This window comes from Rhinolophus ferrumequinum, chromosome 12, assembly GCF_004115265.2.
Source record: "Rhinolophus ferrumequinum isolate MPI-CBG mRhiFer1 chromosome 12, mRhiFer1_v1.p, whole genome shotgun sequence".
In the NCBI taxonomy this organism is placed as follows: Eukaryota; Metazoa; Chordata; class Mammalia; order Chiroptera; family Rhinolophidae; genus Rhinolophus; species Rhinolophus ferrumequinum.
In genome coordinates, this window is record NC_046295.1 from 72,943,728 (window position 1) to 73,066,214 (window position 122,487).

Consider the following 122,487-nt stretch of genomic DNA (forward strand, 5'->3'; position numbering starts at 1 on the left):
GCCCCCCCCCCCCCACACACACACACACACGGAAGAAGTGCCCTAAGACTCAGGAGAACTGGACACAGGGCTGGTGGTGCTACTCTCAGTGCACATATGTGCAGGCAAGAGCAGAAACTGCATTGATTTCGTAGAAACTACCATCCAGACCCCTCAGCCCCACGCATCTAAATCTGCAGTTCCAACGTCACTCTGGGCACCAGGTGACTGGCTCTGCCTGCACAATACGCAGAGGACTCTTTGATACAGCAGAGGACAACCTGGAGATTACTTGGTGGGCTTAAGCCAAGACTGGCACATTTTTTTGTTTGTTTGTTTTGTTTTGTCTTTATATCTCTGATATCTTTGCCTGTGTTGAGTGGGGGTTGTCTGTTGTTTTTACAAGTGAAGGTATTTGATTTTTTCTTTGTTGTTGTTGTGCTTGGTGATTTGCTTTGTTCTGAAATTGCCCTACCAGGGCCCAGCTTAAGAGGCACAAGATTCAACAACTCAGAGGACAACTCCAGATCAAACCAGAGTACTACCAGGTTTGACCTACAAGTGACACACCCAGAGGGAATTCTCTATAGGCACAAGAGCCCATAGAGGCCAAACCACATTTAAACGGTCAACCCTCACGCAGCAGAACACCCTGCAGTGGGCAGATCCAAGTCTCACAACTAGCCAGCCTGGGAGTTAACCCCACCTACTCACAAGGGAAAAGCAATTAAAGATCTTCTTTAACAGGACAATATACACAAAACAAGAGTCACCTTTGGAGCACACGCAGAGAAGAACGAAGTAGTGCAAGTCAAATATAAAAGACACATATTACATAAGATAACCCAGCAAGAACTAAGAACTCTAGGGGATCTACCTAATACATCGAAGCAAATACAGAGAGTCAGCCAGAATGGAGAAACAAAGAACCATGTACCAAATAAAAGAACAGAAGAAACCTCCAGAAATGGAACCAAATGATACAGAGGTAACCAACCTATCAGAGACAGAGTTCAGAACACTGATGATAAGAATGTTTAAGTTGCTTAGAGACGACATAAAGAAGGATGTAGAAATCATAATGAACAACCAGTTAGAACTAAAGAACACAATTACTGAAATAAAGAACTCATTTGAAGGAATTAACAGCAAGTTAGATTAAGCAGAGGATCGAATCAGCGACTTAGAAGACAAGTTAGCAGAGATCACCCAAACAGAACAACAGAAAGAAAAAAGAATAAAAAACAATGAAGATGGTTTAAGAGACCTCTGGGATAACATCAAGCACAACAACCTGCGCATCATAGGAATACCAGAAGGTGAACAGAGGAAGCAAGGGATTGAGAACATATTCGAAGTAATAATGTCCGAAAACTTCCCTAACCTGATGAAGGAAACCAACATACAAGCCCAGGAAGTGCAGAGAGTTCCAACCAGGATTAACCCAAACAGGCCCACACCAAGACACATTATAGTTAAAATGGCAAAGGTTAAAGACAAAGAGAGAATCCTAAAAGCAGCAAAAGAAAGACAGAGGGTTACATACAAGGGAACTCCCATGAGACTATCAAATGACTTTTCTACAGAAACATTGAAGGCCAGGAGGGAGTGGCAGGAGATACTCAAAGTGATGGAAAACAGAGGCCTACAACCTAGATTGCTTTATCCAGCAAGGCTATCATTTAAAGTTGATGGAGAGATAAAGAGCTTCCCAGAAAAGAATAAGCTAAAGGAATTTATTACCACCAAGCCAGCATTGCAAGAAATATTAAAAGGACTTCTGTAAATAGAAGAAAGATCAAAACAACCTAACTACAAATTTAAAAATGGCAATAACTATGTACCTATCAATAATCACTTTAAATGTAAACGGATTAAATGCTCCAATCAAGAGACATAGGGTGGCTGAGTGGATAAGAAAGCAAGACCCTTGTATATGCTGTATACAAGAGACTCACCTCAGATCAAAAGACACATACAGGCTGAAAGTGAAGGGTTGGAGTAAGATATTTCATGCAAATGGAAATGAGAAAAAAGCTGGATTTGCAATCTGACAAAATAGACTTTAAAATTAAGAACATATTAAAAGACAAAGATGGGCACTATATAATAATAAAGGAATCAATCTGACAAGAGGACATAACCCTAGTAAATATCTATGTACCCAACATAGGAGCACCTAAATATATAAAACAGATATTGACTGACATAAAGACACTATCATAGAAGGGGACTTCAGCACACCACTGACAACAAGGGACAGGTCTTCCAGACAGAAAATCAATATGGAAACAACAGCCTTAAATGAGACATTGGACCACTTGGATTTAATTGATATTTTCAGAGTATTTCATTCACCCCAAAGCTGCAGAATACACGTTCTTCTCAAGCGCACATGGAACATTTTCCAAGATAGACCATATGTTAGGCCACAAACAAGTCTTGATAAATTTAAGAAAATTGAAATCATACCAATTGTCTTCTCTGACCACAGTGCTATGAAATTAGAAATGAACTACAGGAAAAAAACTGGAAGACACACCAATTTATGGAGGCTGAATAACATGTTACTAAATAATGAATGGGTCAACCAGGAGATCAAGGAAGAAATCAAAAGATATCTCGAGACAAACAAAAATGAAAACACGACGACCCAAAATCTATGGGATGCCGCGAAAGCAGTCCTAAGAGGGAAATTCATAGCTTTGCAGGCCTACCTAAAGAAATAAGAAAAATCACTAATCAACAGTTTATCTTCACACTTAAGGGATCTGGAAAAAGAACAGCAAAATAAGCCCAAAGGGAGTACAAGGAAGGAGATAATAAAGATCAGAGCAGAAATAAATGAAATAGAAACCAGAAGAAAAACAATACAAAATATCAATGAATCCAAGAGTTGGTTCTTAGAAAAGATAAACAAAATCGACAAACCTTTAGCCAGACTCATTTAAAAAAGAGAGAGAGGACCCAAATTAATAAAATCAGAAATGAAAGAGGAGAAGTGACCACAGACACCGCAGAAAGACAAAAAATTTTAAGAAATTACTATGAGCAACTATACGCCAACAAATGTGACAATCTGGAAGAAATGGACAATTTTCTAGAGGCGTACAACCTTCCAAGACTAACTCAAGAAGAAACAGAAAACCTGAATAGACTGATTACCACCAGCGAAACTGAATCAGTAATCAACAATCTCCCAACAAACAAAAGCCCTGGACCAGATGGCTTTAGAGGTGAATTTTACAAAACGTTCAAAAAAGAATTATCACCTATTCTCCTCAAGCTCTTCCAAAAAATCCAGAAGGAGGGAAGACTCCCAAACACTTTTTACGAAGCCACTATCACCCTGATCCCAAAATCAGACAAAGACACCACAAAAAAAGAAAACTACAGGCCGATATCTCTAATGAACATAGATGCAAAAATCCTCAACAAAATATTAGCGAACGGAATTCAGCAATACATTAAAAAGATCATACACCATGATCAAGTGGGATTCACCCCTGGTATGCAAGGGTGGTTCAACATCCGCAAATCAATTGATGTGATACACCACATTAACAAAATGAAAAATAAAAATCACATGATCATATCAATAGATGCAGAAAAAGCATTTGATAAAATCCAGCAGCGATTTATGATAAAAACCCTTAAGAAAATGGGAATAGAGGGATCATATCTCAACATAATAAAGGCCATATATGATAAACCCACAGCTAACATCATGCTCAATGGGGAAAAACTAAAACCATTCTCCTTAAGATCAGGAACAAGGCAAGGTTGCCCACTTTCTCCACTTCTATTCAACATAGTGCTGGAAGTTCTAGCCACAGTAATCAGACAAGAAAAAAAGTAAAAGGCATCCAAATCGGTAAGAAGGAAGTAAAATTGTCATTATATGCAGATGACAAGATACTATATATAGAGAAAGCTAAAGACTCCACCAAGAAACTATTAGAGCTGATAGATGAATTTAGTAAAATAGCAGGATACAAAATTAACATTCAGAAATCAGTTGCATTTGTATATACCAATAATAAAACATCAGAAGGAGAAATTGAAAAAACAATCCCATTCACAATTGCTCCAAAGACTATAAAATACCCGGGAATAAATTTAACCAAAGAAGTAAAAGATCTGTACTCAGAAAATTATAAGACACTGAAGAAAGACATGAAAGAAGATACAAATAGATGGAAACACATACCATGTTCATGGATAGGAAGAATTAATATAGTTAAAATGTCCATACTGCCTAAGGCAATATACATATTAAACGCAATTCCTATCAAACTACCCACGACATTTTTCACAGAAATAGAACATATAATCCTAAAATTTATATGGGACCATAAAAGATCCAGGATAGCCACAGCAATCTTGAGAAATAAGAACAAAGCGGGAGGTATAACAATACCTGACATCAAATTATACTACAAGGCTACAGTAATCAAAACAGCATGGTACTGGCATAAAAACAGACACATAGATCAATGGAACAGAAAAGAGAGTCCAGAAATAAATCCACGCCTATATGGCCATTTAATCTACGACAATGGAAGCAAGAATGTACGGTGGGGTAAAGACAGTCTATTCAACAAGTAGTGCTGGGAAACCTGGACAGACACATGAAAAAAAATGAAGCTGGACCACCTCCTTATACCATATAAAAAATAAATTCAAAATGGCTTAAAGACTTAAATGTAAGATCTGAAACCATAAAATTCATAGAAGAAAATATAGGAAGAAACTTCACAGACATTACCCGGAGTAAGATTTTTACTGATATATACCCTCGCACGAGGGAAGTAAGAGAAAAAATAAACATGTGGGATTACAACAAACTAAAAAGTTTTTTCACAGCAAAGGAAACCCTCAATAAAACAAAAAGGAATCCTACTGAATGGGAAAAGATATTTGCCAATGATATATCTGATAGGGGTTAATATCACAAATTTATAAAAAACTCAACTCAACTCAACTCCAAAAAAACAAACAAACCAATTAAAAAATGGGCAGAAGACATGAAGAGACATTTTTCTAAAAAGGACATACAGATGGCAAACAGACATATGAAGAAATGCTCAACCTCACTAACCATCAGAGAAATGCAAATAAAAACCACAATGAGATACAACCTCACCCCAGTCAAAATGGCTATCATCAATAAATCAACAACAAGTGCTGGCGTGGATGTGGAGAAAAGGGAACCCTTGTGCACTGTTGGTGGGATTGCAGATTGGTGCAGCCACTATGGAAAACAGTATGGAGGTATCTCAAAAATCTGAAAATGGAACTACCCTATGATCCAGTAATTCCACTCCTAGGTATCCGGAGAAATCCAAAACTCCAATTCAAAAATCTTTATGCACTCCTATGTTTATTGCAGCACTATACACAATAACCAAGACATGGAAACAACCAAAATGCCCATCGGTAGATGACTGGATTAAGAAAACGTGGTACATTTATACAATGGAGTAATACGCAGCCATAAAGAAGAAAGAAATCTTACCATTTGCAACAACATGGATGGAGCTAGAGAACATTACGTTAAGTGAAATAAGTCAGACAGACAAAGACAAATACCATATGATCTCACTTATATGCGGAATCTAAAGAAAAGAATAAGTGAATGAACTAATCAGAAACAGTTTTGGAGACATAGAAGAAAAACCGAGGGTTGCTAGATGTGCGGGAGTGGTGGGGATAAGGGAGAAGGTGAGGGGATTAGAAAACAGTCAGTAACCACAAGATGGCCACAGCGTTTTGAAAATTAATTTGGGGAATGTAATCAATAATCTTGTAAAGATTTTGTAGAGTATTCGATGGACACATGTCCCATTTGGGAGACCACCTCAGGGATGATGTAGATGCCTGATCACCGCACTGTACACCTGAAGCTGATCAATAATGAATGCCAACTATAATTTTAAATATATATATATGTATATATATGTATGTATATACTTACAAGAAGCGGAGTACAGCATTAGGAATAGAGACAGTGGAAATGTAATGGCTGTGTGCGATGTCACAGGGATAGTGGATGGGAGGAGGGGGGTTCACAGAGTGTGAGGGATATAAATGACAAACGTCTAAGTAAAAAAAAAAAAAAAGAAAGAATACTACCAATCTGATACACTCTTTCAGAAATAAAAGGAATTACTTCCCACCTCATTTTATGAAGCCAGCATAACCCTGATACCAAAACCAGAAAAAAAAGAGCCAAAATCTATAGATGAATAGCCCTCATGAACACATAGCTGCAGATGTTATAAACAAAATATTAGCAAATCACATCTAGCAAGTATATTAAAAGGATTATATGTCTTAACCAACTAGAATGTATCCTTGGAATGTAAAGCTGGTTTAACATTTGAAAAAAATCAATGTAATTCACCTTATTGACTGAAAAAAGATGCTATACAATCTTAATAAATTAAAAAAAGAGAAAAAAAACAGGGATAGAAGAAACTTTTATTTTGGTTTTTTTTTTTTAGTTAGAATCTACTTTTTATTCTTCTGGTAATTTTTGTTTAATTTTTATCAAATTTGTGGGGGTAACATTGGTTAATTACATTATATAAATTTCAGGTGTACATTATAGTACAACATCTCTACACCACCCATAGTCGAAAAGAAACCTAATCTGAAAAAAAAGTTACTTTTTTCAAGAGTACAGCATCTATGATAAGTAATGGTTATACACTTAAGTCTTTCCTGTCCAAAGGAGGAACAAGACAAAATACCAGCTCTCACCACAACTATCCCACGTGTACTTGAGGTCATATCCAGTGGATTAGGATGAGAAAAATAAATAAAAGATATAAATTCGCTAAAGGAAGAAACAAAGCTGCATTTCATTCACAGATAACATTTTCATACAAACGCAATTCAATAGACTATATAGATAACCATTCAAATCGATAATTAGGTATCTTGATGTAAAAACAAATGAAAAATAGACACCGCTTTACTTCACAACATATACAAACATCAATTCCAAGTAGACTAAAGGACTATTTATGAAAAGCCAAATTATAAGGTTTTTAGAAGAAGAGAATGCCAAAAAATATCTTCCTGAACTCAGGGGGAAAAAGGACTTCTTAAATCAGACACAAACAAAGCAACAAGAAAAAAGAAATACTGATGAATTTAATTAACTAAAATTAAAAAATTATAATAATCTGTTGGGTGGTATATGTGTTTTGTTCAGTTTTCTGTGTTATTTACTTAACAAACAGCACTGTATAAGAGTGAAAAGTAAGACCACAAAGATAGAGAAAATATTTGTAATGCATATAATCAACAAAGGATTAGTGTTAGAATATTTAAATAGTTTTAGAAATAAGTTAGAATGTAACAGATAACTAAAGGGGACAATGAACAAACATTTAAATCAGCAGTTTTAAAATTAGGAAATAAAAATTTTAAGTATTTAAAAGGGACTCAATCTCATTATTGATCACTGAACTATAACACCAAACCATCAGGAGATGCCCACCTCAATACAGACACCAAAACAACTACAATGAAAAAAGTTGACACCACCAAGTGCTATCAAGGTTGTGGTGCAACCAGATATTGCTGGTAGAAGTGCAATTTGGTACAATCTCTGAGGAGTCAGTTTGACATTTTGTACTAAAATGGAAGATATGAACATCTTAGAAGCCAACAATTCCACTCTGCGGTATGTACACAACAGAAAGGAACACATGTGTGTACCAATAAATACATACAAGAAGGATCATTGCAACAACAGCCAGCTGTTCCTTCAACAACAGATTACATGAGAAATATGTGGTATTGTCGTACAATGAACAAACTACCATTAGTTTGGAAATGAACAAACTACCATTACATACAGCTCTCTAGATGAATCTCACAAAAGGAAAATACTGAACAAAAGAAGCCAAAAAAATACATAATGTATGAGTTTATTTACATAAAAGTTCAAAAACAAGCAAAACTAACATACATTTGTTAGAGGACAGGGATTATTTACTTTGAGGAGAGAAAAGTAATGATTGGCAGGATACACAAAAGGAGCTTCAGACGTGCGGGCAGTGTTCTATTTCTAAAGCTCGGAGGTGATACATAGGTGATTGGTTCCTAATAATTTCTTGGGTGGCACATTTGTGTCTTGTGCAGTTTTCTGTATGTGTTAAATTACTATTTAATTTTTTACAATACATACAATGACTAGTACTACGTACCCACCAGAATATCATTATTTTCATCATACAAAGAACTCTGATAAGAGAAATATTTTCTTTAGTGAACTCATTTAAGAGGAAAACATAATCTGGATTTACACGAGGTTATTAATAGTCTGTGTTAGTGGGACTTAGTGTGAATATCACTCATCCTGCGGTGGAAACACTATGTGTTTGATTAGGGAGTGCTCCCCTAGAAACTGCTGAGGAGGTGGAGACAACATACGTATAATCCCAAATCCAAAAGTTCTGAAATCTGGAATTCAACAAGCGACAAGAGTTTATAATGAGGAGCTGTGACCTCTATGAGACAACAGTGAACACGAATGGCCTTCAGCTATGTGCATCCACGTGAACAAATCTAAAAGAATAGTGTTGAGCAAAAGAAACAATTTACGGAAAGAATACCAAAACCATAGAATTCTATCCAGAGAAATGACAAAAAGGGCCAAATCCAGAGAATCCTGTATAAGGTTCAGAAATATGGATGTCGGCTGGTAAACTGGCCCCGCAACCCGGAGGGAGTGCCAGATGGAAGAGAGTCAGGCCTCTCCAGATTGGTAGGTGGCAGGTTTAACAAGCAAGGGAACCTATGCAGCTTGTCTTAGGCGCCACGAGACAAGTGGGCTCTCCGCACCCGCCCGCCAGAATCTTCAGGTTTACATGGAGGCTTTAATGGGGTTCAGTTGTGTGTAGGGTCCAGATGGTCTCAAGGCCATGTTGCTCTCTTAAGGCTGTCCCTTGACAATGGCTCCCACTGTGGGAACCCTGGGCAGAACTTCCCGTCCAAGGCCAGGGGAGGGGTGAGGAGCCTGATTGTCTGGATCTAGCTCCCAGGTCAATCTGCCTTCATTTCCTCCTGATGACCTCCCCCAACAATGCATATGTGGCAAAACTACAAAGAAAACTAAGAAAATCGCACACAATATTCATGGTGGTGTTTTCTTTTAAAATAGAGGAAAGGAATATGATTGAAAAGAGATGCACACAGGCTTCTAAAGGATTGAACCACATACTGTAATATTTAAGCTGAGTGGTAGGAGAATGGCCATTGATTTTATTATTATTCCTTTAAAAGCACATACATGCTTTATACATTCTTTAGTACATAAGGTACGTTTACAGCAAAATTAATAAATGTGGAGATCATACCCTGGGCCTTATATAGATTCTACATATTATTCATTTCTCTATTTTCTGGTGTCATAGAAAATAAGAATATTGCCGCTTCTGCATGATATTTGAAGGCACTGATTATGACCTCCGATCTATCATATCTTTATTTACTTATTTTCTGGGATATACTGTATTTCATTCTTGAGAACTGGGCTCTAATTAGGCAGTGTAGACTCCATGAGAGAGCTGGGCCTAATTCAGGGTTAAGACTGGGAGGATAGAGCCAAGATGCATGTCACCCAAGGGAAAAACTAGGAGTGTTCCCATGGATCCCAGGCCTAGTCATTCGGAATGGAAGTTTCTGGAACTCAAGGGGCCACAGTCTAGAGGGGACAGCTGGAAGTTTGACAATTGTCCCATCTTGTCTCTAACTAGCAGGTCTGGCAATGGGTCCTAGGAGACACTGCCTGTGAAAAATCAGCAGCTCCTTCTGGCTCCTGTTGCCTGAGATATCTTCAGTCTCTGCTGTTCTGATAGTCAGGGAAAGGCTCTATGACTCCAGCCATGACTTTTTGGGGAGACTGTCGGAGAGCAAACCCAATTTCCTTCTTGGAAGTGTCAGAGACTGAGCCTGGCTGGCATCTCCAGGTAAGAACTGAGACATGGGATGGGGAGAGAGAGTCTACCTAAGGTCCACATGTGCAGACACGCGGGCACACACACATAGCCCACAGAAAACACCCACATACTCGTACACACACAACCCATAGAATGTCTCCCTTTTTCCTTTTCCCTTTTGTTTCCTACATCCCTATCTGCCAATCATTTTCTGGCTCTTCTCATCACCACAAGGGGTGTCTAGTTCCGGTGTTCATCACATCCCCGAATGTCCAGACCGAATGCATTGTGAAGAGTGTGCTTCGGTCCACCCCTCCCCAAACCCTGCATAATATTTGTTCAGTAACAGAGCATAATTTACTCTCAGTCCACTCAGCCAGGCATGGTCCCAGAATCACTCCCAAACTCCACACCAGGTCAATACCAGTAATTAACGCCTCTATACGCGTTTAAAATTTACTAAACTCATTCACATCCTTGCTTTTTCTTAAAATTTGAGCCAGCAAATAACTAGGAAAATAGACTAATTTATTCCTATTATGCAATTAATAATTTGGGGGCTCTAATGAATAAGTTATTTGACCAAGTCTATGCCTGGTTTCCAGATGCCAAAACAAATGCTTTGCCTTTGACACTTCTGAGTAGAGTCATAATCCTTCAAAGTCGGTGCTGATGGTGCAGCTGCTGCTGCTGACGACGACGACTTTTAATATTAACATCTCACAATTTACAAACCCAACCTGCAGGCAGTGACCAGGACACAATGACAAAGAACCCTCATTGTATTAAAAACAGCAATAACAATAACATCACATTTTGAGTCCTTACCAGGTGGCAGCTTTGGTCTAAATAGTATGTAATCATTTTTAAATCTAATTTAATCCTCATAACCACTTTATACAGTAAACTCTATTATTACCCCATTTAGGCAGATGTAGAAACTGAAGCCAAAAACGGTTAAGTGACTTTCTCAAGGTCACATCCAAGAGTAAAAAGAGGTACAAACTTATAATTATAACATAAATAAGTCACGGGGATGTAATGTACAACATAGGGAATACAGTCAATATCGCAATAACTTTGTATGGTGACAAATGGTTACTAAACGTCTCATGGTGACCATTTCATAAGGTATATAAATGTACACCTGAAACTAATAAAATATTGTATATCAACTACACTTTAATTTAAAAGGCTTTATATTCCAGAATAGAAAGAGAAAAAAAGATTAAAGAGAGAAAATTTTGTCAGACTCCAGAGGGTGTATTGTATGTTTTAATCGTGACACTAAATAAACACGACATTAGCACATGCTGTTACGGATGGTTCATTGTATTTATTCCTCCACACCATCAAACAGGAATATTGGAATTTCTTATCTTGATTGCACATCATGGTTTATGAAAAAACTTCCACTGATTCCAGCATTTGGTCTCTTCAACAAGCCTATCAGGTAGGTTTATTATCTCTCTCATAGATAAGAAAAGCAAGGGTCAGAGGAAGTAAATATTTCCCAACTTTAAAAGACATGCAAGAAACAGATCTGTAAAGCAAGTCATCCAGTGCTTTTCCACTACTTCATACGTCCCAGGTTCATATGTCATCTACTACTGCTGACAATGACAATCACCTTACTCCCCTAACTGGGGACGTAACGTGCCCTCCATGTGTACTATCTCAATAATAACTTCAATGGCTTTATGAAGTAGTTACAAAGTAGGAAACAGAGATTCAGAGTTAAGTAGCTGACCACGGTCAGACTGAGAATAAGGAACAGAGAAAGGGTTCCCATCCCAACACTAGAATGCCAAAGCCCCGATATCAAAAGATGTTGATGGCGAGATTGTTGATTAAAAATGTGCCCTTATGATAAAGTGGTTTTCCGTTTGCAACGCTCTCATAACCACACTAACTCATGGGAATGGCCTCGAATGGCAAAGGGAGCCAGAGCACTCCCAGCACACTTACAGACCTAAGTCTAAGCTGGCTCCTCTCTGAAGAAACTAGTCCTGCTTCCATCTCCCTCAATACACACAAGCGCGCACGTGCACACATACACACACACACACACACACACACACACAGCACCTTCTTTGGCCAGTAAATCCTAGTATGTGCATGACCCCGAAATGACTCCACAATAAAATAATGAAATTAAGACTAAACTTGTTCTAAAGGTTGTTGTTGTTTTTATAAGGGACTTATATTTGAAGAGGTTCTTTTAGGTGAAACCCAATTCAATCTCATTCAGACAATCCATGGGGAAAACTTGCTACATCACAGGACTCTAGACCCCAAACCACATCTATCCCTGATGCCTCAATATCAGAGTCCACAGCCCTCATATGTGCACATATGTGCAAACCTGAAGTTACAGCTACTAGTGAGTCTCAGTGACCTCTTCAAGGAATAGAGAAAAACAGACCAAAGTCCTTGGACTCTGTAACATTGAAAGACTATCTTTATTTAAGCAAGATCATTCTCTAATGTCTCTGCCTCCAAAGGAAATTAGAAACCGAACCAGCGTGTCTGCCTTCCTGCTCCTGGGCTTCTCTGAACACCCAGAGCAGCAGCCTCTCCTGTTCGGGCTCTTCCTGGCCATGTACCTGCTCACCGTGCTGGGGAACCTGCTCATCATCCTGGCCATAGGTTCTGACAGGCACCTCCACACCCCCATGTACTTCTTCCTGGCCAACCTGTCCTTCATCGATACCTGCTGCTCCTGCACCATTGTGCCCAAGGTGCTGGTGAACATGCAGACACAGCACCACACCATCTCCCACACTGGGTGCCTCGTGCAGATGTATTTCTTCATGACACTGTCCCTGATGGACAACTTCCTGCTGGCTGTGATGGCGTATGACCGCTACGTGGCCATCTGTCTTCCTCTGCACTATACCACAGTCATGTGTCCCCAACGCTGCCTGTTACTGGTCACCGCATCCTGGCTCTGCTCCCACCTCCTGGCCTTCTCACTCTCTTTTCTGATGTCTCAGTTCTCTTTCTGTGCCTCCCATTCCATCCCACACTTCTTCTGTGATGTACCCCCACTCCTCAAACTTGCCTGTTCAGACACCCATATCTTTCAGATCATGATGTTTGCTGAAGCAGCCCTCTCGGGTGTGGTCCCTCTCACCTGTATCCTGGTGTCTTATGCACACATCCTGTCCACCGTCCTCAGGGCCCCCTCTGCTGGGGGGAAGCACAAAGTCTTCTCTACCTGTGGCTCTCATCTGACAGTGGTCACTCTCTTCTATGGAACTATCTTTCTGGTGTATTTCCAGCCCTCCTCCTCCTACTCAGCAGACACTGGAATGGTGGCATCTGTGGTATACACAATGGTGACCCCCATGCTGAACCCCTTTATCTATAGCCTGAGGAACAGAGACATGAAGGGGGCTTTGTGGAGACTCTTCAGCTGGGGAAGATGTTGCACCCCATAAAAAGTCCTTCCCCAGAGTAGAAAACCAGACTTGCCAACATGCCTTCTTTTTGGACGTGCACATTATAAATTTGAAAGACACACATTCAAGATAGCATAGATGCTTAGCCTTACAAGCAGATGCAAGAAAATGGAGGCTCTTCATTGCAAATGATAAGATTTCATTCACCATATTACCGAGTAATACTCCATTGTATAAACGTACCACAGTTTCTTAATCCAGTCATCTACCGATGGGTATTTTGGTTGTTTCCATGTCTTGGCTATTGTGAATATTGCTGCAATAAACATAGGGGTGCATAAATATTTTCAAATTAGTGTTTTGGATTTCTCTGGATAGACACCTAGGAGTGGAATTGCTGGGTCATAAAGTAGTTCCATTTCCAGTTTTTTGAGATACCTCCATACTGATTTCCATAGAGGCTACACCAATCTGTGCACGAGGGTTCCCATTTCTCCACATCCTCGCCAGCACTTGTTGGTTGTTAATTTATTGATGACAGCCATTTTGACTGGGTGAAGTGATATCTCATTGTGGTTTTCATTTGCATTTCTCTAATGATTACTGAGGTTGAGCATTTTTTCATATGTCTGTTTGCCATCTGTATGTCCTCTTTAGAAAAATGTCTCTTCATGTCCTCTGCCCATTTTTTTAATTGGGTTGTTAGATTTTTGGTGTTGAGCTGAATGAGTTTTTCATAAATTTTGGATTTTAACCCCTTATCAGATGTATCATTGACAAATATGTTCTCCTCTTCAGTAGGATGCATTTATGTTTTATTGATGGTTTCCTTTGCTGTGAAAAAACTTTTTAGTTTGATGTAATCCCATGTTTATTTTTTCTCTTACTTCCCTTGCCAGAGGGGATATATCAGTAAAAATATTACTAGGGGTAATGTCTGCAAACTTTGTTCGTATATTTTCTTTTTGGAGTTTTATGGTATAAAATCTTACATTTAAGTTGTTAATCCATTTTGAATTTATTCTTATATATGGTGTAAGGAGGTGGTCCAGCCTCATTTTTTTGCATGTGTCTGTCCAGGTTTCCCTGCACCATTTATTGAATAGACTGTTTTACACCAATGTAAATTCTTGCTTCCATTGTCGTAGATTAAATGACCATATAGGCATGGATTTATTTCTTGGCTCTCTATTCTGTTCCATTTGCAACGATATGGATGGACCTAGAGAACATTACGCTAAGTGAAATAAGTCAGACAAAGACAAATACCATATGATCTCACGTATATGTGGAATCTGAAGAACAGAATAAATGAACAAACTAATCAGAAACAGTCTCAGAGAAACAGAGGAAAAACTGAGGGTTGCTGGATGGGAGAGGGCTGGGGATGAGGGAGAAGATGAGGGGATTAGAAAGCACAATCGGTAACCATGAGATTGCCACAGGGATACGAAAGACAGTTTGGGGAATATAATCAATAATGTTGTAAAGATTTTGTAGGGTATCCGACGGACACTTGTCTTATTAGGGAGACCACTTCATGGATGGTGTAGGTGCCTGACCACTGGAGTGTACACCTGAAGCTGAAGCTGAATAATAATGAATGTCAACTACAATTTTATATTTTATATATATATATATGTATATATATATATATATATTCACAGGAACTGGAGTACAGCATAAGGAACAGAGCCAGTGGAAATGTAACGGCTGTGTGCAATGTCAGAGGGGTAGTAGATTGGGGGAGAGGGGTTATCACTTTGTGAGAGATATAAATGTCTAACTATTACATTGTTTTGTACACCTGAAACTAATTTGAAAAAAAAGAATGAAAAAAAGAAGAAGAAAAAGGGGAAAAAGAGAGAGAGCGCGAAAGAAGAAAGAAAGAAAAGAAAGAAGAAAGAAAGAAAGAAAGAAAGAAAGAAAGAAAGAAAGAAAGAAAGAAAGAAAGAAGGAAAGAAAAGAGAGAGAGAGAGAAAGAAAATGGAGAAAGAGAAAGAAATGGAGAAAGAAAATGGACTTTGCAGGATTGGAATAGGACCAGCAGGCTGAGCACAGAGCTGCAGCCCAGAGAGTGCGGATGACCAGCAGTCCCTCCAGGGTGACTCAATGAGTGGTTAAATGAATCCAAGCAGGTTCAATCCAGAGTTGGGAACACCAAAAATGCCAGCAAATCCCTCCTTCTAGGAGGAAGCCCAATATAAGCACATTGTAGGACTACAAATTCTTTCCCAGCAACAAGAAATGATGGCAAGACTAGGAAGGTCAGGACGTCAGTCAAGGCACTGGGCTTCCGGGACCAATTCTGATCCTGCCTTGGAAGAAACACAACTCTTTGGTCTCAAAATGGAGAATATGACACCAAGTAGGCAGAATCTGTGTTATTCTTGCCGAAGGGCAAGAATATTCTAGAAAAGGAACCTAGGCATAGAAAGGTTAAGATATTCGTCCACTGTCACATATCTGGGATTGGATCTTTGTCTCCGGCGGGTGAATTTGTTTCTAGTCAGTTGTGACCAGTCTGTATTCTTTACTTTTTAAACTTTGTTTTATTTTTTCTCCAACTGAGAAATCATTTATGTCATTACAGTAAATGTCTAAAATATAAAGAAAAAAACTAAATCCCTTCTTTTTTTTTATTTAAATTTATTGGGGTGACAATTGTTATTAAAATTACATAGATTTCAGGTGTGCAATTCTATATCACATCATCTATAAATTACATTGTGTGTTCACCACCCAGAGTCAGTTCTCCTTCCATCACCGTATATTTGATCCCCCTTACCCTCATCTCCCACCCCCAACCCCTTTACCCTCTGGTAACCGCTAAATTACGTTCCCCAGATTAATTTTCAAACCCCGTGGCCATCCTGTGGTCACCGACTGCCCTTCAATCCCTTCACCCGCCCCCCCCCCAAATCCCTTCTTAAAAGAAACCACTGTGAATACTTTACACAAATTTTTTTTTCTTTTTTTTTTTGAAAAATCTTTATTTATTTTTTTTATTTTTTTTTTAATTTTATTTTTTAAATTTATTGGGGTGACAATTGTTAGTAAAATTACATAGATTTCAGGTGTGCAATTCTGTATCACATCATCCATAAATTACACTGTGTGTTCACCACCCAGAGTCAGTTCCCCTTCCATCACCATATATTTGATCCCCCTTACCCTCATCTCCCACCCCCCAAACCCCTTACCCTTTGGTAACCACTAAATTACGTTCCCCAGATTAATTTTCAAACCCATGGCCATCCTGTGGTCACCGACTGCCCTCCAATCCCCTCACCCTCCCCCCCACCCCCCAACCCTCCCGCCCATCTAGCAACCCTCAGTTTTTCCTCTTTGTCTCCAAAACTGTTTCTGATTAGTTCATTCACTTATTCCAAGTGCTGGCGTGGATGTGGAGAAAAGGGAACCCTTGTGCACTGTTGGTGGGATTGCAGATTGGTGCAGCCACTATGGAAAACAGTATGGAGGTATCTCAAAAACTTTACACAAATTTTTATGGCCCTTTTTTCTATATGTTTATCTTATATCGTTAAGATGTTGATTTTTCACACGATCTTACAATATGAATGTTTTTCACACTACTAATTATTAAATCTTCATAAACATTTTCATAATTAATATAGCAGAAGCAGGTGCCATGTTTATATATAATCTTCCATTTTAGATTAGATTTTTCTAATTATTGTTGCTACTATAAATAATAACACAAGGAAAATCATCGTGAATAAACCATCTATATAAATCTCCCCATGTCCTTACAATAAATTTTAAGGACTGGAGTTGCTGGGTGGAACATTTTTCTGGTTCATGATACATATTGCTAAAAGAGTTCACAAAACTGTTAATGATTTACATTCCAGCTGACATTCTGGGAGAAACCTGCTTTCTCTGCATCCTACCAATACTTTCTGTTCTAATTTTTGACTTAATTGCTGCAAATATAATAAGCAAAAAACGGTATCTCTTTATTTAATTTTTTTGCTTGCTAATTGATTGTTGTCTTGTCTGTAAATAAATTTTATTTATTCTTCTGCTAATTATTTCTTCACATCATTTAACTATTTTAAAGACTAGTATAATGCCTTTCTATATTAAAATTTTAAACTTTACACTTTTCTTACTTATGGTGCAAACTTTGCCCAATCATTCTTCATCCTTCAGTTTTCTTTCTGATTTTTTGACATATATAAGTTTTCAATTTACATATGTAAAACCAATAAAAAATATCTCCTTGTGATTTTTCTGCCAGTGTTATCATTAGAAAACCCTTCTCTATGCAGAGTTCCTATGAATAGGTTTTCCCTTTCAGTATGATGTATTACTTTTAATAAGTTTTATTGAGATAGAATTCACATACCATAAAATTCAGCCTTTTAAAGTATATAATTCAGTGGTTTTTAGTATACAAAGTGTTGGTTTTTTACTGAAACAATATATGACTTTTAGAATAATATCAAATATTAAAGTGATTCTCTCCCTCATATCACTCATTTTGTGTAAGAGTTTCCCGTCTCCTAATTTCTTGTCTCCTAATTATTAACAAATAGGATGCTGACTACATTTGAATTATCATTTACTCATATGCCACACACATTTCTCCTCGGGGTCTTTTATTTGAATGTCATTTTCCCCTCTGTGGCACTTCCTCTACTCCAGGCCCACCCAGTTTAAGTGCTACACCATCTGCATAAAGTACCATGCCACACCGGTCCACTCTAATCATGTGGACATGATAGTTCCACTGTCCTTTCGTCTATCCTTTCTATTCCTGCCCTTCTAAGATCAAGCATAACATAAAGATGTCCACTCTTGCCTTAAATTCAAAATTGTACTAGAGGTTCCAGCCAAAGCAAATAAGAAAAGGAAGTCAAAGACATCCAGATTGTAAAGAAAGAAGTAAAATTATCTCTATTTGCAGATAACAGATGTTATGTATTTAAAGATTCCTAAGAAATCCACCAAAAAAAGAACTATTAGAACTAATAAGTCAGATTCAATGCAATCTCCATCAAAATCTCAGTTATCATTTTTGCAGAAAATGACAAGATGATTCTAACATTCACATAGAAATGCAAGGCACCAAGAATAGCCAATACATTCTTGAAAAAGAGAGCAAAGTTGGAAGACTCACACTTCCTGATTTCAAAACTTACTATAAAACTGTAGTAACTAAGAAAATGCAGTACTGGTACAAGGCTAGATATATAGATCAAAGGGATAGGATTGAGAGTCCACAAATAAACCTTTACATTTATGGTCAATTTATTTTCAACAAGGTTGCCAGGACAATTCAATGGAGAAAAAGTAGTATTTTCAATAAATGGTATTGGGACAGTGAAGTTGGATCTTTACTTCATAACACATACAGAAATTAACTCAAAATTGATCATAGTCCTCAATGTAAGAACTAAAACTCTTAGAAGAAAGCATAGGAGTGAATCTTTGTGACCTGGATAAGGCAATGGCTTCTTAGATATGACACCAAAAGTACAAGCAGTAACAGAAAAAAATGGATAAATGAGCTTTCATCAAAATCAAAAAGTTCTGTGCTTCAAAAGGTACCATAAAGAGAGTGAATAAACAACCCACTGACAGGGAGGAAATATATGCAAACCATATATCTGATAAGATATTTGTATTAAGAATACATAAAAAACCCTTACAATTCAATAGAAAGAAGACAAATAATTTAATTTAAAAATGGACAAAGGATTTGAATAGATACTTCTCCAAATAAAAAATACAAATGGCCAATTAGCACATGAAAAATGTTCAACATCATTAGTCATTAGGGAAGTATAAACCAAAACCACAATGAGATACTATTTCACTTTTACTTTTATAATAAAAAAATGGACAATATCAAAATGTTGGCAAGAAATGAGAGAAAGGTGAACCCTCCTACATTGGTGGTGTGTTTGTAAAATAATGCAGCCACTTTGGAAAACAGTTTGGCAGTTTCTCAAAAAGTTCAACATAGAATGTACCATATGACCCAGCAATTCCATTCCTAGGTATATAACTAAGAAGACTTAGGTCCATACAAAAGCCTATACATGAATGTTCATAGAAGCTTTATTCATAATAACCAAAGACCACCAAATAACTGAATAACCATAGAAACAACCTGAAAAGCACACAATTGTTGAAACTTTTCAATTAACTATAGTATTAGTTCAGTACCTACAGTAAGCAAAAGCCAAAATATAATTAGATATGGAAAAGGTATGTTAGAGAAAATGCTTGCGAAAGATAGAAGGGAATAGGAAGGTCACCCACACACAAGACCCGCCACTTATTTAAAGCATAATTTAGCTGCCACAGAGGAGAGGGACAGGAAACCCACTTGTTTGTTCACAAAGTGGGCCCGGAACACGAAGGGCAGAGAGAGACCGAAGACGCCGACTGCTCCAGATCAACAGGCGGCAGGTGTAACAAGCAAGGGAACTTACCTACCAGTCTGTCAGCTGTGGCTGCAAGACAAGTAGGTCTCCACACCTGCCTGCTACAATCTTCAAGTTTATATAGAGGCTTTAACGGGGTTCGGTCACATACATCATCCGGGTGGTCTCAATATGTAGCTCTCTCAAGGCTGCATCCTTGCAATGGATCCCACTTTGGGAACGGTGGGGAGACCTTCCAGTCCAAGGCCAGGGGAGCAGTGAGAAGCCTCCGATTGCCCGGATGCAGCTCTCAGGTCAACTGGCGGTCGCGTCCTCCTCACGACCTCCCTCACTTCATCCCTCTTGACAGACTCTCACAATCTTACATGCCCACCTCTTCCACAAGGGGCCCTGAGCGGTCAGCAAGGGGTTTCACAAGCATGAAAGTGGTTCATTTGGTGGCTGCCTGGCTGTATTGGAGGCAGATAGAACAGTAACAGTAGGCACAGGCAAGAGAAGACACAGGTTCAGATGATTCCCAAATTAATTCAGTTTTTTCCACCAAGAAATCCATGGTCTGAACCACAGATTAAGTCCTCTAGGCTGGCGGTCGGATCACTCAGTGCATTCACTTGTGTCCCCACGTGATTTACTAAAGATAATGCATTAGCAGACTCATTAGGTCTGAACACACAACACTCTGTTTGGATCCTGGCACAGGTGCCTCCTATTTGTGGGGAGGGCTTTTCTTATTAGAGATACTTCACTGTTCAGGCTTTGCTGGCTGTCATTTAAGGCTTGGCAGGTGACTTTAACAAGGGTTTCTATGGGTGGTATGATGTCCTCCAGGCCCACAAAGGCAGCAAAGATGGCAGCCAAACAATCATACGTGGAAAACAGAATGTGTCCGTCTGGCCTTGAGGAAGAGAAAGGTTGGCGATTTTTCTTACCTTAGGGTGGATTCTCCCCTGTGCCCAGGGAAAACCCAGGGTGCAGTGGCCCACTCAGGTGGAAGCCATGGCCAAAGATTTATGCCATACAACGATCGAATCCCCTTTGCAGCTACGCAATATATACCTGGGCAACACGACCAGTCAATGCCAAACCAGTCACTGTCCTCTAATGTGACAGAATGACTACACCGTTCTGGTGCTATCCATACCACATCCCTGGTGCAATTGGGTTGGTCCTATTTAGAGTGATTTTTCTCTGTTCCCAGCATAGAGGTGCCCAGGTGCTCAAATGTCCATAACCCAGGGTGAGCCACAGGAACCCATCCCAAACCTGAGCATAGCCACACAGGGCTCTGACGGTGGTATCATTAGAACCCTCTGGTCAGCTGTTTGATGTGACTGAAAAAGAATACCCGTGCCCAGTGTTACTGATAGTGGGTGCCGAAGACCAGGTTTTAGATCAGAATGAGTAATATCAGATGAACTAAGAGTATTAGTCACTAACTAGATCACGAGTGAGTGACCACCAGCCAAACCTCTGAGTTCAGCCCCCTGGCTGTTACACTTCATTCCTGTTTCCGTCCAGATGGTGTCAGCATTGGCTAAATAGTGACTGCAGTCTGTGTGGGAGGGTGGCCCCAGCTAGACCCATCTACATGCGAGCCTCGTTCATGAGAACTTCTCCCATTCCCTCTCTACAGGCTGCCGAAATAGAGGTGGAGGCATTTGGAGGAGCTACAGGGCCTAGTGGCACCCACATTGCTAGAGACAGTGGACAGGGTCTCCTGTGCTGCAAGTAGGGGAGCCTGAGCCATGGGAGAGGTGGGTCAATGAAACATATTCCCGCACACCCTTAATAGGAAGGGAAGTTCTTACCAGGATGTGCAGTTCCTGATAGAAGGTTCTCCCTGGAGTGGAAGGCTCTCCTGTGTACACTGCTAGGAGCAGATGCTCTTTTGGGGGTTTACTAGGTTCTGCCCCCATCCAGAGCTGGGACCAAAATCCTAGGGGTATTCCCTTTGTGGGGACAGAATCCCAGAGAGCAGTTTCCAGGCTCTCGGCCTCACATAGAAAGGTGCTGGCTCAGGTAGTAAATGGCCATCAACTGTGATTGGATGGCCATCAGCTATGGCTAGTTGGCGGTCAGCTATAACTGGTTGGCCATCAGCTGTAACCAGTACACCATTGGCCACTAATATAACTGCTGTGGCTACGCTAGCAGAAAATGGGGGCTAGCAAGAAGATGGTGGCTGGCAAGCGCAGATTGCAGTTAGGATGGCGGGTTGCGGACAGTGTGGCTCCTGCTTTCTGTGTCTCCAACCCCGCCACCAGCGAGACTACAGTGGTGTGACTCCCCTACCTATGGCTCCGTGGGTGTTCCTTTTGGGCCTCACCGTATCCTGCGTTCTTATGTGGGGAGCGGGAGCAGAGACCCCGCAGGACACCCTGCATCTGTTGTCTCTGCCACAATGCCCAGCCCATGCCTTCTAGAATTCCAGACACAGCTCACTTAAAGGCAGCCCTGCCTGGGAGATGCCAGTGAAGCTTTCATCTGCCTCACTAGTATTTTGCCTTCTCAAAGGCGGCTTGCTGGTTTGACCCCCACTCCCACACGTGCCCTTTCTTCATCATCAGATCACCATCATCTCGAGTCTGGACTATGACCAGGCTCCTGACTGGTCTCCCCTCCAATCCCTTCTGCTCACAGCCATCAGAGTGATCCTTCGGAAATGTAAATCTCATAATGTCACAGCACTTCCTTAAAGCTTCAGTAGCAACTCACTGCTTTTAGGATAAAAACAAATACTTAAGATGGCCTGTAAGGCTCCACTATCTGGCATCTACCCACCTCACGAGGCTCAGTCACACCTCTCACTCCATCATTCTCCGAGCTCCAGCCCCACTGGCCTTCGTTAAGTCTTCAAATGTGTCATTTGCACGCTCACCTCCAGGCCTTTGCACATGCCATTACTCCCACCTAACACGATCTCCCCTATGTTTTTATTAATTCTGACTCTTTCTCCCTATAAGATCCATGAGAAAAGGGACTATGGCTGTTTGGTTCATCATTAGGATCTTAAACATAAACCCAGAACACAGTGGATTGCGATATGAACACTCTAATGAACAAACTAATGAACTCTCTGCTAACATAAATGACAGGTTGGCTTAAGACACACCATAGAAATGAGGGGATTCTAGGGTCAGCTTCCCAGCCCATAGCCATGTACTCCCCACAGGCTGAGACACTCAGTCCTGACTTCACGCTCAGCCCCAGTACCATCTCTTGGGGAGCGGTTCTTAATCCTAGATGGACAGTCCAAGGGGTTTTCAATCCTGGGAGCTTTTAAAAATCACTTGTGCCTGGGCCCATGCCAAGAGTTCTGATTTAGTTTGCTGAGTGCTGACTCCATATATTTCCTTGTTTGTGTTGGCTTCATGTTCTGGTGTACAGTGCGTCTCCAAGATGCGCAGAGGGAAAGAGTGTCTCTGCTGCAGAGGCAGGAAGGCGTCCTGCAGAATGGTGGTACTTGACTCGTTTCTGAAATAAAAGGAAGAGTTTTCCAAACAAGGAAGCGGCTGGACATTTCAGGCGAGAGGAACAATGTGAAGGGTTAGAAGAACCACAAGGAGAATCTGTGTTTGTGTAGAAGATCATAAAACATAAGGAAAATATTGAGTCCTGAAGAATGGATGGGGAACGTGAGCCAAAAGGACACTTCTCATCAAGTAGCATGGCTGTCTCCCCCACGCAGAGCCTGGGGACCCACTCAGCCAAACTTTTCCAACCTCCCCAACCACCAAAGAGTGAGTCATCCCTGGCATTCCCCTGCCACTAGCTGTCACAGAGTCCCCAACAAATGTGGAGAGAGAGTCTCCATGGAGTCCAGGACAGTGGAGAAGGAAGGAGGAGTCAGGAGGAAAACAGAGGCCATTCCCTCAGGGTCTGAGAAAGAGTACAAGTCCCTCTGCTTCTTCCTCTGGGGTGGGGCACGTCCCTGCTACCTCCGCCTGCCATTCTTACCCCAAAGGCTGGACTGAAGCTGCTCTGCCAGAAGACCTCTCCACCCACCTCCATCTTCTAGGTATGTCCTACCAATCCAGTGACCACACACCACCACAGAGACAGCTGCTGGCGTCTGGACCAAGACATGTCAAATGTCTGTGTGCTGGGGAAGAATGAGCTAAGAACTCAAACTCGATAGGAAATTGGCAAGCCACATATTGAGAAATGCCAGGAGGCCAGCCTCACCAGATTTAAATGTGTTCATGAGTATAGTGGGGCCTGGAGAGAGGAGGAGTCAAAACAAAGATTTCAGCAGAGAAAAAAGGATCTAGCAGGAAGAAGCTAAGAGAACCAATCAGAAAGCTAGAATCCAAAGGTGTCAGAGCTGGAAACGCTGCCCAGTATGACCTAGCGTCCTGCTGCTCAAACCATGGTGCCCAAACCAGCATCATCACCTGGGGTTTTGTTAGAAAGGCAGACTCTCTGGCTCTTCCCCAGTCCTTCTGAGATAGAATCTGCATTTAATCAGATCCTTAGGGGATTTCTATGCACATTAACGACTGCTGCTTGGGCTCTCAAATCAAGCTGCATATCAGAATCGCCAGGAACATTTTTTTAAGTACAGTTTTCTGAGCCGTGCCCTGAATTGGAATTTCTGGGCACTGTGTATGGTGAATATATTATATATATAAAATCATATGCATATGATTTAATTTTTTTTACAAAGCTCCACCAGTAATTCTAATGACACCAGTTCACACAGTCCACTGGGAACCACTGATCAGGTCCAATCAGCTCAATCTCACAATGAGAGAACTAGGTCATGACAGTAGCAACAACAAACGTGGTAATCTATTAAGAGACCTACCAGTAATTAGGGTCTCTGCTTAGAGACAAAGAGAATTGGATTTGGAGCCAAGTCTGAGTTCAAGCCCCAACTCTCTCCCTTCATAGCTCTGTGTCTTGGAACAAGTCTCCTTCCTTCTCTGGAACTTGGTTTTCTTACCTTCATGGTAAGAAATACTGACGCTCTAGAATGTCAGTATTACTCCTCATGGGTAGTAAGGCAACAAAGAGAAATTATTGGAGAATTAACTCTTTATGTTTTGTGCATATGCACACGCACGTGCACACACACACACACACACACACACACACATACTCACTCCATGAGAGCTACTTCACTGAAGTTTGGGAATCTTTGCACCCCAAATTTTAAAGCACCTTAAAAGGACTGAAGTCTCATTTTCCCATTTTACAGATGGAGAAAAGGAGAGGCGCTCGCAGCAGCTCTGCTCCCCACTTTATGAAGGTAAGTGCTGTTTGCTTTTCATGTGGACAGACAGAAACACGCAGGAGGTTGCCACCAACTGGGTTCTGGGTGCAGAATTTCAGGCAGTCAGCTGACTTCATTCAAGGAAAACATGTAGTTGGGTGGAGTAGGAACCTAACACTTTTCCCCTAGAGGCTGTCTAACCTCCACCAGTGACCCCACCAAGGAAGAGGGGAAGATCCCTAAAATTCTGTGTCCCCAAAGACAGTGGGAAGAATTAGGCATCGTCCCAAATGCTCATTTAGGTGAGGGAGACACTTACTTAGCTATAAAGCAATGGGGTAGGGCTACAATACAGAGCCCAGTGAGTGGGGTTCCAGCCTAAAAAGCTGGGTGGTTGGGTATTCAGATAAAGCTTCCTGGAAAAAATGGCCCCTGAGCTTAAAAGATAAGAAGGATCAACTCTGGATGTGGGGATGGGCAAAGGGGATGAAACCCTCTGGGTTGCCCTAGGGCCCTTTAGCTGGGACCCCATCTCTGGTTGGAACAACCAGCAGTATTTAAATATATATGCATAATAATATATACCGTGATTCCCCAAAATAAGACCTAACCGGAAAATAAGCCCTAGCATGATTTTTCAGAATGACATCCCCTGAACATAAGCCCTAATGCGTCTTTTGGAACAAAACAATATAAGACCCGGTCTTATTTCGGGGGAAACATGGTACTATTGTTTTCTGTTTTTTCATCAATCTGTGTATTTCTCTGCAAATTGTTTTTATTTCGATATGTTTTTGAGATTTCTCCACATTGATACAGTTAAGTTGAATCCATTCTTGTTTAACTCCCATCCATGAGCTTGCTAATAACCATTTCGGTTTGGCTAACGTTTGGCGTATGTTGCCTTGTGAATGTCTCCTTGCACGTGTGAGAGCTTTCAAAAGTAAACACCCAGAAATGGAATTTCTAGGTGTTATGAACTAAATGTTTGTGTGCCCCCCAAATTCCTCTGTTGAAACCCTACCCCCCAATGTGATAGTATTTGGAAGTGGGGCCTTTGGGGTGATTAGGTTTATGTGAGGTCATGAGGGTAAGATCCTTGTGATGGGATTTGTGCCCTTATAAGAAGAGAGCAGACAGCGTGCTCTGTCTCTGTGCCGTGTGAGGATATGGTAAGAAGGCCGCCATCAGCAAGTCGGAAAGAGAGCCCAACTGTGACGCAACCCTGAACTCAGACTTCCCAGCCTCCAGAAACGCAAGAAATAACTGCCTATTTTCTCGGCCACCCAGCCTATGGTGCTTTGTAATAACAGTCCAGGCCCACTGAGACAGTTGGGGGTAGCAATGGCCAAATTGTCCCCCAAATGTCTTGTTTACTTTCCCACCAGCACACCCTCACCAACATGTAATACCATCAAATTTTTTCATCCCGGCTGTGCTTTGTAGGAAGGCCTTCATCACTCTCACCAGGCACAGTAGGTCCCAAACATCTAAACTTCTCTTAGAGGAAGGGGAAAGAGCATGTACTCAGCTCCAGGCCTTGTGCTGCTCACCTATTTCCTCGTAGGACCCTTCAACAGACACACAAGTATGTTTCCTCCCTTCCAATGAGAAGATCGGCTGGGAGAGGCGAAGTGACTGGCCTGAAGCGAACACACCAGAAAGTATGTTCTTGATTTGACCCCAGGCTCAAAATCAAGTCTGCAGCTGCCACTGTTCATACTCTTCACTGTTTCATACATTCAACTCATATTTATTGAGCACTGGTTATATACCAGATCCTAGAAGTGTAAAAATGAATTGCAGGGCCCTTCTTAGCATATAGTAGCATTCAGTAAATGTTTGTTGAATGAATATTGAATCAAGGAGCTCAAAGGCCACGGGAGAAACGGACACATAAAAAATATGTGCAGTAGAATGATGAAGGGCTGTGACAGATGTAAGCAGGGCACAAACAAGGGAGAAGTTGCATTTCCTTTGAGCACATCAGGGAACGCTTTCCATCAGAGATAGTTTTGTCAAACACAAAAGGAGGAAATGGGTCTTAGGCAGAGAGATCGAGTGTAAAAGCACAAGAGTGTGAAGCAACATTACATTTTTTGGAAATTACACTACTTTTGATTGCCTCAAAGTTGCTTCCTTCCTGCACTGAAGCAAGGCATCTAGAACTCAGCTCAATTCAATTCACCAGACCTTCGTTAAATGCCTGCTGTGTGGTAGGGCCTCTGTGAGATGTTTTTCATGCATTATCTCATTGAATCCTTGCAGCTCTTTTTTCTCATTACACAGATGAGAAAATTGACACTCAGAGAGGTGAAGAGTCTGGCCCAGGAATGCATTCAAATCTTCTGTTCTTTTCACTCCTTCCTGCTCCCTGCCCCCCTCAACAATACCAGCCAACCACTGCTGAACTCTTCTTTCCCAGGTCTTACCCCAGTGGAAAGATGTCCTCCCAGCAAACCTTGAGACCCATAGGAGTTACCCTTTATCAGGAGACTCTTTCCACCCACTCCATTGTCTCTTTTCCTCCTTGGGAAACGAGAAGGGAGCATGCATATAGAGTCGTGGAGTTTTCAATCCTTGGCCCTATTATCCCATTCATCATTCATTCACTTAACAAATGTTTATTGAGCAGCTACTGCGTGCAAGTAGAATTGTAGATGCAAAAGTGACTCAGCCAGAACTCCTGCGTTTTTTGAAGGTTAAGCTGTAGTGATGTCTCAGAGTTAGAAACAAAGGTTTTGAGAGGTTTTATGGCCTGTCCAAGGTCACACAGCAATTCTGTTACACAGTTGAAACTGAAACCCAGATCTACCTGACTCGCAGGAGGAGCTCCCAGCTTTCTCCTCCGTGCCCGTCATGATCTTTCTCTCTCTCCCCTTTGCTTTGCCTCACCTCAGTCTCCGTCCAGAAGGATGACTCCAGAGAACTTCACCGGGGCCAGGGTGGTCCCTGCTGAATTCATCCTCCTGGGCATCACAGATCGTCGGGACCTGCGTCTGACCCTCTTCCTTATCTTCCTGCCCGTCTACCTGGTGGGCCTGCTGGGAAATATGGGCATGGTGGTGCTGATCCGCGCGGAGGCCCGGCTCCACACGCCCATGTACTTCTTCCTGGCCAACCTCTCCCTGCTGGACGCCTGCTATTCCTCCGCCATCGGCCCCAAGATGCTGGTGGACCTGCTGCTGCCCCGGGCCACCATCCCTTACGCAGCCTGTGCCCTCCAGATGTTTGTGTTTGCCGGGCTGGCCGATGCCGAGTGCTGCCTGTTGGCAGCCATGGCCTATGACCGCTACGTGGCCATTGGAAACCCTCTTCTCTACACGACGGCCATGTCACGGCGCCTCTGCCTGGCCTTGCTGGGAGCATCAGGCTTGGGCGGGGCGCTGAGTGCCTTTGTCCACACGACCTTCACCTTCCGCCTGAGCTTCTGCCGCTCCCGGGAAATCAACAGCTTTTTCTGCGACATCCCTCCGCTGCTGGCCATCTCGTGCAACGACACCAGCCTCAACGAACTCCTCCTCTTCGCCGTGTGCGGCTTCATCCAGACGGCCACGATGCTGGCTATTGCCGTGTCTTACGGTTTCATCGCTGCGGCTGTGATCCGCATGCACTCGGTTGAGGGCCGCCGGCGAGCAGCTTCTACCTGTGGCTCCCACCTCATGGCTGTGGCCATGCTGTATGGGACACTCATTTTCATGTACCTGCGTCCCAGCTCCACCTATGCCCTGAACACCGACAAAATGGCATCTGTGTTCTACACCCTGGTCATCCCGGCCCTCAACCCGCTCATTTACAGCCTCCGCAACAAGGAGGTCAAGGAGGCCCTCAGAAGGACCTGGAGCCGGTCCTGCTGTCCGGGCGCGGGGTGCCAGGGCGAGGCCTGAGGGGGCAGGGCAGGGCAGGGCTGGCGGCGAAGACGTGAGGACACTTTCTCGCCCTTGCTGCTGGTAAAGGGAGATGGTCCTCTGGCTTAGGTGTCTCTTGTCATTATTTGAGGGACTGAAAAGGGGGAGAAAAGGAAGCTTACAGAAGGGAGTCGGGAACCTGGAGGTCATCTAGCGCGAGGCCTGGAACCAGAACCAAGATCAGGTTCCTGCTGCGACAGAGCTGCCTTAGGTTCCTCCGGGTTTAAAAGCGCCTACGTGTCACCAGGAAGTAACTAACCTAGGTTTTCTTTGCCATCGTACTTGTAAGGGGGGATTTCAAGAAATCCCAGGTGAGAGCTGGGTTGGCTGCAAGTGTTTCTAGATTCTTGTCCTTGTAAGGGTCTTCATGACCAGTGAGTCTGCACCTGCTCTCCTCGACCTCAAGAGAGCACCTTCAGAACCCACTCACCAAAGAACAGGACTGACTGTGCTGAGGCAAAGGCCTGTTAGCCTTGTATTATTGCTTCTCTCAGGGAAACAGCTGACCAGCACTGGACATACAGGAGCTCATTCCTAAAAATCCCAAGAGTTTGGTCAGGATTTAGCCAAGGCTACATTAGTTCAGGCCTCTGATAGGTGGTCGGGAAAGCGTCGGAATTAAAGTTATGGTTAGACTAGAGGGAGGGTTAGGGTTCAGGTTACGGCTACGACCAGGGTTAGGGTAGAGCCAGGGTTAGGTTTAGAATTTAAAAGCCATCTGGGAAATTCAGGATTGCATTAAAATTATGTAAATTTTAGGATTTGGGTTGATTTGAATTAACAGTAGCTTTGGGATACATTTAGGAGTCAGAGTTTGGGTAAATTTGAGTTCTCATTAGGAATATTAGAAATATGTTAGCTTTAGTGTTAGAGTGCAGGACTACTTGAGATTGGAGTTCAGGTGTCATTTTTTATTGCTAGATTAAATTTAAGTTAGAGTGCATTTCATATTAGAGCTCTGTTAAATTTAAACTAAATTAAGTTGGCGTGTGGATCATGTTTGTGATAAGTTTAAGTCACAGGCTAGTTATTACAGTTAGCTAAGTTCAGAACTAGATGAAAGCTAGGCATAAGAAGAGTAGTTTAAGTATCAAATTGACATGTTTGGGGTCAGGTTAATTTAAGATTTATTTAGGGTTATGGATAATGGTTAATGTTTCTTAAAGTTTAAGGGTAAGAGTTGATTATGGTGTATTTAAGTTTCATTCAAAGTTATGAGCATGCCCAGATTAGCATGTGGTCAGGTAGACTGCGATGTGTTGAGATTACAACATCCAGAGGTACAATTGGGGTTAGAAGAGAGAATACCACAACCCTAATCTATTGGGCAAAGGTAACCACAGTGCTCCAAGCCTCGGATCATGCTTGGCCTTTCAGACCTACTGTCTTGAGACTTTCATCCCCGCAGAGTTCAAAATATTGACTTATTTTCTTGGTCTCCTTGATTCAGTTATACATGGGCAAGGCCCAAGGCACTGCATTCTGCCTGGGGAGCCCCTTCATGCAGGAGCAAGACAGGAGTGGACCCCGGGAGTTATGTCAGGAGCTTCTGAGGAGAGCTGGAGCTTGGCTAGAGTCAAATGTCAGCTCCTCCCAGATCCCCTTCCTAGTTCCCCCGATTGTGACAGAGATGAGGCCAAGGGTAATGAGGTACAGGAGTCAAGTGATTCTTCATTCACCATCTAATTGGCTCCCATGGAGTCTTCCTTGGGCCCCACCACTCTACTTCCTTTCAAGGAGAAGTCAGCCACCAGGTACTGACTGCAGGAAGACTGAAGATTCATCCTGGCTCCCTGGGGAGGTGACGCCCCTTGATACTGGGGCCAGGATCCTCCCTCTTAGTAAGTATGGTCTTCTTAGAGGTCCCAGACTACTGGTGAGAGGGATGCTGGTAAAACCATCTCCTCAGATCTTAAAGAATTTTATAGATTTCCTGACAGGGAGACCAACTCGTCCTGGTTTGCCCACAACTGTCCCAGTTTTAAACTCCAAGTCCTGTGTCTTAAGAACCAACCACCTCCCACAGTCCTGGGCAAACCAGGGTGGTTGATCACTATTTCCTACAGAACTGGTATTTTTAGAGCATAAAATCCTAAAAATATCCTAAACTTAGCACATGTGACAAAGGCTTATGTAAATTAAAACCCCTTCTCCCATCACAAGGTTTTATAATCCTTTCCTAGTCTTACCTCCTATAAGCATAACAAGTCATGTGCCATGACAATCGTTGGAGGTATTATCAGAAGAGTTGGAAGCCATGGGACTGAGAATGAGTTTTGCCCCCAATTCAGTGATATTTATACTCAAAGACCTCCTCTGTGGTCTTTTCTTGTTGGTTTCCAGAGGCATGTGGCTGCTTCTGTCATCATGGCCATACAGGATGTCCATGGTCCTTCCACATGTTTAGCATCAGGGGAGTAGCCAGATACGATAATTACGTTAAATCCTACACATCAACTAGAGGGAATGTAAAGTTTCAGGCTACTTTACTGGGCCTTCTTGATAGATAAGAAAACAAGTGGAAAGACACAGTGTTAGAAGACAATAACAGAGCCTAATCTGGAGAATAAAGGAAGAGAAACAGATCCTCGCTCCTAAGGTGAGATGCCCAGTAAAACTCCCCAATTCCAAAAAAGTATTTCCTTTTTAAGCCTCTTTGAACACCACTTACTGAGACAGGCAATAAAGACAAAAGCAGTTTGGGGTGAGGAAGACTAGGCTCTGATATAGGTCACTTATTGCACAAAATGAGTCGGGCCCTGCAGCATGGGTACGGCTTCAGGGAAAGGGCATTCCGCGGAGGGAGAACAAGTGCACACACACAAGGGCGTAGAGATTAAATGAGCGCAGTGTGTGCTGGAGACTCTAAGGAAACCAATTTAATTAGCTTCAGAGGGATGTGCTGGGAAAGAAGTGGAGGGAAGTTTGAAGATGGGGGATCTGGGAATGGGAAGAATACCCCATGGGTTGGGTATCAAGTAGTGAAATTTGGACTTTATTCAATAGGCAATAGGAAATCAGTGAAAGTTTATATGTTTAAAATCACCCTTCACGGGTGTTCCAACACTGTGTCATGCAAAGCCATTCCCACTTGGAATGCTACACACAGGCACAGTTCTCTCAGGCTGCAGTACACACACAGCAACACATATCCCCTCCAACACAGACACAATCCCCTATCGGAAACATTCACACACAAAGACACACTCTCATAGGTGTGGCCACCCACACAGACAGATACAGCAGCCCACTCAGGCGCACACTCAAGCTCATGGACACATTTGATTGCACAGAGACACGATCACTCTCTCCACACCCAGGCATACAATCCTACACACACACATTCACACCTATACACACACAGTCACACACACACACACACACACACACACACACACATGTACATATTACCACCGTCAACAGAGGCACAATCCCTCCCACATTCCTACTCTTCCTACAAGAAGCCAGCAACAGCTGCGTGGACAGGAAGGTGTTGGCCCCAGAAGCTGCTGCTGTAGACCCTGAGTTCCCCTGCACCCAGTCATTCTGCTTGGGGTTCAGGAGTCAGCCTGATGCTTCTCTCTGGCCTTCACAAGGACTGAGGAGCAGCAACGTCACTGCATGGGGCTCCTGAATGTCCCCTGAGTCGGAAGCAGCACTCACCCATTAAACTGGGCTCTAGAGAGGAAGGATAACAAGCCCCAGAGCCAAGGTGCCTTCTGCTGTAGGGACAAGGGCCCGGAGAACGGGGTGCCGCTTGTGGAGAGAAGCTAAGGTGCTCCCAAAGCCCCAGACCTCATTAGTGTAGCTCAGACCCTCCAATGGTAGGCTACTCCAGGTCCCTGCTACTATTTCCTTCTGCGACGTGGAGAGGCCAGAGTGTACACTTGGGTCCAGGCTGGAGAGTGTGCAGATCTGTCTTCTTGTGTGTGACTGGGAGCGTGAGTCATATGTGTGGTGTGAGAGTGTGCTGGTTGTGTGAGGCTGTGGTTGTGCATCACCATCACTGTACAAAGACGTTGTTAGGGTATGGGGCAGTGTATATAAGACTGTGCCCCTCTAGGGTGGCACATCTGTGCTGTGACCCATCTCGAGCCTATGAGTGTAGCCATGTGTGTGAAGGTACGAGGCTGTGGGCCTGAGGCTGTGCATGAGGATACGATTTTGTGATCAACGAGGGGATCGGCTGTGATAGGCATGGGGAGAGTAGTTACACAGACAGGTGGTCAACGAAAGTGTGATGTGCATGACAAGTGCCAGTAGCTGTCACAGTGCTATGAGCCTCCGTGAACAGGGGTACGTGAATGATCGTCACCCTCTGACCTCAGAGCTATTTTGTGATTGCATTTCACCATCTGATTATGTGTATGATGGGCTGATGCTTGTCTGCTTACTTAGGTGTGCATGCGTGTGCTGGCTCCACATTTCTGTACATGATTGACCATGCCTGTGTACGTATTTGCAGAGACTAGCCGGAGGCTACCCAGGCTTGCATACCCTCACAGTGTGTTTGTGACTGCATAAGGATGTGTCTGCAAATAGCTCGGTGTATTTGAATGTTTATTGGGACCAATTCAGACACAGGTCAGGGAAGGTCCAGTTTCCTGCCATTTATAAGCAGGCTGCCCCCTCCATCGTACTCACTCACCTTGACCGAATTTCCCTCCTGGAAGGTGGGACATAATTGGGAGTTTGAGAAACGATGCCCTACTGGGAGCCAAAGCCAGAAGATTCTTTTTACCCAATGGGGGAAGAAAAGGAAGACACTAGGGCATTTATTTGATTTTGTATTTAAAAAAAATTTTTTAATAGAGAAGGACATGGAAATAAATTAGGAGATTACTCCACTACACGGATGGCCTCAGCATAGCCTTTAGCAAACCTGTGCTTTAAAACCCCTCACCTTTCAAGACCCCTTTTTGGAGAATCGTCTAAGACTTCTGCAATGAGATTCAGACAGGAAAAAAAGGAGGCATTGAAACAAGGTACCTCGATCCTTAGGAGTTAAGCCTCTGTGCCTGGTAGGTGTGTCTGTCTGTCTGCACCAGTTTCTCAGCAAATGTTTGATTTCATGGGAAAAGTTTTCCAGGATATGGGGAGTCATCCAGATTCTTTTGTACTTTTTTGCTTTATTTTTTTCCCCAAGTCTGAAAGTATCTTTATTATTCTCTCACATCTGATTGATATTTTGGATTTCTATAGAATTCTAGGTTCCAAATCATTTTTCCTTCAGAATTTGAAGATATTGTTCGACTGTGTTCTATCATCTACTGTTGATGATGAAACATTTGAGGGCGGTCTAGTTATCGGAATATCATTAGATCCTTACCGCACGTGCCCTTGGGAGGTATTGGGTTCTTGCTCCTCAATGGTCTAAACAGTCATGATTTGGGTCTAGGTGTTCCGGCAGATTCATATTCATTTCAATATACACGTGTACCCTACAGATTTGGAATTTTTATTTCTTTGATATGTTCCCCCTTTCCATCTTGTTTGTTTTTTTCCACTTGTACTTTCCTGAAATAAATGTCCGTTAGATCCCTTACCTGCTGTTTTGATCCTCTCTCTGTTTTATCTTTTCTTTCAAATTTTCTTCTTTCTCTGGTCCACATTCTGGGCGATATTCTTTGTTCTGTTTTTGCTTAAAATCACAAAAGTTGATCAAAGTTGGAAGTGGCCCTGAAGATCGCCTAGTTCGGCTCCCGTATATTACAGACGGGGAACATAAGACCCAAACAGGAAGGTTGGAGGAGGTAAAATGACTTGCCCACTGTAACACGTGTGTATAGGGTGTTCTGACTCCAAACCCATGATTTTCCTCATGGCCAGGAAGCCTTGAGCAATTTAGTTGCTCTTCACCCTTTTCCTTAGATACTGGGGAGATGACCCATCGGTAAAAGGGAACACCTGGGGTTCTAGGTGAAGCACCAGGCTGGCCATGGATGTTGCCAATGAGTCTTTAGAGGGAGCCCCATTCATCCTACTGGGACTGACAACGAGTCCTGGACAGTGGTGGTCCCTCTCTGTGCTATTCTCAGTCTTGTATATGGTGGGCATCCTGGGTAATGGACTCTGTGGCCACCGTCTGAACCAGGCCAGCCCTTTATGCACCCATGTACTTCCTCCTAGCCCATCTGTCCTTTGCTGACTTCTGCTTTACCTCTGTCACTGTACCCCAGATGTTGGCTAACTTGGTGGCTGACGACCGCTCCATCTCCCTGGCTGGCTGCCGACCCAGATGTACTTCTTCTTTGTCCCAGGTATAACTGATAGATGTCTCCTGGCTGCCGTGACCTATGACCGCTATACTCTGCTCTGTGCCACGAGGACGTCCCGGGCCATGTACATAGCCCTGGTGGGGACTGCACGGCTGCTCCCGCATTCACTCCCTCCTGCATATCCTGTGTAGGGCCCACCTGTCTTCTGTGCTTCCCATCAAACGCCCCACTTCTTCTGTGACCACCAGCCTCTCTCACAGCTCTCATGTTCTGCCACCTGCCACCTCTAGATGCTCATCTTCACCGAGGGTGCCACAGTAGTGGCCACTCCCAGACCAGGGCAGGTGCCCTGGCTGAGGTGACGACATGTTTTGGGGTCTGAAAGACCCTCATGGTGTGACCAAATTTTTACCAAACAGGTTTATGAGGCAGAAGCTTTCAGGTTCCTATCTCTCCAAGAATTTCGCACCTACTTCCTCATCCCACCTCTCCCCATCTACCTTCTGGAGAGGAGGAGGGCTGCAGCCAGCCTGTCCAGCCCCCACTGCCGGAGCCTGCCACCACCTGGGACTAGAACTGCCATACTAGGCCATTTGGAGATAAAAGGAAACTTAAAAGTCTTTAGACCAGTAGCTTTAGCAAAAAACAAATAATAACAAACAAACAAACAAAAACCTCTTTTCTTCTAATGAAATCTTACACAGAAACATAATATATAAAACAAAAGCTGAGATCCCCATGGCCCTGAGGGGCCCTGATCTAATCCAACCCCTTCATTTGATAAATTTGGAAAATGAGGCCCAGCATGGTTAAGGGAACTGCCCACGGTCACACAGAGTCAAACAGCCTGAGTCACCGGGCCTGTGGGTCCCTGGGCCCCCTTCCCACCCCACCCCCATCCACATCTGGCCTCTTCAGGTGGCCCTAGGAGATGACACTGACCTGGAGAGAAGAGGAGAAATCCTTCCACCAACCCCAGAATGACCACTAAGGAGTTCATAAATCCACTGAAGAATTTTCCCCTGGATCTTTTTCACATGAAATATAAAGAGACTGATTTTTAACACCTTACGCAACACAAACATGTGCAAATGACTGATTCACTTCCAAGTGTTTCCCTTGGAAGAGCTCACACTTATCCCGGTGAGGCTGCAGCAGCTCAGGGGACTTACAGCCCCTCTTCAGAAGGCCTCTGAGCTCTTCAAGGACACTGCTTCCTCTCACCCACCATATTCCCTGAGTTTGTCCAGAAACGACTTCTGACCATTTCAGAATCAATCTAGCCCACCCTCCTGGCATCGATATTGTCAATCCTTCTGTTTACTCAAAATAATATGCAGCACTAGGAACCACCTCATCCAGAAAAAAAATAAGTAATTGCGTTTCAAGAAAAGAGTTTGAGTCTGCCACTGCGCTAATGTAATCTTATGCATTATAGAGTCAGGCCGCCTTCGTTTCAAAAGTACAGCAATTGGAGAGATCTTAGCAGTGAAAGAAGCTCCGATCATAAATGGCAAATTGATTACTCCTTCTAAGGGCACAAAGAAAATTTCTACCGCCTAGGCCTCCTATCACGCAGGGGCTGCCAAAGGGAAAATGCAACCATTAGACATGAAAAATAAAGACAGAAAGACTCTTTCTCATGTAAAATGACTGCTTAAAATACTAGGAATGGATCAATATTCCAAGAAGCTGATAACACAAACAGTTGAGCTCACTGGCATTGTGGGTACTTCCCTAACTCACCCTATTCACACCTCATCATTTGTCCTGTTTCCTCTACTCCCCTTGCCCTGAGATGCCAGTCCTGTTGTCGCCACGCCCCCTCCGTCCCACCCCACCCCCGTTCCTATTCCTTTCTCTCTCTCTCTCTCTCTCTCTCTCTCTCTCCATCGCTATTACTTACTGGACACAAGGACTAGAGACACAGCCCTGCCCGGCACACAGAACAGCAATGCAGATTATGATCTAAACCAGGAAAGGGGAACCAAGGGCTTTAGAGTCATCAAAGAAGGAGCAATGATGACAGCGGGAGTGAAGGGAGAGCTGAGGACACCCATGGAGGAGTCTGGTAGATTACATTCTTGGCCCAGGTTCACCCATCCCTGAATCCTTGCTCTTGGCCGCGTAACGTGGCCCTCCATTCTTGACTCTGGGTTCAGTCATGCAACTTGCTTTGGTCAATAGGGTATTTGGGGGCATGACAAAAAGTTGTGCTATTAGGCTTGTTCTCTCGTGATTCTTTCATTGCCATAAGAAGGACGTGCCCAGCTAGCCCACTGGTCCTAAGAGGAGGATGAGACACACGTGGAATACAGCTGCTCCAGGTGAGGTGACCCAGGTAAGTAAGCCCAGTGCAGGGCAGAGCCCCCAGCTGTCCTACTGACACACGAGTGAAAACAAATGATTCATGTTTTAAGCCACGGAGTTTTGGGGTAATGTATGACCCAGTAATAGCACACTGATGGAGCTCCCATTTATTTCTGATACTCACCTTTCTCCGACTTAGCTTGTCCTGGCCCCTTCAATGCCCTGAGGATTGCTCTCCCACGGCACACTTGCTTTCATGGCTCTCCCTGTCAAATCTCATAACCAGATCCATATTCTCTTTATAGACAGTCATGTTCATCTTCTGGTTGCCTTCTTTGGAGACTCTGTAATTCCTCCCACACTCAGATTCAACCTACAGGGGAACATTTTCAGCTCCTCTCTTGTGGGAAGGGAAAGTGAAATTGGCGAAGGCTGGATGAATGAGATGAGCAAAACTAATCACATGACCCTCCGTTTGGCAAGTAGCCAGACCTCACACATACACAGACACCACCACTCCACCCCTTCTTGTCTCCCAGGACCACGGAACAACTGACAGTTGGTAAAATCCTGACCGAGATCATCACCACACACATCATGCAATCAAGTAACCACAGACCTCAGAAACCACAATGACAAGGTGGGAAGTTAAATAGAGGCCAGATTTGGTGCTGGTGACTTTGCATTAATTCTCATAAAAATCCTGTGCAGCACACACTATTATCCCCATTTTACAGATGAGGCCATTGCAGCTCAGGAAGGTAACTTGCCCAAAGCTCCAAATTAGGAAGTGCTGAAATCAGCATCGGAACGGAGGTCTGGTTCTGGGCTGAGAAGAGGAATAGTAAAAGGGCCTCCCTTCACCCCTTCTTATTCCAAATCTACTTAGCACCCATCAGAATCACTTCAGGTGTTGATGTAAAATGCATATTCTGCCTTCCACCTCATCTAAACCTAACTACCTCCCCAAAGCCTGACCATCTAACCCCATCACCTGGAGAGTTAGGGCTCCAACCTATGAGTTTTGAGGAGACAAATATTCAGCCCACAAGAACCAGCTCCTTTTCTCCATTAGCCCAGCATGCTCAGGAGGCTACAGCATTCAAGGGAAAGGGGAGGGGTCCACACAACTTTGGAGCCCCTGCTCTGTGCTGCCCCAGCCCCACGTGCCCGTCTGATGGGGAATTCATCACACTCTTTCGGGACTGCTGGTTTCTGTCTCTCTTCCTCTCTCCTCTCCTCCCTCCAACCACCCCCAACACACTAGACTAAGAACTTGTTCAGGGTAGAGTGTGTGTCTGATTTCTCTTCTGCCTCCAAATGCCCAGCACAAGGCATGGGCCAGAGTGGACAAGTTAGGAAATGTGTGTTGAAATTAGGAAATGGGCTGGGGAGGAAGAGCTGGTTGGGTTGGAAAGGCTTCCAGGGCAACAGACACACATGTGGAAGAACAAGACAATGGCAGGCCTTTGGAGCAGAGGGAGCACTACAGGGGAAGCAAGTCCACAAACTGGAATAGCTATCCTTTCCTAGTCACCAGCTGTATTAGGCATCTTGCGCGGCCATAGCAAAATTCCACAGACTGGGTGGCTTACACGACAGGAAATAATTTTTCTCACAGTTCTGAAAGCCAGAAGTCCGAGATCAAGGTGCCATCAGGATTGGTTTCTGGTGAGAGCTCTTGTAGACGGCCATCTTTTCTATGTCTTCAGGCGGCCACTTCTCTGTGCACAAGCAGAGACAGCAAGCAAGCTGCAGTGTCCTTCTTAGAAGGACACCAATCCCACCTTTACGGATATTACCTTTAATATTAATCACCTCCTGAAAGGCACTCTCCAACTAGTCACATTGGGGCTGTTAAAGAGAAAAATTCAACTGAGTAAATGTAATGATCTAATTGGCTTTCTTAAGCAATTCATGAATTAGGCCGTCCCATCCAGCAAGGAGAACTGTGCTCAGAGGGGTGGCCTGAAATGTAAGGTCTTTATGGGAAGAAGAGTGTGGTGGGGAGCTATCAGCAAAACAAAAGAAGGCATTGTTTTTAGACCAGGACTTCTTTTTAGGGGGAAGGGAATGGAAGGGTTTTATCATGCAGATTGACTCTTCTTCCTTTGGGGAGGGGGACCGGAATGGAGAGGGCCCACACCTTACTTACTGCTGCTCGACCAGAAAATTCCAGACTGGTTGATTAAGATTGTATTTCTGGCAGAAGCTGAAACTACAAGTAAATCAGGTGTTAAATGTAGCTTTGGTATCAGGGACATTAGCACTAGTGACACCGTTTGGGGCCTGTGGTTTACCCTTTCACAGGGGTTACAGTTTCAGCACATGCCTTTTGGGTGGACACAATTCAGTCCACAACACGAACTGCAGGGCAAGCACCCTGCATCTCTTCCCAGCAGCCTTTCTGGGTGAACATTATTGCAGCCTGTTCACAGATGACGCTGCCAAGCAGTGCTAAGTTCCTGACCTCTGGTGTCCGAGTTTCTGGGTTCAAGGCCTGACTTTACTATTCTAGGTTGGGCAGATTGCTTAACTGTAAAATGAGGATAATTATATCTCTCCGGGTTCTTATGAGAATCATCTAAGAAAATACCTATCAAGTGCTTAACGCAATGACCCGTCCCTTAGTCAGTCTCAATACATGTTGGTCACCCTCACTATTTCAGGTAGGGGAACAGAAACAACAGGTCATTGGGGATAAATAAGGGGATTGGAATTTGAGCTCCAACACTGTGCTCTTCACCAAGAAGCTCGGGACACTTAGCTTGGGATTGCCTTCCTCTTCTCCTCCTGGGCTATTTTTTCTCTCAGCCTTAACTGACCACAACATGAAAGTTAAGTGTAGGTGCGTTGTATTTATCAGATAATATTGGTTTGTTAGTCATTATTTAAAGTGTGTGAATGTAATACTTTCTGCTTCTCTTTTCTAAAAATACAAATTCTCTAAGATGACTCCAATGCAGTGCTAGACATAATCATCCTCAGGTCCCAAATCGAGACTCGTAAAGACAAAACTATTCATTTCCTCTCCTCTGCTGCCACCATGTGGCCATCTTAAGTTATAAGCAGCATTTCCACAGGCTTTGGCAGGGCCAAAGACTTCAAGTTGAACTTGTGATTTGGTTCTCAGTGAGCATAGGTACGGAGTAGACCTCTGATCAAAGATATATAACATTCTGGAAAAGCAATATAACGGAGAGAGCCTTTGGCCCTATTTGGCGAACTCCGGCCTTGGGGATTTTCCCCACTTTAGCAGTAAGCATTCACTTATGTCAACTTAGATTGGAATGACAGGACACTGTCCCTGTTCCCAAGGACTTCATAGTCTGATGTGTAAGCAAACAATTACGATTCTACTTTGGCAACCACACATGCTGAAGATGAGGTTACCCTACCGGAAAGGGAAACAGCGTCATTCAAATCAGCAGGACTTTCACGTCTCACACTTAGGGAAAACATTCAAGTTTTCATTACATACAAAATGAGGACAACAGTCCTCAACTTGTTGAGACGTTCCTATATGTTATGCAAAGTGCAAAGTGCTTTGCCAGTGTTAACTTGTGGACCTGTCACCTGAAATCCTGCCATTTCCACTGTACAGGTGGAGAAACAAAGGCACAGCTAGTACTTGCTAGAGCCAGGCTTGAGCTCCCAAAACATTTCTTAACCAATGTCACCAGAACCTGCAGTAGCTCGCACATTGGTATGACTGCTTCTTTCTGAAGAGACAAGAAAGATTTATGGATCCAGGGAGGATGTGAGATTTGAACTGAGTTTTGAAGGATAACTAGGGCTTTCCCAAGCAGTCAAGAGGGCCCCACGATCTTAGATAAGGCTCATTTTTTGAAAAGTAGACTCAAGGCTTTGTGGAGAATGAATAGTCAATAAACAGATGACATTTATGGAATGGTTACTATGTGCCACACCGTGTGGAGAACTGTAACTCACTGGATGAATCCTTCTAGCAACCCTGTGAGACAGTTACTTTGAGTATCCTCATTGGGGAGACCACGGTCATTCACACAATCAAAAATAAATTCTTCGGCTGGAGGGAATAAAAATAGGAGTGAAACTGCTCTGAGGCTACCTTTCTATATAGTGTTGGCTTTCAAACTAGGTAAATGTTTTACATGTTCAAAAAGTTAGATTAAAACCGATGAATAAAAGCAAACCTGAAAATTGAATCATACAGAAATAAATGAATCTAATTCTATGTCAAACTGGTAACGTAACCACACAAGAAAAGTTAATTCAAATGTTTTAACTTAATACTTTATATATCCTCAACAAGATACATTCTAAAAACAAACAAGAAAAAAAAAGAACTGTAATGAAATCTTGCAATTTTTAGAGTTGTTATTGTTAGTGGCATAGGCAAAATTATGAAGCTACTAAGTATTATATGAAAATAAAAATTAGTAAACATATGGATGTTGGGAATTGTTTTCATTGGAAATATCAATATGAATTCATACTTTTTAAAAATACTTTTTTCCCCAATTCTGTCCAATAAAAGGGCCTACAAGCAATGGCATCCTAGTAGCAATGAGCAGACAGAGTGCCTAGATTTTAGTTCTAAACGCCATTCTCCACGAAAGGAACCAGAGCTTCTGGGAAAAGTTAATTCCAAGCCCCAAACAAAGAAGAACCACATGATTCTGCAACATGTTAAGGCCAGAAACAAAGGAAGGGTCCAAAGACTAATCGTTCATCTCAAAAGGATACAGGAATTGGCTTTAAAAGACTACCATTGGCCAAAAGCACCAAAAAAAAAAAGCTGGTAATAAACATTGAATTTATAAAAATCTGTAAGTCCACAGTGATACTGAGAGAGGGGAGCGGGAAGACAGGGTTCTACATTTCAGAAGATTGCCAGGTAATACATGTGAAAGAAATTACAGAATTAGAAAATCACTAATGTAGTAATCTGCTTCAGGCAAGGATCATCAATAAATACTGAAGCTATTAACTGAAAGGTTTGGGGAAAAAAAGATATTTAGAGCCTCCAATTATCACATCACAGATTAGGTTGGTGCAAAAGTGACTGCGGTTTAAAAGGTTAAAGGCAAAAACCGCAATCACTTTTGCACCAACCTAATACTAGTTACAAAGAGGACAATAATTTTATAATACGGAGATCTGGCATTTACACCTTAACCAGGTGATTAATCCTAGGATCACCGAACTGACATCAGGTATCCCTGACCTTTGCAGTGAGAACTAGACTACATCACTTCTGGTCACAATACTGTCAAAAATGAGAACACAATTCAAAATGAGAATGGGGGTTTTCCAGAAAACCATTGGCCTCCTGGACTCTTTAAAAAGCCATGGACACGAAAAACAAAAACAAAGGTAAGGCAACTTTTCTAGCTTCAAAGAGACTAAAGTGACAAAAATGCAATGTGTGTGAATCTTGACTGGATCCTGGATTTAAAAATAAACTTACTAAAGCAATTTTGGAAACATGTAGGGGAAATTGAACATGGCCTATATTTTGGATATTGTTGAGTTACCGTTAATTTTCTTGGGTGTGATGAAGGGATCGTGGTTACGAGGGAGAGTGACCTTATTCTTAGGGGATGCTGCAAAGTATTTCGCGGCAAAGTCAAGATGTCTGCAGCTTACTTTCAAATGGTTCCAACAAAAACAGGAACAGCAAAGGTAGCAAAATGGTAACTATTGACGAAGCTCCGTGAAGGGTGTACGGTGTTAATTGCGATTAACATTCTATTAATTTTCCTGTGGGTTTTCACAATAAAGGTGCATTTTTAAAAATTGTTGATTCATAAAACTTAAGACCCCGAAGGGTCATAAAAGATCATCTAATTGAACAGTGAAGCTGAAAAAGAAAAATACAGCAATATGGTAGTAAAAATTATGAATAAACATTTTTTCTAAACTGTGAGAAAAATAATCTAATTCAACCCTTCATTTTACAAATGGGGAAACTGAGGCCCCGGGAGAGACTTGTCCGAGAGCTCACAGCTGGCTACCGAGAGCTGGAGTTCATGGTTACTGTTCTCCTCATTACTGCCACCTGTAGCAGGATGTGGGTGGCAGTGTGGTTGGGATACATAGAGGGACTTTGGGCGGAAGGTCTTGGAGTCATGGCAGGAAAGGGGTGGGACCCCTCAGCAGAGACAGTTGTGGGGTCCAGAGGAGAGAGGTTCTGACGTGGAACACAGGCAGGCCCAGGAGACCCAGGGCTCTACCCAGCTCAACTTTTTTCTCTTCTTAAAATTCTCTCCCTTGTTTTCTTCCTCCAACCTATTTCTACTACCTTTTTTTCCCCTTCCTTTTTTAACATATCTCTTCATCATATTGTCAATCATTATGCTTTCTCCACCAAGCACATGGCATCATGGAAATACAAATTTTGGAACTAGACAGACCTGCTTTCAAATCCTGGCCCTGCCCACTCACTGGCTCTACAACTTGGAATCGTCACTTAACCCTGCAAAGTCTTAGTTTCTTCATCTTTGAAGTTCCTGCTTTCTACTTTGAGAGGATGTGGCAATGAACCAGTACGTTCATTAAATTTTTATTGATTCCTTACCAAGTGCCCACACAGTTGTGGGCACTGGCGACAATAAACACAGATAGTACTTACTTAAAGGCTGACTATGTTCTAAGGATTAATATAAAGACTCACATTACTCATCCCCATTTCACAGATGAAGAAACTGAGGCATGGGGGGAATCAGCATCTTGCCCACAAATCTAGCAGCCTATTCCCAGAGAAAACACAGGTTATGCCACACACAGGGAGGAAAACACTCCATGCCTTAATATGCCTTTCATTCCAGAAAGTGAAATCTGGAAAACTACTGGGACAGTTTGTCATAGACAAATATTGTTTCTCTTTCCTTCCCCCAATTCCATGACTAACAAGAGAAATGAGCACTCTCCTTTTTTAACTCCTTCCCTCCCTTACTCTATAAAGAAAAAGGAAACCAACAGAAGTGAACCCGAGTTTTGTGACAGATACTGTCACTCACCTTAATCCACAGGATTCTCAAACTTGAATCTGGAGGACTTGTAAACAGTGGGCCACTCCCAGAACTTCTGCTGCAGCAGGTCCAGGGTGAGGCCTGAGAAGGTGTTTCTTACAAGCTCCCCAGATAAGCTGATGTAGAACCACCCATGAAACAGGTATTGTTCCGATTGCAAAAGTGAGGAAACTGGGCCTCAGGAAGACCAGGTGCCTCACCCCAAGTTACAGCACTAGTGACAGACAGGATTTGAACCGTGGTCTGACTCCAAAGTCTGTGCTGTTTGTACTACACATGCATTAGACACTTAATACTAGGATTTCCCCATTCCATGTCTGTTCACTTTACTCTAGAATTTTTTTTTTTTAAAAAAAAAAAAAAAAAAAAGATTGTATTGGGGATTTATTTGGGAAGGGGAACAGGACTTTACTGGGGAACAGTGGTGTGTTTTTCCCAGGACTCTCATCAGCTCCATCCAAGTCAAGTTGTTGTCCTTTCAGTCTTAGTTGTGGAAGGCGCAGCTCAGCTCCAGGCCCAGTCGCCATTATTAGTTGCAGGAGGCGCAGCCCAGCATCCGTTGCAGGAGTTGAACTGGCAACCTTGTGGTTGACAGCACACGCTCCAACCAACCGAGCCATCTGGCCACCCGGGAGCTGAGCAGCCGCTCATTGACTTCATTCTAGTTGTAGAGGACGCACCTCGCTGACCCATGTGGGAATCGAACCCGCAGCCCTGTTGCCCAGAGCCCACGCTCTAACCAACTGAGCCACCTGTCTGCCCTAGAATTTCCATTCTTAAAAAGCAAAGTCAAGGTTTTGTGACAGCATAATATATTTTCATTTCCAATGAGAAAAGACGGCTTATAGAAGCTATTTTGAAATGTCCCTGTCTATTACCCAAAGATTCCTCTTCTAGAAATCCATACTAAGAGAAACAAAAAAACGTGGCCCAAAGTACAGTTGCTAAGTGTTTTAGGAAAAAGCGGGGACTCTAACCAATATTAAGGGACTGGTTAAATGAATCATGGTATATCTAAATGATGAAACATTGTAAAGCCATTAAAAATTATTTATTTAAAAATTTTATAACATGTCAAAGTCTTTATGATATATTAAATAAAACAGAACACATAACTAAAGTAGTAAGCTCTGAATGTAATTAAAAATATTGAAAAAAGACTAAAAGGAAATAAAATAGAACATTGACAATGTTTGTCTCTGCCTCTAATAATTTTCTGTACTTTCCACACTTTTACAATGAGCTTTTTTAATCAGAAAAACCATGCACTTTCTTTTTCTTGATTAATTACAACAGACATTTTCAAGACCTTTCTATAGTTAGTCAATTCCTAAGTAGTCAGGAAAATAAAACTGTGGATTTTAAAGCTAATATTTAATTCCTGATTACATTTTCCTTGACACTAAAATGTACATTTTTTTAAAAGTAGAAAAACAGAGGAAAAAAGCAAATAATCATTACAAATACACAGAAAATACTAGAAAGATACTTCTAAAAATGACAATGGGGATTATTTTTGGTTGGTAGAATTATAAGGCTTTTCAAATCACTTTTTATCTTAACTTTTCTTACATTTTCTATAATGAACATCTATTACTTCTGCAATAAAAAGTCTGTGCTGTTTTACTTTTTAAGAGACAACTGCCAAGCAATTACAGCACACCTATACAATGGAATATCAATAGCCATTTAAAAAATGTTGTAGAAGAGTATTTCATAACATGAAAAAAAGCTTGCTCTGTTGGTTGACCATACTATAGAACAGTATGCTCAGAATGATCCCATTGTTTTATTTAACAACAAACAAATTGTCTACGTCTACAAAGAAAACATTTTGGAAAGAGTTTTTTTAAAAAGCTACATTACACACAAAAATACCTTGTTAAATAAAAGAGAGACAGAGAACGAGATGAGAACCATGCTATTGAATGAGCCTCCTCTAGAAAGGCTTTCCAGCTCCAGTCAGCTCAAACTGGTCTTCCAGCATCAATGGAGCAGCCAGCATCAATCCTTCCTCCTACTCTAGACTTAATAATGCTTGAGGGGGACACGGACTCCAGCAGCAGAGGTCACCCCTCTTGATGGGGCAAACACACATCATCTGGAATCTTAAAACAAGACCCCGACAGAGAACAGAGTCTAGGGGGAAAAATTTAACTTCCTTCTTGGACTATGGATCTGATTACAAGTAAATATAATTTACAATCATTTGATGAAGGAAATGCACTATTTATGTTGCAAATAACAAACTAACCATGGAATTATACTCCCAGACCTGGCAGAGGCCTCTGAGATCATCTGAAGACAATTTCCAGGACACTGTGTTTAGGATGCCATGTAAATATTGACTGGAAACAACAACGATGTCAAGCTGGAGAATTTTAAGTAAACCGTTCAAAAGCTTAGCTTCCTGTTTATACAACTTTAAGTCACTTTATTGCTCACCACAAGGTGATTCAGCATTCTGATTTAATCTGAGAATTTCTTGAGTCTACATATAATAAAAGGGACTACAAAGAACAGCTGCAAAGCCAGCAGACACAGGAAGGAACAAAAATAAACACACAAGACATGTGCCTTCCAGCCCAAACAATGAGAAATCCATGCCAGGAGATTATCAGTTCAATCTATTTCCAAATCGCTATCCTCACTGTGACAGGTGGCAGAGTTACGCACAGACGTCAGCACCAAGACTTCCTTTTCTGGGAGCAATCCAAACTCCTGCAGAAAAGCTTCAAGGTCCACGGCAAAGAAATCTTCCCCTAGCTGGTCAGTGACTCGAACAAAATTGCCAATCAATTCGCCCCCCTTGTAAATCAGCAGGGCAGGAAGGGCATTGCTGGTGAAGCGACTGCTGGCCCCGATAACTGAGCTCTTCACCCGGCAGAATTTGACAGCTGGGTACTCTGCAGCAAGGCAGATCATGCAACCGTGCATGGCGTCGGTCCCCGGGATGCCGTCCTCATAGATATGGACCATGATGAGGGTGCTCTTCTGTTCTTTATCAATCATGTCCAAAAACCCTTCTCCACTGGGGATCTCAAAAACTTGCCTGAATTGGGGCCCCTTGTGAAGCTGCTGCCGCATCTCTTCCATTCTCTGCTTCCGGTACTGCTGCAGAAACGCTTCATCGTCTTGGTCCTCATTCACCATGGCAAACTCCTTCAGAGTCATCTGAAGGAGGACCAGCAAGTGAGCATGAGAAACACAAACGGGACATTTGTGATAACAGCTGATGTGTGCCACCTGCTTACGACACAGGTGACGCCCCATGAAGCGCTCTGTATGCACTGTATCTCATTGATTCTTATGCGAAGCCCATCAGGAAGGAACCTGTATTAACCCCACTTTATAAATGAGGTTCCAAGACTTGAGATTATTTGCACAAGTTGACAGGGTAACAAGCGTTAAGAGTAGGATTCCAATTCAATTTTTAAGAAACCCAGGCTTTTAACTGCTTTATCAATGTTGCTTCTTAATCCAAATAGGCAGCCCCGGATAATACCACTTCCTGAGCTTTTCTCTTTTTGTCAGTCTTGACAATGGATGAATCCTTTTATCCACTCTTTTGTTTTTGTTGAAAAGATCACTTCAAAGACGACATTAAGGAACTCTAAGAACTCATAACCCCTGCCCTGGACAATACGCATCCCACACACACACACACAACACACACAGTCACATGCTGAAATGGATTCTGCTTTTGTAACAGCAATTTGAGTGTACCAACTAAGCTATAAACTGCTTTTGTCACTTACCATTAGTATATCATAAATATTTCATGTTTCCAAATATTGTTTATAAAATTATACATTATGTGCATGTTTTGATTAACCACCCCTATTTCTAGCACTCGGGCAGTTTCCAGTTCTCTTCTACTGCAGACAACTCAGCACAGTGACAGGAGAGCCTCTCTCTGGCAAGGCTGCCTCATAGGATCACGGGACGTGTTGCTTCATCTGGTCTCTCACCTTGACGTAAGGAAGCTGTGAGCGGTGTGCACACTTCCCTGCAGCCAGCTTAAGTTACAAAAGCATCTTCCATCTCCCATCTTAATCCTCTTATCTGCTCCCTGATACTGGCTGGTATATACAGCTTTCGGCCATATCCAAAGGATCTCAGGCACTCTCAGACATTCACCCGGGGTCATAAGGCTTGGGGGAAAACAGTGCGTTCTTTTGATACTGGGAAGAGAGCAGGAACCTAGTTCCACATAGCTTCCAGTGTCTGTTTGCCTCTATTATATTGCCTCATTACAATAAATTCTCATAAAACAGGCTTCCAGTGAAATAGCAACATCGTGGAAAGAGCAGGAAAATCTGGGTTAGAATCCCAGTTTCTATTCGCTTTTCCTAGGTGCCTGACCTTGAGTAAGTCTCCTCCCATTGCTAAGCACTGGTTTCATCATCTATGAAATGGAAATAATACCACCAACCTCAGAGGGTTCTTTCTAGCCCAAGGTAAGAGCTCAATAAAGGACAGGAAACTCACATGTACTGAGCACTTTCCATGGGCCAGGCACTGTAACGGGCACTGGACCCACCCTGTGAGGTAGGCATACTGACCTCATGTAATCAATGAAAAGCCAGATTCAGAATGGAAGAGACGTTCCCCGCCCCATGGTCACTAGTGGCAGAGCTGAGATTCAAACCCAGGTGTGTTTGAGTGATGACATGACTCTATACTTTCCCCAGCACTGCATAGCTTCTTGGAGGCAAATCAAACTTCCTACACCTCCTGAAACACTAATCCCCAGTTCCGGCAGCCAGGGTAGCTTCTGAGAAAAGCCCGATGCTGCAAATTACCTTCCCACTGATCTTCTCCTGGAGGTCCTTCTGCTTCCGTTGCTCCTCCTCTTCATCCAGATGGGACCTGCAGGTCATTGACAGCTTCTTGATCAGCCTTTCCACCTCCCGGCATTGCTCCTCCCTTTGCTCTGTCTCCAACTGTTTGAAGCGGCGCCAGTCATTGATCACACCTTTTGGACCTGAGTTGGGGGTGAACACGGAGGTGACCAAGAAGAATGAACAAGGAGTGATGGACCTGCTCACATCTGTCTAAAGCTTGCTCCACAGACCACAGCGACGCTCACACAGGGCAGAGTGGTGGACACACAAAGAAGTCCACCGCATCACGGCGTGAAATAACTAAAGGGCCAGACTAAGGTCCAATGTTAGCAGGTAGTTAAATAATGATTCATATACTCAAAGGAAAGGAAAGCAACTCTTAGAAAGAACGAGGTAGCTATGTTTCTTGCCATGAAAGATGTTCAAATATACTAGGTCAAGAAAAAATAAGAGCAAAATGCAGAATAGTATCATACTATGATCCTGATTTTTAGAAAAAGAACTGTTATGTGGATGTATACATATTTATGGATGTTTATATACATGCATGTACATTTATATGTTTATAGAAAAAGGGCTGGAAGGATGCATTAAGCTGTTAACAGTGGTTGTCTCTAAGTAGCAGGATCTGAGGGGATTGGTGAGAGAGAACTTCTTTTTTCTTTCTACGTTTCCGTATGATCTGAATCTTTACAACATTATGGCAGGTTGTTCTATTACTCAAGCTACCCCACACCTCCATGCCCCAGGCTATATATCCCTGCCCTTTGCCATGTGACTTATAATACCTCCTGGGGGATAAGTACAGATATCCTTAACCCACTGAAGTTGGGTTTCGCCATGCAACTTTCTTTGGCCAATGGACTGTGAGCTAAACATTCATGAGCCATTACATGTCTCCAGCAGGCCTCTCTTGCTCCCTACAGTCGGTCATGAAAATGACATTTCTGCCAGCCTAGTTCCTAGAAAGAGAGGCTATATATAGCAGAAACAGAGTTCCCGCTGTCCTCCACAGGCAGCATGTAACATGACTGAGTAAGCCTTTGTTGTCACAAGCCACTGAGATCTGGACATCTTTTGTTACCACAGAAAAACCTAATAAAAATCTACGTGAAGAAAACTTTAAAATGCTACCAAGAAAGTCCTGAAAAATGCAAAGGCAAAACCATATTCCTGATTAGGAAGACCCAACATCACACAAGGGTGCCAATTACCCCTAAATTAACCTATATATGTAATGCATTCCCAACGAAAATACGTGATTATGCATACGTGTGTATACTCCTAAAACTGCTTTGGAAAAATAAGGAAAAGTTAGGGAAATAATGACATAGAAAAATACTGAGTGGGGACTAGCCCTACCAGATACTAAAACATATTATAACACAATTATTAAAAACAGTGCGATACACAATAAAAGACAAATCAATGGATGAATAAATATTTCGGTGTAAAAAATGTGAAATAGTAAAAATACTAACAAAAAGCATGGGAGAATTTTTTATAATCCTGGAGTAAAGGCCTTTTAAGTAAGAAACAAAATTAAGAAACTCTAAAACAATGCTTTTAAGTACATGAAAATAAATTTTTTTGCCAGGAAAAGAACATAAAGTCAAAAAACAAACAACAAATGGGTAGAAATATTTACAACTCATGCCACAGATTAATTTCCTTAATATACAGCTCCCTGAGAAGAAAAAGACCAACGATCAATTTAAAAATAAGCAAAGGATATGAAAATATCTCTTAAAGTTATGAAAAGAGGCTCAACATCACTCTTAGAAAGAGAAAATAAAAGTACCATGAGTTACCATTTGTCATCCACTGGGATGGCAAATATCAAAAAGTGTGATAATACAAGAGGAGGGCAAATGTATTGAGAAATATTGTATTGCTGGTTAAACTATAAAAGAGTACCACCTCAACTTGATAGCAATTTGGAATTACTAAAATGTAAATACACCATTTCTAGGAATTTATACTACTAATATACCCATACCTAGGATTTATGCGATACCAAACAACTTCTAATTTGAGAAGCTGGATTCAAACCCAGGCCAGTCTGTGTTCCTTACCACGCTGCTGTGCATACACGTTTGTATTGTGCAGTGAAGTGACCGCACTGGCTTATCTTTGGAAGCCATCAGACTTCTAAGTGATACATATTTAATGGACCTTTCTTCGACCTGTTCCCAGAGCTCAGGGATTTCCAGTACCTGTGTTAACTGAGATGCCTTCGCCTGCCAACTCAGTGTCTGCAGGCATCGACCCGCCAGCCAGGGCACCCCTGCTGCTGTCCTTGACTTCGCGGTCGCTGTCCTCGTCCTCACTGCTGCTGTAATAGTACTGCAGCTTCTCCCCCAGCAACTTATCATCCAGGGTCGTCATGGTGCCTGGGGGAGGGCAACATGTCAGGCTATTCGCTCGCTTGAACCAGACAGACTTGAATCTGAAGAGTAGGAGTTCACCTGGGCTGAGATCCTACTATTTACAGGACCCTCCAAGTGATTTTTTTCCTAAGTAGGATCTCAACACATCCATACCATGACCCTGTGTGATAGAGTTAATCACGCTCCTTTTGTAGACGATAAAACTGAAAGTCCGATAACAGAAGTTTCTTTGCCAAACTTCACAGCAAATGGTGGGGCTGGGGTCAGACCCCAGGGATGCCTGACTACCAAAGAGGGATGTCAGTCACTGTCTTGTGAATAAAAGACACTGTCCTAGTGCGGAGGCTTGGAGGAATCTACTTTGTGACTGGAGGTTTTATTGACACAGACATTTTGGTTTTCCCATCAACTAAGACTGCTGAGTAATTGAAAAATTGGGTAAGAATCCTCAGAGAAAACTCCAAAAAGAAGCATCAAGAGGATGATGCTGAGTCACTAAGTCAATCACAAGTGTCTTTTGCCTTCAACTCAATCAGCACACTGAGGGTTTGGATGGATGGTTCTGAAACCCCTACCAACGTTGCTTAAAAGAAGGGCTCCTGACAAGATTTTACTCATTTCCAAGAGTTTAAAGGACAGTGGTTAGAGCCAAGATTCTGCATCAGAAGGCACCTGGGACATTTAGGGAGAAAGGCACAGCTTAGCCGCTCGCAGGCCTGCTCGGGGATCCCGCAGGGAGGGTGAACTCCAGCGGTCTTTCCACTAAGCCTAGCGATACTGTGCTTCCCTCATTAAGGACTTTCCACTGGGCCTACACTCAGTTACCAAGTGACTCTCCCACGGGGTAGGGAGCTCTAGAAAGCAGGGACCTTCAATGCCCAGCGCCAAGCCTCTGAACAATTTGCTAAGCCATATGGAGAGAGCCTGGATCGGTGGGGGAATGTGGGGACCCCACAGTCAGGTAGGGAGAGGGGTACACAGGAGGCACGGTTAAGTGAAAGAAAAGAGTAGGTCCCGGGGTAGCAGCACCAAACTTAAAGAGGCGTGGAAGGGCCAAAGCGGTGCACAGTGGGCAGAGAGCGACTGGGTGGGGGTCGGGGGGTGAGAGCAGGGCCAGCCGAGGGGCTCTCAGGGGAGGCGGGGCCAGCAGAGGGGTTAGAGGAGAAAGCGAGGCCGCCGAAGGAAGCGCAGCGAGGGCGGGGTCAGCAGAAGGGTTTGTGGGGGAGCTGGGGCCACTGAGGAGGGAGGGGCCAGAGGAAGGGGGGCAGAGGGGTGCGAGGAAGCTTTGTGGGGAGCCCAAGGAAGGTGGAGCCAGCGGAGGAGGCGGGGCAGGGGAATCGCGGAGGCAACCAGCGTCGAAGGGGCGCGCGGACAAAGCAGGCTCGCCCACCACCCGTATTCCATGCCTGCCGCTTCCTCCCGACTGACCTCAGTGCAGTCACCCAGCTTAGCTCGGTCCGGACACTTCGGGTGGGCAGCTCCGGGGACTTCGGAGGAAAGAGAGCGCTCGGTTGGCGGAAGAGAAGACGGTCGGCGCCTAGAGCACTAGGAGAAAAGCCGCTGAAGTCCCGACTGCGCGGACCAATGAGACAGCCTTCCTGCGTCAGGGCCGACAGACGCTGTCCAATTAGAAAAAGCCTACCCAGGTGACCAAGGGAGGAACTATGGGCCCCATTTTGGGACAAAATACATCAATAGTAATATGCTGCTACTATTTGTTTTGTTTTTATCTAAACGAAAAGTTACACTGTATATGCACAGCTTGAGCAATAAGAAAACATTACTTAGTTACTTTTGAAGTTTCCGAAACCATCCCACGTGTTTTTTTTTTAAATTGGCTTTTAATTACATTACATTCTATTAAGACAGAATAAAAGACATTAAGTAGTTGGCCCAGGAACATACAAGCCTTGGATTAAAATTAAGAAAAGCCAGGTCCAAAAGTAAACGCAATGTGAAATACTAGATTGGACCCTAGAATAGAAAAAAGAACATGAATGGGACAACTGATGAAATTTGTGTAAGGCCTATTAATAATAGCATTGTATTAATAGTTTTGATAATTGTATGACAGTTATATTAAACTTTGGGGATTTGGAGTAAAGAGTATAGGGGAACTCTATACTATTTTTGCAACTTTTTTTAAACCTAAAATGATTTCAAATTCTGAGTCCTTATTGTTCAATACACAACCCTGAAGTAACTCATAGAAAGCTTATTGTAAATTGAATCATTAAAAATATACTAAAACAATATACACTGTTTAATACATTGTTCTTAATTTAAGGGAACGATTCTTAATTTGTGGTTCTATGGCCACCTGCAATTAATTATCTTCAAATTTGTACATGTGCATATTTTTCAGAGAATTTGTTTAGGCTATCCAGTGTCGGAAGTTCTCTTCTCTCCCCATACCCCAACACACACACCCTCCATTTCCCCAAATTTAAGAAAGATTCGTGAAAGAGATTCTATGGTGACTTTCTGTATTTTCGATTGCATGAATAGCTGACTTGAATATGTTGTGATCTGCTTTAAGAGACAAGCCAGCACCCAGCAACAGTGCCTCTGTATAGGAGATTCCCCATAAATATTTGTTAAGTAAATACTAGATGAATGGGGTCTTCTGAAGCAGGGGTCTTCTTCATCCATGGGAAGACATCCATCTTGTCCTTCCAAATTCACTTTTAAGGCTGCAATCCTGGGGTGGGGGGGCGCGGAGAGCGGAGGCTCTCGGTACTGCCCAACAATCCTAGTTTCCCCCAGTCTCTAAGACAGGGGTGTCCAAACTTTTCTCAACGTTTTTCACCAAGAGCCATATGCGGTAAAATACACAAACAGCCGGGCCACTCACTGGAGGTGAAGTACGTATTGCCTCACCTAGTTTATTTAAGTAAACTAAATATATTTTTGGAATTTGCTGCGGGCCAATTAACAATGGATCATGGGCCGCAGCTGGCCCGCAGGCCTCAGTTTGGACACCCCTGCTTTAAGAGAAGCAATTCACATCTCTTTTTTCAGATCTTCAACACTCCCTTCCCTCTCCTGGCTCAGTTTATGATTTTGATTCCTATTTCACCTGAAAAATAGAAGCAATCAAAAGAGACATGCACTTCAGTCCACCCTCAAAATATGCCAACAAACCCCTGATCTATCGGTACCTATTAAATGAATCATCGATGCAGTCAATCCCACTCCTCCAGCCTAGGAGAGGACTCTGCTCATGCAATTACCTCCTCTCTCTCCTGCATATTCAAGCCTACTTTCTACAGTATACTAATGTTTTCCTGGTTCTCACCTCTAAAAATATGCTCTCAGATACCATTGAAGTCACATGCAGATTCCTGACCTACAGAAAGTGTAAGATAATCAAATTTGTTGTGTTAAGCCACTAAGTTTTAGTATGTGACAATAGATAGCTAATACGAGAAATTATTTCAATTTCCATCTCATCTTGTATCTGTTTTGGTAAGCTGTATTTTTAAGGAATTCCTTCATTTCTAAGTCAAGACTTTATAGTTTATTCATTTCCTTCAGAGGTAGACAAAGTGTGCCAATTTATTTGCTCAAAAAGTACTTCAGAAACAAAAAAATATGTCCACACAAAAACATGTATACAGATGTTCATAGCAGCTTTATTTGTAATAGCCAAAAATTTGACACAATCCAAATGCTCTTCGATGGGTGAATGTTTAAACAAAATGTAGTACATCCATACCACAGTAATACTACTCAGTATAAGGAGGAACAAACTATTAATATATGCAACAATTTGAATGGATCTCAAGGGAATTATGCAGAGTGAAAAAAGCCCCTCTCAAAAGGTTACATTGTGTATAATTTCATTTATATAACATTCTCAAAATGACAAATTCTAGATATGGAGAACAAGTCGGTGGTTGCCAGGGGTTAGGGATGGGAAAATAGGGTGAAGGGGGGAAATGTATGTGACTATAAAGGGGTGGTAGCATAAGGGATCACTAAGGTGATGGAACAATTCTGTTACCTTTTTATTTCAGTTCTGACAGTAGTGGCGGTTCCACAAATCTACTTGTGATGTAACTGCATAGAAAAACACACGAGTGCATGTGAAGCCAGTGAAATCTGAATAAAGTCTGTAGATTGTTACTAATGTCAATTTCTTGGTCCTGATATTATAATTATGTAAGAAGCTACCATCAGGGAAGTTGCATGAAGGGTACATGAGTCCTCATTGTATTATTTTTGCAGCTTTCTGTGAATGTATGATTATTTCAGAATATAAAGTTAAAAAGTACTTCAGTTGATCTTATCCAGTCCCTTGGGTTAAGTATCTATTGTAAATAACACCTCCCCTTATTACCCTCCATCCAATTCTGAGGTTGACTTTTGAGTAAAGACCTGAAGAAAGTGAGAGGTCTAGTCCTGAAGATATCCAATGGAGGTGGGGGAAACCTTCTATCCTTAAAGAACAGCTGTGTGAGGGCCCTACAAGGTAGCACGCCTCGCATGGAGATCACCAAAGTGACCAGTGTGGCTGGAGCACAGTAAGCCAAGTAGAAAAGACAAGACTAGCTTTCACTCAGTGATACGAGAAGCATTTGGGGGGTTGGAGCACAGGAATGAAATGATCGCTTCGTATTTTAACGGAATCACTCTAGCTGCTGTGGTGAGGCTAAGCTGAGGGAGGCAAGGGCAGAAGCAGGGAGAACAGGAGATTATCACAATTCGGGTGAGAGAATTATGCCTTGAACCTGGGCGGTGAGAAGTGAAATTCTGAATTTATTTTGAAGGTAGAACCGACAGGATTTGCTATTGGAGTAGGGTTCGGTGACAGCAGTCACCCAACTATTGGGAAGTAATTGAAATGGGCAAGACTGGCGGTGCAGTTTGGGGCGTGGGGGAACACCAGAAACTCAGATTTGGACATGTTAAGTTTGAGATGTTTATTTGAGATCCCAGTGGAGATGCTCAATTGGCTGCCCTACCTAACACGGTCTGACAGTGCTGAGTTACCACGCCCACCTTACAAAATCTCATCATCTGGTTGCATTATGCTCAGTCTGGTTGTACTAATCTTCACGCTCTAAATTCACCTTTTATTTACTTCTTGTCTGTTCCTCCAAGTTTCCTGAAGTTGGGGACTAGGTCACTTCTGTATCCTTACTGCATATTGCCTAATACATAGATTCTCAAAAAATATTTGTTGAATGAGTCTCTGAATACTATACGGACCTGAACATCTGACGATGGATGCTTTTAATGCACCTGGGCAAAGATAGGCCTCAAACCCATTTACATTCCTAGTGGCAGTGATTCCCAAACTTTTCTGCACATTGGACGCATCTGAATGGGGAGCTTCAAAAAGTACTGATGCCTTGGTCCCACCCCTAGAGATTGTGATTTAATCGGTTTAGGGTGGGATCTGGGCTTTGGGACTTTGAAAAGATCCCTAGGTGACTATAATGTGCAGGTTAACTTTGGAACCATTGCACTATGGAGTTTCGATTATTTAAAAAAAAAAAAGAAAAGAAAAATAAAAAGTAAAAAATTGTAGTCTCTGCATAATTCAATAGGTAGTAACTATGAAAGAAAGAAAATCCTCCTGGAATTTCATTTCCTTCATTAAGTTTCTTCCTCTTCTTCCTGATTTCAGTGGTCACTCCAGGGCTTATACAGGATTACATGTTTCGTAAATGTCACTGTGTTCTCAGCAACGAGGTCTGGGATACTAAGACAAATTTAATCCACTATAATGTGTAGTTGGCTGATACGGTATAATCCCTCTACAAAGAGTCCATCAATTGCTCTCTCCTACTTTTCAAATCCATCTCTTTTCCTCCACCCTCACTTTTGCCATGCTGTAAACACTTCTTACCTAAATTGCTGACCTGGCCTCCCTGCTGATCTGTCCCCAGCTTCACCTCACACTACTGCCAAAGTGATCTAAACCCCCAAATTGTTCAGATCGTCTACCTTCCTAATAAAGATTTCCTAATAGTGTCTTTAGTGTGCTATTCAGTGTCTTTCATTTAGGTCCCTACCTACCTCATTTAGCTGTGTGACCTTGGGCAAATTCTCTGAGGACTCTCCCTCAGTTTTCTCATCTATAAAATGGTAACAATGGTATTACATTATAATATACCTACAGCACTTAGAAGTGTGTCTGGAACATATTAAGTGCTCTAAGAGGAGAGGTAAGCTATTCCTTAACATTCCTTCCACTGTCACACTTATAGCTAAAATAGATTCCAACCAGCACCACCACCTTTGGGAGGTAGAACAAAGGCAGACTTGAACCAGAATTTTGATTCTACTACTTCCTAGCTATGAGGTTTTGGGCAAGTTAACATCTCAAATATAAAATAGGGATCAGAATATCTCCAGTGAAGGACTGTTAAGATTGTGGGTTGTTGTGAAGGTAGAACAGGACTCAGGGTGTCCCCCCCAATCCGCCCCATAATTTCCATTTTGGAGTTTCCATACAACCTACATTGGAACACAGCTCACTGAGTTGGTTATTCAGATTTGTCTTTCCCTTTTCTACACCATGAGCTTCTAGAGAAAGGGCTCGTGTTTCATTAACTTTTAACTTTAATGACCAGCACAAATAGAGGCTTAAAATATATCAACTGAGTGAATGAGTAAAACTATTCATGGCCCAGTGAAAATGGTGTATAGATCCACTCAAGCCATTTTCTGTTCATATTCTGAGTCCACAGAACTGTCTTCACACTTCATACATTGCTTTGTATTAGTTATTTGTCCTATGTTTTCCACTAGGAGAAATACTGTGTGTTCAACACTGAACGGCTAGTATTATCTTTGTCCTTATCTCCCATATAGAAACTACTCTTTCAATTTATTCATATTGAATGACTAAAGTGACTGATTGAATTAAGGAATATTCCAACCTCTCTGGTCTATTCATTTCTTTCAGATCCTTCCCAATGAAGTAAGTATATGTGAGGCAGGTGATTATTTAAATCTAAGCTTAAAAAGTATCTGGTAGCTTAGTTAAGCCAAAAAATATACCAAGGAAATCAAGATAACTAAAATGCGCCACAAACTTAACACTAAAACAACTTTTAAGGTGGACAAATAATTTTATTTTGTGCATGCAAATACATGTCAAGTACTGCAAACTTTTTCCATCAATTTTCTCTCAAACACTGAAAATCATGATGCTCTATTCTGTGAACAGCCAAAGCTAATATCTCTTCACTTCAGTGCTACAGCAAAAACACACAGAATTTACTCTTCGCTATTCACTATCATCACAACCCTCATTGTTCCATCTCTGCCCTCCCCCCATATACAGGCCTTATAAGTCCTAGCCTTCCCCCATTTAATCCTATTCCTATAGCACAAAGGGAAACATTACAATTTGGAAATTCAAATTGAAATAAATGGAATAGAATTTATTCCCATATATATTCCCCATTTCATTGTACAGAATTATTTTAAATTATAGTTTTAAATAGAAGCTGAGTATATGCCTTAAAAATGAGCATTAAATCCATCTTAGAGATGGTGCCTGCTTTTTACATGATGGGTGTACACCATCTTTAATTTCATTTACATTTCAATCGAACAATAGATTTGCAAAGAAAATGTCTAATACAGACGTAAAAATATTCACACTAGAGCTTCACAATCGGTTGTACAATTGACAAACAGGCCTCTTTTCCCAAACTTTCCAGCTAAGCAAATTTATAAAATGTAATCAATGCAACAAGAAAAACATTTCTTTCACTTCCAGGGAAAAGAATATGCAATAAACAGTATAAATGCAGACAGCAGTTGCTGCAAGCTAACCACGATTCTCCCAAGTGGCTGTACAGTGGATATGTGCAGTACAAATAAAAGCCACATGTGTTGTATCACAACTACAGTATAATTGTTTGCCCAGCTAAGAGAATGCATGCACTTCCATGCCTTGGGTTATAAAGTGAGGCCTAATTCTTGACAGATCGATGGAATATATGCAAATGACCTTGGCTTTTGGCAGTACTAGGTGCAGCCAGAGTCTGTGTTCCACTGGTTAGAGGATATTTTTTAATTTTTATTTAAAAAAAGAAAAAAACTGCCAATTTGGGGCTTGGGGGAATAACTTGCTCTTGGAGTAAAAATAAGACTCCACTCAAATGTGGGGTGTTCTGATCAGTGGCCTTGACCCCTTGTATTCCCTTGCCAGCAAAGGTATACAAAGAAACCGCTAGTATAAAGGAGTAACTATCAAATTTATTCAATTTATCCAGAAAATGGGATACTCCTTGAGCATGTTCATTTTTGTTCTGCTTGCAGAAGGGGTACTTATGTAGGAGTTACAGTAAGTGATCCCATCAACACTCTTCATTCACTAAAACACAAGAAAAGTTCTTCCAGTTAACTAGTACATAGTTGCAATGCAACTTTCCCCTTTAATGGTTAGTTACCAATACTGGTGACAGTCTTCTCAGAAAATGACTCAAAGAAGCTAGGGAAGAAATATTCAGATTCAAAGTTGAAATCACATGCTGAATCTGATCATCACAAATTCCACCCGTTAACAAGACACCCATGGGCTTTAACATCTAAAATGCAAAAGCAAGCTAGATGGTTTTTAAAACAATGTTTTCAAATGTTTAAATGATCTCATTGTAAATTCGTGCGAACTGCTGTGCATCCTGTAATTTTCTCAAGGCAGCATATAAAATTCGGATGTGCTTTATATACTTGGCATTAACTTGAAATTTGAGTGAAAGTGACTAGATCCATACAAATGGAAAATTTCAGTCCTAGTATAGGAGGTTTCTTTTACTATTCTCTTGTGAGAGTAAATAGCTACCAGGAAAAAAAATCAGTGCCACTGGGCCAATGAAGTACCTTCTCTTGAAAATTACAATGCACAACTTTCATGCATGACACTGGTTTATCAGATGGTATAAATGTTTAAGTCATGGCAGCAAAGGCAAGGGAACCTGCTTTGTTCAGGTACCAACTAAATGAAATATATACGTAACTTTCCCAGAATTTATAAAATGAAATGAGACCACAAAAGAGAACTACTGATGCTACATTCACAGTATCTGAATGAGGCACATGGACTTCAGAATGGGAGTTAGAAATTGAAAAACAAAAACACCAAAAGTGGAAAAACAAACAAACAATACCAACAACAAATCAAACAAACAAACAAAAACACCACTTCCCACTTTCCAGACCTCAGACTACTTTCCCCTAATCAGAGCATCTGCAACATATGCAGTTTAGTTACCAACATTACAAATTTCCTCTCCTATCGCTTTAAATCCTTCGATTTCAAACATATATGTATATTAAATGTTGGTAAAAAGGTCAAATGACAGGGAATGTCCCCAACTGTAAAAAGTCACATCCTAGGTCTAATTTGTGATTTTTTTTCCTCTATGACATTAGTAGGTACCATTTTGAAAAAGAATCAGATAAAATGCTCTCTCTTCTAAAGTGGCAGAGAACCAATGTCTTTACTTCACATTAACCCCACCATGAGAAACAGAAGATGGCTACTACATAAAGAATGCAATACAGAATAATCCCAACAGAGAAACAATTCCTATGTTGTTAGTGAGAAAGAGAGTACGTTTTAAGAACAGGGAGTTATTGTTTTATGGGATCACCTGCTGCAAAACAAGCATTATTTTAATATAAATGTTCTGAGACATACCAATAAGGTTGGCAGGTATATACATACACTGATGCAAATGTAATTTCACTGGACAAGTAGGCAAACACCTAAGCAGTTTATCCCAACCCCCTCCAGCAGAGCACAACTAAGTTTCAAAATCTCAATTTTAAAATGAAAAAGATAAGGTTAAATACACAAGATCAATTTATGTAGTATATATTCACCCTCAGAACGTGCTGAAGATGTTTGCGTAGTTCTGTTGCACAGAGGGTTCTTTCCCTGAGGGCACATAAGGAGCTCTCAAACTGTTAATAGGTCTCTATTTTGTAACAAAATAGCAATTTTTAAATCTTAAAAAAAAATACATTACCTTCAACATGGAAGATCTCACTATTTAAATATCCATGAAATAGACATTATGGTTTGCATATCCTTTTTGGAAATACAAACAGCAAATAAAGTACATTGGAAGCATTTCAAATGTAGTAAGCGCGTATTTATAGAAAGGTTCTGATATAAATTATGTAACAATCATGTTCCTGTAATAATTCTAGGCTAATTTATAATGTCAGAAATAAGTTAATGTAACATGGTTTAAAAACTCTTGTTCCTATTCATTTCAGGTTACAGAGTGAAATAAATAAAATGTCTTTGTAGGGATAGGGAGAACTGGCCATGGCAAACAGGTACAGTACTAACCGAAGGAAACTAAGTCAAGGCTACTGTGCTGTTATGTTACAAACAAACATCTTCATACATCTGAGTATTAAATAAATGTGTAAGATCTTCCATACTGACACCAGAATATCAAAACTACCCCTTTGTTTCTCAGGTATATTTACAACGTATCAGTCACCTTATGAGCGTATTCATTAAGACAGGTATCAAACACCAGTATTTACTCATTCTGATCAAGAAATTTCAGGGAATTGTCAACCCTCCCGCCCCTGGAAATGTGCACAAAACTTTTTATCAAAATCTTATCTGATACAATGCTGTGGTTTTGTAAAACAACTAAATAGCTCAGACGACCAATAACATGATCCTGTTTAAGCTAAATCTTGCTAGCAGGAAAAGCCCTTACATACAGTACACCTGGTGAAAGATCAGCTTGGCTTAAAATATTCCAGTACAATTTTCAGAGTAAACAACTTCACAGAAGTTAATTTAAAAAATAACAATAAAAGTCAACTAATCTTCAAGAAACGGGGAAAAAACAGAGACAAGCTATTGGTAAGATCACTAGGAAGGAATGCCCAGCTTTTGTTTTCATATGTTGACTGATATTGAGGTTTCAATAAAATACCTCCAACAAATCTGGGGCATGGCTGGCTGAATATACTGCATACTTTCAGATGCCGAGTCAAAATACTTTTCAGTCACATTTTAGCAGGGCAGAAATTATTCATGTTTTTACGTATGAATAAAAGATAGCCAATGTTCTATTATTACATGGTTCATAGTCTTATCAACCTAATGGTCAGAAAAAAGGGAAAATTAAACCCCAACATGAAGTTAACAATAAACGATATTTAACCAAGATAATGCAATGAACATCCAAAATAATTAGTTTAAATTAAAAACCCAGCAATACCATCTTGTTAGTCAGTGCAAACGCTATACAGGGTTTTCTCAAGAAAGCTGAAAGCACCTGATTCTTTTGCCAAGTCATCAGATTCAATAATGTACAGGCTTAAATCTGCATTTTAAAAAACTGCCATTACATTAGTGCATAATTTATCAAAATTGTAAAAACGATTCTGCATAACTTAGGAGAATTTAATATCTAGTACATCAGCTGAAAGACTTAGGCACTTGGTTATATATTTAATTACTTACTTCAACAAGTAGCCTGTGTATAAATATTAACAAAGCAGAAACTATTCTTGAAAAATGGAAAATTAAAAAATTAAAATGCTACAGATAAAAGCACTGCACCACACTCCTACATATAATGCAGTAAAGAAAGCTAGTATATAACCCTGCAAAATTCTATGGTAAGAACATCTAACTCCATTCTTCAAAGAAAAATGAAAAAACAAAAACAAACGAACAAAAAAACATGCAAAGTCCCATGAAAAAGATAAATAAAGCAGCTGGAATGAGATGGAAATTTCTCTTAGTGAAACATAAAATAGAAATAAATAAGTTAATTAAGTCTACTTTCACTAGATGTATCATTGTAGGATCCTGCTAGTTTAATAACTGAGTTGTTAATTTTCTATAGAAGCCATTTAAAATAGGAAATGGCTCAGTTACTGCACCGGATTGCTACAAACTCATAAAAAGCTGCTTGAAGCTTAAGTTAAATGTCCAAATTCCAATCACTTCTGGAAAGTGAACGTGTTACCCTAGTAAAGTAAATTTTCTTTTTTTTCATAATGCTAATGCAAGAGGGCTTGAAGTATCAAAGAGTCCACAGGAAATGGATGCCCCCAGTAATATCTTTTTTTTAAAAAAAATATACATTATATAATATATATTATATATATAAAAAGCTAGTGTAAATGCTTCCATGGTGTGGTCACAAATTTGAAAAGATGAACCTCCTTTCAGCTGTTAACCATCTTCCCATTTGCAACAGGTTTTAAAAAGTCATTTTTATCTTCAGACATAACATGAGTTTTCAGAATGAGGTTGCCAGCGCTGACAGATGTGGTGATGGGCAGGCAACTTGCATTGCTAATGGACACTGGGAGTGGCTGGCTAAAGCAAGAAGTTACCGGCAGAATTGTTTTTTGCTCCTCCCTATAATAAATGACATTGAAAACAAATTAGCTTTAAGTGAAAACTTAAAACATACATTAAAAGGTTGTACCAAACTTTAAGAACCTCTAGCAAAGGCATGATTTTCACACTAAAAAGTATCGGAGGTCACTAAAAAAAGTCCCATTTTCCAAAAATTAAAGTATTAGTTAATTTCAAGCCAACAATCAAGTTCAAGATTAGCTCATATTTTTGGCAGTAATTATACAAAATGGCAATATTAAAGCCAAGAAAATCTTAACATGATGTTTAAAAAGGGAAACCCTTCACCTAGGTTTTAATTCTCCATTTTGTAGTCTGTAAGTTTGGCTATCAGATTGAGGAAGTATAACATGATATGGGAGCACAAAGACTAATTTTTGTCCCAAGAAAAAGCAAGTTTCAGGCTACGAAAATGAACCATTTTTTTAGTTCAAATTTACCTCTTCTCTCCCAAAAATCAAGACTGACCAAATCGTTGCCCTATTACATAAGGTCTCCCCATCATAGTATAAAAAAAAAAAGCCAAAAATGAATTTAACACTGCATCTACTTCTCGTTAAATATTCATGCCCTATGCCCCCTGGTTATAAATTTTCTGTCTAACACTCACAGAATCACATGGTCTTCACCTAAACTGTGTCTCTTCTGCTCCAATGGCTCCTTTTGGTGCTGTTGGACTGGATGCCCATTTTCCACTGCTGTTCCATTCAGCAACTGATCATTTTGAGAATTGATGCCAAGCTGTATGTCCAGGATCTCCTAAGAAAATAAAACATTAATCCTTCAGTGTGAAAGTATTTTACTTTAGTTTCCAATGGAATAAAGCCTCCTACATATCTGATTGTGGTACTTACTTCAATTTGTTCACTCTGTCCGTCAGGTTCATCAGTATCAAGTGCCGAAAGCTCTAACTCAATATCCCTATCAGGCTTAGTATCGGTAGCCTCTTCTGCATAATCACTCTGTAATTTAAAAAAATACTGATTTTATACCTGTGGAAACTGGGGCTTGCCTTTTAAATTAAAGTGGGAATCCCAATGATTGATCTAAAGAATTATTTAAGAAATCTGGGACCACAATTTTATTGCTACTGTTTTAAAAGAAATCATCCATCAGAAAAAAAGCACACTAAAATGCACTAAGTTATGACACAAACCAACGCACAGCAAAAGCAAATAACAAACACATTAAGCATGAAGTTGAGAGGTTCAGTTTCTTTACCTCTCCATTTCTCAATTCAATTTCCTTGCTTAGAAGATTCAAGGTAAGGTGACGGCCTTCATCCAGGGAATTCCACTTCTGTTGCATGGCCAGAGCATTGGCTTCCCTCTGAAGAAGCAATGAGTTACTCTTGGCCTACAGGGGGAAAAAAAGTAAAGTTAGCTACAAACAACCATTCTATATTTTAAAAGTTCAAAGCTGAGTGACACAGAGCCTACCTGCTGAAGTTCAATGCTTAAAAGGTCTCCAGTACTGGAATGCTTTCTATGACCAGATAAATCAGTAACAATGAATCTGTCCCTTTAAAAAGAAACATGTTTATTTTAATAAAAGTGAAATAAGTGAAGCAACTACAGCAATAAAGACTACATACTATATATCTTTTATGTAACAGATCAATTCTGAAAAATTCCAGTCATCATTCCAAATGTAAAAGTAAATTTTTTTTCAGAATTTGTTACATAGCTAAAACTAGCAAAGCACATTTTATGAATAAGTGCGGGTAGACTTTGCACTCTGAGGACACAGACAAGTCTCCAGAATAGAGAATCCTAAAGAATTAAGTAACATTACCGTTCAATATAGTGTGCTGATGATGTGGCCTCGTTACCATATGAACTCCACCTTGAATCAACAGCATTGACATAAGGGACATAATCTATAGAAATGTAGAAAGAAACCATAAGAAAAGTGAAAAATCAGTATAGGGATGTGAATGGATACTTTCCAAAAAAGATCCGTATTTTATCCAACTAGCCATGTTCTCCTGGCTAAGCCATTTAATTCTGAGTTTACTATGGTGGTCAAATGGAGAAAACGTTCCATACCTCACAAAGTGAAAATTAAAAAGCACAGTGTAGAACGTATCAGGTGAGGTATTAGTTAAATGGATTACCTGATACACTGATGGGCTTAGTCGCACTTCCTTGGGAAGCAGTGGCCTGGACAGGATCCGTGGTATGGTAACCTGTACGGGAAGATCTGGAAATTGCACCCCATTTTGAGATGATAGGTCCATCGCTAAAAGGAATTATTGGGTCTTCTTCTTTTGTCCTTCTCTGAGTTTCAAATAAATGTACTCTTCTTTTAACATCTCCACTGTCCAGGTCCTGCATAAACCAAAGAAAATCAGTAAAAGGACTGATGGCAATTAGTTCAGCTAGTAATATAAACACATGCTTTCAAAAGACATATAATTAGGTTTTCTGATAAATTTAACACTAGCTGTAGATCTCAATGATAATCCCACTCTATTTTAAACCACTGAACTACGCTCAAATAATTTAAACATTAAATGCAATTTATTTCAAACTTACCTAAATATAACTCTATTGCTTACAGATGATTACAGAGCAACAATATGAAGATGAAAGTATTCAGTCATTCTAAAACCTAAGTCAACATGCATGATATCCACCCCCACCCCCCGGCCCAAATCATACCATTAACACAGCATTTGAATTAGCGATCACATCTCTGGGCTCTGAATCGATGGCATTTATACAGGAGCCAATGGTTCCACAAGACCAGGGAGAATAATGGGAAAGATGATCTTCTTCAAATTTTGTACCACTCACACTCTCAGAGAACTGATATTAAAAAAAAAAGGCATAGCCAATTAGTCAGAAACTTAAAATTTAAAAACTTGTAATATAAACTAACTATTATAGAATACATAGGACTTCATAGTAAACAATTAAACCTCCAGTGACTAACATAAAAAACTGGCATAGGTAACAAATAGTATTTACACTATTGGTTATTTATATTATTTATTAAGAGAAAATAGAATGCCTTCTCTTTTTACTTTGTCCTTTATGTGCTTATAAGGCACGTAACCCTGACTGATACTATCCAAACCAATCAATAAATAATTTATAGCATGCCTCTAACATGGCATGAGGTGCTCCGGAAAATAAACATAAAAAAACCTAAAACACACATGCATGTGCACGCGCATGCGCACGCGCACACGCGCACACACACACACACACATCATAGTCCATGTTCTAAAGTTTATAATTTTGAGAAAAGAAGAACAATATGTGTAAATAAGGGAACACAGCTAATAAACCATGCAGTATTAAATAAAGAACAAAAAGAATTCAAAGGTGGCTCTGGAACCAGAGGGGAAGTGGATAAATTTTAAAGGGACTGTAAGGAAGACTACAGGACCAGAATACTAATGTTGTAATAATCATTAAACCTAGTTTACTAATTATATAGATAAGGAAACTCAAGGCCAAAAAGGTTAAATTACTTATCCCAAGTCATATTACTAAAAGCAGATCTGAGTCTCAGGGAAATACTTATTTCCTAATGCATAGTATAAAAATGTAAATACATTTTTCTAATAAGTAAGTGGCAAATCTATCACTCTGTTGTCTAGGTGATGGGTACACGGGGCTTATTATACTACTCTTTCTACTTTTGTACATGTTTAACACTTTACATAATGAAGAGATTGAAAATATTTTTTACATTAGAACCTATAGGAATGGGTAATAAACCAGAGGTATAAAAAAAAAAGATTCCTGGTGTGCTCTAAATATAACAATACTGAAACCACAGTGAAAGTGTCCTAATACAAAAACTTGTCTTGTAATGACAAGAATGGTAATTAACAGAAATGTAAAACACAATGAATAATACAGGGAAGAAACATCTCGGATAGACCAGGATTCACATCCCAGCAGCCTACAGGCTGACTTTATTACTTGGGCAAATTACTTAACTTCTCTGAGTAGGATTCCTAACCTGCAAAATATGGGTAACACCTGCCCCCTAAGGTTTTTGTGAGAATTAAATAATGTTATGGAAATGCTTAGTACAGTGACTGGCACAAGGAGGTGCTCAATTAATGGGCGGTACAAATCTTATTAATCAAAACCATAAAAATAATGAGAACTACACTGTTGAAAAGATTCTGAATTCTTGGTGGAACAGGGACTGTGACCTAACGGGCTTCAGAGTCTCGCAATGGCCAGCCATTGTGCTTACACACTTGATATTTACTGAACTAAACTCAACTGCACACCAAACCACTGCAAAACACCCCACATTCCTAACGATGGTTTGAATGAGTGCTCTGAAATCAGTGGTTGGACCTATGCCTGCAATATCAAGTGATGAAAACCCTTCTTACATCAGTGCGGAAGTCTACACTGAATAGAGGAGAAGGTGGTGTTGGTGACTGTGTTGCCACAGGAAGAGTTGAAGAGACAAGAGGTGCTTTCTGAGTGTGGTACTGTGCCCACTGCTCTGGCTTTCTTCTTATCTGCTCCTCGCAACTGGTCTTCAAATGACCACAAGGTTCCTAAGGGGGGATAAAAGAAACAATCTTAATCATCTAGGGAGTGGTAAAGAAATTTAACTATGCTCTGAGGAAATAAGGTAAACAATTTATTGTATTTTTGGGACCAAAAAAAAAAAATACAATAGGGAAGTCACCCTAGTCTATTCTCCACACACTTAAATAAAAGGGTTAATATTTAGTCAAGTGATTATTAAAAGTGATTATTATAATCTGAGCACTCACTTTTGGGGTTTAGGAAACTCATCTGGGAATAATGAAAATAGGCCCTGTACTTGTATTTTGCAGATTTCTTTTTAACTTCTCATTAGTTTCCTATCCAAACAACATTTACTAAGCATTAATATGTATCAGGTCCAGTTCTAAGAGCTTTGTTTTTTCTGATTTAATCCTCACAACAGCCTTCTGAGGTAGGTACCACTACTACTTCCATCAAGCAGATGAAAAAACTGACATAGAGAAGTCAAGTAACTTCCGTAAGTCACAGTTAGGAAGTGGAGGAGCCAGGAAATTACACCTGGGTGGTCGTACACCAGACAATGGCCTCTTAACCACTACACTGTAGCAGCATTCATACTTCCATTATCACTTACCCTTGGTAAAGGCACAGTTGTCCTTGTTTCACTTGGTTGCTGACAAGCCACTGAATAATACCCATCTAAGGAGTTATATCTTTCTCGCAAAGACGTCTGATAGACAGACGAGTGCATCACATCCATTGGAGGTAAAGAATTGCTTCTAATAATGTCATCTCGTTGGTACATGGGTGGACGCCAGATGCGCCTGCTGTCATACACAGGAGCATACATTCCAGAAGGTACTGGAGGAACTGGTCCATATGGCTGCGGAGGAGGAGGTTGGTAAGGAGAAGAACTCATTCGATCTCGAGGGGAAAATGTACTGTAATGATCGGCATATGGCATGGAAGCCGGTGGGAGGGAGGACTCTGGAACATTATTGGACCTCACAAAGCGAGGAACACAGGGAGCCACACCAGCTGGTACCGTTGGAGGTGGTGGGTAGTATCCTTGAAAATTGGAAAGAGGAATATTTAATGTAATCTTAGTAAATCCAACATTTTATAATGGTTTACTCTAAAGCAGTCTTTAATGTGGGAAAATAAAATAAGATTTGACTTTAGTTACTCCCTGCTTTTGAAAGAAACTACATTCTTTCTTTCAAGACACCACTATATGAAAATCATTAACATTCAATACTTTGTTAAATTGCTCCCTAAAAACACATGACAGAGTTATTAACAGATGGCTGGTAAATTTCCTTCTGGGCATTTATTGTCCCAGATTTTGGATTAAGTAATTATAGTTACATCATTGATTCTTAACCTAGTTGGGAGCAGAGGGTAAAGACCTCTTTCCAAATCTGTATCAGTGTGCATTGTCTTTCCAAAATTATACCTAAGTATATAAACGAAACATTTTGCATATCATTTCAGGGGATTTACAGAACTCCCTGAAGTTCATCCAGGGACCTTATATTTGATTAATGAGAACTTTAAAACTACTGTAAAATAGTTTTACATACATAGTTTGTATGTAAAATCATAGATTCTTAGGACAAGAAGAAAACTTACATGTCCTTTGGACATACATATAGTCCAAAGGATTGCTTTTTTAATGTAAATATTCTAGACAGTTATAAATGATTCACTTACTTATCTAAGGGCAACAAACGTTATATTACAGTTTTTTTCTTAGAATTGTCTAAAATTACTTACCTGTCTGTGGGTACTGTGGGACTTCAAAGGGTATCTGTGTCCTTGGATCTTGAAAATACTGAATGTTTTCAGAATGCTGAGGATATACTGGTACTCTGGTTATAAATGGGCTGGATTTTGGAGGCACAGAATTCAGCTCTGTTCCAACATTAGAAGGCCCAGCTGAGGTAGCCGCTACGTTACTTACAGGAGTCTTGGGTGGAGAACCAATTTTACTGGAGAGAAAATTTAACAAAGGAAAAATGATAAATCACTGTCTAAGTCTCTTAAGTCTTCCTCAGTAGGAATTTTTCATAAAATTATAGAGTGAAACCACTAATAGAAAGACATTTTGGGTATTTCCATAGTGACAAATAAAGCAATGAATTTCATTGCCACCTAACACTGCTAATTCACAGCAGCATAGTGACATATCTCATAGTCTGCTGAGGGCAAAAAAGAAATACAAACAAATTCCAGACACTAATGTGACCCATCAGTTCCTTTTTACTTGTTTTTCAACAAAGATTTTTTCTACTGGAAATTTAAAAAAATTCCTGTTCAATAAGTTCTCAACAGAACAATATACAGCCAAAAAAAGTATATACATTTTAAGAAAGGAAAATACTGTAGTAAAATTGTAATACTCAATATATACTGATAACGAAAGACGAATACAAGTCATGTGTATACATTTTTTTGGCACCCCTGGTAGTCTACCAGTAAAATTCTTTGGGACAAAGCAGACAGACATGTAAAGGAAGGTATGTTCTATTAAACAGTTAGATTAGCTGAAATGTAAACACCTTGAGGAAAGGCCATTTTGTCCATTTTGTTAACTGCTATGTCCCCAGGTCCTAGAATAGTTCCTGGCAAACAGGAAGCACTCAGTAAATATTTGTTGGACAAATGAGTAGTTCCTGCCACCTAGTAGGTACTCAGCAAATATCCGTTGGATGAACAAAATGCCAGTGAAATGATTACTCATTAAATTAACTCAAAATACACAAATTTTTATTATTATTTTTTTTTATTATTTTTTTAACACAAAGGACTTTCTTTGCTGAGTCACCAAGCAATCAGCTCCACAAGATCTCATCATGGCTTTTAAAAAGTCAAACTTTGGCAGACCTTAGATATATGGTGACTCAAGAAAATGATCTTGTTAATGATGCACGAAATCAGTTGCATCCAACTAAATTAGAGAGGTTTTTTAAAGCTGGAGTATAAACAAGGAGAATGGGCTGCCTTTCAGCATAGCAAATTAGTCTACCAGGTGTTTACTTCTATGTGTAGTTGTATATTAAAATGTAGAAAATAACTAAGGAACCGTGGGTAATAATAATATTGGGTAGAAATGTATTGGCTTAGAGTTGAAAGATATTTTGGAGCTGTGCTTCTTCTTTGAAGATAAATGAAGGCAACAAAGAAAATGTTTAGGATTTCCTTATAACAGTAACACTTATTGAGCAATTATTGAGCAAATTCTAGGCACTATGCTATGTGTTTTATATAGATTATCTGGTCTTCCATGTCAAAATGTTATATACTACTATAAACATGAATAAGCAGTTCGAGATGACAAATTCTTAGACTTATCAGGAAAAAGGCATCAAAATCCATGACAAGGTTCATAGCTTCAAGAAATCATGCAGGCTATCCCAAAAATTCAGACTTAAGGAAAAAGTGTTCAGTCACATTCTTATCAGACAGCTAGATCACTACAGTTATATCCTAGATGACTTTCAGGATTCTAGGCTCTCCTTTGCAGCAGTCCCTCTCATACCTACATGCTTTTGCCTGTGCTGTTACTTCTATCGCTGAGGCCCTTTCTTCCTAACTATCCATACTTTTGGAACTAGCTCAGGTGTCGTCACCTTACCTCTGAGAATCCTTCCACAATAACTCCCTGTAGAATTAGTTCTTTTTTTTATGTTCCAGTAACACTTGGAACACACTCCATTACAGTACTTTCAGAATATAGTATATTGTAGCTGTTTTTATCTGTCTCCCAAATGATACCAGAAAACCTTTAGAGGCAGGGAGTATATCTAGTTCGTTTTTATTAGCTACACCAGCTGGCCTGATGTTAAGCACATACATCTGTAATTCTTGAATGAATAAATAAATGATTTCTTTATTTAGATTTATTTATTTTTAAAAGCTTTTTCCTCTAGTCTGTCATGTTTAAAAAATGAGATATAATTTACCTTCTTAAGGTGTACATTTCAGTGATTTTTGGTCTATTCACAAGGTTGTGCAATCATCACCACTATCTAATTTTGAAACAATTCATCATCTCCAAGAAAATCTGTCCTTATTAGGATTCACTCCCCAGAGCCTTCTCCCCCCCAACCCTAGCCCATGGCAATCACCAATTTACTTCTGTCTGTATGGATTTGCCTATGTCGGATATTCACCTATATGGAATTATACACTATGTGGCCTTCTGTGTCTAGCTCCAGTATTGCTTCATTTACATAAATGCTATCTCCAAAACTATATCATCCTAGGTTTCTTAAAAGCAGAGAAATCTTATACATCTCATGTATTTTCAAGAATGCCAAAACAGAGCTTAGAATGAATGCTCAAGTAACATTTGCTAACTAGACCCGATAGATCATTTCTAAAATCTCCCCCAGGGAAGATTGTAAGGATCCTTTAATAAACAAACTCCACTATCACATGCTATCTACAAAAGAATATAAATGCTTACCTACCCATCATTTCTTATATGAAATCACTAGCAATTTACTGTGTGCCTAGCATTACGCTTTTTTCGTAGAAGGCATATAATAGATACTGAAACACTATTTATGGGTGACAAAAACTGAACATGCTTTAACTCAGACTTTAAGACCCCAAAAGAATATCAAAGCATGAGATTTTAGAGGTGCAAGTAACTTTTCAAAACATCTGAAGGTTTCAAAACTTTGTCTTAAAGCACCAAAACCCCTTTGCCAGAATTAAATCTTATGCTAACCTCAATAACAACAAAAACGGAGGTAGTAATAATACTAGCAGGTATTTACCGAGTGCTGTGTGGCAGGTGTTGTTCAAAGAACACTGCAGTATTAACTCATTAAATCCTCATAATTAACATAGGAAATAGGTAGGATTATTATATTTATTTTATGGATGAGTAAACTGAGGAAGACACATTAAGTAACTGACCTAAAATCAAACAGCTAGGAAACAGTGAGCCAGAATTTGAACCCAGAGAGTTTGGCTCCAAAGATTCTCCTCTTAACTTTCACACATCATTACAGAACATAAAGTAGAACTGTTCTGATTGAAACAGGCTGGAGGCTCAAGAATCTCATCTGCTCAGGTTTCTATTTAGTTCCTTTTGGGTAGCTCTATGGACTCAATCCTAAAATTCAAGGAAATAAGGTGGAAAAACTTCAACTCTGGTCCAGCTTTTTCAGTTTTCAGCTGAAGGAAACAAAACCCACTTGAAGTGCCTTTCCAAGGTCACAGAGCTATTCAATGGCAGGGCCAGGAGTAGAACTCAAATTTTTTGATATTTAGTGTTTTTTTCTACATGAAACATTCTATTAACTGCTTTTCTTCAGGATAAATACAAATACGCGGGTATTTCTGAAAAGGCTAAATAATTCCTATTAAGCATTTTAACCTAATACTTACTTTTCAGTTACAGACTCTGAAGAAGGCCCAGGAGCATTCTGACTGTTAGTGCCAACCTTCCCCACTTTCTTCACAGTCTCCAGAGCTCTTAATGTACTGTCAGCATTACGTGGGATTAGCTGGGAAACACTGTTTTCTGCATTGGAAATTCCATTTGTACTTGGAACAATTTTCCCCGTTGTTTCAGTACTTCCTATGACAGAAATGACATTTCCGGCTGTGGTTGTGACAGTGTTGTTTACACCAACTTTATTTAGAAGAGGAAATGTTCTTACAGTTGCATTGATCTTTTTGTTCCTTAATCGATACCTGTTTCAAAAATAATCAATGTATCGGTAAATATTTCACTAAATCTTTTCTGGGGGTGGGGGGGGAAGCAATGGGAAAAGATTAAAAATGGAGGAAACAAGCTTTGAAAAAGTTTCTTCAGCTAAGTATCATATACAGTCTAAATCAATCAAACTCTGCTGTGATAGATGCTACATGAAAATATATATGCCATCACATAAACACATACGCATATGTAGGCACATAGTTAATATAGCAAGCAAACTATACATGTATTCAAAGAAGCCTTTTTTTGGAGGTCATAGAAATTTTTGATTTGTTTATTATTAGTTTCAGGTGTATAAAACAACACAATGATTAGACATTTACACACCTCACAAAATGATAACTCCACCAAGTCTACTACCCATCGGACACTGTACATAGCTATTATAATACCACTGACTACATTCCCTATGCTGTACTTTACATCCCATGACTATGTATATCTGTTTTCAATAATAGCTGACATTCATTATTATTTTATATTAGTTTCAAGGGTATAGCACAGTGGTTAGACATTTACATAATTTATGAAGTGATCCCCCTGATAAGTCTAGTACCCATCTGACATCATACAGTTTTTTCAACATTATTGACTATATTCCCCGTACTGTATTTCACATCCTGGTGACTACCAATTTGTACTTCCTAATCTCTTCACCTTTTTCACCCAGCCTCCCAACCCCACTTCCATCTAGCAACCATCAGTTTGCTCTCTGTATCTATGAGTCTATGAGTTTTGTTTGTTTGTTTATTCTGTTCTTTAGATTCCACATATAAGTAAGACCATATGCTATTTGTCTATCTCAGTCTGACTTATTTCACTTTCACTTAGCCTATCTTCTAGGTCCATCCATGCTGCAAATGGTAAGATTTCATTCTTTGTTATGGTAGAGTACTACTCCATTGTATATAAATATACCACAATTTCTTTATCCAATCGTCTATTGATGGGCATTTCGGTTGTTTCCATATCTTGGCTATTGTGAATAGTGCTGCAGTAAACATGGGGTGCATATATTTTTTCGAATTAAAGTGTTTTGGATTTCTCTGGATAAATAAACAGGAGTAGAATTGCTGGGTCATAAGGTGGCTCTATTTTGAATTTTTTAAGGAACTTCCATACTGTTTTCCATAGTGGCTGCACCAATTTGCAATCCCACCAACAGTGCAACAGGGTTCCTTTTTTTCCACATCCTCGTCAACACTTGTTATTTGTTTCAAAGAAGTCTTTTGAGGGAGTAGAAAGAGATCCTTTTGAAAATTTTGTCTAACCAGAATATAAAATACACTATGTAAATATGAAGAAAACCATACAAATATTGGTTGGGAATGTAGAATGAAAAGGTATTCAAGAGTTGAAAAACATTCTCTGTTGTTACCAAATTAAAGCATATATATAATTTTAAAGAAATACAAAAACTAAAACCCAGTCTTAAACAAGTATTACACCAAAATATAGAAAATTAGTATTGTATTTTTCAGATTAGTTTATGAGATGATATCAGAAGGGTAGGCACAGACTACATGATGCAGACTCTTACAGCCTTTATCTGACAAAATATCTAAGTTTCTCACTATCTGTAACGAGCCTTATGGCAAAGTTCTCCCTGTTTTGTTGGGAATAATGGGGTTAACAGTAGGCAACAGTAACTGCAAGAAGACTAGTTAGGAGGCAGTTATGGATCAAGAAAAGGGGATGATAAACTATAAGGATGGAAAGCAGAAGAGATGAGAAATATATAGGAAGCTAAATAGACAGAACTTGGTAACTAAGACAAGCAGGTGAAAGAAATCTGACAAAGATGATTCATATTGCATGACATGTACCCTGACTGGACCAAGGTACACTGGGGGAGAGCAGAATGGAAGGTAGAAGAGGCAGATGTATGGGAGGAGAAAATGAGCTCAAATTGAGTTTCAGGTGTCTAAAAACACAAGAGAGATGTCCATTAAGAGTTGATACACAGGCCAGCTGTTCAGTAGAAAGATTGGGATCAATTTTTTGCTGAAATCTCAATATGAATGTTTTGGTTAAAAAACAAAACAATAAAAACATACACAATATATAATGTAGCTTATATCCATTTACTTTTATGTTTGGGGTAAATGGACATAGAAAAAGGAAGTACCCATAGGAGAAGAGAAAAAAGAAAAGAAGATACAAAAAGAATGTTAAAAAGACCAAAAGCCACAGAAAGAAAATGCACCTGCTTTACCATTTTACCTGGAACTTTGCTGTTATCTTCAATTGAACATGAACAAATAAGATTGTACCTAGGAGTATTTTCATACTACACAGGTGCTTAGCCAAAAAATGTATTCCAGCTATTGTCTAAATAGCTGTTTAAAATATGACCTCTGAATAAGGTTCTAAGTCATTTATTATGTTAATCTTGTGCCCAGAAGCAACAAGGTAGGGTTTCAAAAAAAAAGGTTATTTTACAATCCAAAGACAATGTGAATCTAACTGCATTTTTGAAACTCATCACAAACTTTAAGATTGTATATAACACTTTTGTAATGACACACAAACCCCTATGAAAGAGAATTCTCATAACTTACTTTTCAAGCTCTTCCTGAGAATGGGCAAAAGTACAGTTTGTTCCCCGTGGACACCCTCCTTGCTGTCGCAGATCTCGGCACATGCTCGTCTTATATTTGCTGTTTGGCTGGGGCTACAGAAAGAAAATCAAGATGTGGAAAATGGAGATTCCAGTTATTATTCATTCTTGGGACTTCAGAATTTCATGATTCCATCTTTAATTCTTTTTCACATTAGATAAGTAATTCTTGTGCTGAAACAATTACCATTCCATCGTTATCTGTTAAGAGTTATGTAGCATAACCCTGAGTTGGCATGTTAGACATTCCTTCTAAGGATTACCTGAAATTGGTTCAAATGATATATCTATTTATTTGTCAGGCAACACAATGACCATGAAAATAAAAACAATTCACTGCTGTCTTAAAATTATGATACCAAAATCAAATAAACAATTTTAAAAAGCATTTAAAGGCCATAGCTTGTTCACTTAAATTTTCCCAGGAAACGAAGAATACAATTCCCTCTCAAAGTAAAAAATTAAGAAATACCAATTTATCTTTCAACTTGAGGGTACAACTCTCTTCCTAGGCCTGGAATTGTTTAAGCTCATACAAACAATGAGGCAAAATATAAAGCCTCCTCATACCTACTATGATTTGCATCAAAATCGAAAATGTCATTGTTATTTTTGTGAACTTAATAAAGATGACACATATCGTTCCGTTAATATTTGAAAATTATAATGTCTTCTAATAAAATACATATAGAAGATTGGAAAGATCACTTTGGAGCAGCTGTGATCTTAGCTCTGTCACTTACTGCCACCATGACTTTTGATACGTTATTTAACCACTTTACACTTCAACTTGGGAAAAACAATTATGTTGCAGGTCGCTGTGAGAATTAGAAATAACATATGTAAAATATTGAATATAGGGACTGGCTCTTAGTAACTTAATAAATGGATGTTCTCATTAGAATTATTTATACCATAAATAACTCTTTCTAAAGTACACTGAAAATATTTTAAAAAATCAAATTCACACACTTACAAATAGAAATTTATTGTATGACAGCAATGAAGAAAAGAATGACACTATAATTCTTTGTCATGGAAGGAATCAATGATCTATACTTGGTCAAAGACATCTACCACTAGTGAACTCATATTCAAGATACTCTCCAAATTGTTGTTATGCCATGAATTACCGTGTTTCCCCAAAAATAAGACCTAGCTAGACAATCAGCTCTAATGCGTCTTTTAGAGCAAAAATTAATATAAGACCCGGTATATATTATATTATTGATATTATATATATATCATATATATTATATTAATTATGTTATACTATATTATATATACTATATTATATTATATTTTATACCCGGTCTTACAGTGTTTCCCCAAACTAAGACTTACCAGGACAATCAGTTCTAATATATCTTTTGGAGCAAAAATTAACATAAGACCCGGTCTTATTTTACTATAAGACTGGGTCTATGATATGATATGATATCCTATAATATAATACCAGGTCTTATATTAATTTTTGATCCAAAAGACGCTTTAGAGCTGATTGTCCGGCTAGGTCTTATTTTCGGGGAAACATGGTACTTATCAGGTACACTAAAATTTGAGTTTCTCCCAAAAGAACAGACAATAAAAACTTATGAGAGTACAGTCACATAAAGAGTCCATTACCCAAACAGCTTGTTAAGATGTTCAGGATAAACCTCTGTTAGAGATAACAGCAGAAGTACAGTAAATGTGCTTACCTGAGGTGTCTCATGGCCTTTTCTACTGTAGTTTTGTATGAAGTCCACAAGGCCATGAACCACTGTTTTAACAGCTACCATTGCATTTTCCAGCTGCTCCCAAGTTGGTGAAACAGCATCTAAAATAAGCCACCAAGAGGACAGGATGGATGGAAGAGAGAATCTATTAGAAGAAATTCTCGCGTTATTTACCTCAAAGTAGAAAAAGTATAAGCAACTGGGTATTTTCCCACATACCTGGATTGGGGTCTATGTTTGCAAGAAGCTCTAAATGAGGCCTCAGTCTATTTAAGTTAGCTGGGTCTCCTGTTCGTTGCAAAACAATTGTCAATTCCTGGACACTCTTTGCAAATGATTCTGGAGACTGCAGCTAACAAACAGAAGATAGAATGATTTTTACTCTGGTTCTTATGACACATCTATATTCAAATGCTTTCACTTAGTCAACATACTAAACAGGTTTTCAAGTGCCTTCAGATTTCATAATAGGAGAATCAACGATGAATTAAATTTTCACCTCAGAATCTGCCCTATGAAATTCATCATTAGACACACAGAAAACTTATTTATAAGCTTTATTAGCTTTCTGGAGTCAAAATGTAGATAAACGACAGACTTGGTAAGCCAGGCTACTTTTATGCTAATATCCTGTATTTGCTTCTCTGTTGCCTCCCTTACTTTATTTTGAAAGTTAAAAAAATAATACAAGAAAAAAAGATGAAGATAATTTATAAGATTTGAATATTTAAAAACAGGAATCTCCAACTGCTTGTCTCTTTAGTTCCTTCAGCAGATTCTAGTACTCTGCAAGTAAAAGCAATGATATAAATCAGCATCTCTAATTTCACAAACCTTATCAATAATAGACTGCATGTGTGACTTATGCGCCAAGTCACCATATAGCAGTGAGGACCACTGCTCAGGTGAAATACGGAGTCCTGCTTCCATAGCAATATGAACAATTTGGGCATCATGTTCTCTGCGTAATGCCTCATAACTCCGAAATTCCTCCTTTAGCTGCATCAGAGAAGAGTCTTCATCCCTTTTGGTAACCTAAAAAATAGAAAGGAGGAAAGAAAAACTCATCAGAATTGGCCTGTTCTCCCTCCTCCCCAAACCAATTCTTTTTTTTTTGGGGGGGGGGCGTGAGGGGCACCTACTACATATCAGATACCACACAAAGAAGGTACAAAGAAGATAACGTCCTTACCAAAAATTCTTTTTGGAAAAAAGCAGAACTTATGTAACCCAATACATAGTCCTGCCTTCCTCCAATGAGTTCAGCAGCTGGTAGGGAAGAAACTTGTAAAATGTAAGTACTTGATGCAATACAAAGTAAAGGGAATTAAATCTGACTGGTGGGGGAGAGAACAGCTATAAGGCGTTCCCCAGCTGAAGGCTACGTGAACTGAGTCTTGAAGAATAAACAGGAGTTCCTAGACAAAGGGTGAAGAACAGAATTCTGAAAAGAGCAGCAAGTGGTAAAGTAAAAACATGAAAGAGCAGACCACACAGAATTAAATGCTAACATGTAGACCAGAAAAGAAAGATAGGGGGGCCTGGTATACTATGATTGGAAATTTAGATGTTATACTGAAGGAATGGGAAGCCACCGAGGGTGTCATGATCAGCACAGCCAATGGGTAGGCATATATTAACACCACCACATGATAACTAAGAAATGTTGTACCCCCACAAAAATGTTCATTAGGGTATTAAATCACCTTTAATCTATACTGCACTTAAGTGATGAAATAAATGCAAAAGTTACAGTTTCACATGCCCCAGTGAAATTATCTGTCTAATTATCCAAACATGTAGGTATATGGCTAAATAATTTCCACAATAGATGATACATACTCCTAAATCACTAAGACTTGATAATGGCCAGAGTGAAATCTGAAACTTAGCTGGGATTCAGAATACCTAGGACTAGTCCAGGCTCTGAAACTTAGATGGGACAAATCATTCAAACTATTTTAAAATCATGATTTCCTCATTGGCACAATGAAAATATCCCAGACCATCTCACTGGTTGTTTCTATTGCTGCTGTTGGCATATGAGACAATAGCAATATGCTCCCAAGAACATGAAGGTGGGGAAATCTGAGAGTTAACTTAATAGTATCAGTTTAAAATTCTCTTTAGGAATATATAAATACATTATAGAAAAGTTTGGGACACCCAAAATTCTAATCAACACGATCTTAGGTACAATTTAAAAAAGAGCACAGTATGACTTAGAAGTCACAAAAATCTATATTCTACCATAACCTACTTAAAGAAACACTGAGGAAACAAAAGGAGGAATTACCAACCTACAAAGCAGAAAAAGAAACCCAAAGAACCACAGGATGTTAGCACTCATCCGACCACCATGTATGTGGTACAGGGTGCCTCCTGGGCAGCAAAGCCTCTGTCCGCCTGAATAGGACAGATGGACATAGGTGGCCAAGACAGCCTGGTCCTATTAAAATTCTATTAACATGCATCAAAATCACCCATGAAGTTTTGAAAACTGTAACTGCAGGTCAGAACCCTTGGCTTTGAAGACCACATAATTTAAAGTACGTATGAATGCTCTCAAGTCCTACAGGAGACACACCGAATAAGAATATCTGGAGATGGGAGACAGGACTGCCCTTTTAAACTCCACAGGTGATTATCATGTGACCGTCAGTTGAGAACCACTGCACTGAACATCAGAATCATTAACTTCCCTTGTTCTGATTCCATGCTAAGCAAGCGAAAGTTTGATCCTCTTTTATAGAAAAATATCTACAACACAAGAATTCAAGTCATTTAAGAGTTACACTTCTCGTTACAAATTAAGAAAACTGGTAATGTGCATGTAACCTCGGGTAGGGTGCTGCTGTTCCTGAGGACTCTACCGCATGCACCCACAAAATTCAGGTCTCTAAGCCTATAAAGTCAAGGAAAAAACTTTTGACAACAGTGAGTTTACTATAGTAAATGTCACCTGAGAGAGAGGTCTTTGGGCAATTAAGTCAGCACGGTATTCTTCTATTCATCTAAACACTGCTTTAACATTTTAAACTACAGGGCAGTGAGGATGAAATGAGAGCATAAAATCGAAATAAATGCTACTCAAATGTCAGATATGAAGAGTAGCTACAGATGTATGACAATCATAAACCACAAATCAGTATGATACCTATGAGGAAAAAAACATTAAATCAGTAATACACAATGTGCGAACCTAGCCAGTCACTTCAGGATGACAAATGATTTCTGTAACTTGGCTGCTTAGCCAAAAACATATTTGAGGAACCAGAGAGTCGTTTCAATTGTTGCCCTGAGGACACAAAATCAAGCACTATAACTATCAGGCAGATACGTAGTGGCCAAGCCTCATTAGTGGAGCTAAATGAACTCATCTGAACGTATTTCCATAACAAATTACCTATTACCTCAAACTAAGCAGTCTGCCAAAAAAAAAAAAAAAAAACCACACCTTTTCCTGTCTGTACTGTTTTCAGTCTTGGGGCTACAAAATCAGCAAAATAACCCAAAATTAGCTTTGGTTTCAAACTTAGATGTCCAACTTTCATAGAAGTCAATGGGTCTTTTCTACTTTCAAGTCCTTGAGCCTTTCTCAAGACCCAGCCAGCAACCTATACTCTTGTAACATGCAGAAACTTCAAGGATTCAGCCTATGTTCCACTTCTTTAAGTACCTGTCACCATCCAAAGCCTATTAGATGGTGAAACTACATTTATAAGTATTTTGGGGTTCTTCCCTGCCCTCTCCACCACAAAACAAAAAATAAAACACCACCTAAATGCAGAGTGGTCGAACAATCGCCTCAACTTTTTAGTCTCTTGTTGTCCTTAAGACAATATATACGGTAATCAATCTTCAGATTAAAAACTTTAATCACACAGAAAATGGGATAAGAATAATGGGGAAATTAAAACATGTACCTACTCTTATGAAGTTTTCAGTATAGTTCCTGACTCCCTTTTAAGATGGTAAGTATAAATAAACTGGGCTTCTTTAGTCCACTTTTATTATCCCAAGACTCAAATTTACCAAATGATTTCCTTATGCTGTGTTTTGTGTTATTCATATGTGTTCACATATTCATATGTGTTCCTATTCCCAATAGGTAATATCACAGATGCAATCAGTCCTGAAGGGAAAAAAGTTTCCCTTCAACTCTTGTAAGCATTCTACATTTGTGGGGCCTCTAGATTGGGTAAACCCCATCTAGGAAGCCTCTGTGTCCCCGACAAGCATGTAATGTTTAGACGGTTGCTTACTACTTACCTTAAAACAAGAAGCTCGATACAGTAGTTGCACAACATGACCAATACTTGTTTTTGATGCCTGAGGAAATCTTGGTTCTAGTCTTTGCACAACAAAAAGTACCAGAACTTTCCTTGAGAGAGCAGAACCATCTTCTAATGCCAGCAACACCAGCTTCAAGGCCTCTTCTTGCATAGCTAGAAGTAAGGAACAGGAGTTCACGATAAAGAGAAACCCTGAAGATCATGTCTGTCACAGACTTCTTTGGGTATTAGTTTACAGCAGTTCGTTATCCAGTCTGTATTTAATTACACAAAAAGAGGACATCACACATACACAAATACAATTTACTTAAAAAGTATATTAGTCCGCCCTTATCTGTGGGGAATACATTCCAAGACCCCCAGAAACTACAGACAGTACTGAACCCTATATATCGTTTTTTTCCTACCCAGTTGAGTTCTCATGTAACCCCATCAATCGGTTCTGCAACTTGAAGCAAAACAATGTATGATGAAACCAATTTTACCATGAGCTAATTGATATAAATAACAATTAGGTTCTCAACAAAGTTGGCATCTCAAAAAAGTTATAACCAAATGACGTTGAACGAAACGTTATTCGAGGACGTGCTGTACGTACATACCTATGATAGTTTAATTTATAAATTAGGCACAGTAAAATTAACAATAACTAAAAGTATAATAGAACAATTATAATATATTGTATTAAAAGTTACGTAAATGTGGTCTCTCAAAGTATCTTATTGTACTGTACTCACCTTTCTTGTGAGGATATGAGATGATCCAATGCCTACATGATGAGATGAGGTGAGGTGAATGACACCGGCATGGTGACGCAGCGTTAGTCTACTACAAGGGTTACTTGAACACAGTGCGACACTTCAACTGTTTATCTAAAAATCAAGATGACTACTACGTGACTAATGGGCAGAGCCTATACAGTGTGGATATGTGGGACAAAGGCATGGTTCATAATGGTGCAAGATTTCATCGTGCTACTCAGAATGGTGTGCAATTTAAAATTTATGAATTGTTTATTTCTGGAATTTTTCATTTAATATTTGTAGACTGTAGGTAACTGAAACTACAAAAAGCAAAACCACAGATAAGGGGGGAGACTACTGTAATCAAACAAAAGGAAACATACTGTGTTTCCCCGAAAATAAGACCTAACCGGAAAATAAGCTCTAGCACGATTTTTCAGCATGACATCCCCTGAACATAAGCCCTAATGTGTCTTTTGAAGCAAAAATTAATATAATACCCAGTCTTACTTTTGGGGAAACACAGTACTTCCTACTCAACAACCAACCAGAACACAAGTCAACAGAACTTAGATATATCTTCCGTAGATACTTAATAATCAACTAGATAACGATAATGTTAAAGTGAAAAAAGTACTCATTTATAAAACACACAAAGCATCCGACAATTATGTAACATGTAAAGGACACACAGTAGACTTATGTTATGATAAATGGTAATTCTGTTAATGCATGAAACTGTTACTTTGCCTGTCAGAACTATTTTGTATATAATTTGAAAATGATAATAGCCTCTGGATGCAATAACTAATGAAGGTATTTATTTATGTTGTTCTCCAGCCAGGGATGTATAGTATAATCTGAATCTAATCATGAAGGAACATCAGACAAACCAAATTAAGGAACAGTCTATAAAACAACTGGCCTCTATTACCAACATTAGACAAAGACAAAGAAAGGCTGAGAGATGGTTCCAGATTAAAGAATACTTTTTAAAGAGACATGACAAATAAATATAACAAGTGATCTTGGACCAGAACAAAAATGTCATTTATGGCATATATTTGAAAATAAATGGAAAAAAAATAAATAGAAGAAAATAAATGTCATAAAAGACATTTTTGGAATAATTTACAAAACTGAAATATAAACTATAGATTATATTAGGTTGGTGCAAAAGTAATTGTGGTTTTTGCAATTATTTTTAACCTTTTAAACCGCAATTATTTTTGCACCAACCTAATAGTATTGTTAAATTTTCTGAATTTGATGAATGTATTGTTGCTATCTAAGACACTATCTTTGTTTTTATGAAACATACTTAAGTATTAATGGGTAAAGGGGCATGAAATATGCACCCTACTCTCAAATGGCTCAAAAAAGAGCGAGTAATATAGCTAAATATAGCAAATTATTATGTGGATAAAGAGTATACAGGAGTTCTCTGCATTATTCTTGCAACTATTCGGTAAATTTGAAATTATTTCAAAATTAAAAGTTAAAAATACATTGGTTCTTAATTGAAACAATGGAACTTTAGAGCTCAGGGATCATCTAGAATCCAGATTAAAAATCAAACCCCTTTTTTAACAACTGAGGCATTGAGGCCCAGAAAAATTAAGTGATTACACCAAGGTTAACAACAAGTTAGTCTCAAAATGTAACTAGAACTGAGGACTTTTTAAAAATTAAGATAAAATTCATATAACATGAAATTAACCATTTTGTAAGTATAAAATTCAAAATGTTGTACAACCATTAATAACTCTATCTACTTCTAAGAAATTTTCATCACCTCAAAGGAATCCTACAGCCATTAAGCAGTCACTTGTCCCCCATACTCTCTTCCCTCAGTCTCTGGCAACCCACTAGAGCTTGATGGGTGGTTCTATGGATTTACCTTTGTGGACGCTTCATATAAATGAAATCATAGACTATGTAACCTTTTGTCTGGCTTCTTTCATTTAACATAATATTTTCAAAGTTCATTCAGACTGTAGCATGCATCGGTTTTCATTCCTTTTTGCAGCTGAATAATATTGTTTATGGATATACCATATTTTATTTTTCCATAAATTGATGAACATCTGGATTATTTCCACCTTTTGAGTACTGTGAATAATGCTGCTATAAATATTTGTGTACAAGTATTAGTTTGAATATGTATTTTCAACTCTTTGGGGTGTATACCTAGGAGTGGAGCTGCTGGGTCATATGGTAATTGTTTTAACTTTTTGAGGAAATGCCAAATTGTTTTCCACAGAGACTGCACCATTTCACATTTCCAAGTTCTCCACACCCTCACCAACAGTTTATTTTCCATATTTTCAATTATGGTGAACCTAGTGGGTGTAAAAGTAGTATTTCATTGCGACTTTGATTTGTATTTCTTTAATAACTAATGACTGAGCATCTTTTCATGTGTTTTTTAGCCATCTGTGTATCTTCTTTGGAGAAATGTCTATACAAGCTTTTGGCCCATTTTTTGATTGGGTTATCTGTCTTTCTGTTGTTGAGTTGTAGAACAAGGCAGTGCTTTGCCAAAGTCAAAATGATTCAGGACATCGAGGCAGCCACAAAAGCACAACTAAAGACACTCACGAAAGAGGACTTCCAGAACTGCTTCAGAAAGTGGCGAGAACGAGGGGTAAGTGTGTTCGAAGTGAGAGGGAGTGTTTTGAGGAGGATTAATGGCAATGTGTCTTTTATTATAATAATTTTTTTTTATTTAAACGTTCACCTTACTGTTTGATCCTATTGTTAGATTCAGAATGTTTTTGTTTTGTTTTGTTCCCCAAGCATACTTCTCATTCCATGTATCACCATTCCACGTATCAGGAAATACATGAGGCTTAGTTGTCTCACTTTTAGTAATAAGACTAATCAGTGGGTTCAGACCTCATGCATCTATCATAAAATTTTCCAGCAACCTCTCATCTAATGGTTCTAACAGCCACTAATAATTCTTGCTTAGTCCCATTAATTCATTTGATATTACAAATTTGTGATTTTTCTAATTTTAACTTTTTCTAAATTTATTAGCTAAAAGAGGAATCTACCTTACACATCCTAAGAAAGTGTCTCTGAAAACAGTTTCAAGTAAAGGAAAGGCAGAAAAAAATGCATAACTTGTTTTCCTATACCTTTTCTAATTTTTAGAATGTGTTGGTGCCCGAGCAACTGCAGAAGAAAACCAATTAATTTTTCTGCACTATGATTACAAAATTATGGGCTTTTAATATATTTTGTTTCAATCCATTATAGTCATTATTCATTATGATGTTCAAACTGTCCCATTTATGTCCAGTGGGAGCCCCTTCAAATTTAATTCTATGTCCTTTTGACAAGATTCCAGTGGGGATTTTTTTACAGCTTTTTTACTTTCTAGCACAAGACTTCCCAGGGTCTTCTTGTGCTTTTCTACCCCAGAATTGAAATCAGGCATTTATCTGAAGAGCCCTGCTTCTTCTTAGTGGTAAATGGTATTTATTAAAGGCCACAATCTTTCTGCTATGGCTCCTCAGGGCTATTTACGGCTTCTAAACCTTTTCAGGGGACAGACCTAGGGAACAGGCATTTTTTAGAAAAAAAAAAATAATGGAGTCTGTACTAATATTGCCAATTCAAATTTAAGACTGACTACATAGTTTTTACAAAAATTCTTTGATTTCATACTTGTAATTGTTTTTTAAAAATGCTGAAAATCTTGCTTGCTGAAGGCATTAACATTTAATTTGTTGCTTTATCTTCCTGTGTGTCTCTATTAACAGTTTCAAAAGAACACCAATAGAATTATGAACAGTATGATGATGAGTAAATACAATTAAGGGTATTTATTATATATCCCACTAGGAACATAAAATCAAAATACTGTGTTCTAAAGTCACCTGAAAGAATTCATTCCTGATGAATACGCTACCAACTTGATGTATGTTTTAGCATTTTTTATTTTTTAGGTATGGATTTGTTTTACTCATTTTGTTTATAATTTTAAAATTTATTTTTACTAAAAATGGTTTTATGATTACATAAAACGTGTGCATGGCTCCAAAGTACAAAACAAGGTATATTCAGCGCTTGGTTCCTCCCTCCTCTACAGAAGTCTATTATTTTTAAATTTTTCCTACCATTGTTTCTTTTGGAAAATATAAACAAATAAGATGATACTGGTTGCACCTTTCTTTTCTTAGATAAAAAAATACTATAATAAGCACACTATTCTGTACCTTGTTTTTATTTTTTAACTTAATGCATCTAGAGATCACTCCTAAAATACATACATCTTCCTCATTTCTTTCAAAAGGTGCATAGTATTCCATTAGAAAGATATATGAGATAATTAAACCAGCCTCCTACTCATAGACATTCAGGTGGCTTCAAATGTTTGCTGTTACAATAGTGCTTTATACTTTATGCATCCTGTATTTTTTGCTCTATCTTTGGGATAGATTCCTAAAAATGGGACTATTGGAGCCAAAAGGTAAATATACAGGTGATTTTGCTAGATACTGCCAAATTCCTCTAAAGCTTGTACCACTTTGCATTCCCACCATTATTGGAAGAAGATACTTGTTTTCCCACAGCCCTGACAACAGAATATATTGTCAAACTTTTGTATTCTGCCAATCTGATAGGTTAAAAATAGTATTTCAGTATAATTTTAATGTATATTTCTCTTAATGTGAGAAAGACTGAGTATCTTTTTATATATTTGAGGGCCATTTACATTACTTTTTCCCATGAATTGTCTGTTTTGTCATCTTTTGTCAATTTTTCAATTGGGTGTTTAGTATTTTTCTTGAGTTTTTAGAAGTACCTTATATATTAGTTATATTAGTGCTTTGTATGTGATATAACATAAATATTTCCTCAAGTTTGTCATTTTTAAAAATTTGCTTATAAATTTTTTTGTGATGCAATTCTTAAAAAATTACATATTCAAATATCAATCTTTTCCCATATTGTTTCTGGACTTGGAGTCAAAGAGAAAAGTATTTCCTACTCCTAAGTTACAAAGGAATTCACTCTTGTGTTTTTTATTATTGGTATATTTTATTTTTCAATCATAAGTATTTCTGATCTATTTGGTATTTATGTAGCTATGGAGTATAAGGAATGTATCCAATTTTATTTTTTTTCCACATATGAGTTTCCTTCACAAAAAGAAATTCTACTTGGACTGTAATTCTAAATCCGAAAGGTAAAACAATAAAGTTTCCAGGAGATAACATGGGAGAGTACGTCATAACCTTGGTATAGGTAAAGATTATTTAAACAGAATGTAGATGGTAGTAACCATAAAGAAATCACCCCCCGGGGATTCTTTTATTTACTTATTTTTAAATAATGTCTATGTTTTCCAACTTTTCAAAAAAATTAAGGTTTTTTTTTTATTAGGAAAAAAAGATTGTTTCCCTTACTTACCACCTATGTAGTCTTAGGCTTCTCTCTAACTCCGTTTTTTAATTTGTAAAATTGAATGTGTGTCACCTCTCTTGAAGGTCATTGAGAGTTTACATGAGAAATTTATTCTAAAACACTATAGCAATATCTATCGTGTAGATTATGATAAACTGGTTTGTCTTTAATTATGTCAAAATCTGTATGTATATAAGTAAAGATGGGTTGAGTCTGGGGATTCTCATCTTCCTCTAGAAATCGGCATCCTCTCGTCCTTACAACGCATAAGGCAAGACAGTGATCTATCTTACCTGGCCCTAGAAACTGGCATCCTCGCGCCCTGACAGCAGCCCATAAGTTGGCAGACAATTGCTGAGGGTTCTGGTGCTGTAATATTAGTTCCGTTACAGTTCTTTCTCCAAGTGAACGGGCTGCTCGCATGGCTCTTACTCGACCTTCTTCCTCTACCAGTTGACAGTTTACAAGTGTCACCAGTTTCCTTTGCATTGGACGGCTCAGTGCACTCTGGTTCAAACTAGCTACACCTTCATGAAAAAGGAAACAAAGAAAACAAAAGTTTTTTTCAATTAAGAAAGACAAGTCAATTTTGATTACCTGTGTTTAACTAACTACTAAGCCACAATTCTTAACGAGTCCCCTGTAAGGTACTTTCATTTTTTAACAGTGGGTATTCTGTCTCTGTTTATTAGTATTCTATAGTAAATAAGAGCCTAATTTTTAGTTACTTTAAATTTTACTTAGGTATCCTGTTCTCTGGGTTGTATGTATCCCTCAAAAGAGAGCACTTTGGGTTTATTTAGTCTATTTTCCACCTTTATTAAAACTACTGAAGTTAAATTTAAAGTTAAATGTATGAAAAGCTTAATTAATCTAAAAATAATAATTAATAACAGCTCTTATTTTGTTTATTGTATATAAGACATTAAGAACACTGCTTAACTGCAAGATCCTATTACCTTTTCCGACCCAAGGATCTTACTATAGCAATTCTTGTCTCTCTCCTTTATCATCAATTTTTCCCTTTCTATTTGATCATTTCCATTAGCATACAATAAGAACAAGCAAGCTGTTATTTCATCCATCTTAAAAATAAAGAAATCATTGTATTCACCCCTCTTCCGCTACTAGTTCTGCCCCATATCTTTCTTCCCTTCTGGAGCAAATACTCTAGAGTCATCTATATTCACTATCTCCAATCCCTTGCCTCATAATCTTTGAAACCCATTCCAATCAAGTTTTTGCCACTATCATTTGACCAAAACTGATCTTGTCAAGACAATGTCCTCTACTTTGCTAAATCAATGGTCAATTCTCAATCTTTCACTTACTTGACCTCTCAATAGCACTCAACAAAGATGATCACTCATTACTTCTATAAACACTTCTCTTTACTTGGCTTCCAGAACACCCCATTCTCTTCATTTTCTTCCTCCCTTTCTTCATTTTATCTAGTCTTATTTGCTGATTTCATCTTTTCTTCCTGTCTTCTTAATGTTAAAGGGATTAGAACCCAGTTTTTGTTTTATTCTCTATCTACACTCATTATTTAGGTGATCTCATCCAGTCTTATTGCCTTAAGTACCAACTGTACGTCAGTGACTCCCAAAGTTACAGCTCCTATACCTCATTCCTTAACTTATATCCATTGGTTACTCAGTAGCATTCTAGAAACGATTTGACATCTCAAACTAACATGACCAAAATTGAACTCCTGATCGTCCTCCCTCAACCTGATCGATCTACAGTATTCCTTAACTAAACTGATGACAACCTCTCTTCTTGTGCTCAGGCCCCAAACCCAAGAATCATACTTGACTCTGTTCTTTCTCTCATACCCCATATTCAATAATTTAAGAAATGCTCTTGACTCTACCTTCAAAATATATCCAGACTATCCACGTCTCACTACCCCCACTGCTATAACCTTATTCCATCTGATTATTCAGTGATATCCTGCTTCTACCCTTGCCCTTCTATAATGAATTCTCAATAGAGCAGCTAGAATGATCCTTTTAGTATCAGTCAGATTGTGTCACTCCTCTGCTCAAAACCCTGGAGTGACTCCCCAGTTTCACTCAGAGTAAAAGCTCAAGTCTTTAAAACGGCCTGTAAGTCTAAACATCACCTGTCCTCACTGATTCTTTTCATCCACCTCACACTGCTCTCCCCCTCACTTACGTGGCTTCAGGCCCACTCTCCTGTTGTTCTATGAAATTACTAAGCATGGCTTGGGGACTTTGTTCTAGCCACTGGGTATGCAGTGAGAAACAAAACAGAATTTCACTTCTGTCACAGCACCTCAAAAAAATTTCCTGCACTTATATGCCTGTCTCCCCCAATAGGTCTGGACTCCGTGAAGGCAGGGACCATAACCACTGTAAGCGCTCAATAAAATGTAATGATTGATTGCATGAATAAATGAACATATGAAACTCTTAACAGGACTTACCAAAACGAATATTCTGCTATAGCACTATTAATCAGTAAAAACACATATTGCATAAAGCTTAATATGTTGTATGTGTAATGAATTCTTAAATTAATAACAACATTGGTTATTTTCAGAAATAGTATAATAAATGTTCTCAATCAAAAAGTTTTCCAAGATCTCTCCAAGCAAACTCATTTTCCAAAACTCAAACATTTTTAATAGGGGATCAATATCAAGTTTTTCAAAGTAAATGTATTACCAAGTCCTACTCACCAGTAAAAACACTTTTTATGAACTTACCTTTACCTCCACTTAGTGGTTTTAAGTAGAGTGCCAAATCTTCAACGCATTTCTTTGCAACTTCATAGTGTTTGTTCTCACCTAGATTACTTAACTTTATTGACTGATGGTCTGGTACCTAAAAACAAAGAAAAATTGGTGAAATACATTCATCCAGCTCACAAATTGTTATTTATATATTTGATAATCATGAATATAAAATTATAATACAGAGACAACACATCAAGGTAGTTTAAATAAAATTAAAGCCAAACACCTAGTCAAACTGCTCTGCAAGAACCAAAGATATCATAGTTAATAGCAGGGGCTGAAATTAATCAATGGAAAAAAGAAGCAGGGAGTTAATAGTGATGTATCAGTGTAAATTTCCTGGGGTTTATAACCATGCTATAATCTAGAAAAGTATTAACATTAGTGGAAGCTACAGAAAGTTATACTCTGTATACTGTTTTTTGCAACTTTTTCTAAATGTATTTCAAAATAAGAAGTAGGAAAAAAAGGACAAGGACATTTTTTCCCTGAGCACTTAGTACCTTCTTACTACATAATTTAGTTATTATATTTAATGTTTATGGTCTGTCCCCCATAGCTAGAATTTAAACATCACAAGACACAGTGTTCTCAATGAAAAGTCAAAACTTGGGTATAAACTGCAGCTCTGTCACTTCTATAAGTGATCCCGAGTAAATTATTTAACTGCTCCAAGCAGTTTCCCTATCCGCAAAATGAAAATGAAAATCCCTATTTCATTGTGCCACTATGAAAATTCAATTTAATTCAACAAATATTTATAGCTATGGAGTGCTTACCATGTGCCAAACACAATTTTAGGCACTAGGCATCTATCAAAATAGACAAAATTTCTTGCCCTTGTGGAGCTTACATTCTAGTGGAGAAGAGAGAAGGCAGCCAATAAATAAAAAAATAAATAAAAATATAATACAAGGTGATTATTACAAATTATACAAGAATAAGGGGAACTGGGAGTGCTGGAGAGGGGTTGCAATTTTAAGGTGGGTGGGCAGGATACATTTCCTTGGAAATCAGGACTTTTGGAGAGAGACTTGACAGAGGAGAGGGAATGCGCATTCTAGGCAAAGACAACAGTCACTATAAAAGCCTTCAGGGGAGGATAATATGTTTGGCATATTTGACAACCGGCTAGGAGGCATAAACAGAATGAATGAGGAAGTAGAAGATGAGGCTGAAAACATAAGTCACTTTGTATAAGCGTGTAGGCTAGTTTAAGGAACAACTGAAAGAACATTTATAAAAAACAAAACACAATACTTGATCTATAACAGACGCTAAATACATGATAACTAGTAGTATTATTACAAAAAGTCTATGGTATTTTATTGGACCTAAGATGCCAGTGTTTGCAAGAGGCACCATTATTTTATGTACCATTAAAAAAAAATGTTGCCAAGTAAATTATGACACACTATTGATTATGGATACATCTTGATTTCAGAGTGTCTCAATGGATTATGAACATTTAAAAGAAATGCAGTCGTTTAGAAAGAAAACTTCAAATATCAAGACACTAAGGAATGGGGCATTTTAATTCATTGAATTTTCTAAGTGATTAATCAGAAAAAGCCTTACTTTCTTACTTTAATATGTAGTGCATGATGTACAGAATTTCATCTTTTTCCTCACCTGTAAAATGGGGATAACTACCTGAAGAGCTATAAGAATTAGTAATAATAGATATTGAACGCTTACTATCATACCTACACAAAGTAGGCCCTCATTAAATGGAAATTACTATAAATCTAGGTCTTGCTCTGATTCAGTAAAATGATTATATAAACAAGAAATAGTAATTTTATGGCACCTGAGCATAAGAAACTGCAGAATTTGTTACTAGTGCTCTGGAAAATGGTTTTCCATCTATACATCCCTAAATAGAACTCATTTTCTCATTTATAATATTATCCTAAATGTCAAGTAAAGCTAAAAAGAAAACCAAAAAAACTCCATTCTGCATGGTTGCTTTCTGGCCAAAACTTTGATTACATTTCTTCTCATATTATCTAATGAATAAATATTTATGTATGCTTACATGAAAATTTTTCTTATCCACCAAATCACTTACAAAAATAAATTTGGACCACAGCATTGAACACAAAGAAATACATAACCATAACGAAATTTATGGTTTTGCATAAGGATTTATGACATTAAAGAAAAATCAGGTACACTGAATAATCTTTATGTCTCAAATATCATTAAACAGATTCTGTACCCCTTAATGAACTAAGTTCTATAATTATTACATATACCAAAGTAGTACAATCTTGAAAGCTTACCTGGGCTCCAACTAACTGGAGAAGTGCAAAGTTGACAGGAAGTACATCAATGTCTGTGTTGATGGCAGTCTGGTCAAAAGGACAAGCTTTTCGGTGAAGTTTATTCAAGCAGGTCTTGCAAACAGTGTGTGAACAACCTAAACTGATGGGTTTGTGCACATTCTCATCAAATTCATTATAGCAGATTGGACAGGACAGAAATTCTGTCCATTGAGCTGCCTGCACAGGCATTGTGGAAGCTGGATGCTCGGGTTAGCAGTCTAGCAGATCATTATTTTGCTGTGTAGTGTTTTGTAAGCTGAAAATGGACAGAGGTTAAGAATCAACCACATATTCACCTTTTAAGAGTTAACTGTAAAGTCAACCATCACAGCCTCAAAACCTAAAATACTTCTGAATAATTTAATATGTTTTGGATGTCTTTTTCTTTAAGCCTATTTGCTTAATTAATTAAATTTCAAAAATTGTGTCCAGAAACAATATTCTAATAGGGTTTGTTCCTTTCAACTGAACATATTTGTATCAGTTGCTCATATAACAGTCATCGAAGCTTTCATGTATGTTTCTTAACGACCACATCAAATAACACATTAACGTTCCACATTTCATTTTTAGGAACACAGATTACTTTGAATTGCTGGTATTTAAAAAAGTGCTTTCCTTTGGTATCTACTACCCCAAAACATTAAGATATGGCCTAATAGTTAGTAAACTTTGGAAATTACTGATCCAAACAATGTAGTAGTGAGTCAAGTGTGAACAAACAGCCTTGCCACCTCAACGACCATGCAAGTCAAAGATATGTTCAAATTGGCAGCTTCACAAAAGAGGAAATCTCTGGTCAGAACTTGATTAGGAGGCTAATTGAGGTTCTGAAAATAAAAGTGTAGAGAAGATTGTGATGATAGAGCTGTTTGTCCATAAATGAAAGAATGATGTTGACCTCAAAAGAGAGTGTGCCAAAGTAAAAAAGTATGTGTGCATGTGTGTGTATATACAGTCTTACAAATCTTGAATGCAGTTCCCTACAATACTTGTGACAAAACGTATCATTTAGTGATTGATAAAAACTGCCAGTTCCAATGAGCAATAAAACAATATTCTCATCTAGTAATTGTAAATTGAAAAGTACAAAATGTAAATTTCTTTGTTATGTATACAGTGTGACAAAAATTATATATGCATATGATTAAAAGGCACATGAAAGAAATGACAGTGAATTTTCTTTTCTTATCCTAAGATCAAAATGTTCACTTCCTAATTTTTAGTAAAATATTTAGTATCAAAATTATACTGTCCTCTAATTTAAAGTCTTTAGATACCTAACTTGAACATTCTGCATTTCACAAATTTTCTGTATCTTCTGATACAAAACTTATATAAGTCTGACAAAGGCTCTCTGGTGAACAAGAAATCTAGGTATTTAGGACAATTAAATAGCCGATGGTTTATTTCATAACACTGTTTACCAACCAAAATATACTGGTTCCACAGAAATTAGATGTATAAAAATGAAGTCAGATTCAGGACAAAAAGGTATATAACTGATTCTTCAATATCCCCACATCCAAATAAAGAATTTTATTAGCCTTTATTGTGCTTTTACGTTCACAAAAATGAAGGTTTTAAAAATACCTTGGTAAAAATGAATTACAGGGCTTGCTATGTAAAACGCATCCTATACAAACATTCCCTCAAACAGCTCTAATGCAAAGTATCTAACATCTTTATTTTTAAACTAGCCAAATCTTACGAATTATATTTACATTATTATATACCTTTCACCCTCACATTGCCACATCTACTAATGCCATCAATCTTTAAACCAGTTAGTTGGCTTCTAACTTTAGAGATGAGCACTAAGCAGGTGAACACATCACTCCCTGAGACTAACATTTTTGATGTTCAGTTTACTATTTATTCTGCAGAATTCTACAAGGAAAAGGCCTGAGAAATTTTATCTTAAATCCAATACTGAGAGGCCTAATTTAATAACTTGAACCCATAAAATATTTACTAAAACAAGACACTGCACCTATTTTTTTTTATAACGGCCACCTGTTCGGAGATGCTAATTCAGTGGGTTAGGGCATCACAGGCCACTGGGTAACAGGAAACTAGTAGCGAATACTCTTTCCTTATTTAGTTTTCCAAGATCATCCTGAAATGCTTTACATTAATTAGTTGGGGAGGTGCGGGAGAAGGCATTCATTCATGTTTGAACAAAACATAAAAATGCTCTTTCATATTTTCACCTATTAGGTTTGAAGTGTTTCAGACTATTCCAGAATACATTTGAATAGTTTTAAGTTACAATATCCCATATGTGTTTCTAAGTCTACAAACACCAGATGATTTAATGTAATTAATGCTGAGAAGTTTAATTTGTAGTAGAAATTGAATTAACACCTTTAAAAGAAACATTCTGCCAAAAATTTGGCAGTAACTCTTCTGCTATGTTTCAGACTAACTTTCTAACAGGAAAATTATGAACTAAGCTCTCCTTACATGGTAAGATATAAGGAACGATTTAGTTTTTTTTTTAATTTTTTTTTCAGTACCATTATCAATAAATTCTAGATTCCTCAATTAAGATGAGGACAATATGAAATTTTACCTAAAACACAGTTTATGTAATCCACTAAAATGTTGAATTAACAATGACAAAATAGGACTTTCATTTCTTTAAAAAAAAAGCACTTTGTACATATTTACATAGAAAATATGTTTATAATTATAAAAAATGATAGCTTATTGTCTTTATAATTTATTTTTTAAAGCATCTAAATAGCAATGGCAATCTAAGAGTAAATATTAAAGTGTAAAATTTCTATATTTATACTAATACATTCCATAGTAACTTATTTGAATTTATGGAAATCTAAATTGCTAATAACATTTATAGTTATCCTAAAGATACTCCCCAAATATCTCAAAATGAGATAAAATAGATTTAAAAGCTCACAACTCTTGAAATGTAAAAGAACTACTTAAAAAAAATTCTAATTATTTGTATTAACTAATTTCAGTTACTAGTTCCTAAAATTTAAGAAGAATTAAAGATAAAGCTAGGAATGAGAAACACTAAATTAGGGTTGGGATCTTAAACCGATTTTTACTCAAGTAATTTTTCAGACTGTAAGTTCCTTGCTATGAATATTATTAACTCATAGGAAGAATAAGAGACTTCTCTCATGATACAAATTACAAACTGCTTTAAGAGCAAACTGCATACCAGCCAAGCAGCTTAATTTTCTATTAGACCACCATATTATGTAGCCAGTTTATGACTATGACACCTGATTTTAAAATGCGAGAATAAAGTTTATGCCTCTTTCACAATTGTATAACAAAAAAATATAGTATTTTATAATTCTCTTTATAAAGATGTAAACATTAGAGCTCAGGTCTGTTAACTTGAAACACTCATTGTTTTCATTGTAGTTCACTCATGTGAAGAATTTAAGCTACTGAAAAAGACTGTAATAGTACTTCTCAATTCAAAAACCTTTAAAATAATCAGTTTTGTACTTTAAAAATTGTATTTAAAGCATCCTTGGTACAATTTAGACCTTAACCTATAAAACAAACAAAACCAATTAAAATAAGCTCCAAAACTAAGCATTTTCAAACATACCAAAAGGATTGGAGAAAAAGGAATTGAATTACAATGCTTGAGACTGCTGTGTGACTTTAGTGTAAGTTAGGAAAGATTTCTGACTCCAAGTTTTAATTCTTAAATCTACTTTAGGGTTGAACTTAGTTTTTTAATAAGTATGAAATTTTTAACTTTCAATGTCTTCTAACAGAACAGTAATGAAATAATTTTCTATGTTAATTAACATAACCAATAAAGTTTTGCTTCTTTAGTGATGATTAGACTTGAAAATTACTTATTTTTGAGACAGAACTTCTATCAAATAATGGCTACTGGATAAATTTATTCTTCATTTTACCAAAGTGTTTTGCGTATTCTGATTTTAAGAGGATACTCTATCAGGAAATTTTTGGTTTTCAGATGTCTACTTTTAATTCAGATAATTTATTTCTTGGAAGAGATACTCTAGAACAGCACTGTTCAATAGAAATATAATGCAAGCCTCAAGTAATTTAAAATTTTCTAGCAGTCATAGTAAAAAAGGGAAATTAATTTTAATAGTACATTTTATTTAAACTAATGTATCCAAAGTATCACTTCAACATGTAATCAATGTAAAAAATTATTGAGCTATTTTAAATTCTTTTTGTTTTTGTATTAAGTCTTCAAAATCTGGTGTGTATTTTACACTTACTGCACATCTCAATTAACACTCGCCACATTTCAAGTGCTCAATTGCCACGTGTGGCTATTGGCTAGTACTGAACAATGCAACTCTCTTTAAAATTATAAAGTAATACTCAAAACTTACTTTTATTAAGAATTTGAGGTGAAAGTCATACCTACACTTACGGTTTTCATAAAATTAGAAAACGCTGAGGATCATAAAGATGTAACTTACAACATTTATGCAACTGGGTGCACATTATTTGTAATTTTCAGCTAGCTTTATTTTACCACACGCTTCCTTTTTCCATCACTAGAAAGTGAAACTTCAAACCAGTACAACCAAAACAATAAGCAACTACTTATTGTAAGACCTTGTTATATGTTTAGCATTCTTATATATTGCATACGTGTAAGTTCTATTTTTGAATATAAAATTCTGTGTAAAGAAAAATGCTTCCCCCTCCAAAAATAGAATTTTTGACTTTTTCAAACTGAAAGAGACAGTAAATTACCAAAGCAGAAAGTGTATTAATGAAAACATATGAACAAAGGAAATAAGTCTTACATGTCAGGTTAACACAACAGTAAAAGCAGATCAGGAATAACTCAAAGGCTCCACCAATGAACAGGACTACAATTAAATCCTCAAAGAATAGGAGCCAGGTGAATTATAACATCTGCTTTTTCTAAACATGTCTAGAATATATGTTTAAAATTTTTTTGTTCTAATAATTTTCCAAGCTCTAAAATTTGGAAAATATAAATTTCCAAATCAACAAAAATGGCAAATGGTCTTTGACAGGATATGATGGTCTCTATTTCTTCAAGAACTGAAGTAGAAGTAAACAACATAGAAAAGGGATGTTGCGTTAGAACAGTGGTGTAGTTCTTTAGACAGATAAAAGAAGGTAATAATGGGAGACTCCATGAACTCTTCTTAATGTTTCAAGAAACCTTAACTAAATTTGTGTATTTAACTACAAAAAGGCTGCATAGGCTAACTAAAACATTTGTTGCTTTGCTTTGGGGAAATTATATCAATTTGGTGTAACAATACTAGCTTTCTCAGGTTAATCAAAACTTCCTATTGGAACTTAAAAGTTTGACTAATATGAAAATGGAAAAGATTACTTAAGCACTTTATTTGGGATCCAAATTCATTGTAATCATAGGGGGTGGGAGAAGAGTGGGAATTACAAAGAAGGGGCCTGCCTGAGTAAATAAAGAGTAAGAATTAAAAGGGAACGTAGGTGGTTATTTAAAAAAAAAACAGGTTGGGAATCACGAGATTAGATCTACTTTAGGTCGGTGATTACTTGAGACTATTTTGGTGTCAATGTTCTATTTGCCGGTATCTTAAAACTCTCGCTGATTCGAAAGATGGAAATGACAGCTACCCTCATCTTCTCCCTTCCTGAAAGCTAAGGACAGAGAAACAAAGATGCTTTCTACCATTCTTCTAAGATGGTGGAAGAGTCTCCCCTTAAGAGGCTTCCCCAAGAAGGAAAAATGAAAGAAGGAAAGAAGAAAGCGACAGCAAATTCCCTGGCCGTGTTTCATGCCAGTGCTCCGTCACATCCACTGTGCAACGACGCTGGCCCAGCCATCTCCCTCCCAGGAGGTTAAGCCCTCTCAGGGCATTGTTTGGCCGGGGTCCCTATTTACCACTTAGATCGCCTCCACCATCCCTGTATTAGGATCTCGGAAAGCCCCAGGGCAGAAAGACGAAAAGCTTGGAGACGACTTCGTTTCCACGACCTCTTCCACCAGCCTCTTACTAACTGGTGTAGAAAAGGGAAGAGAAGCCTGGCCTTTGCTTGGGTGGATTCCTTAGGGGTCAGAGGAGATCCTTCGGCCGGTGTCGAAGGGAGGTGGCCATTTGCGCCAGGCCTCTGTATTGAAAAAGCCCTACTAGGGCGAGGGGCCTCCTTTTCAGGCCCTGTTCTCCCGACCCGGTCCGGGTGTCAGGTGCGGCCCCCAGTTCCCAACCCTCGGGGCACCGTCAACGACAGCGCACAGGCCCCGGACTGAGACCGGTCTCCCGCCCGACCGCCGGGGACCAGGGACCCGGGCTGGGGCCCGAGCCGCATCGTGCCCGCCCCCGCCCTACCTGAGGGGGCCCAGGCGGACTCGCTAAGGGCCACTCCCGGGAGCCCCGCGACGGCGCGGCTCGGCGACGGAGGCGCCTCGTCTCGCCGGGGCAGAGCTCGGCGGCGGTTTCACGACCTCAAACTCCATCGGGAGCTACAGGGACAGCCCCGTTGGCGGCGGCGAAGGCCGCGACGGGGCCTCCTCCTCCTCCCACCGCCTCCTCCTCCTCCTCTTCCCTCCTCCTCCTCCTCACCACGGAGGCGGACCAGGAGGGATCCTGACCTAGCTCTCGCGAGAAGATACTCCCCACTTCTCGCGAGACCACGCAAGACCGGGAATTGGGGAGGTGGAAGGGAAGTCTAGTGGCCCCTGCCACCTGGACTGCGCATCAGCTTCCCTCTGGTCGAGTCGTACCACCCCTATCACGTGACTGGGGAGACCCGGAGAACTGTGGGAGGTACTGTTAGGAAGCCTAGGCGAGCCGAAAGGGTGGATGGGAAACTCCCTGCACGTTCATCTGCGCCTTGAGCTAACCTCCTGGACACTGGTTTGAGCCAGTGTCTGACTCCCCATATGAAAAGCATGGCATCCATTTAGCATAGTCGGATACACCTGTATTAACATTCTACTCACTCTCCTATAATGAAATGCTGACCCATCCTTTAATCCTACATATGCGCCAAGCAATATCGCTGTTAAAACGAGCATTTGTTTGGCAGGCAGTATAACACACACCTCTCTTTATTAAAGAGTAAACTGTGAGCTCCTCAGAAGCTGGCAGGGATAAAATTTCAAGCACAAATTCTGGCATTACTAACTAAAATATTTGTTGAAGGATATTTTTCCAGTAAATTTTAAGGTAGAAATTATTCCTTTTTATAGATGAAGAAATAGACTGGGAATAGGGTTAAGGGAATTAATATTTATGGACTACATATGTGCCAGGTCCTCTATTGGGTAATAAAAATTTCATTTTTACTGTTCTCAGTTTTATTTATATTTCATTTACTCATCAAACTAATCCTATGTACTTTGTTCCTGATGAGAAACTGAAAACCATAGATGAAGAAAATGGCCATGAATTGTAATTAAACTCAAGGCACTTTCCAATGTGAAACTTGATGTCCAAAGAAGGCATCTATGCAGGTAAACCCACCACGAATTAGAAGACATATGGAAAAGTTTTTAAAACTATTAATGAGCTTTAAAAACATTGTTATTACTGTACGGGAGACAGAAAAACATCAGTATTTCAAAAAAAATTCACTGGCCACATCAAAGATTTTTCTCCTACACATTTTTATTCTTCTCATTCTCTTCTCTTTATGCCAATTCTAGAGAAAGGTTCTCAATAATTTAGTTCAGTTTTCCATTCAACTAGATAATGGTGGCTGTGTTTTCCATTCTACTGTATAGTTGTATATGATAATCTGAGATTTTTTTTTTAAGATTTTATTGGGGAAAAGGAACAGAACTTTATTGGGGAACAGTGAAATACTTCCAGGCCTTTTTTCCAAGTCAAGTTGTTGTCCTTTCAATCTTAGTTGTGGAGGGTGCCGTTCAGCTTCAAGTTGTTGTCCTTTCAGTCTTAGTTGTGGAGGGCACAGCTCAGCTCCAGGTCTAGTTGGCACTTCCTAGTTGCAGGGGGCGGAGCCCACCATCCCTTGAGGGAGTCGAGGAATCGAACTGGCAACCTTGTGATTGAGAGCCCGTGCTCCAACCAACTGAGCCATCCGGGAGGCAGCTCAGCTCAAGGTGCCGTGTTCAATCTTAGTTGCTGGGGGCGCTGCCCACCATCCCTTGCTGGACTTGAGGAATTGAACTTGGCAACCTTGTGGTTGAGAGCCCACTGGCCCATGTGGGAATCAAACTAGCGGCCTTCAGAGTTAGGAGCATGGAGGTCTAACTGCCTGAGCCACCGGGCTGGCCCTTAATGAGATTTTTTAAAGGTGGCTTGACCACTATATTTAAAATCACAATCCCATTTTCCCTTCCCTGGAACTCTGCTTTATTTTCTCCATTTCCAAAATCTGACATACATTAATTTTACTTATTTGCTTACTGTTTGTCTCCCTCCACTAGAATTTAAGTTTCAGGAGAGCAGGGGTATTTATTTGTTTGTATACCTAACTTCTAGTATAGGTATATATATTGTAATGACTCTGTAAATATTTGTTGAATGATTAAATGAATAGCCAGGGGAAATAGTTTCCTTCTTTAAAATTCTCAGATGTAAACAAAACACAAAACTCTCCATTCCCATCTCCAGTTTATTATTTCTTATGTAAACATATAGGATAGTTACATCCAAGGAAAAGGGGAAAGGATTTTCTTACACCAAAGTTAACAACTACCTTTCAAGATCTTTTATATACATAAATGCTGTAAATCATGAGGCTGAACTCAAATATCGTATTGCATTTCCTCCCATCATATCAGAAACACAAACAACTAAAAGTGAGTATTTTAAATGAATAAATTCAACACTTTACTTTGCCATACCTGCATTTTTAAAAAGATTCCACTTTCCTGAAATTGTTAAACACATCATGCAAACACTCTCCTAGGAATGTTTTGAGATCACTTTGTGCTAACTGAACAAGAATAAATAATAATAAATAACAACCATCAACTTTCACAAAACACCCCTTCCCCCAAGCAAAAAATCTCAAAGTGCTTACAAAAAATTTCACAAGAATCTTACAAGGCACACATAAAACTTAAACATAATTCAACCATAATTCTTTTTGAACATCAAAAAGAGTTGGTAACAATTCCTAAAGAAACAGATTACTACTATTCATTGACCCACCCCTCAGCCCCACAAAATTTTACCCTAGGAAGCAAAAATAAGAAAAGTATTTTAATCACAAACTATTTCTGAAAAGAAAATGTTTTCATGCCTACAAATGCCCAATCATAGGTCAAATGATAAAGAAAATTAAGCGCTACACTAACATGTTCTCCAGTGGCAGAAAAACACTACTTTGGAAAAATTGTTTCCAATGCAAAAAGAAACATTCATAAAGACACCAAACTCTCCTCTCTTGCTTTCCCTTCTCTGTTCTTAGGAACTCAGGAAGATTTAAAAATAAAATCACAGAATTTTAAACCTGAAAATGATCTTACAAATTATCAAGATCAAAATTATTACTTTACACATAAATTTAGGAAAAACTCAAGAAGAGGTGACCTGTCCAATGTCACTAACTGGTGACCTGGGGACATGAAGTCAGTTTTCTTACCAAACATGAGAGCTCGATTCTTTAAAGTCTCTCCCAGAGTTAAAGTTCTATGGAGAATATATTTTTTCACAAAACTATCACAGAAAGGATAATTAACATTTATAACAATCAACATGTGACTCATCACAAAATCCTTATAAATGGTACAAAGTATATTACATATTAAAATATGGTAGGGCTTCAATAGAAACTAAATATAGCAGAAATTCTACATAAAGCTGAGGTGAGTAGAAGAGGAATGGAACATCTTGAAACTAAGATGCATCCAGTCAGGCTGCTTTACTAAAAGTAGTTCCTGTGTTTTAGAGAGTATGATTTGCCCTGCAATGTATTTTAATGTGTTATGACAACAAAAATGTTTTGTGTTATATGTAGACAAAGATATTAGAGAGCCAAAGGCCCATAATACAATCTGAAATATCACTCCCAGTAAAATAACCATATAGTCATGGTTTTGCTTTTGGCACACTTCTGGAAATATAGCATCAAACTCTAGAGATGGTTAAGATTTTTGTCAACACATAGTAAGTAAAAATTGCATTAATGTTAATGAAAAGTTAGTAGTAATAATTAAGAGAACACTAATAGTTACCCATGTTTAAACTGTTCATCTAGTGACAGCAAGAAAATATAGATTGACAATTTAAAATAAAAAAGGAATGAACTATTGATACACACATGGATAAATCTCAAAGGCATGATGCTAGGTGAAAAAACCGTCTCAGAAGGAAACATACCATAATATTCCATTTATGACATTCCAGGAAAGGCAAAATTATAGCAATAGAGAACTGTTGCCGGGGTTTAGATTTAGGAGGAACTGACTACAAAGGGGCAGTATAGGGAGTTTTGGGGGGGGTGATGGAATGTTCTGTATCCTGACTGCAGTGGTTACACAAATCTATACATGTGTTAAAATTTGTAAAACGGTATACCAAAAACAAATCATTTAGCAGCAGGCATCACTGTTCAAGAAAGGAAACAGTGAGAAGCAGCTAGATATGGGAAGTGTTTCCTCCATGTGAAGATCTCAGAGATGTCTGCTACAAGTGTTTTGAACACACCATTTCTATTATATAGGTACAAAATTGACAACCGTCAATTTAACTTTATAGGTTAACTAAAAAATGAAATGAAATAAATTTTAGAAAGACTAAAAATATCTTTGGTAAAGTTGGGATTTCTAATTATTTAGAGCTTCAAGCCAATGGTATAATTTTATTAGCCACAAAATTACTAAACACAACTGCATAAAATAAAATCAAGACACCTGGGCCCAATTAATCATTTATAAAATATGTATATTAACAAATCATGGAAATAATATTTTAAGGAATATCAGACCATGTATAAGGGAATTCTGCTACTCCCAAGTAAATTTGAATTGTGTTCCTTTATAGTTTAAAACACTAGGTACCTTGGTGTTTAGTTTACAATCCAATAGCAGTTGGTTTAAAAATTTAAAAAAACTCACTAGTCCTTAAGATGACTAATAATGAATAATGGCGTTTTAAAATTTATTTTCTCTTTCCATTACACTTATATCAATTATCTAGACTCAAAATCACAATCTGGAAATACTGCTGGATCCTCTGTCACTAGAATCAAGAATATTTAAGAGAAGAACAGTACTTCTCTAGGTATACCACTGGGACTTACATATAATGTATGAAACCAGATGGTATCCCACTAGCTTTATCATGTCTCCCACACTTTGGAACTGGTAGAAGTTCAGAAAGAATAATATGTAAGCCGACCAAAAATAAGACCCAAAGATGGTGGGCAAATGCAATATTATAAATGCTGCATATTTAATAGAAAGGCTTGCCTAACAGAATGATATAAGGCTTACATAGCAAGGTGTGATTCTAATTATAACAGATTTTGCCTTTTCAGATCATGCCTGGGTAGTTTTTCACCACTGCTCTGGCCATGGACAGAGGTTAAGTGTTTTTTGAGGGCAGATTTGTGCTTGAAATCCATGTCACAACAGTGGCATTTGTACGGCCGATCCCCACTGTGTATGTTCAAGTGGTCCTGTAGCGTGCTTTTAGCAGTAAATGTCTTCAAGCACACAGTACACTGAAAGGGCCTTATGCCCATGTGCCCCCGAATGTGCCGGTTGAGATTTTTCTTCTGTGTAAATGTTTTCCCACATTGCAAGCACAAGAATAATTTATGCATCTTAAGGTGGCGCAGATAGTTGTCAACATGAAGAAATCCACGTGGACACCTGGGGCACTGATGCCTCAGTGAATAACCGTCCTCCACATTCTGAATCTCATTCGCTGTACTCTGACTTCCTTCAGTATTCCCAGAAAACAAGCCCTGATCTTGATTTCCAGGAACTTCGGCCACTCTGCTCTCAACTGTGGAATTGATCAGTGAATGCTGTGTTTCCGAGAAATACATGCTGGCTTTGGAAGAGGTACAAGGCTGTGAAAACTGCCCATTTTCTACAGCAGCGGTGCTGATAGATTCCACATGGAGGATGCAAATTTCATTGTCTTTAAAACCTATATCTACTGAAGACAGCTCTGGTGACTTCATTTCCTTTCTCTCCGATGTCAAACTCTCTACTGTAGACTGTAAAGCACTGCTTTCTTCTTTAACGTGGAAATCTACGTTTACGGGACTATCTTCCGAAATTTCAATTATCTCACAGTCTTTATCTGAATTTTCTTCTTCATTCTTAACATCTGGGTCAGAGGATTGACACAGGTCGGTATGCTGATTGTTGTTTTTCATCGAAAGATCAATTTCTAGATACTTGGACAAAGCTTCTGTGCACTTTTCCACAATGTGAACCATCTGAAGGTAACTAGCAGCAGTCAAGTATTTCAAAAGCTCTTTCCTTTTCACTTCAAGTGCTCCAGTATAGCAAGAGAGCAACAATTTTCTCCCAACTTCTGCACTCTGCAAGATGGTGATTCTGATATGTTTTGACTGTGTGAGTAAAAACTGATCTCTCATGAAAGTAGAGCAAGCAGCTAAAATCACTTTGTGTCCCTGGAACTCGGTGTCATTAATATAAATGGACACATCACAAAATAAATTCTGCTGTCTCAAGAGATTCATTTTCTGCAAGACTACATCTCCTTGCTGTTCAAACTGGAAGTGCAGAACGTCAGACTCAGCAGCCATGGTCACAATCTACAGAAAATAAAACCCAAACATTACTGTTAGGATAGGGAATGCTTTCCTACACTGTGAGAGTAAAAACAAACATACGAATCCCAAACCTGAGTTGGGTAAAAGACTCTAATTCTGATCTGGGTGCTAAGAGTGAATCCCTATGCCACCATGTCAAAACCCAGAAAATTAAAATGCATTTCTCTACGACCTTGTGGCGTATTTCGTATTTTTGTTACAGCACGTATTACACTGAATTGCACTTAAATTTCTCTGTTTTTTTCCTTGGCTAAATTTATGTGCCTTGTGGTCAAGGACACCGTTGATGCCCACTACTAAATGGATTTAACAGTTTCCCAAACTAGAAACCTTAGTGTAATCTCCAAACATCCTACTCCCCATCACTACTTCAGGTCCCAGTTCTGTTCACCTCGACCACTGCTTGCAATGTCTTCCAACAGATCTCCTTGATACCACACTCTCCAATCAAACTACCCTCCTGAGTTCTACCAGAATGAACATCTTTTAAAACTTTTCCTTCCCCCCCTCTTCTGCTTTCAATCTTTCATTGCTCTCCTACATCCAGACGGCCTAAACTTCTTAGTAAATACGAGATCCTTCGTGATGTGGCCCTAAGCACCTTTATGGCTCCTTCGATATCCAGATTTTCACCATTGCCCAGAAAAGAAGACCCAAATGCACATGTTACGCTCGCTGTTCCAGTTCATTCCTCCAGCTCGTGATTTGGCTCCTGTAAGGCCCAAATAGGACTTCTGTGACTCTTCCTCCTGTCTCCCCCAGAAGACTCGTTTGCTTCCAGGGCACCACGAAATGGTGCCTGGCGGCTGCAGCGACCACAGGAGACCCCCCCCCCCGCCCCCCCAGAGTAGGAGCTGATTCCGGACCCCTGGTGGCCTGGATGATCCGCCAGCTTGCCACAGGTCTTACCGCGCCAAAGTGGCCAGGACCAAGACCCCGTCGGCCAGGTGTTTGCAGCACGAGTCTAGCAACTCCCGGGCTGCGCCCTGCTGCCCTCCTCCACCTCAGACTTCCCCGCTTGCCCGAGTCTCCCTCGCGCTCACTCACCCACTCAGAACACCAGAGCCGAGGTTTCCGCGGCAGCGGCAGCCCAGGCCGGAAGGTGGACTTAGCCTGGGAGGAAACACATCCGGTGTCAACTAGCTCTAGTCCTCAGGGGGGCAGGCTGGGCGTCCCGGAAGGACATCCTGAGACTTTCTCCCTTCCTTAGTCCCCTCGGTCCTGGAATGACAAAAATGCGCCCGAATTCCGGCAAATCCCATCTCTCCAGCCTCAGTTTCGGCACGTGAGCCATTCCTCTTCGTGAGTTCTCCCCAACCTCCCAATCTCAGACGGGTTGTGAAGTTGGGGTACAGAGCTCTATCAGACTACCCTGCGCCGGGACCACTGGGGGCCCTCCCGGATTGTGTGCCGGCTCTTCTCCTTACTGGGCCATGTACAGTTTAAAGGTGGCAAAGGAGACTGCCGTATGGATCACCTAATGCCCCATCAGGATCTGGACCCAACCTCTGGATCTCTCTTCACCACTCAACCTATCGCTTCCTTCTCATACCACCCCTTTCCCCCGCGTTTCAGGGCAAACCCAGGCCTTCCATGTAAACTGTTGGCCTGTTTCCCCCCATATACCAAATCCCTCCTACCATTTATCCTTCGAAATCTCATCCCTGACGCCATCCAGAACTGCCCCTGAATTAGCTGGCTCCCAATTGGGCTGTCAACCCTTTGGCTGCCTTCATTACTGCAATTATCATTCCTGTATTGAAATCTGTGTCTCATCTAGGCATAAGTATTTAGGGCAGTGCCTTACTGATCTTTGCATTCCCGAAGTCTAGCACTTAGTAGGCTTTAAGTATTTGCCAAATGAAGGCATATCTGAACCAATTCTTAAAAGCAGTTGTTCTACCGTCCAAGTCAACAGGTTCTCCTGGAAGTAACTGACCCTAGTAACAATTTCTGGTTAACCCAGATTTGCTTCTTCAGCCAAACTCAGCATGTTTCATTAATATGTGTTTTGAATAGGCATGAAGAAAGCAGTCCTGTATTCAAATTCAAGCAACTGAAAAGGAAAGGAGGGGAGAGAGAAAACAAACCACTCATACCAGAGCTTTAATTGTCACACTTTTATTAAGGAAACTTCCCCATAATAAGTGACGAGGTAGGTCATAGTATGTCTAACATACAACAGATTTAGAACAGCTATTCACCAGCTGAAATAAAATGTTCTGGATTGTTTGTTTAGGACAATATTTTAGAAGTAATGACACTGGTCACCTTCCACTTATAGATCTAATAAAGAAACTAAAACAAATTAAAACCACATCTGATTTACCTCAGAGCCACTTCAGTTTGGAGTTTGTCTTTAAAATTAAATAATAAATAAATAACAGTGACAGTAATTTTTTTAAACAAACTATGGTAAAGAGAATGTTCTCTCCTTTTTAGTTATCCTGGGGATCCATACAATACAAATGCTGAATAACTAAGGTTTTTAAAAATCTTTGTAAGAATATGACTAGTTTGGAAAGTCATCTTCCCCTATAAAACGTATTTTATACCAATAACTTGACGATTTTGCAATACAATTTATGAAACGTATAACAAAGGAGAAAAGTCAAGTCCCATCAAAATTAAGAAAATGTCTCACAGAAACAGGACACCTCTCCAGCCAAGAAATGGAGGAGGCTGTAAATCACTTCAGTGGTTTGCAGTTACAAAAGGTGAGAACTATAACTTTTATTGATACAAAACCATGAAGATGCTGATTTTAAGTGATCAAAGAAAGCAAGGCAGTTTCCTTTATTATTCCTAGTATAAAATCAAATCAACACCTTATCTTCCTAAGACCACATGAGACTAAGCTCTGTGAGGGCAGGGACCACAGCAATCTTACCTTCATATCCTCAGTATCTAGCATAGTGCCTGGCAACAGTTGGTGCTCAATAAATATTTCTCGAATGACTGAATGAACCCAGTAATAGTCTCCAACCAAAGAGACCAATCTTATTTTGAACCTACGCCTTTTAGTCTTCAAACCAGTAACAAAACAGGACACGAATGCAAGCAAAGGAAGCACTCCAAATTGAAATTTCTGTGATGAAGTGATGTTCAGAGAAAATGCTGGCTAACATGTTAGTGTCTCACTATTGCATAGAATTGGTACTCTTTGGCTGGATCATATAAAAATCAGAATGCTAGGCAGTATCATTAGATTATATAATGAGTGACTTTAGGCATAAGGTACCTATTAGTCTTATCACTCAATTTTATTCTTCATTTTAAATCTTTTAATAAAAGAAATTATACCTCAAATCAGATTCACATGTAAATGCATCAAATTATAACAATAAGAATTTCCTCTGACTACTCAAGTTAATCTTAATTTTTGGTTTATCTGTACATGCACTCTCAGCTCAAAAATAAAAACAGAAAATCCCGGTGAAAACTAAACACTGTTTCCAGACAAAATCTGTTGCAAATTTGGATCCTTATCACATTTATTCTTACTTTTCTTTCCCTCCGTAACCAACACCCAGCAAATCAGTCACTTTCCTGGGAAGAATGTTCATTCTCACCAAAAAATAATTAACTAACAAAAATAAATCCATCTGTCATATTTTGTTTGCAAAATCCAGGCTGTCTCAGAAAGTCAACAGGGATTCACAAAGTGAGCTTTTTGCTAATATATTCTTGATCATGTACTAAATCTTTTTAAGCCAAGAGATAGTGAGGTAACATTAGCTCACATTTAATTACTTATCTACTTTGGCCAACCTTGGCCAGGCCACCTCTTTGGGCTTTGGATACCCCAATTTAAAAAGAAGTGGAGTAAATGATCTCTTAAGATTCTCTAAGGACTCTAACACTCCTATTACCTAAATCTACCTCATGGGTCAGAAACTAGTAAGACTCAAGTTGTTTCTGAACTATATATAACGTGCTTTAGGAAAAACAGTTATTTTGTTTTTCCATATTGGAAGATCAACTTTGTATTAGCCATCTACCAAACAAGGCAAGGTGAGACTGTGTACCTTTACAGGAATTCTGAATGCAAAAACCTGATTGTTCCTCTGTGATCCACTGTTTCCATCTATTTTGGAAATTAAGATACATAGGAAAATGAGAATTCAGACTATTTGTACACTGGACAAAACTCTGAAGGCAAACACCTTCAGAGTGGACAAAACACCTTTCTGATGGTCAACCTCTAAAACAGGGCAGAGAGTGACTCCCAAATAGCGCCCTTTTAGAGAGAATATTGTAAGTACACCTGGAGCCATCCTGACTTCAAAAGCATCAACAAATAAGTGACACGTGAATTATAAGCATTTGGCTTCTTTGGGGGAAGTCTCCCATGTACGTACTGTTGTACAGCTGTACTTCTATCCTTTGTTGATTATGCTCCTGGTGATTCCTAACAATGTCTGCAGGTGTTGCTGAGAAGACTGCACTCTGGTCTACGTGAACAATTCATCAACATGAAGTAGAGCTATAATACTGTTGAAAAGAGTACAGAACAACCCAAAATACTTCTTTATAGCCAGCTCCAAGAAAAGTACAAATGGAAGGAAGCAAATTCATTCATTCATCATACATATAGATGAATTATCGTTAGGCAACCAGAAGTTCTATCACATATTCAGGCCAACAGCAATATCACCTTGTATCTCAGCCTATTTTCTGCCAAAGAAAAATGTTATTCACTTCTCTTAGCATAGCATCCATTAATGGAGTGCAGGTGATGTTACTAACTTGTTGGTACCTTCACTGAGAAGCCTCAAATGGTGTCAGTCTAAAACATAAGTAAGTCAATGTTAGGTAGACAAATGGAATACTCCTTGGGAAAGGCAAACAGATGTCACAAGATAAATAATTCAAAACAGAAAATGGGAGAGGGCAAAAGGAAGGCAAGACCACTCCGAGTGGTAAGTTGCCTGGTCTGTTAGTGCTTTGATTCACCCCTACCACCTGCACAGAGGCTTTGGAGAAGTCAAACTAGCAAATTCACTCCTAAAAAGACTCAGACTATTGCCACGTTTTCAGTCAGTTCTAGTTGTGAGCATAAAGCCCCTACTCAATTCACACAAGTACTATCATTCCTTAGGTTCAGGACAGCTTGGGCCAGTTTACCTGCATCCAGGACCTGTGTTGCATCAGGCTGTGGCTGACACCCTTTAGAGTCTGTGACTGTTGTACATGCAAAAGAATCAAAATCCACTGTGAGGTCTTGCACATTTCTTTCATTGGCATTATCAAAGCTGTTTTTGCCATGCAGCTGTTTAAGGTGTTTCCTCAAAACTGGCTTATGTGCAAAAACCATGTCACAATAGTTACACTTATGGGGCTTATCTCCACTGTGAAGGTTAAGATGATCCTGTAAGGAACACTTCTGAGAAAAGGTTTTCCCACAGATCTTACACTGGAAAGGTTTAATGCCGGCATGCACACGCATGTGTCGATGAAGGTTGCCTTTCTGAGTAAAAGTCTTGCCGCAGAGTAGACACATAAAGAGTTTGTGCATTTTTAAATGGTTGGCGTAGTTCTCCAGGTGACGAAACACCCTGGTACACTTTGGGCATTGGTGATGCCACTGTAGGCCTTTGTCTACACCTCGAATATTGGGCCCAAAGACATCTTTGGAGGCCATGATGATGTTATCACTGCCTGTGTAAGAGAGGGCATAATTGTGGAGGTGGTTTTGTTCTATTTCACTTACTCTGTTTTCCACAGTTGAATTTATCAGGGAGTGCTGGGGCTCTGATGAATGTAAAGCAGTGGGTTCAGAAGAAACAAACTGGTTCTGATCTTTTTTACTTCTAACCTCGGATACATCCCCAATAGACTCTACCTTAACAATCTGAATATCACTGTCCTCCATATCCATACTGTCTTCAGATGGATGAATACAAGGTGAGTCCTGCTTTGGGGAGCCTCTGTCATCTCCCTGCTGTTCTTTGGACTGGGGAGAAGCACTCTGCGGTTCACATCCCTCTTTACTATCCATTGGTTGTTTTGGCTTTATAAACTTCCACAAGGCCTGTGTGCACCGTTCTACAATGTGGCTCATCTGTAGAAAACTCGCAGCAGTCAAGTAATTTACCAGTTCCATCTCAGGGAATTCCAGCACACCACTATAACAGGATAAGAGCAATTGTCTCCCCACTTCGGAACTCTGCAATATGGAGATTTTCACCTCTCCGGAATCATTCAGTAAAAATTGGTCTCTTAAGAAGGGGGAACCTGCAGCAAACACAATTTTATGCCCCTGTACCTCAATATCATCTATGAGAACTGTAACATCACAAAATTTATTCTCTTCTCTTAATTTGTTCATTTTTTGTAACATTGAATCTCCATAATTTTCAAACTTGAAGTGAAGGAGATCTGATCTTTCAGACATTTTGGCAGACCTAAAGAACAGAAATGTAAAAAGGATGAATTTAAGAAAATTCAAACAATTAAGAAACCTGGATTTTCCTTCCAAAACCAATTTTGTGTTGTCATATCTCTTTGTGTGTATCCAAATGAAATTTTCCTTGAAAGAGGAAGCAGCTTTCAAAGGCTGTTAAAAATTACTCCTTGCCAACATCAAGGGTCAATTGCACCTAAGGAGTGGACTTGTATCAGTGTAAATAGCCTGGCATTCATTCAGCTTTCTAAGATACTCAATACAAGAACAGTGCTTGAGTTACTCCAAGAACTTTTTTTTTTTTTTTTTTTGCTTCCCAAATGAGAATTGTATCAGGTTTCAAAAACAAACCAAAACATTCCAACAAGTAATTACAAAGTAGCTATTTTCTTTTGCAGGATACTGTGAACTTGCTTCTTCAAAGACAAAACACTCTTTGCTTTGTATTTTAAAGAACTGCAGTAACATTGTTTGCCCTCCTCCTGGGTTAAACCCTCTTAATACTTAATCATGCAAGTATTTCTGTGATAAAAATGGAAGTGACAGACCTAAAGGGATCATGTTTAGACAGTGTCAAAGGTACAGGTCTTTATCCTGTGCATTTTGGACAAATCTAAACTCCCCAGAAACATTTCTTGATATAGAAAGTAACTGAAAACATTTGATGTAGAAAAACCAGATGAGCCACTTGGTGGGAATCTGAGCAGGAAGAAGGTGGATCTAATTAATCCTTACCAGATTCTGTTCTTTCTTTATCTCTATTTATCCATCATTACTCATTAACTGGACTAGAACTGATTCGTAAATGTTCCTTGGCTTCCAGCTTCTGTTCCCTCTAATGCAACCTGTACATCACATTTCATCTTTCAAAATCACACATCTGATTATATCCAACCCCTGCCTAAAATCCTTCTGTGACTTCCCATTGTCTCGTGGATGAAGACTAACCTCTTGAGTATAAACTCATTAAGTAAACCCAATGATAATTAAGGTAAACATGGCATAACCCATTCAACCACAGAGAAGGTGTCTTTTCCAAAACTCTGCATATTTGTCCCTTTACACAGCAATTCCTTTGGAGAAAGTCCCTATGTTCTGATTCCATAGTCTCCAAATGATTTTCTGATAACTTGGCTTCCTGTGGTTCTCTCTAAAGGAAAAGATAAATTAGCCATTCCAGCATGGTAAATTAGCCACTCCAGCATAGCCATTCCAGTCCACCAGCCATTGTAAAAATAATAAACTGGCCCTCTCTGTCTATATACCAGTCTTGCCTAAGGTTTGTAGGCGTATCAGGTCTACCCTAGAGAAATAGCTCTACAATCTCAGTGCATCAATAAATTCACCTTAAATTTTGTGTATTCATCAGCTTTGTAGTTGATAATCATGAGACAAACAGCTGCTCCTGGCCACATCTGGACCCTGAAACCCAATCTTTATAATTTTATCTTTGATGACATTGACTTATAAAGGTTCCTAGAACACCAGCTCCTGAAGGCAGATTCCAGGTCTTACTTATCCGGCTCATGCCTGGTGCATGATAGCACTCTACCAATTCTAAGCCCTAGCACAGGTATTTCTTTAGTCTAGAACACTACTCCTCGCCAATTCTGACTCCTTTATTTCCTCTGATAGGCCCTCCCCTGACCCTTAGACTAGAACAGTTGTATCTACTGGACCCATAGCATAATACTTCTATCAGAACACTTAAAATACTTTATTAAATACTTGTTCCTTCCCCTGCAAACTGCAATCTTCATGGCATTAGAGGGAAACATCTCCATCCTATTCAATGGGCTGTTGGGAGCCTCCATCTTCTAATGCAAAACACACTTTCCTTTTGCTTCAAATTCTACTTACTGCAGCCAAATAACTGACCAAACCCTCTTAAGTTCAAACTGCCGTGTATTCCTGCCACCTAATATTGTACTAAACACACGGCAGTGCTCAGTTTGCGTTTGTTGAACTTATAGGATTTGTTTGACAGTGGTGAGAAAGAAGAATTGCTGTTAGGAAGACCAGCTCAGTGTCTGCAGGAGCATGACAGGTCTGAGGCCATGAGAGCCTAGGAAGGAATGAAAATGGGAATAAGGAACAAGGAAAAATGACAAAAGATATTTCAAAGAACTTGGTAACTTACTAGATACAGAAAATGAGAAAAAGGAATGTGTAAAAGGTTCTAAACTTAGGAGTTCAGCTGAATGAAACTGTCATCGAAAGCAAGGTGAAATTTAGGAAGGAGAACTGGTGTAGCACAGGTATATTAACAAAAATATACATACCTAAATTAATAAGCTCTTCCCTTGCATGGCATTCTGAATGTACAGATAATGAACCATCGCTATAAAGATAAGAGAGGAGGGATGGAGAGAAGCCAATGATGCATCACAAAAAAGATGGTGAACACTAAATAACAAGGAAAAAATCTAGGTGATACAGGGAATGTATCAGTAAAGAAAGCAGCAAAACTGTATCACTGCTTGGTTTTAGCAATTACAGTAGTTTAATATATTCATTCTGGGAAGTGTCCCAATTTATAACCAGAATTGTAAAAATGACTATTGTTTCAAGTGGCCAAACAAAAGGGGCATTCTATTTTAGAGCTTTTCCTACAACTTCCCTTGGGTCAGTGTTTCCCCACTCACACCCAGAAGTGAGCACAGCTTCCATCTACAGTGTGACAGTATGCACAATATTCAGGGATAACCGTTTCTTGAAGCTCCAAAGATGAGGAGCTGGAATACAGTTTCATTTACTTCCTGTCCATCAACCTCAAGAAACTTACCACCATGAGGAGCCAAACAGGCATCCCAGGAAAGTGCTTGCATTGACTGGTGTGCTGTCGTCCAAGAATGTGAGGAAAATTTATTCTGTTTAAGAAGTTTTCCATAATATGTGTCAGCTCGTTCTATTGCCTCTCTTTGGTAAACTCTTATTTCCAGGCCCCAAGTTTATCCCTTAATTGTCTCCTGTCACTAGTTTATCTTTCCAGTAGACGGTTAAATATTTGAGAACAAGAACAAATGTTCCTTTTGACACAGCTCATTCAACAAAAATCAGCACAATGACTTTTAATGTTCCATAAGACATGATTACTAATTTAATAATTAGTAATTATTATGCTCTTTATTATCATATTGTCTTTTGAGTGCCCTGGGGAAAATTTCTTCCTACGGTTTATGTCTAAAATAGTTTTTGACAATATAAAACCAAATTTTAAACTTTATTTTTCTTTTACATTAAAAAAAATGACAAAATAAAGAGAAATAATCGTTTCTTATGAACTGTCTTAATTTTACTTAAAAAGTAGAGAAATGAGAGCTAATCTTTACTGAAGCCTTGCTATGTAGCAGGTAGTACTAAGTGCTTCACCTAAACTGACCCACTTAATCCTTAAAATCCCTATGAGGGAGGTATTATCATCATCCCCACCTTGCATATGAGGAAACTCAAGCTTGGAGAACAGAAACAACTTGCTCAACTTAAGAGAGGTAGAAAGTGTTACGGGTTAGAGCTCGAACTTGTGCCCAGCTTTGTGATGCCAAAATCCATGTGTCAAACAACTCTGCTAGCTTAAGTTTTATCTTATGGATAATGTTAACTGTGGAGCTATTCAGATTTCCCTCCTCATATCCATTCAGCCGTACACTTAAGATTGATAAGCTTTTGTGCATTTAGTTCAATAAAAGGTTTATGTTTAAAAACAAAAAGTACAACTTAGCCAAACCTGTGTCAAGCCTAGAGGCGTTTTAATAGTCAGCCATTGATGTGTTAGTCATATTCCTGATCCCATTTTATTCCCTTATTCTTGTTTTATCTTCCTTTCTTACCTATTTTAACTTTGTTATTTTTCCATCTTTTGTGTGTTTATCTTTGTAGACTTAATGCCATTTGCAAATAAAACAGAATTAAAATGATGAATGTATTTGATTTTCAGAATCCTCAACTGCAGTTAACTTCTAAGTATAGTTAGTAGTAATTATTGATGATGTTCATAAAAATCACTCACATAATTCTAGATCAGAGCAGAGCTTCTAGTACCAAAAAAAAATAAAGAACTGATCAGGTAGAAGAGATTTGGTCACCACATTCTGTTGGTTCTTTCCTCAGAATGATTTCCAAATTCTCTCTCTATTCTTACTATCATTGCCATAGTTCTGGCCCTTATAATCTATTCCCTAGGTTACTGATTCAATCTGAATACTGACCAATTTCTATTAGCGAGTCTTTCAACTTAGCACTCACAACTACCTGGAAATCTTTGTCTTTCATTACCATCACACATCATTTTCAAAGAGGTTGTAATATATACTATAACTTTTCTCTCCATAAACCTCAATCCTTTTCTTCTTCCGGGTAACTTGTGTAATACTACATTCTCCACATTTTCACTCTTTTGTTTTTACTCATTATATATGTAGTACTATAAGTACTATATATACAGAAATATATCCTTCCTGGAAAATTTTTGAACATTATACATAAAGTGAAAGTACCCTTTCCCAACTACCTTTTGCCCGGTACAGTTTGTTCTAAGCGTGCTCTTTCATGACTCTCTCTCCCACCATTTAAAAAATATTTCTATATGCCTAGCCACAGAAAATGTAAAATAAAATTGTTTCTTATACATAAACTATACATATTGTTTTGCATTTTTTCATTTATTGTTTTTGAGAGCGATATATGTTGAACAAATATAGATCTAGTTCATTCTTTTCAAACTGTTTGTTGTACAGATGTGGGCAAATTACTTAACTACTGGCCTCAATTTTCCACCATTCTTTTGCTGGTCTTTTCCTCAAGGAGTGACTAAATTGTGTAATGGTGAGTACTTCCTTCACAGCTTAGTCCTTGATTTTTTTTTTCCTGTATTTTTTCAAGTCTTACTGCCTCAGGAAACCTGTCTGGTTTCTCAATGTTTTCTTACCTTCTCTAACTTAAAAATTCCTAAATCCCCATCTTCACGGCCAACCTTCACCAAACTTAACCTCAATTCAAACTATCCCAAGTTACCTGCCCTAGGCTATTTATTATTCTATCTCTTGAAATGCATGGTGTCTAAGCTCGTGCCCTGTCTAAAACTCAATACGTCAAAAATAAAAATTTATGGAGAATGGCCTTAGAACAGTGGATGTGGAGGCAAGGAAACCTGTTAGTATGCTATTACTCTAACAGATCAAGACAGAAATGATGAGGGCCTGAATAGAGACAACAATAAAATGGCTGGAGAGAAGAAACAGATTTGAAAGATACTTCAAAGAACTGATGGACTTGATGACTAAGGTGAGGAACAAGAAAGGAAAAGTCAAGATGACTCCAAGATATTTGGTTTGAGTAACTGGATGTCTTTGAGAGTGTCATTCCGTAAGCTAGGGAATATTAGAGGAGATGGATGATAACCGGTTTGGTCTGAAAATGTGTAGTCAGAGGAGCTGGCATGACATCAAGGGGACAATCCATTAGCTAGCTGGATATGGTCTAAAGTTGAAAAGGACACCTGATTATAGATAGTGATAGATGAAAGTATCACATAAATTGACCTAATTGTGAAAGAAACTAACCTAAAATGGCACAGATTGTTAGAGGACCTAAGACAGAGGAAATAAATAAAAAACAAATATATTACAAACATAAGTCCATTACTTACCTTCTTTTTAATCTGGATCTCCTTCCAAGCCTCTCCCTTTTTAATCAATGAGCCTACCTTTGTTTAAATATTTTCCACTCCTTTGACTCCGATATTTAGTCACTGCTTAATGCAGTGGTGTAAAACCATGGATTCTGGAGCTATATTTTCTAGAATGAAAAACCTGCTCCACCACTTACTAGCTGCGTTGACCTTGGGGAAGTTACTTAACCACTCTGTACTTCAGTTTTCCCATCTGTCAAATAGTAATATTACTTCACAGAGTTGTTATGGGAAATTAAATTAACGTTAAAGTAAATTACATTTAAAAATTATGTTCATTTTAAAATAGCTTAGAACACTGCCTGAAATGTACTCTACAAGCATTTGTTAAGTAAATAAACAAATAAAGCCTGTCAGTTTTCTCCATGAAATTCTGCATATGTGGTCTTTTCTCATTCTCATTTAAAAACCAGTTGAGGTTTCTGTTATTTCATATATCATCACCTCGTCACTCTACCAAAATTGCTTTTTAAAAGATCACTAATGGTCTCTTAATAAGGAAATGCAATCATTTTTTTCCCATTTCTCCCAATACTAGCTGCATGAATTGTACCAGTGGACAGTTCTCAAAATTCTCTTTTCTTGATTTCAGGTTCTTCTTGGTTGATGGAACTCTGCACTTTTATATTTTATCCCCAACGTCTGTTTTTGCTACTATAGCAACTACTACTAGCTTCAATTCCTCTTTCTGCTTCACAAATGCAACCATTTCTCCAAATTATTCCCTTCTTTCTCAGTAATCCCTTCCTGATGCCAACCATTCCCAAGGTTTCCTTCCACCTCTATGCTGATGACTCAAACTTTTAGCTCTAGTCACAACATTTAGGCTGAGCTGTAGATGTGCACTTCCAACTCTGTACTGGACTGTTCCATTAGACCTTTAATGCAACATATTTACAAATAAATTTGTTTTATTGCTGATAGCGGCATCACTGTTCTGCCAACATCAAGGCCTAAAACCTAGGAATCAACTTTAGTATCTTTCACCCTCAACACTCAATTTATTAGAGTCTTGACACCATTCACTACAGCAAACTTGCCTTCTTTCCAACAATACTGTTATAACTACATTTGAGGACTTCATTACCTCTCACTAGGCAGATCTCACAACTCCTTCAAAAGAAGCTCCAATAAGAGTACCTAGACTTTGGCTAAAAAAGTCCAGAATCAGTTTAAAGAAATTCCCATTCTATAGGCTGACCTCCAGAACACGGCTTTCTACGGTGCAAATCTGACCATATCAGTCTCCTGCTCAAAACTTTTCAAAAACTAATCATCTCTTTCAGGGTTGAACCTTTCACTCTCTGAACCTCGGTCTAGGTTGGCAGTCTCTTATCTCTTCTATGCACAAAAGCTCCCCCTCCCCCCATTTCCTCCTCTTCTCACACAAGTTGTTCTCAGTCATTCCTAAACATACTTGCAACTGTTCCGTCTGCCTGAAAAAGCTCTTCTCCACCTTATCCTCTCCAAGAAGTATAATTCAGGCATCACTTTCTTTCTTCAGCTTTCCCAGCAACGGACCTTTGGCCAGCTCATAAATATATACTGATACACATATCATAGGAGCACTTATTTGTTTATATCTCGCTCCCAAACTTGACCCTGAAAATTGGAACGATATTTTACGAATCCCCAGTGCCTGGCACAGCGCCAGTAATATAAAAAGTGCTGTAGCCAGTAGCCGATTTGCGGGAAACCCCGGCAAAAGGGTAACCTCATAGAGATTCTCGCGGGCTGACACTGAGGCCTTGCCAGGGCCTTAGCTCTGGCACGTCCTACAATCTGCCAGAGCCCGGCGTCCACGCCAACTGCTGGGCCTTCGGCTGGGGTCCCAGGAGGAGGTCCCTGGTGCATCCTTAAGCTCCCCACTCCAGACCAGGGAAGGGAAAGGGGCGGGGCGCGGCGTGGGCTGGGCCAAGGGCTCCTTAAAAGTCCCCCCCCCCACCCAGGCCTAGGCCAGCCCCTCGGCCCCCATCCCAGTGCAGGTCCTGGCCAATCCAAGGCCCCAAGGGGGCTCCATCTTGAGAGACCCTGTACCCCTGCCCGGTGCTCCGGCCGCCTCCGCACTTACAGACCCAGGGGAAGGCCGCCGTCAGGATCCGGCACCACCAGGAGCTCCGGCCCCTCGGGGCTCCGGAAAGGGGGAGGGGCAGGGAACCCGAGCCAAAGGGGGACCCAACGGAACCGGAAGGGCAGCCCTCGCCGGACAGAGACAACTTCCAGGTCCTATAGTCCTGTCCGCCAATCGGAAGGCTCGGAGGACGAAGGGGCCGCGAGAGGGGCTTTCCGCTCAGTGGGCGGGATGCAGACAGAGTGCCCGGGTCTCCTGCTGCAAGCGACTGCTCCAGCGAGCTGAGGTGCTGCGGCTCCTTAACGTCTGAGGCTCTAGTTTCTCAGCGGCTTCTCTGGAGCCGGGGCTCGACGGTCTGCTGCCTGCATGGACTTGAAGGGCGCTTCCGCACTTAAGCCTTGGTGAGTCCCTCCCGCCAAGGGATGTGGACTCACCTCTTTGGGGCCCTGACAGCAAAAGAAGGTTTACCCCTCCTGCTTTTGGATTTTGGTGTTTCCTGGGGATCTTTTGCATCTCGTGGCCTCCGTTACCTACAGAGTGCTAACCATCCACAAATTTCACTCGCCAGCCCTGACAGCTTTTATGAGCTCCAGGGCCTACAGCCTAGAAGACATCTCCAATTGATTGTCCCAGCGTAAACGTACCTTTTAAATATCTCAAGTTCAGCGGCAGAACTGCTGCTTCTTAACTCCTGTGGTCCTTTTATTGGTGAACCTCATTGTCCACGCAGGTCTGCCGGCCAGAAAACTTTAATATTCTAGAATCCTTTTCCTACTTTTCAATCCAATTGCTCACTGGGTTCTCCCTACTTGGGCTGGAGGGGGCGTTCGTATTGTGATAGAACGCACACAATATTTATCATTTTAATTATTGTTAAGTGTGAAGTGCCGTGGCATTAAGTACATTCAAAGTGAGTAACTGTCACCACTGCTATACCTAACTTCATTCTTGTGCATGTGTATGGCGTTTTCCCAGCACTATTTGTTGAAAAGACTGTCCTTTCCCCCATTGAATGGTCTTGGTACCAATGTTGAAAATCAACTATGTGAGGATTTATTTCTGGACTCTTTATTCTCTAAATTTGCACGATATGTCTGCCCTTAGGCTAGTACCATAATGTTTTAATTACTGTCGCTTTTTAGTAAATTTTGAAGTACCGAGTCCTCCAACTTTATTATTTTTCAAGATTGTTTTGGCTATTTGGGGCGCTTTGAAATTCCATATGCATTTGAGGATCAGCTTTTACATTTCGGAGAAAAAGGCCATTGTAATTTTGATAGAGATGGTGTTGAATCTGTAGATCACTTTGGGTAGTATAGATAACCTTACTTTTAAGGCTTCCTGTCCGTGAACAGAATGTCTTCCATGTATTTAGGTTTTTGTTAATTTCTTTCAGCAAGGTTTTCTAGTTTTCAGGGTATTTAATTCTTTTTGAT

General features: G+C 39.4%; 6 protein-coding genes and 1 non-coding gene across 11 annotated transcripts; 2 read left to right on the forward strand and 5 right to left on the reverse strand.

Annotated features, from left to right (window-relative positions):
- The first annotated feature begins 12,445 nt into the window (after nt 1–12,445).
- LOC117031574 (olfactory receptor 1N1-like) lies at nt 12,446–13,378 on the forward strand. The gene has a single exon (XM_033122052.1). It carries the CDS (start codon nt 12,536–12,538, stop codon nt 13,376–13,378), a length of 843 nt encoding a protein of 280 aa, XP_032977943.1. The 5' UTR covers nt 12,446–12,535.
- Nucleotides 13,379–27,845: 14,467 nt separating this feature from the next.
- On the forward strand, nt 27,846–28,860 carry LOC117031575 (olfactory receptor 5C1). Its single transcript, XM_033122053.1, has one exon. The coding sequence runs from the start codon at nt 27,889–27,891 to the stop codon at nt 28,858–28,860; it is 972 nt and encodes a 323-aa protein (XP_032977944.1). The 5' UTR covers nt 27,846–27,888.
- An 18,033-nt stretch (nt 28,861–46,893) lies between these two features.
- On the reverse strand, nt 46,894–53,254 carry PDCL (phosducin like). Its single transcript, XM_033124006.1, has 4 exons — nt 53,091–53,254; nt 51,489–51,665; nt 49,231–49,412; nt 46,894–47,599 (listed from the first exon to the last, which is right to left on the reverse strand). The coding sequence occupies exons 2-4, from the start codon at nt 51,658–51,660 to the stop codon at nt 47,048–47,050; spliced, it is 906 nt and encodes a 301-aa protein (XP_032979897.1). The 5' UTR covers nt 51,661–51,665; nt 53,091–53,254; the 3' UTR covers nt 46,894–47,047.
- Nucleotides 53,255–58,738: 5,484 nt separating this feature from the next.
- On the reverse strand, nt 58,739–100,744 carry RC3H2 (ring finger and CCCH-type domains 2). Of its 2 annotated transcripts, none has more exons than XM_033122767.1 (21): nt 100,489–100,744; nt 94,112–94,409; nt 91,797–91,914; nt 89,356–89,589; nt 82,879–83,054; nt 79,441–79,641; nt 78,826–78,958; nt 78,589–78,707; nt 76,830–76,942; nt 73,935–74,243; nt 70,308–70,522; nt 69,166–69,599; nt 68,405–68,575; nt 66,702–66,848; nt 66,155–66,368; nt 65,833–65,917; nt 65,478–65,559; nt 65,260–65,394; nt 64,893–65,000; nt 64,649–64,797; nt 58,739–64,038 (listed from the first exon to the last, which is right to left on the reverse strand). In XM_033122767.1, exons 2-21 carry the CDS (start codon nt 94,340–94,342, stop codon nt 63,843–63,845), a joined length of 3,570 nt encoding a protein of 1,189 aa, XP_032978658.1. In that variant the 5' UTR covers nt 94,343–94,409; nt 100,489–100,744; the 3' UTR covers nt 58,739–63,842. The 2 variants fall into 2 exon arrangements, with proteins under 2 accessions (XP_032978658.1, XP_032978659.1); XM_033122768.1 differs by having other exon boundaries at nt 63,873–64,038; nt 64,668–64,797.
- Nucleotides 79,046–79,156, reverse strand: LOC117032559 (small nucleolar RNA SNORD90). Its single transcript, XR_004424750.1, has one exon. It is a non-coding gene; the product is annotated as a small nucleolar RNA SNORD90 (small nucleolar RNA).
- Nucleotides 100,745–102,731: 1,987 nt separating the features above from the next.
- Nucleotides 102,732–121,153, reverse strand: ZBTB6 (zinc finger and BTB domain containing 6). Of its 3 annotated transcripts, XM_033122994.1 has the most exons (3): nt 121,052–121,153; nt 107,933–108,106; nt 102,732–106,867 (listed from the first exon to the last, which is right to left on the reverse strand). In XM_033122994.1, the coding sequence occupies exon 3, from the start codon at nt 106,856–106,858 to the stop codon at nt 105,587–105,589; it is 1,272 nt and encodes a 423-aa protein (XP_032978885.1). In that variant the 5' UTR covers nt 106,859–106,867; nt 107,933–108,106; nt 121,052–121,153; the 3' UTR covers nt 102,732–105,586. The 3 variants fall into 3 exon arrangements, with proteins under 3 accessions (XP_032978885.1, XP_032978887.1, XP_032978886.1); XM_033122996.1 differs by lacking the exon at nt 107,933–108,106 and having other exon boundaries at nt 121,052–121,132; XM_033122995.1 differs by lacking the exons at nt 107,933–108,106; nt 121,052–121,153 and adding an exon at nt 107,795–107,926.
- On the reverse strand, nt 108,994–121,160 carry ZBTB26 (zinc finger and BTB domain containing 26). Of its 2 annotated transcripts, none has more exons than XM_033122993.1 (2): nt 121,052–121,160; nt 108,994–113,292 (listed from the first exon to the last, which is right to left on the reverse strand). In XM_033122993.1, exon 2 carries the CDS (start codon nt 113,280–113,282, stop codon nt 111,957–111,959), a length of 1,326 nt encoding a protein of 441 aa, XP_032978884.1. In that variant the 5' UTR covers nt 113,283–113,292; nt 121,052–121,160; the 3' UTR covers nt 108,994–111,956. The 2 variants fall into 2 exon arrangements, with proteins under 2 accessions (XP_032978884.1, XP_032978883.1); XM_033122992.1 differs by lacking the exon at nt 121,052–121,160 and adding an exon at nt 120,398–121,002.
- Between the last annotated feature and the right edge of the window lie 1,327 nt (nt 121,161–122,487).

Coding starts and splice junctions, on each gene's coding strand:
- LOC117031574 (XM_033122052.1), top strand. CDS start 12,536: ATGTACCTGCTCACCGTGCTGGGGAACCTGCTCATCATCCTGGCCATA.
- LOC117031575 (XM_033122053.1), top strand. CDS start 27,889: ATGACTCCAGAGAACTTCACCGGGGCCAGGGTGGTCCCTGCTGAATTC.
- PDCL (XM_033124006.1), bottom strand. CDS start 51,660: ATGACGACCCTGGATGATAAGTTGCTGGGGGAGAAGCTGCAGTACTAT. Junction 49,413..51,488: donor AGGCATCTCAGTTAACACAG/GTACTGGAAATC, acceptor CCCCCAACTCAG/GTCCAAAAGGTGTGATCAAT. Junction 47,600..49,230: donor AGGAGAAGATCAGTGGGAAG/GTAATTTGCAGC, acceptor GTCCTCCTTCAG/ATGACTCTGAAGGAGTTTGC.
- RC3H2 (XM_033122767.1), bottom strand. CDS start 94,342: ATGCCTGTGCAGGCAGCTCAATGGACAGAATTTCTGTCCTGTCCAATC. Junction 79,642..82,878: donor ATCGAGCTTCTTGTTTTAAG/GTAAGTAGTAAG, acceptor TCTATTTTTTAG/GTTACCAAAAGGGATGAAGA. Junction 78,959..79,440: donor TGCAGTCTATTATTGATAAG/GTTTGTGAAATT, acceptor TCTGTTTGTTAG/CTGCAGTCTCCAGAATCATT.
- ZBTB6 (XM_033122994.1), bottom strand. CDS start 106,858: ATGGCTGCTGAGTCTGACGTTCTGCACTTCCAGTTTGAACAGCAAGGA.
- ZBTB26 (XM_033122992.1), bottom strand. CDS start 120,468: ATGCCTGAATTATACTTCTTGGAGAGGATAAGGTGGAGAAGAGCTTTT. Junction 113,293..120,397: donor GGCAGACGGAACAGTTGCAA/GTATGTTTAGGA, acceptor TCTGTTCTTTAG/GTCTGCCAAAATGTCTGAAA.